Source organism: Eutrigla gurnardus (genome assembly GCF_963514095.1).
Source record: "Eutrigla gurnardus genome assembly, chromosome: 19".
Lineage (NCBI taxonomy): Eukaryota > Metazoa > Chordata > Actinopteri > Perciformes > Triglidae > Eutrigla > Eutrigla gurnardus.
Window position 1 is genome coordinate 17,698,346 of NC_139930.1, and position 142,174 is coordinate 17,840,519.

The following is a 142,174-nucleotide window of genomic DNA, read 5'->3' on the forward strand; positions in this document are numbered from 1 at the left end:
GGATCTAACTGATGTAAACCCTCTAAGTGGTCAGGTGGGTGGGTGACAGAGACAGGGGGTTGCTTTCCCTCGTGACATAACAAGCAGTTACACCAGAGACCATCATCAAATGTCAATTGGCAATTGAGTGCATGAGCACAAATGGCTTCTGGCGCAATTAATGGATGCTCATGTCTTCGGCTGTTAATGCACTACCACGAGCAGGAAACACACACACACACAAACACACACACAACCCTTTTTGTCGTTTTTTTTTTCAACTTTGGTGCTTCCTCGCCTTTGCAAGCCAGAAATCCATCACTGGATCTTGAAGGACTTCCTATTTGAGTGAATGGCACCTTTATTAGTTACCTTCTTACACTGTTGTGTGAGTCTGATGGGGATTAGAAAATACAGCCATCATATTTAATTGATGTCTCTTTAAATGACTCCTCCGAGGCAAGGATGCCTTTAAAAAAAAAAAGGTTTTCATTAAATGCCTCATCTCACATGGGCGGGACTTCAAGGAAAGGATAAGGATGTACACAAAACTGGAAAATGAGGATAGGATTTCTTCTTCTTTATAATTGTGGACATACGTGTTTGTGTAACAGCCAGGGGTTTAGTAGCGTGACCTTTGCTGAACAGGAACATGTCAAAGTCTTATCACCTCACGGAATAAAGCAGGAAAAGGCAGCAGAGAACTGCTTTCCAGACACAAACCAAAGGTGACACCGTTTACATAAGAATGCACTTACAAGAAGAAGATGTGGCAACAAGAAACAACACAACCTAACAGTTCTATAGCACCACCTATTGGATCGCTGTCAAAACTAGCTGCTGCTGCCCAGTCTGATGACCAAGTCCCTCTTCTGGAGTGATTATACATGATTTTATGACTCCTAACTGCTACTATTATGAATTAAAAAAAAGATAATAATCACCAACCAGAGACTTTTGGTCAAATTTATTTCCCAAAGTGTTGAAGTGATACATGATTTTTCCGGGGGATTGTCTCAACAACGATGTCTCCCAACACCCAGGATAGTAAATTCATTTTTTTTTTCACTTAATTGTCACACAAACTGTAAAATATGTGGATATACTGTAGCACAAGGGATACACGTGTTCAACTTGAGTACCCTCGTGAATCAGAAACAGACGACAAAAGTATAATTATCAGTACTAGTATTTGTCACGTCCCCTTTGACTTTTATCAAAGCTGTCTCATCTCTAAAAATCACATTCAGAGATTTTTTACAGTGTTCATTTGTCTTTTTTTCTTTAAAAACACCTTTCAACACATTGTCATCAGCGGGTGTTAATTCGGAGGTGGAGCGAGCTTCAGGAGAGAGAGAGAGAGAGAGAGAGAGAGAGAGATATACGCTTCATGCTCCAAGACCTACAAAGGTGTTCCATACAATCAGATATAATTGATAGAAAACAGTCAGAGAAAACTGGTGTTTTTTACATATTTTTTTTCAGAAGCAACCACAGAGACTAAGGCAGATAGAAGGGGGACATCAGAATGAAAATTTAGGAAAAATAAATTGGCATAAAAGTCACCTGAAAAGAAACTCATTGTTCCATAAGTGGCTCTCTTGGAGCGGGTTCCTTCCCCGTATCACTTTTTTTTCTTTTTTTGCTGAGAAAACGAAGAAAACCAATGAAAAAAAGGGGGTGCGACGGAGAATAGACATGAACCAGAATACAAAACAAAAGAACGGAGCGCCCCCTTCAGTTCAAACTTGGTCCTTTGTGGTGTTTTCCTCTAGATCCTCTTCGCTGTCTAAATCGCTGTGGAGCCTCTTGGCTATGGGATGTCTGCTTCTTCCCTCATTATTCCCCTTTTTTACCTTCACTGGTTTCACTGGTTACAAAAAAAACAAAAAAAAACAGAAAAAAATTATGAGATCTTATTTTTTCTTTCATTTGGTCGCTTGGAAATAAACGCCAGCCCCCCCCGATGTTGTTTTTTTCAACTCTCACCTGCTGATGGAACAAATTGGTCTTCAGCTGCGCCGCCATTATCGCTGTGACCAGCGCTAACCGCCCCTTTCTGTTCCTCGTCTGTGACGATTCGCTGCCTCGCGCTCTCGAAAACAGACTTAATGACAATTGAGTCCTCGTAGATCTGCAGTGGCAAACAGAGACATAAACAATATAAATGGAGCAAACACTTCTTGGCTGGAAAGGATGGATATGAAGGAATCTCTCGAGGGCTCACCTGAGATCCCTCCAGGTTGTAGGTCTGAGCGTTGTGACACAGGAGGAAAATGTCCTTCTCCAGATCTCCCACACTCCTGTACTTGTGATTACGCACACGTTCCTGTGAAGCGAAGGGGTCAAAACCTCAACGTGACCTTTCGCAATAAATTACTCACCAATCAAATAACCATTTAGTCCAAGAAAGGGTATTGTTCTTTTACGAATATGGCATCAGTCTTCTTATCTAACTCTTAGTAAGACAGCAAAGAAAATTCACAAACTATACCTTTAACCTTGCATCCTTTTAAAGGGTAACTGCGGTATTTTTCAGACCTTTTCATAATTGGTTCCAGTATTTAACCGCTAAACGGGCTGCAAAGTGATGTCCTCTCCGTCAATGTACGTCCACTAGCAGTGCTCAGTATCCGATTGTTTTTAGAAGTGTTATTATCGCTTTCTGTTTGTCAATGTGTCACATGACTTGTTGCCGGAAGAAAACGATAGAAATGTGAGCGAGATGTGGTTAAAGTTACAAAAAAAAAAAAAAACTTTTGGAAGAATTCCCATGAAAGTCCACAATTCAAAATGGAACGTCGGTGTTTATATTTAAAAGGTCTGGTGTGTGTGGGATCTAGTGTGACATCTAGTGGTGAAGTTGCAGATTGCAACCAAATGAAACGTCTCCTGTGTCCGAAGTGTGAAGGAGAACTATGGTGGCCGACTCAAAACCCTGAAAACCCCGAAAACTATCCCTGTTTAGAGCCGGTGTCATGGGCTACCGTAGAATCACGGGATCCGAGGGATCTAAGATAACAACCGACACCCGACTGTGAGTCCCGTCACGTACCCTGATCCTCCTGAAGTCGACGGGCTTTCGGATCAGCTCGTAGTACTCGGGTACCTCCTTCTTAGAGGGAAGCTGCACGAAGCCTTTGCTGATCTGTCGACCCAACCTGGAAGCACAGTGTGATAGTTTACGTTATCTCGAAATTGGACCATAATGAATAAATTAACATCATGCTGGATTGAAGAAGACTTGAAACTAGAGACCATAAACTCATGTTTACAATGTTTACTGAGATAATACATCAAGAGAGAAGTAGGACCATTTTCTCATAGACTTCTATACAACCAGAGAGGAGTCGCCCCCTGGTGGCCAGCAGAGAGAATACAATGTTAAGGCACTTCAGCATTGGCTTCACTTTTCTGAACCTGGTGAAGGGAACGGGAGCCAAATCTGATTGTTTTTGATGGAGGAAGCCCAAAAAAACCTGACGGGATTGATCTTATTTCACAGTTAAAGGGTTTGGTCGGCACTTTAGATGCCCAAATATGAGTACAAGCAATAAGGATGGGGCATTTTGAGGTAAAAGTACCTTGTTTGTGTTTTATTGGGTGTTTATTCCCAGTAAAACAAGGTAATTAAAATGTTCTGAAATACTAAAAACTTCTTTCCCATAATAATGATTATGTTGCAATTTTATGTTCACAACTGTCCTGAACTATTAGTACCAAGGGCGCTGGGTTTCTATAAACATGACTTTTGTAGATTCCTGTCACAGAAAACTGCTGTTTCATGCGTTTGGGCTGAGAATGAGTCGGCCTCACCCGTCCTTGTAGTTGATAACCATATCTACCAGTGTGCTCAGTGTTCTGGTGAGTTCGGGGGGGTTTGGAGGCAGTTTCTCGGCGGGCGGGCGTCCTCGCTTCCTCTTGACCTTCTCGCCGGGTTCCTGTCCGGCCTGCAGCTCCTTCTCCCCATGAGGATCACTTTTACGCTTCTTCAGACTGATGTCCTCCTCCATGTCCTCCAGGGAACCGTTCTCTCCTGCCTCGGGCTGCAGGGAGAGGAGGACAGTCGGACAAACTCAGACGGGCGGATTTCCATTCAAAATTAGTCTTCCTCAGAAAAGGCTCCAAACTGTAGATATATACGTATTTAAGACAGAAACCTGAAGATCTATAGAGTCCAAAAAACAAAATAAAATCCAAATGACTCCCTCTCTGTCTCCTGCTTAATCAGCGGTAGCTACATTTTAGCATTCACAACTACAGAGCCTTTGTCAAATGCAAGAGCGCTTATTTATTTATTACCAAATAGAATATGAATATTTTCATGGAGCGGAGCGACTCAGCGGCTGTGCTGCCTCTGCACATTCAGGACAGATTATTATTTTATCTGGAGGCTATGATGTCAGATGATTATCCAGGGGAGGCGCTATCTTCTTATTTGGATGCACAATGAATTTGAATGCATTTGAAGAAAAATAATAATAATGCAATAAATATTTAAAACAAAAATGAGATGGAAGCACTATTCTAAGGCGTGCGGAGCAGAGAGATGCCTGCCTGCTGCATCAGTATGATTTCCAACCATTTCATCGCTCCTTTTTGTGTGTGTGTGTGTGTGTGTGTGTGTGTGTTTTTTTAAATAACTGCTGCAACCACTGTGTTTTCCACACAGGCAATTAGAGGCAGCAACGTGAGTATGCAACCAGCAGGAGCAGGAAATAGGAGAAAGGCAACATCACACTGATGCATCACACATGTGGAAACACGTCCGTTCTCAAGGGCGACGAATGAGAGGAAAACATGCAGAATAATCATACAAATAAAAACAACAACAAATGGCTCCACATCGCGATGCATGGCAGAGAGACAACACAAAGACACCGAGGGAGGGAGGGAGAGAGAGAGAGAGAGAGAGGCTGGCGGGTAAATCCTCGATGTACAACACAGCTGAGAGCCGCCTGGTTGCATGTGCGCGTGTGCGCGTGCACGTGCATGTGACCCCCCCTCTCTCCATGCTATCTCCTAACAAGCCTCCCTCTTCCCTGACTAATCTGGCAAAGATTCCCTCTCATCCGTTCCAACACACACCTACACACACACACACACACACACCCCTTGCTCACTCACTCGCTCTCTTCCGCGCACACACACACACACACACATCAAAATGCACACACCGGGGTTTTTTCCCCCCCATCCATCTCTTCCTCTCCGTTCCCAATGCGACGTCGACCCTGAATCCCGAGTCTGAGGAGGGAGAGGGGGGAGAAAAGGGGGAGATCTTTACCTGACCGCAGTCTGCAGGCTGGCTGCCGGGATCGGCTGCAGCGGTGGGGGAGAGAATTAGCAAGCCAGCATAGCGGCGAGCTGCTAGTCTCTTCATCAGCTGATCACTCAGAAAGCGGAGCCCAGAAGGGGGGGAAGAATAAAAGCGCTATGTTTTTTCATATACAAATCAATGAGGGTGGAGGGGGGGAGGAGGAGGGGGGAGGGTGGAGGGAGTAGGGGGGGGGGGGACGGGACAGAAAAACGCCGTACCCATCTCCCGTCTTGCAGCTCTTCCCTCTCCCGCAGTCTTCCTCCCGAGTCTGGAGGCCCAGCTGCTCTCCCCCTGCATGGTTTTAATATCGACTGCTGCCAGACATCTTACCCCCCCTCCCCCCTCCCTCCCTCTCTCTCTCTCTTCCCACCCTGCTGTTAAAGTTATCGGGTCCATTTTTATTATTGTTATTTATTTTTTTTATTTTTTTTGCATTTAAAAGGGGATGTGATGTCATAGGTAGTCCACTACAAAGATGTTAGAAACATGAGTCCAGTCTGCAGCAACACTGTCAAATCAAGTTTGGACTCTTTGGTTTGACCCCAATGGCTCCCCGTACTTAGTTTTGTGTTTAATTGAGGGTCTACAGTGAGGGCTGGATGGGTGTTTTTTTTTGTGCCAGATGTGAGTATTTTGGATAAAAAGAGAAAACCAACCAGGAGACTGATTCTCTTCATGTGTGAGACCTGAGGGCCTCCGACCAAATCAGCAACTTTCACCACGAATGCTTCATTTGAATGAGTTCATATAGAAACCCCCTCCCTCCCTCCATCCTTCCCTCTGAATGTCCAACTGAATCCCCCCCCTCCTTCCTTGTTTGTGTGCAGCCGCAGAATTCCAGCCGGCTGATTAATGCTTTAACTTTGCCTCGGATTATAATTTGTGTGCCGTGACGGCAAGGAGAAAACATCTGAGCTGCAACAGCAGTGAACGCTTTTCTTCTGATATTCCAACACATCTGGTTCCCCTCAATCACTTACATTTGTTTTTTCTACATGTGCTCTGAATGCTGCAAGCTTGTGTTGCATGTTCTTTCAAGAAGGTCAAAGTCACAATGACGGATCGACCGACCTTTTGTGTGATGCGGACTTGAGGAAAACCGGACCAGAATCCTGATGCACCACGAGCCGGACCATCAACGGTGCCGTCAGCTGTTAAACAGCTGGCCGAGGTCTCTCTGTGACATTAATAATCAGGGCTGAAAATCAAAACCAAATCCCAATCACAAAGTTTACGCCAAATATCAGCAACCCCAGATCAGATGTTGCTGATCCGGATTTTTGCAGCAACCCATCTTCTTCTCACATTTGCACGTCAGGTAATTTGCTGATGGAGAACTAACGGTATTTTAGTAAATTTGCAAAGGAGAAGACACAACATTTGCATAGCAGATACGTTGGACTTTAATATAAGCCGTAATGGGATATATAGTGTCTTATATTTCTATTATAAAAGAGGAATAAGACGAGTTTTTAGCTGCAGGAACCGACGTAGACACAAAGACAAGCAGGTTTGATCTAATAAATCAGTGCCAGCCTCCTGTAAACAACTGAAACTACACATTATAGCTTTAACTTCATGTAGCGTATGAAGGGGACCCTACTATATTTTTGATGTTTATTAAAATCTATTCTAATGAGGAATAAGGCGTCGTGAAGTTTCTATGCCACTGTAGTGCAACTGGGTTTTTTTTTTCTCCCTTCGCTAAGCCAGATGAAATAGAGATATCATTTCAGTATTATGTTCCCAATGAACCACTTGCTCAAAAACCCGCTGATTGTTACCATGGCAACTGCAAATCTTTGATGGTGGACCTCGAACACCATTGTATTTTATTGCTGTTGCTGGGAAAATGAGTGAGAGTCTCAGACAGTCACACAAGCTCCTCGGTAAACGGGACGCCACTTTCCTAAACCTACGATGTAAATATCTGCAAAGGGACACACACACACACACACACACACACACACACACACACACACACACACACACACACACACACACTCCACTATGTCGCTGTGTATCTGTATGATTAAAATCCCTTATTTACTAGTTCTTAAAATGTATATTTTATCACACGTTCATTAATCATCACAGCTTTCGTGATCACGCTGATGCAGAACTGAATTATTACCCTCTTTCCTCTGGCTCAGGCACCTATATGGAATATTAATTAAAACAAGCCACGACTGTACCGGTGTGCAGGTGACTCTTGAATATTTGATCAAATCTTTATGGCTCATTTAAAGCTGCACATTCAGTTTGAATTTGCAGCAGCGGGGGGGCGAACGTGGACGGTGATCAGGCTGGGACTTTTGCACAAAGCCAAACTAATAATGAGCTTTCTATTCTGAAAAGCACTTTAATGCTCTTTAAAGCATTTTGCTGCACCGTTCCTAATGCACTAGTTGATTCTGATCAAACAAATGGGGGACGGCAGGGACGAGGTGGACAACCGTTTCTGGACGAATAAAGGACATAAGAGGAAGTGAGGTGAACTGGGGGAGGAATCTAACGGGCGTCTGTCAGGCTGAGAATGAGGGGAAAGAGGTGTTGATGACCTCCTCGACTTTCAACACACATTTTGTCACTGAGTGAAATGTGAGAATAAAATCCATCCGAGACTCCCAGTGAAGATGAAACCTGCTGTAAAATGAAAAGGGGATAAAAAAAAAAAGCTTTTTGCTCACTTATTTAAACTCACTTTGCTTCATTAGATCGGCAGAGAAAGGAACTAAATATACTGAAAACAAAATCACTTCCCTTCATGACACTGGATACGATGCATGACTCCAATATAATATACTTTAGTTGTATAATAACTTTTATACTTGTAGGATTTGAAGTTTACAGAGAAGTTAAAGAAATTCAACTGAGGAATGTTGACAGGAGAGCGAGTCGATGAAGAGAATTCACAGAGGAGAAACCATCCGGCTGACACGCCTTCATCAGGTTTAATGAAGCACATTCACAAAGTAAAAGTGAAATCTGTCTCATTTTGTTTGGAGGTCTAGAAAACCTCCCATCAGCATCTTCTCAATCTTCTCATCGAAGCGAGAAAGCCTTTACACGTCATCGACAACGCCTCCTCCCATGAATCCTGAGAAGTTGCTCGTTGCTGCATGTAGTTGCTTTGGTGTTAATGTTTAAAATACACTGCGTATCACATCTCATGATTATTCTCATGAACCAGATACAAGTATGAACTCATAAATACAAATAAACCCCTTTTTTTGTTGACATTACAATAAAAATATGAAAGTTAGCCTAGTTTTCTTCCATATTATTAACAAAATCAAATATGTGGCTATATAGTATCTATTCTTTATTCATTTACATATTTATGATATAGATTTGTTGTTGAATAGTATTTACAAAGAGAGTTAAAAGGATTAAAGACACTTTGAAATAGTACATATATTAGACTGCAGGATGTCAAATTATTCCTTCTGATCATAGAATATTGAAATACTCTTCCATGCATATATTAGCTGCTGAGTTACAATATGATGCACGCAATGTTAGGCAAAAGTTACACTAGAATGCATCTCAGATAATAACTATCATTCTGACGACTATACATATAAACAGATTAAAATCCCTCCCTATGATAAGAAGCCTTCATAACTGAATCACCTCATGAATAATATTCAGGAGGAATCCGTTCATTCAAAGACATTTCTGCCACCGGAGGAGAGAGACTTGCCGCCGTGGCGAGCAGCCGCCTGTGAAGACACAAACATTATAAATAAAGTTTTATATAACTCATGTTTTAATGTGAAGTGTGAAACGCTCTCCCACATACTGCCGTCTGCCCCTTGGAGAAGTTGGCATGTGCATAAAGGAGCACGGCGATGTCATGATGCCCCGCCTCCAGAGCGATGGACAGCGCCGTGCTCTCATCCTGGAAACACAAAGGGATTGTGGGAGTTTATTTCCATTTATTGAATATGAACAGAGAGAGAAATAAGAGCATGCTGTGTATAATTAATTCTATACTACGCCTTTATTTCCCTGACGTATATGATGGAGATGTTCGACTATATGTGAGACTAAATTAAATTGGAAGGCGTCAGCTTCACAGCTTGATGATGATGATGATGGTGATGATGATGATGATGGTGCACGTACGCTGTCAGCGAGGGCGGCGTCACAGTCCGGCTGCCCCAGCAGCAGCTTCACGATGTCGGCGTGGCCGTGCTCGCTGGAACACATCAGCGCCGTGGAGCCCTCGTCGTCCTGGAGGTTGACCTCTGCCCCCCGGGCCAGCAGGGCCTGCACCATGTCCATCCGGCCGTGGCTCACGGCGAGCATCAGGGCCGTCTGGCCGGCCTGCGCGACGTTAAAACACGCCATCAGGGTCCAAACGTTTCAAACGTTGAGTCACAGCTCGGTTGGAGAACCAGACACGTCACACTTTCCTCTCAGGGAAGATGCTAAAAGTAGACTTTTTCTTTGTTTTATGGTTCCAAAATCTCCTATTTATGATCTCATAATCTCTTGGACTATGATTTGGTATTATATGGGTAAAAGAGAGACAGTTTTCAATTTATCTTTATCTATTAGAGGCGGGAGAAATAATCGATTCTAGTCTATAATGATACATTTTTTTTATTTTTTTAGATATATATTTTGGAGCAATATTTCCACATTTTATATAAGTATTGTAGCACATCAACTTTGTCCTACAAATAGGAATTGGTTATGGATTTGAAGAAATTCTCATTATATTTAAATCCCAAATAGAGCATCGTGATTGAATAATCTAATCCTGACAGAATCGTAATCCAATAGAATCTTGAGGTGTCTGAGGATTCCCACCACCAGGCAACTCCAATGAGCCTGTTACCTATCTATCTTTTTTTCTTCTCATATATTTTTTCATATATATATCTCTAGAGGAAACAGCAGGCTCTCACACTGACCTGGCTGGCCTTGGCATTGACGTCTCCTCGCCTGAAGAGCTGCTCCACCACTCTCATGTCGGCCGGACTCTCCACGGCGGCGAGCGCCGCCAGCATGATGGGCGTGTAGCCGGCTTTGTTCTGCTGATCGACGTTGCACACCTCTGGAGCCAATCGGACCGGGAGAGAAGAGACAAAAACAATAGAGGCATGGAATAATTAGCACTCTCCAAAGCTTTTAATTACACAGCAGCGACACAAACAGATTACAGCCTCACTCAAAAAGTGTCCTTCCTTCATTGTTGCTGTGCAATTTAAGTTTTTAAACTTTGTTTACATTCTATAAGCACAGTCACTTACTCTTTCAAACAGCTCCAATTATTGTTGTTTTCCATTCTCAGAGTGCATGAATGCTTTGGATGTGGTTCAACTCGGACCAAAGGTTTCATTTTCGAGCAACATATTAAAAATGCATTAGTCATGTAGTCTGGAAAGTAACATTTCAGTGACTCATTAAAGTTATTACTTTATGCTTCCTGGACACACAGAGGTCCAATCTCTTCTGAAAGCTGCAGCAAAGCATTTTAGATGCAAAAAAATAAGAAATAAATACCATATCTCCTCCATTAGGACAAATCATCAAGAGTCCGCCTGTTCAATTTCTACTTTAATTGAAGCCTTTGAATGAACAGGCGCATATTTAAATCTCTGAACTTCTATCCCTTTTAGATTTTTTTCACAGCTGGAGAAACTGTTGGGATTTTAAATTTCTAAAGTATATCTTCATATTCATAAACCTCCTGCTCTACAGGTTAGTGAAGACATGGGCTCGGCACAGTAGGAGGACAGACAACTACTTTCAGCAGCTTGATGAAGTGAAGGCAATTTGTTTTTTTTACTTGTTTTGTAATTATTGTGTCGTCATAAAAAGCTTTGCCAGTAAAAACAAAATAAAAATGTTGGCTGGTTATGGAGCAATAAACAAAATGTATTTTAATCATCGTGTTGTTGTAACAAGCCATTATCCTTATTATCCTTTCTTTTATGTTAACAGTGTGGACAAAGTATCTTTATCCATCACTCAGAGACAACTGCCCCCCAGTGGCCACTAGGGGGCATAGCATCAGAAAGAGGACACATTCTATGACCTCTAGTGTTTTTTCCTGTGAGTATTACTTTACCTGCATCAAGCAATTTCTTGACGATGCCAAAGTTGGAGTGGGACACGCTGTAGTGCAGAGCCATGTTTCCATTGCCGTCGGCCATGTTGGCAATATGCCGCAACACTGAAGGTGAAATGACCCGAAACGCAGACAAGTGATCGGCCACGGTGTCCGGAGAGGCCGACTTGTGGCTGGACACGGAGAACCACTCCTGCTGGAGGATTTGTAGACAGTCGTGCTGCGAAGGATGCAAAGAAAAAGGACATCAGTGTGTTTGTCTGCATCCATACATGTCAACAATACACAGCGTGCAAGAGAAATCTTGACTTTGAATAGAAAAAGAGCCTCTTATCGTTACAAAGATGTGACCGAAAGAGCTCAGAGGAAGAGCAAAAACTCATAATTAAAATCAAATATATACAAAAAAATGAAGAAGTTTACAAATCTGCCTTCATACAATCAATACAAAGTTTGGTACGTGTTTGTTTGTTATGTCGAGTTGGATTTTCCTTCTCTCGAACTCCCCTTTCTCTCTATTTTTAAACCAAATTATCATAAATGTGAGGCGTCTCTTTCACTTGCAAATATCAGTTTTCAAGATGGAGAAAAATACAATGAGAGGAAATTACAGAGCAGAGAACATTCCTCCATCTGTTTCTTTTTTTATGTGAACACACCATGCCTCAACACACACACACACACATACACATATATATATATATAGTGAATGAAACCTACCAGCTCCCTGCTGGATAAAGCTGCGTTATCACTCAGGTGCATCTTCAAGGCTTGACAAGCAGAAAACAACGTTTCACTTAACTTCCCCCTGAAAGGAATAAAAATGCAAATTCAGACCTGTGGGACTTTTGAAAGCAGAAACTCTCCAACGTTAAAAATACACTAATCTTTATTCAACTGGCTTCTGGACTACATTGCCTCTGTGTGTGTGGTTTTCCGGACCCTTTGGACCCCTTGCCGGAGCCACCTTTGCCCTTTCTTCCATCCTGAGAAGCTTCCTTTGATTTCTTGCTTCCTCTCCTTTCCACGTCCTCGGCGTTCGCCTTCTCACCGGCGGGGAGCTCGTAAGATGACGCGGGGTCCAAGCTAAGGACGAAACAAAAGAAGTCAACGCGCTGAAAAAAATAGTTAAGATCCGATGTAAAAATATGCATTTAGACATTCGATGATTACCCGGCGGTCACCCTCATAAACTTCATGCTCTTCCTGTTGCTACCGCAGCCTTGGTCGCCGTTTTGTTTCTTCGTTACTGAACGCAGCACGACGGCGTTAGTCGACCCGTCTGGAAATAATCAACAATATTATTAAATACAACACATCGAAATATCTATGCAAGACTCAGTGAGGTTGTATTCATGATGCTTTTCTTACAAATCTGAAGGCCTCATTTACAAAAAAAAAAGAGAGAGAAAGTTTCTCCTCCTACGATGCCATTCATTTTTAGACCTTCAGCCACAAAGTGGTATGTGGTACGAGACACCCTCCAAAAAAACATCTCATTCCAAACATAACAAGTGTTTCCTCTCTAAAAGGTCAGCAGCCGAGCCAAAAGGACGCCACTTCCTCTTTGTCGAACACAAACCTCAACCGGGACCTTTGGGTCTGGAGGTACGAATATTTTTAAACTAGACACATTCCTACTGATTCTTTTTTTTGTTGATGACAAAAACACACACATATTTACCTTGCAGAGCTGAGGAAGCCTGTTGTTCCAACATCTGTATCATTCTTTTCACCTCTGAATCGCTGCCGCCCTGTTGGCCGATTCCTTCGTTTGCTTCGTCACACATAGAAGAGTCATCTAAGTGGGAAGAAACAGCAGGACATTACAGACATTGCATACTAGTATAATACATAATAATAACAATCCACCAATAAAGGTACCCTAAAAAGTGTTGGTGACCAGTTGTGGCACTATGGAGCAATGGTCAGCATTTTAATAATGCAAAGGTTTAGCAAGCTTTATGTTGTTTAGTGGCTTCTCCACAGTAACCAATAAAGGTAGCATTGAAGCAGAAAATAAAAGGCAAAAAGAACATGAACTTGGATGCAAACAGTTTAAACCCTCAATGGTGAGAAAAGTTCTATGCTTACGATAAAACTCCCCATGTACCTTCTACACTAACTAGATCTAAGATGTTACCCGGTGCCTGAGGATCCAGAGGACGGACTTCCGTTCCACCTTTGTTACCGCAGGACATCTTGGAGCTTCCTCGGCTGCTGTGCCGCTGGACAAACCCCTCCCTCTGCTGAGCGTGGTCCTCTGTGAGCAGATCCCCATGCTCCCTGAGGAGCCACTGCATCTTCTCTATGTAATGGTTCAGCTCCGGGTCCCACTGGGACTGGGAGGAAGACTGCTTGGCTGCTGGTGCACCGGACGAAGCCGACAAATCCCGTATCCTGCCCTCCCCTACGCCGATGCTCCGTGTCTTTATCGGGTCCGGCAGATGGGAAGGTCCGGAGGCCATATTTCGGGTTTTCAGCCCGACCAGGAAATTCTCCTTAATGTTCGCGTATCCGACGCCAGCGTCTCGGGTTACCTTGGCGACCGCCCCCGGTGTTTGTTTTAAGGCACTTCCCAGCAGATTTGTAGTTCCAACGCCGATCGTGCGGGTCTCTGGGGTGCCTTTGACCCCGTTGCCTACAGACACCGTCCTGGTAACAGTCTGAGAGGTGTTGGTGTGCTTGTCTTGGGTACTGAGGACCGTATTAGTGCTGGAGTCTGCGCTGAAGGCAAGGCTGGTGTTGGTAAAGCGAGACACCGAACTGGATACTGTGTTGGTACGCTGAGAAGCCATCTGGGGCGATGCCATGATTCCCAGATCCACTCCTCGGACTGGATCTGTGGCGATACCCTGAGAAACCACTTCCTTCGCCTCACAGACGATCACGTCAACAGAACAGTCCCCACAACCCACAGAATGATTAATCTTTCTTTTGTTAGGCATAAAATTCTCCAGCGGGACCTCTGTGTTGGTTTCTGCATCACACAACTTTATTTCCACACCGACTCCTCGTGTGTTTGTCAAGACTTCGATCCCGACACCCTTTTCCAAGGTCTCCACTCGCTCCCTGACCTCCCAGTGGCTCATCGGTATATCTGGTCCTGTGCAGACATCCTTCAGCTCAGGCCTGCAACACGATACCCCCACAGTCTTCACCTCCGCTGCCTCCCCTGTGCTGGCATCTCGGAGGTCCGTGTGATTGCCCACTCCCTGACTCGTGGTGTCAGGCCTCGCCTCTGTGGCCGTGCTCACCGTGGCCGGTCTGGCCAAGGAGGCTTTATCAGCTCGGTTCCTAGCTCCCGCAGCCTGAAGCTCCAGTTTCAGACGGCTCATCTCTGTCTGGAGGGCGGACTCCTTCAGCTCTGTTTCCAGGTGACAAATCCTCTCCTTCAAGGCGCCAATTATTAGTTGTTGGGCGTCGATCTCTGCTTCCCGTTCGGTGTAAATCCCAAGATTAACTTCAGACACTTCTGTTGCAATGGACCTCGTCTCCACCCGATCAGTGTACGCATATTTGTTTTCTTTTGTGGGTTTAGACGAGGCCATATCTATATCTTTATCAGTTCCAACTGCCACTGACTTGCCATACAGATTGCCTTGCAAATGCCCTTGACCGTTTGTAATTCTTTCCAACGCCTGCATCTCTTGAGTCAGTTGCCTGAGCTCCCTGAGGTCGGTGCAGCCACTTCTCACTACACCCTCGAGTCCTTTCTCCAGATCCACCTTGCTCTCATTGGGTTGTCCAATGCTACATGCTCTCTTCCAGATCACATCATTCATGCCCTCGTGGTCGCTGTGGTTCTTCAGCTGAGAGACCAGTTGCCTCTTCTCCTCCTGAAGGACGGAGATTTTGACCTGGAGAATGGGTATGATCGTCACCTGCTCCTCCAGCTCCTTCAGCCTCTGCAGAGCGACCACCATCTGGTCCCGGACATGCTGAAGGTGCGTGGGGCCCAGACTTGTGACCGAGGCGGTCCTGCCGGGGCTCTGTGGGCTCAGCCTGAGGCATCCAGTGCTGCCTCTACTGCCCATGGAGGAGCTGAGGTGGACGTGCACATCACCTCCCGAGCCAGCAGGCTTGTTCCCGTTGTTGTTGTGATTATATGCACCCAGGCCAGTGAAGGGTGAGGGTGACCCACGGGAGCTTACCCCTCCGAAACTGGCCAGTCGACGCCGGGGTTGAGGCTGAGGTGGAGGCTGACTCATCTCCTCCTCATCCAAGTGTTTGAGGGTCTCTACTAAGCGCTTTTCCGGCATGGGGCTTTGTCTTTGTGAAGCCAGAGACCTTGCAGCAGGCTGAGGCTTTGCCTCATTAAGTATCGGAGAGGTTGCCAGTCCTTCATTCCTGGAAAGTTTGTTCTCGGACGAGGAACCGTGCGGTGGAGGAAGAGGAGGTCGACCCCTGGTTGTGGAAGACATGCCCAGCAGTCTTACATCATCGCTGCCGGACGGCGACAAGGCTTCCGCAGAATGCCACTGGCTGGATGAAATGGAACTCGGCAATGTTTTTTCCACATTGCCGACGGCCACCTTGGGCCTCCTCTTGAGGCTTAGCCGCTTAATGTTGGCGCCGTTTTGGAAGCTGTCCACACACTTGAGGTAGTCCACGTCAGACTGATAACCGTAGTCGCTCCCCGGGTAGTTTGGAGCACACTCATCCGTGTTTTGACCTGTTGGACCAACAGTGGAATAACCATAGTTTATAAAAAAGACTCCATACAAAACCTAATTGCATGTGTTGGAAAACCAGAAAGTCTAATGCATGAATATGTATAAAACTAACTAACTACAATACGTAGCAAACCACTGGTACTGAAGATAGAAATTGATTTGAACTGCATAACAAACATTTGTATACATTCTGCCCTTTCCCCCCTCCTTACCTCAGTATTATACGTTCATAAGCGACCGTTTCTATTCGAGTCTAGAGCCTTCCTTCACATCACCACGGAATGTTTTTGACTATAAACTCTGTGAGGCTGTCCCACAAGAAGAGGAGGGACGGGAGGAGGATTTAGCAGTTGTGTAGACACGGTTTTCAGTAGTCACTTCGCTCTAAATGGTATGTCTCTCTGTATAGACGGATCCCTCTCTCTATAATTACTATGCAACTCTCCCCTAAAAAATGCCTAACCATATTCTTGGCAGGTTTTTCTCAACCACAGTCATCTTCCAAAGTATTTCCGCCAGTGATTGAACACACACACACATACAAAAACAAAAGCAACTGAATGCAATGAATGAATCGTCTTAATGCATCAAAAACTCAGTCATTCATGAAAAAAAGGTTTTATTCTGAGGAATGGTTAACTTGATTGAGATATTCCAGTTCTACAAATATCTAAATGCCATTAAAACTATATAAACAGAAGGCCGGACAACACAAGAGTTATGTAAATATAATTTAAGAAAGTAATGGAAAGTAATAGTTACCTGATGCATTTCTCATGATGTAACTGCCTTTTGCCATGAATGCGATGCCCAAATAATAATAATGGAGCAAATCCCTTTATATCCAGTCCAGGATGTTAAATAAGTCTGTAAATAAAAGAAAATACAGCAAGTTAACTATACCTCATTTCCTGATGATTAGCTTTTACTGCACATGCATTGACCTACTGCACCACTCATCCTCTCTCTCTCTCTCTACATCTAGCTCTCTCTCTCTCTCTCCAGGTCCAGCAGTCAACAACAGATACCCTTACAATGCTTACATACAGGAAATGCAATACCAGGGCCAAGGCATATTATAGTTAATTCTGCAAAACTACAGTGAGGAAAAGGCTTCAGCGGTGACTCACCACGTGACAATGCCGTATCACTTTCTCATCAGTAAGCAGCACCTTCTGTTCTCAGCACACGGAGGGGAGCAAAGGATGCACACTTATGTTTGAAGTCAACTGAACAGCCAATGGTGTTGTTATGAATAAAATAAGATTACATGAGCTGCAGAAGGAGAAATGAGGTTGTTTCAGCAGAAAAAAAAAAGCATCAGATACAAGAGAAAATAACATTTAATATGCACACAAGGACAGGATAAGACAGAATAATGAATTGCAAAATTATTAATATCGACATGGATAGAATATGTAATATTTGGCGTATGTCTGCTGCTGTCAGTGTATATATGTATGCATGTATCCTCACTGACATTTTCATCTGAAACCTAAATGAACACAGACATCAAGCCTCAGGCAATAAATCCAATAAGTTTAGCCAGCTCTGTTTATAGGCAGCCACAGCAACCGAAAGTACTGCTTCTGCCGCTTTCAGATGATCGTTTTAGAGTGACTTGGGGGAAATCACATTGGAGGGAGGCAGAGTCAAGTTTGCAATTAAATAGATCAGAATAAATGCTTGAAAACACGAATCAGGAGATGACGTTTGTTTTTTTATTCTGTTATTTGGGTCATTTTAGACCATCACTTCTACTGTATCACTGTGACATTCAAGGTGACTCTCTTTGGGGTTGAATTTGTTTTAAAAACTTACATTTCTAACACCTGTGTTACTGTCATGGTATGCTGTGTCGTAAAGTCAAAGTTTTTTTGTATCCTCTAATCCAATTTTTAAATTTTCTTGTGAAGCTAATAAAAAAAAAATAAAAAAAAGAAGAAGAAGAAGAAGAAGAAGAAGAAGAAGAAGAGAATGAAAAAGAAGATCAACTCTGGTTGTGGGTCAAAAGTTCGATTTTTTTAATTATTATTATTGGTTAATCCATTTTTTGATATTTTTTTCTTGTGGATTACTAAAAAAGAAATACAAAGAAGAAGAAAATGAAAAAGAAGATCACTCTTTGGTTGAATTGTTCATAACAGGTATCCTACAACTTCCAGTAAGAGGTCAAATCGGCAATGATGTATTTTAAGGGGTCACAAGACAGAATGGTTGAGTCCAGGACGAGTGTTTTCCGCTTTCCGTGGAATAGTCCAAATTAAATCCCCCCCATGTCTCTATTTCGGCTCCAGGTGATCAGCCAGTCCTCATTATGATTTCCCTTCCCATTTTTCTCAACTTTTGACACCGACAGAAGCTACTGCAACAGGTATGTTTAATATATTCTCCAGGTAACTTGACATAATGGCAAAAGGTGTAAATATGGCTCGAACATACCAAAGTTAGTTATCAGGTTAGCAAGGCTGGATGTTGCTAAAGTCTGACGCCTTGTGGTCAAGATGAGAAGATAAACTGTAAACGCATTACATGATGCTGGTGGTCAACTCTTAAATTACTTTCTTAGGGTCAAGAGAATGTTTTTTTTCATCCTGTTAAAAATGCTCTCAAACTCGGAGCGCCATCACTCGTACGCTAGCTAGCAAGCTAGCAGTGATGGGATGCTACTCACCTGTAGGAAGGTAAGTTGGCTTGGTGATGTCACGTAAAAGTAAAAAAAAAAAAAAAAGTAACAAAGTATGAGCTGAGGGAGGTTGAAACGCGTTTTTTCAGACATTAATGCCAAAGCTAAGTGCTCTTTTATCCTCTTTGTTTACGTATTTGTGAAACGAAATAAAGTTTTCGCTGCTGCAGCAGCAGTAGGGCAGCCACTGCGCATGCGCGGAGAGCTGTCAACATGAGCAGCAGCTCGAGCTGCTCGTGGGAGTCAGTCAGGTGATGAATAGTCCTCGGTAAAATATTGATGATGGCTCTTCTATGACTACAAGATTTTCTTTTAGTGTCTCTATTGTGTCTGAGGCATTTTGTATTTATGTATTTATTTATATATGTGTGTATATATATATGCATTTATTTTATATGTATATATATATTAGACAATCTTGCATTTCTTAACACAAACTTGTAGTGTGTATTAACTGGGGGAAATTACGAATCAAACAAATGTTATGCATGTTTTTTCTCTCACAATAATGAAATTAAAAAAAAAAAAAGACTAAATTAGAGTTTTATAAAACCAGATACAACTACACAGTGTTTAAATGTTCCGCAAGGATTCAACCATAGATTTTTTTACAATTGCAAATGGGCATTTTTTTGACTTGTAATGCACAAAACTAACGACTGCAACTGATTCAAGGCACGGAAACGGCCTTGAATTGTATTTTTGCCCAGACTTCATTCATATTCAGCAGCTTGTAACCTGCACAGCGACATCTTGTGGACTCAAGGGGGAAATACATTTTTGCCCTCTTGCCAGCAATACCAAATGTGTTCTTGTAAAGTTGGAGTGCAGGAAAAAAAGAGTGCATAACTTATTTTGTTTGCTGACTAAAAGTATGTGTTTTATTGAAGCTATGTTAGAAGTGTGCCTATGTTAAATCCAAAATCAGTTCTCTGACATTTATGTTTGCAACTATTCAGTTATAAATACCCTTAAAAAAACAACAAACTGAGCCGTGCGTGTGGTTACCCATCATACATTCATTACCTCATGGTGGTAGCTATTATCAGGCCTGGTGCCTTGTTAAGTTCAAAGTTCAACTTCAGCTTCCTGTTGGGAAACGGGTCTCCGGCACATTTCATGTAAGCTTATTATAATTTATGTGTAGACCTTTTTCACATTAGTGTCACAGACGAGAGATATAGCCATAAACGAATTCCACGCTTGCTTGCAGAGACACAGACATGCGACGCTGCTCCCTCCTGAATGTTTCTGTTCATTACTAATACTGTTTTATCAGCCCCTTATAGTGAAGGTGTTGTATTAAATCAAGTAGGGTCAGCAGGGACAATGAGTCCCATGAACTTTACTCCTTCAGGAGCATGCAGGGAAAGAATGTTATTATAGCAGTTACAGTCCTGTATCCACAGAATTGCTGAGCTCATCAAGTCTTTTACAAGCTCATTTTTTCAACAAAAAAAAAAGCTGTTTTGCAATATCTTACCCCCCAAAAGTATGAGCTTAATAAATCTCATAAATTGCTTGGCACTTTGTAAAATCTAGACGAATGAAATTTCCAGAAATAATAGGCAGAGAGAGAGCATTTGTTGATGAAACTGTGAGGAAATAGATGAGAGGATTTATGTAGTGTGGAGTAAACGTTTCTGTTAAAAGCTTTAGGGATCAAAATCATGCACTTCTGCACCAATAAATACGATGAAATATGTTGAGGCTAAGTGCTGTGTGTAACATCACTCATTTTAATCATTCAAAATGTTGCTTACAACTCATATTTAGTAGAACTTTGAACAAGCTAAAAAAAAAACAACAAAAAAACAAATCCAATCAATGTGAACATGGGATTGAATCAGGCTTCTGTTCCTTTAAAACAAACCACTATCTTTGAACTTTGCTCTTTTAAACCCAGCGTTAAAGAAGGTGATCAAACCAACCTCCCTATCTGTGCAAAAGGGAGGCTTTTGATTGGTTGGAAGAGTTGCACACCCCCTATGTCAGTTCTAGAGTCCACTTTTTTTTAACTTTGGGTCTACGCTCACCTATTTTACTCCGAGGCACAAGGGTCCCCGGTCCCGCACCCGACGGCAAAAAAAAAATGTCTGACAAAGGAGCCTTCGACACCAACGTGCTGACCCTCACCAGGTTCGTCCTGGAGGAGGGCAGGAAGGCCCAGGGCACAGGAGAGCTGACCAACCTCATCAACTCCATCTGCACCGCCGTCAAAGCCATTTCCACCGCCGTCAGGAAGGCTGGGATCGCTAACCTGTGAGTATTTCTGTGTTTTTTTAATCGGAAATGGGGAGGGAAGAGAACGGGGGGACTATAGTTTGCGAGGTTGCTATTATATGCTTTTATTTTGAAAGTTTCTATTTCCATGCATTAGTTTTTTCTGTCTTAAATCCGTGTGAACTAGGACTTTATATCTGTGTTAGTTTAAGTTTATGCAGCCTGACATAAGAATCAGTAACTTCAGCCCCCGGCCAAAGGTAAACTCACATGTTGTGTATATTCCTCCCGGGGTCAGAGGTCAAGGAGATAATGTGCTTTCGGGACCTTTTTCGGGGATTTTAACTAAAAATAACAAAAAAATAAAAAAGCACAGTTTACGAGTTATTATTACATTTCCGTCATTGTGGTTGGATAGCTTTTTTTAATGACTCTCTTTACTCTCTGGGAAGTTATGGCATCGCGGGAAGCACCAACGTGACGGGGGACCAGGTGAAGAAACTGGACATCCTGTCCAACGACCTGGTCATCAACATGATCAAGTCGTCCTTCACCTCCTGCGTGCTCGTGTCCGAGGAAGATGAGAAGGCCATCATCGTGGAAGCAGACAAGCAGGTACCGACATCCGTGTGTGTGTGTGTGTGTGTGTGTGTGTGTGTCCTTCATCTTTACGTTAAAGATTATATAACATGTTTTTCTTGTGTTATGGTGACGTTGATAATTTGTTCTCAACAGGGAAAATACATCGTGTGCTTTGATCCTCTGGACGGCTCCTCAAACATCGACTGTCTCGTCTCCATTGGAACAATTTTCGGCATCTACAAGAAGGTTAGTGCTGATTAAACTGAGTTTATATAGAATTAAATTAAGTGCATTTACTCAGGTCCTCTTCTGAAGTATAATGATACATTATTACTTATGTGCTATTATAGTATATCCATTAAATGCTACTTTATACTTCTAATTTGCTACATCTCAGTGGAAAATATCGTACTTTTTGCACCATTTATCTGACAGCTTTGGTTACTAATTACCTTGCTGATTATAAATTTAATCAATAAAAATATAGTTTTCCATTGTGGTGTGGCTATGTCTGCTTAAGGCAGGTCATCCACCTCGTATCCCAGGGGACTTTTATTCTCATACAGTAGATTTTAAAGAGCTCCTGGGTAATTAAAGCTGCACTATTTATTTATTTATGTTCATTATAACTACTGTAGATAAGATATAAGGTCCAATATCCAGGCTCCCAAATACATAAAGAGGTCGTTTACAATGTAGCATCATTCTCCCTGGCGGAGTCAACAACCAGCCTGTTTATAGTGACACCTTTTTGTTTTTCTTGTGTCGTCCCAGACGACAGACGGCGAGCCGTGTGAGAAAGATGCTCTGCAGCCGGGAAGAAAGCTTGTGGCAGCCGGTTACGCTCTGTACGGCAGCGCCACCATGATGGTCCTGTCCACCGGGCAGGGAGTCAACGGCTTCATGCTCGACCCCGTAAGAACAACCTTTTACTGCCACTGATGACATCAAAACTGTAAAAAAACAACAAAATTCCAATATGTGTCTTATCTCATCTCTCTTTCAGTCAATTGGCGAGTTCATCCTGGTGGATCGAGACATCAAGATCAAGAAAAAGGGCAAAATCTACAGTTTGAATGAAGGATACGCACAGCACTTCTATCCAGACGTGACGGAGTATCTACAAAAGAAGAAATTCCCCGAGGTATTACATTACAAGTGGCCATTACTAATCATACTGCGTAAATTAATAGTATTTTGCATTCTGAATATGAAAGAGATTCAAGATTCAAAGGGTTTATTGTCACATGTGCAGTAAAGAAACGTACAAAAACAAAGTCATGTAAAGGCAGCATGTGAGACATGAGTAAAAACAACAATAAAACAGTGCTAATGTGACTCTACGTGATATTTGTGCGTCTCCAGGACGGCTCTGCTCCATACGGCAGTCGATATGTCGGTTCCATGGTCGCCGATGTTCATCGTACTTTGGTGTACGGAGGAATCTTTTTATATCCTGCCAATACCAAGAGTCCGAAGGGCAAGGTAAGCAGCGTTTTGGGATAATTTCAGATCATCTATGTCCAAAAGGAATCTACGCATACATCATTTCTCCCGTCTCACTTCTCAGCTGAGGCTGCTGTACGAGTGCAACCCCATGGCCTTCATCATGGAGCAGGCGGGAGGCATGGCAACCACGGGAGCCATGAACGTCCTGGACATCCAGCCCACCAACATCCACGAGCGGGTTCCCGTGGTCCTCGGGTCCCCCGACGATGTGCAGGAGTATCTTTCCATCTGCAAGAAGCATAAGAAATGAGGTATTGGACTCTGGTATGTATCAGCATCACACAGGTCTAAGTTTAATAACCATCAATTAGCAAAATTGTGTGGAATAATACAAGTCTCTTTGAATTCTGCAGGTCTGGTGCTGAGCATCCTAAAGCAGGACTGACGGCACAATGAGGACATAGTCATGATCTCAACTGCACTGATGAAGGAACCGGAAACCTCGCTCTAAGTGTTATTTGTAGAGACTTATACCTTATATTTTTTAAATAAAGGCAAATGAAAAGATGTTACGAGTTGTCAAAGTCATTTGTATGCATTTCTGGTTAAAGACGTAGGTAATGCAAAAACCCTTACTGTATTTGTTTGTCGTAAAACACTTTATTCGTTTTAGACATTTTCCTTTTTTTATTTTACCACCACTCATTCCCTATACACAACTTCAGCCTCTTTCAAAGGCTGAATAATATGATGTAGTTTCATTGACCGTCTGCTGAAATTGCTTTTGGCTGATATATAACAGAATGTTTTTCACATTAAAAGCTGCCAATGATTATGGCATGAATACTTTAAATGCTCAGGGAAATAAAAACAAAAAACTCGTCCAATCAAAAGAGTCGGGGTGGAGATCCACACAGAGCCTCCACCTACCGGCTTTTGTAACGCTTGCCGTAAAGCAGGTCAAATTGTAGTCTCATTAGAACTACAAAACCGCTACCCGACGAGGCAAAGTTACATAGTGCGGTTACAGCCAATAGAGGGCCGCAGAGCGAATGCTGAAGTGCCGTTCACCCGGTTTTGAGGTGATGAACCACTGAAACTATTTTGGAAACATTATTTTAAGGCACTAAATACTCTTTAGTGTTGCTTTACACGTGAGGGAGTGGTATCAATATTCAAATTTTGTCAAGAAAGTGAATAAACGTAACAAAAGAGGACAGTTTTTTTCACAGTCCATTAACAAGCTTCTCCTTTTACACCAACTCCGGGTTTTCCTCGTTGGCCTCTGATTTCTGGCATCGGCAGCAAACCCTGACAGGCCTTCAGTAGAGCCAGAAATGTTTCAGCGTCGCCACTTCACTAATGAGCCATAAAGACTCACTGAGACAAACAAACAAAACAAAAAAAACATCCAACAGTATGCTCACACGAAAACCTCATTCAATCAATCACGCTTATTCAGGAAAGCGGTCTTTATGTTCCGTAGAACAACGAGGCATTCAAAGACGTCTGTACTTTTCTTTTTTTTCTGATGTACCGTAGCTTCCAGTAAAGGGGGGATGTGTGTGTGTGTGTGTGTGTGTGTGTGTGTATGAAATTATATGATATGGAGCTTTTTTAATAAGGTTACAGCACAATAATAACAGTTGTGTAAATCTCTGGCTGCTGAGATCACTTGGCATCGGAGCTTAACGCTCCACCGAGAGCATGATGGAAATTTCTCCTTTCTGTTTTTAAATCACGTCTTGGCAATCTGAAACCTTCTTGAATATTGCATGTGAGTCATACGAAAAGTGGAGTTATGTGAATTGATAACAGATGGTGTGATCGGAGATTGAAAGGCACTGAGAAGGAAAAGAAGTGTGTGTGGAGAGAATACCAGAATAATTTATGGAGCTCCGGCGTGCTGGATGGAATCCATATCGTCTGGGATTCACAAAAAAACCTAAAACCGCTATCCTCAGGGTTTTTTTTGTTGTGTTTTTTTAATGTGTCTGTCAGTGTCCGTGTTCAAGGGCCACTGTGCCCATGAGACACACAAACACTTACACATTACAGGCACTTGTTTATTTCGATTTTGTTCAGACTGTCTATGATTATAGGTTACTGAGTCAATATTTAGATTTGCAGGAAAAGCAAAAACCCTGCCTGTTTATTTTCCCCCTCGCTACTGTGTGTGTGTGTGTGTGTGTGTGTGTGTGTGTGTGTGTGTGTGTGTGTGTGTGTGTGTGTGTGTGTGTGTGTGTGTAAGTGTGGGCCATGTTAAAGGACAAAAAGAGATGACATCTTGTTTTTACATAGATTACATTTTGCATCCCTGATAAATGTTTCTTCTTCCAACGGATTTATTCTTAATGTAAATGTTAAATAAATAATATAATATCAATATGTTGGAGTTTGCCATGCTGTTTGGCCTTCTTCTCCCTGTCTAACCGTGACAGGTCAGTACCTGTTGTTCTCTGTCGCCGTCCTTCCTCGTCTGATATCCAGCCCCGTGTCCAGACAGGCTCTGTTTACTTTACACTCCGATGAAGAGTGCTATAGCGGTGTGTGTCTGTGGTGTGTCTGACGGCTTACACCCCCCCCCCCCCCCCCCCCCCTCTCTCTCTCTTCAGCCTATCTCACTTTATCTGGTGCTGAATGGGAAGGACGAGCAAAAAGACAACTTATGTGTCTGCAGGAATTAAAGGAAAAAAATGTTGTGATATAAAAGCAGTGCTGGCTCAGCTGATTGGTCGGTTTACCACTTTGGTCCAGACTGAAATATACCAACAACTATTATAAAATAATACAGCCAAAAACATTATGTGGTCAAACACACACAATTCAGTAAACTGACTCACTTAATTAGAGAAACTATGTTGTATTCAATCGTCGTTAGGGGCGACGGAGGAGCTGCTCCTCTTGGCGTCGCCGTCGTTAATATAAACATGGGAATGTGGGTTGGGTTTTGCCGTAGCCTTGTTTATCTAACATTTGATGCAGATATGAAGCTATTTTTTATGCTTCTGGTGTGTTTTCTATTGTGCATGTAATGGTTTTTGCGGTCTTGCATTGTTTTTTTTTTTATTGAATTGGGTGGTTTTTAAAGTTGTGATTGGCCTGGAAACTGGGCAATCTGATCTGGCAACGTCGAGGAACCGCCATGAGGTTGACATTTGTGGGTTTTTTTTTTTTTTTAAATATCTGTCGAGAAAAGACGGGGGCACGCCATTAAAGCAAACAATGCCTGTGGAGCTTTATTTTTGAAGAAGTTGCCCTTTTTGTTGAGTTGACCAGGACTCCCTATTTTCTAAAATCTCCTCTTAAAATAGGAAGAAATTAGTAAAAATGCTGACATGAGCTATTAGCTCAAACCTCACAAAGCCGCTCGCATTCGCGTCGGCTCTTAATTTAGTTTTTCCATCATCGTGGGTGCATGTTTAAATCATTTATAAGCAGATAAGGAACGACATGCAGTGGTCCCCGGATGTAACGGTAGCACATAAGCAACAGATGAATCTGTCCGTTTATCTACTCAACCAGACATCCCAATATAAACAAGATTGTGAAACCGTTTTTATATCTTTCGGTCATCAGACTACACATTAGACCGACTGGCCGTCCTCTTTGTTTAACTCGCCAGCATGGCTTCTCTCAGCGCGGTGACAGTAGGCAGACTCGGAGAGCCCATGTTTAAATTAAACATAAACTCTGGATCCCAGACCACCCTGACTGGAGCTAACTTCTTATCCAAATACTGTCTCAACCTTTGTCCACAAAGGACCCATATTTGTACCTGACATGCATCCCCCGATCCCGCCCCCCGTGAATATACTCTTATTTTGATAGGGAACCAAGTTTCCTCGGGTCGATCGCATCAAAAGAATCTGTAACATCCGTCAAGTTTTTAATCATCTTATTTCTTCTCCAAAAACGGATTCTTTTGAGGCCAAGTTGGATGGGAGAAACCATTAGAGGGCAAGGAAGTGAAGTGTTTTTGTCCAAAGTTATGTTGCTAGGCAACATTAATGCTTGCAGAGCACTTAACCTCTCTAGTTGTTTTACCTTCTGATATGAGATTTTGATTCAGTCTCCATCTGCTCACGCACAAATCAGCACAAAGTAAAAAAATCCCTTTTATTCATGGTGTATCATATCGTGACCATGATATTTTTGTATCCGTCTATTGAAGTGGGATCTGTTCTACGGTGTCATGGATCGGGGGGACCAGATCGGGCCAGACCACCGCTGGTGCTGCGCCTCACAAAGGGCTGCTGTGTTTGGATTACAAGCATGTGGTTACTGTCACCGAAGACAGCGCTCATCTGCACTCAAGCCGCCAGACCTCCTCATAAACCTACAGTTAGTGTCTCCTCCACTTGTAGCATATGTGTGTATTCAAAGTTTAGGGACCAAAAAACGATAATAGAAATGGATCGAATCGCCAAATTACACGCTCGCCATCCGGGAAATACAGTACTTCAAAGGAAGCTCTCGTGCATTTGTTAGTTTTTTTTACACGAGGGAAGTGTCTGCAGTTATTATGCTGCTTTTACAGCCCGGAAATGATGCCTTTTTTTCAACTGCATCAGCAGTTATGCACCCAAATTTTCATAAATCAGCCCACGCGCTTCCTGCGTCGAGCCCCCGTTTGTAAGAATACTCCCGAGGCCCGGGGAGGAAGCTAATCCAGGACTATTCTAACGCCGTCTTCAATCCGCCCTCCAACGTTGTGATTACTCGGGAGGCAAATGTCAGAGAAGCCCTGGGCCACATCTCAATTTTCTGTCTTCCCGAAAAACCGGCAGCTACGCCTTTTTTTTTTTTTTTAAAAAGATTGAGGCCTCAAGAAACATGCCCCAACGTTGGCCGGATGCCAGGCGGGGCCGAGTTTTTGCAGAATGAAAGACTGCAATCTAGTATCCTGTTTCTGTCGACTCCGTCGCGTTAAGATTGAGCAATAATCCCACAATGATCCCATCTAGCTCCGACTGAAGTATCCCATGTCTTCCAAGAAAACCTAACCTTTACTTGAGGGCTTAAAGGAGCAGTGCAACATTTTTTTGGAAGGGGGGGGCTGCCTTTCTGTCTGTATAGGAAACAAAAATCCACCTTTAGGTACATCTCAAACTCACCATTTCTATTTCTATTTCTTGGGCATTTTCTGGAGTGTCTGCTTGTTCCTTGGCAACCGCTCAGAGCCAGGAAATAGACCGCACCTAAGCAGCACTTTGGTATTTGGACATATAAATTAGTGAGACACAAGCAAATCTTTTTCACACTGTGAAATCAAAAAATAGGACCATCATGTACGAAATGAATGATGGATTGAAGAAGGCTTGAAACTAGAGAATGAGACCCTAAACTCATGTTTACAATGTTTACTGAGATAATAAATCACAATTTTCTGTTTTTGCAACCCGACGCATCGCCCCCTGGTGGCTATTAGAAAGAATGCACGTTTAAGGCACTTTTGTAAACGTTTCTTTTTAGGGTTTCTTTTTAAGAGGTTTGTCGCCTGATATTTTTACAGATATGTGTATCGCAAATCTTCTCGCCAATCCCCAACACCTAATCACTTGGCTGGCATTATTACTCTGTCAGAGTTGAATTGGGTCAAAGTAAAAATAATCAAACTGTCTTATTAAAACCTATATGCAGGAGTCCATGAAGCATCAATCATATGAATATTTCAGCTCTCGTAATGTGGATGTTGGGCTCGTTATATTCTTCCTGTCAGGTTCTTTGTTGAGGCCTTGATCTATTGAACAATGGCTTTTCTTTGAGGCCGATCTGTTTCTGAGGAGCTATTTCCTATTGAAGAGAAGCGTGATAAGAGTCCATCTGCAGCCTCTTTACCTTCTGGAAGAGCTTCTTTTTTAACCTAACGTGATGTGGCTTATCTCCCCCCTCTTTGAAAAGAAATGTGCTCTGTTATCTTATCATTGCCTGACCACTGTCACTAAGCATCTCTTGACAGGGCGAGCAAACCCCCGGAGAGTTCCCATTGTTTCCTTTATAGCACAGATATTTTTCTGTAGGTATCATCAGTCTCCAAAAACAAAAAACAATCCTTTGTGATCGCAAAACCAGCACGTACCTCTCTCTCTCCGTCTGGAGTTTAACTCTCTGTTCCAATCTATTTAACAGCCTCGTCTGCTTTCCCTGCAAAAACCCTTTAAGTGTAACAATATCGAGCACAACGTGAAGCTTTTTTTTTTTTGGTAACATTACCCAGCGTTCGCTCCCTGTCGTGTTGTTAATCTGTTTCCGTGAAACGAGCCAAAGGAACCCGAAAAAAGCCCTCGCTGATGAGAAACACAAAAACAATGTATCTGTTCATCCTCGCCATCGAACCGCATTCTATACTTTTTGGCTTTTCCACGATTATAACTTTTCTGAGTGCTCTTTGGCTACTTTACAGCCAAAGTGACCCATGTTTGAACTGGTGGCCCCTGTGAGTTCAAAGTCAGATGGGGTTTTTTTTTTTTCCTCCTGCGGTGCCTGGCTTCCCCCAGCAGGGTTCAACACTCAGTCATGACTTACCAAGATTAATGGCGATCCTAGATGGGAGACGAGGATCACCAAAGTGCTTTTGTCTGGGAACTAAGAACGTCTGCATGAGATTTTTATCCCTAATTCATCTCGTAGATGGCATGACAATCCATCCCATAATAGTCCTCTATTAGGTCCTCAAGTCCAGCCTCGCCGCATTCATATATGACACGAGAATGAACTTCACGGCATCTACCAAAATCATTGTGATTCATCCTCTGGGGATCATGAATGTCTCCAGACGATTTGGCAAATCCATCCCAACATTATCAACCCCCATCTTTACCAAAATTACGTTTTCCACACAACTGAACTTCACAAATATGTTTTTCTACAGATTTTTCTTTTTTATCAGACAGAACGATCGCATTTTGAAATACGTGGTTAACGAGCAAAACCCCCAAAATGCTACAAGGCAACATAGTTTACACAACAAAATGGATTGGTTATGTTCAGAACAAAACATCATAGTTGGGTTTAAAATGACCGCAAAATTGAATGAAAAACAAAAAATACAACAAAAGAACTTGGTTATTTTTATCCAATCAAAGCACCCCGACCTCCTCCCTGTGCAGCCTTCCACAGACTCTGATTTGTGATATGCTAATCGCTCATGTAGTCCAGAAAATATAGTTTCCCTCCATGCATAATTCAAAATGCAGTGTTTTGTTGTGTGGGAACATAATATTAGATACTCGGGTGGCTAAAAAAATCCCTTTGATCCAGGTGATTTCCATCCCTCCCGTTGTAATCTTTCTGAAAACAGAACTGCCGCAGTGCTTTGTGCTGCTTGTGTTGTGTCACACCTTCTGCATATTCATGTCACGGCTGCACGCAAAAGTTATTTTTTTTTCATCAAAAGCATTTAAATTCATCGCTTTCATGTGAGAATGAAGAATGAAGGCAAAAAAATAAATAAATATCAGCATGTCGAAGACCGGGGAGACATCTGAGAAGTTTCCATAAGCCACAGGAAAATGAGAAAATGTAGGGAGAAAAAAAACAACACTTGGCAGCATTTTAATATTGACTCCTTTCCCCCCCATCTCTCTCTCTCTCTCTCTCTCTCTCTCTCTCTCTCTCTCTCTCTCTCTCTCTCTCTCTCTCTCTCTCTCTCTCTCTCTTTCTCTCCCTCTCTCTCTCTCTCTCTCTGGGCTTGGAAGCACTTGAATACAAAGTTCAGTGAATTGGCACGGCAGCTTGTGTGTAATGACTTCTGACAGCAGTGGAGACAAACTGAAGAGCATGTCTGTCTCTGCGTGAGTATTTACAAATCCACTCTTGGGAACCGCATTCCAATTCTGGAAACCCTGTTATATGCGAGTCGCCATGAGCGACCGCATGTAGGCCCACGGGGACGCACATCCGGGACACTTGCAAAGGGGGGAGGGCTTCGTATTTCCCTTTTTTCGGCGTAAAAAGTGAAGTATCACGGTGATGCATTTAGGGTAATTTAAGGAGGTACATGTTTTTTTTTTTTTTTTGGAGGGGGGAGCAGCTGCCAGCTCCATCATACGGAGCTCAACTGAATCTGGTCGTTGTTCTCATCTGGCTGCCGTCCAACACTGATGGGGTTTTTTTGTGGGGGTTCTGCTGTGTTATGAACTCATTTTCTAAAAAAACTGAAACGCAAACGTGGCCCCAGGATGTGTTCTTTAGGCTTGTTGTGCATCCGAGTGTGGAGTTTACCACAAAAAAAGAGTAAAAGCACGTCCTTCGGTGGAGTGTCCACGAAGGAATCACAGATATGATGATATCACGATATTTTCCCCCACGATAACTGATATCACGATTCTGCGATATATTGCAAGAAATCATCTACGATCAGCATCACGATATCTCTGTATCTGAAGGAGAAAAAATACCAGTGAAAAGGCAATAAGCAGGAATGAATGAATCATATACTGTGTTTATTCACTGCATTGTCTTAGCTTAGTCCCTCTTTAACACATCATCATTCAAATATAGACATTAACTGGCAAAAGGCCAAGAGGAGTCGTGAAGTAGTGACTCTGGTGAGGCAGGCTTAATGCAAAAAAAATAGCGATATTTGGCGCCACTGTATCGATAACATATTGGAGTATCATGATATCTCGATGTATTATCTATGTCTGATAAGAGGTCTGAGCAGACCGACCGGGGGGGCGGCTCTTTGAAGTGAATGCAGACCCCTTGAGCAGTTCACCATTTGGGCTTTTCTCTAACCTCCTGCTTTGATGTTGCTCTAAAGTGAGTCTGCAGCCGTCCTGTTGCTCTGGTATGCCAGCTGGGGGAGGAGGTGGAGGTTGTTTTGGGTTATTTGGCTAAAAAGCTCTCCTGCACTCGTCTTGACTCCTCTCTAATCTCTCTAATTGGACTATGGGGGGGGGGGTTTGAGGGTCTGAGGGTCCCCGCTGAGAGCTGCCAGATCTTTGTGGTCACAGTGTTGGCGATGTGACGGGGTCAGGACAACGCAGCTATCCCGGTGACTGAGTGGCTTTTTTCCTACGCCCCCCAAACACATCTGTTTAGGTTCCATTCCAAGTGGCTCTCTGTTTGTTTGCATGGCTGAAGTTGTTATTCCTCTTCACACTCTAATACCTGTTAAAATACTGGCTGGTTAGAATCTCACACCGCTGCAGATACGCCTCCACTGACTGCAGTAAAAACGGCCAAATGTGTGTTTTTTTACTTTTACGAGTCTCACACAGTTCTGTCCCTGTCTCTCTCTCTCTATCTATCTATCCATCTTTATCTCTCTATATCTTTTTTATCTCTATCTTTATATAATCTCTCTTTATCTCTAGCTATCTCTCTGTATCTCTATCCTTTTTATCTATCGTTATATCTTTATCTATCTCTCTTTATCTCTCTCTTTATCTCTTATTATATATCTGTCTATCGGCAGTACAAATGTGTTTTTATTACTATTCTCACGTTAGGCCTCCGGTTCTCCCCCGGCTCCGTGTGTGTAAATGTAGGTTTTAAAGCTGTCATGTCTGCGTTGCTGTGTGCGTACATGTGTCTGCAGGCGTTGCCGGTGTCTACTCCGCCGTGTCTTGACAGGAAGTAAGTGTAAGACGGGAGCTCTGCGTGGGTTAGAACAGCTGTCGTCTCCCGGCGGGGAGGCACCACATCCCCACGGTTTCCAGAGTGAAGCTGGGCCTCATTACGTACGACGGCTCTGCCTGCCGGAGATGGGGACGTTATTGTTGTTACAGTTCACATGCAGCAATATGGTAGTTTGGATAAGCCCCGCCCCCTTATGCAATTTAGCAATCTGTAGGTGATGCATTAAGTTAACTCGTCCAGTGGTCTGATATACAACCAGTCAGCTAATTAGAGCAGCTAATTGGTTGTCTATCTATCTATCTATCTATCTATCTATCTATCTATCTATCTATCTATCTATCTATCTATCTATCTATCTATCTATCTATCTATCTATCTATCTAACTAACTAACTAACTAACTAACTAACTAACTAACTTCTTGAAATAATATATATGTTCCATAACAAGGCAATAAAAAGTTCAGTTGCAGAAAGTTTTCCTTTTTTTTTTTTGCTTCAGTAGTTTGCGTCACTGGCCGCGTGTGACGACACAATCTCCACGGTTTATCGGACCAATGGGAGGAGGCTCCCGCAGTAACCTAATCAGCCCATCAGCCCTCATCACAAAGCGGCTGCAGCTCCAGCGGATGCGGGTCGGACGTGAATGCGCATCAGAGCCGTCGGGGACGAGGATTTATATCGCGGAAAAGTTTTGGGAAAGAAGTTACTGGAAAAAGAAAAACACGTTTTCGTCGTCTGCGTGGCTGCTGGAACCACCGGGACCTCGGGACCGGGACCGGGACTGGCGAGAACTGCTGGAAAGTTTTTTTTTTCTCCCTCAACTTTTTTTTGTTTTAAGACCGTAACATGGTTGAGTCGTTCCGGTCATCCTCGGTGACTCGACGCGGTGCTTTGCACGGTCCCCAACTGTGACGTGATATGGAGAATCCCGACGCGGCGGCGGAGTCACAGAAGCCCACATGAAGTCCGACTCGTTTGAGGTTCAATCTTCCTGGAAATGGCGAGCCGTGCCGCAGTGAAGGGGGGGACAGCGGGTCTCATATGCGGCGTGTTGGTCCTCCTCATCGGCGTGTGCGTCGCGTCTCCTAACCGCCGGCTGGTCTGCTGGAAAGCCATCCTGAAGTGCCACGGAGAGCCGGAGTGCCGTTACGCGTACGACCAGTATCTTTACGCCTGCGCGCCCGTCATCAGCGGCGGCGGGGGCCGCAACAAGAAGTGTCCCAGCCACTGCATCTCCTCCCTCATCCAGCTCAACATGACCCGGAGCGGCCCGGCTCTGGAGGACTGCGACTGCGCCCTGGACCCGGTGTGCCGGAGCACCAAGCAGGCGATCGAGCCGTGCCTGCCGCGCACCACCACCACCAGCACCATGGGCTGCACGGAGGCCCGGCAGCGGTGCGACGCGGACCAGTCGTGCGGCTCCGCCATGCGGGACTACCTCTTCCACTGCCGGAAGCTGTTCGGCGGGGAGAGGTGCTCGGACGGCTGCCGCAGGGTGATCGCCAACATGCGCGTCATCCCGAAGGCGCAGCAGCTGGACACGTGCGTGTGCGACGGCACCGAGAGGAACATCTGCGAGTACATCAAGGTCAGCATGAAGACCTTCTGCTCCGAGTCCGGCACCGGGTACGCGGGGAGCGGCGACTTCCCGGACTCCGAGTCCGACCCCGAGGACGATTATTACATCGATCAGGACGATTATCGATACGTGGAGAGCTCGTGCCACTCGTGCACACCTTGTTGTCTCCTCAGCGTCCTCACCACCATTTTGGTTCTAACCAAATTAATCTGAAAAAGCAGCTTTTTTGTTGTTAAACTAACAACTTGGTGCTTTTTTGTGTCTATTTGACACTAAAAAGTCCATTTGTTTGTTAATCACATCAATAGCATGTTATATTTGTGAGTTTATTCCCGTGTATTCTACTATGTAAAGATAGATTGTACAGTATATTGTATAAAAAGTTTATTTTTGTCAAAAATGTTTATGAGTGACAAGATATTTGCACTGTATGAATAGTCCCACTCCTTTTTATGTAAACTACTTTATGGCCAAACAGGAAGGAGAGGAGAGAGAAAGGAAAAGTTTTTTAAAAAAGTGCCTAAAAGTCTTTAAACTGGTTTTATTCACCGAGAACTGTATCGGAGGCGTGCTGCAGTTTGCTTTTTCTCCACAACCCCTTCATTAAGACAAGCCAAAGTTGATGTAAGCCACTGAAATGTGTGTAAATCCGCAAAGGCAGGGATACACTTGACCTCTGTAAACATGGATGTTTGCGTAAAGGTTTAAAGTAAAACTACTCAAACAGATGGGGGGGGGGGGGGTTGTCAGCACCAATGGAGCCAAGAAGCTGTTTGGGTGCGTTTGTCTATCCTCACCCCCGTGTTTGTTAGAAGTCTTCACAAAAGGGCACACTGGGAAAATAAAAGGATGGTTCGGGTGAGTGGAGATATCAAGTAGCCCATTTAGGAAACACACACACACACACACACACACACACACACACACACACACACGCTCCTCTGAATGTACGTGCACATTAAATAAAGACAATTTAAAAAAAAAAGTTTGAATTTGGAACCTGTGTGGCTTTGTTTTTACATTTTACATCTTTTTTTAAAAAAGTTTATTGCCATGCAAAGCAATGTGGCCTAATTAACAGACCTGAGATTAATTTTACCTTTTTTTACTTTCGCCTGATGGATCTTGGACCAACTCTTCCTGAAATCATCCAACACAATTATTCAGGTGTCACAGAAAACTGTGGTTTTAACACTTTTCCTCTTAAATCTGAAATGATTCCTTTCCAGTAACATATTATATTATTGCAATTTACTTAAAGTATAGCATCGTTTCGGTAACAAGTAGTACAAGTCAGAATAGGTTAAAGGCGCTACAACATTTCAAAATAAAATATTGATCTAAATCAACAGTTTGACCAAAACAACTTTTATTTTTTACAAATTTGCTTCAAGTTTATTGCATTTTTTTTTATCTGATGTAATGATTTTTATATCTACGGTGTATATAATGCAGTGATCTGTTTGCATGTTTGTGTTATGAGGTCGGTCGCCTCCTTCACTCGTGATAATAGCCCTCCAGAGTATATTGACGGCAGCCATGTTGCTTTTCAGAGGGGGGAAAGTGATGGGGCCCTCCAGCTCATTGATTGGAAGAGAAAGTCGAGTGGCACCTTCTATTATGGAGATGCAAAATACACAATGGTGTGCTCGGCACAATGTGAGGGGGGGTGGGGGGCACTTTATTCACTCCTTCCCTCTCTGTCACCCCTCGGAGGGGGAGGGGGGGGGGCAGCTAACCCAGAAGACGGAGGAGTTATGTGAGAAAGTTCAGCTTCGTTGCTCGCTCTAAACTCCTGCTGATACCTTAATTTGTGCAGTAAAGTTCATTTTCAGTGCTAAGCTGTGAGAATAACTTCATCATAGCTTGTGACTTAATTCTGAAAAACATATTTAAACAAGGAGCCAAATAATAATAATAATAATAATAATCCGTTTAATGGCAGCGATTGTTAAAAAAAATTACCAACGAAGTGATGTGAAGGCATTTCAGGGCCTTTTGTTATGAGAAGCAAAAGCCCCCCCCCCTCCCGGGTCCAACCATTAATAATTGTAATGCCTTTTTTATCATTGTGGAGGATAATGAAGGGATGGGAATCATACAGGGGGGTGGGGGCGCCCCCCGGGCCATACATTGCCCTGAAATGTTTTCAATTAACTTTTGGCACCAAAAAGGAAAATGGGAATGTTGTGTTTTTCTTTCCCATGCCAGAAACAGAAAAGGAGTGAGCGGAGCCTTTTGGTGCCGCGGAGCAGAACATCATTAAAATTGCCTCATCATAACTCAAAGTGTTGCTTGGCCGGCCTCCCCGCTGCCCCGCCCTGAACCCTTCCTCCCCTCGGATACACTAACGCAAACAGCCGGCCCCACTTTGTGCATGTTTTCCTTATTGGCCGCTGGCCGAATGCATATCAACCCGATATACGTCAGTATATTCTTAATTGCAACCAAAAAAAAGGCTTTGGGAGGATAATTTGGGTCCTATTCTTCATTGTTCTTCAGTTAAGGTTAGCACTGAAGCAATGCAATAACTCCCTTCCTCTCAGAGTCCCAGTGGAACTCTGCAAAAATATGTTTTAAACGGCTCGGCCCGCCAGACTGGCGTTTTCCTGTCGGGCCTATTTTGAAACCGTCTGTCGTGGAATAAAGAGAGCGGCCTCTAATTCAGCTGTTCTCAGGTCTGATTCATGCGACGTGAGATGGGAGTATAAGAACAGAGGAAAAGGGTGAAACTTAAAGGTCCGGTGTGTCGGGTTTCATCGGATCTATTAGAAGAAATGAAATATAATGTTGTTTACCTGAAACTAAGAATCGGTGTGTTTTCACAGATTCTCTTAAAGGAGTTGGACGTATTGCTCTATGTTTCTACAGGAGCCCAGAATGGACAAACCAAATACTTTAGCCTTCACACGTTAGCTGAAGGCCACCGTAGTTCTTCACTACTTCACCTCTAGAGGCCGCTAAATCCTACACTCAACTCTTTAAATACTGAAAGTGACTGTTTCGTTTTCTGAAAATCCTTTGAATGATTGTTTTGTTGTTTATAGACTACATGATTAGGCTACCGATCAAAAAGGTAGCCGATAAACTATTTGGTAAAAAACTACATCCAGGTGTGATATAAAGCACATTTTGATGGAAGTGGTTGCTGTGATACCCTTTTACCATTCAATAACTTTTAACTAACTTTTGCTGAAGAGTGAACACTTTGAGCATAAGAGCCACTGAGACTGAATTCCCCATCATTTTCCAATAGAAATGTCTGCAATGGTGTTTCAGTACAGAGTCATCTGGAAGTCATGCAGGCTGATTTAGTAATGTGACTTTATATTAGCTAACATTAGCCACCAGTCTAGTCATACCAGACCAAGTCAAAACTCCCTTCAGGTTCAGTTTTATTACTTGTTAATCCAACATTTATTTTCTAAAATGAAGATTCTTCTATAAAAAAATCAACAAACTTAGCAAAAGCAAAGTGAGAAAAACCCCTAGTGACCCACAATAATTGGAGGTTGGGGGGTGGACTTGAGCTTTTAGAGAGGTGGGAAATGTTTTTTGGGGGGGAGGGGTTGATTTATGATTGAGGGTTAACGGGGGAAGGGAATGGTGTGTGTGTGGGGGCGGGGGGGGGGAGGGGGGGTTGAATGTCAGGGATTTTTAAGCCTCTCTGAATAATGATGCATGGAGGGAATATTTAATCAACCAATGGGGTAGTTTCCTTTCCCCTCATTTCCCTCGTGCATCCAAAGAGCACTAGTGGTGCAAAGGAGTGAGAGGAGAAGAGGAGGAGGAGGTGTTGGGGAGGGGGTAAAACACAAAACCTAGCTGACAAGGGGCATAACTTCATTTCCACGGTGCTGGGACAGCTGTGTGGAGTAATCTGCCGTAGCAGCCCTCTAAAAACTTCAATGCCTTTAGTGACCCGGGGAAGTGAGGGAGGGGGGGGCTCCAACTGTGACCAGGCGTTTAGGAGGGGGGGGGGACTCCTTTCACACCCTTCTTTTGTTGAGAGAAAATATCCCTTACCTCTTCTCTGCTGAAAAGCGAAGGACTATATGTTTATGAGATGAGATGACAATGGGGGGGGTTCGCATTTTGAAAAGCAATTCTTGAATTCATTTTCTGGCTTGTGAGCAACTCGTTGGGATTTTAATGTGTAATGAAGTCAAATAAAACAAATTAACTGCACGTCCACTTATTGCAAACACATTTGTGTTCCTCTGGACTTGTTTTGAGATCTGAAAAAAGGGCTGTGAAGATGTTTCTTCTCTGCAACATGGATTGCAAAAATCTTGTTAGAATCGATTTGAGAATGCACATTTTAAATATAACCTATGGATTTGTTCCACATTTAAGCTTCCTCAGTTTTGAATACAAGAAATTGTTAGTAAAAAAGAGAGATTTGGGCAGTCTATCGATGAGGAGGGGTTCATTATTTCGTGCTAACTTGTTCTGTTGAAGGCTGAAGGAGGAACAAAACATTTTGGACTAAGATAATGGCTCGAGGCCGGGGGACTGAATGGGTTCTCCCCGGAGCTCAATAAGGTCCCAAAGTTTTACTCCATTATGCTGACATCCTAAAGGCCAGAGGTACCACCCTCAGTGGGATACCTCTCAAGTATGCATTCATCACCCCCACTACACACACACACACACACACTCTTTTGGACTCTTTTTAACTCCTCCTTATTTAAGTGATGACAGGAGGTGATATAAATTCACGTAGAGAGAGAAGAAGAAGAAGTAAAACAAAAATGTAAGATCAGCTGGAGTCTAATAATCATGTCCCATGTGTTTTTTTATAACATTTTGTTAAAATCTGTAAAGTTAATGATATTTAGGGCTCAATAAATTGTGTTTGACACCTTTTTTTATTGAGAACAAATCACTCTGAAGTGAGATCAGAATCACTTATTGTAAGCACATTTCCCCTTCTTTAACAGGTCTGTGCACATTGGTGAATATTGTGCCATGGCTTGAGGCCGCTGTTTGTTTAACGAGGCCTCTGGCACGAGGATCTCTGCAGCGTCGGCGCTAAACGCTCAAATCCATGTGCAAACTTTGGAAATCAAAGGCTGTTGAGCTAAGCAAACACAATCATCCTTTTTTTTTTAGCCCCATTGTGAGAGCAAATCCACCAGCATGAAAGCAATACCCCCCCGACAGTAATGATTTTTAATGGAGCAGACTTTTTTGTATTTTTTACACCTGTGCTTTAAAAAAAAATGGCATAAAAACAACATACATGTAAAACAAACTGTATCTTTAGAACGATTTGAGTTAATTTGAAGCACATACAGACAGTCTGTATTAAAAACTGTTCCGCCCTTCATACGATTTGCATTAGCTCTAATGGAAAGTCTTGTGTGAATAAAAAACACAGTATAATTCTGCTGCGTTTGTTTCCACTTGTAGTGCCAAATGTACTGAAACACACACACACACACACACACACACACACACACACACACACACACACACACACACACACACACACACACACACACACACACACACACACACACACACACAAAGAAAACAGACTCCAGCTTCCCAGAATTACACGATTATGGAAAATGAGTTCATGCACACAGGTGAAGACGCCTTCAGGAACAGTAAATAAAAACAGAATGCACATATAATGCCTCCCTTTATGTCATGTTTATGTCCAACACCCTTAAACTGTCTCTCTCTCTCTCTCTGTCTCTCTCTGTCTCTCTCTCTCTCTCTCTCTCCGTCCTGCGTCTCCTCATCTGGTTCTCATTTAGCCCGACGCAGCCAGATGGAATGTGTTCATACTTTTAAAGTTGAGTTATTAGCCCGTTAATACGTCCCTTCAGCCGACACCATTTCAACTCCGCTAAAGTGGAAAAGACACGATGTTGTTGTTGGGGGTCTGAATGTGAGTCATGATTAAAGGAGCAGTACCAGGATTTTAGTTGAAAGGTTGAGAAGGTGATTTTACTCAGAAACACTTTGTTATATGACTTGAAGTCCTCGTAACATACAGATAGGAATGAATACATTAAATGCTAAAATAAAATAAAAATCTGTGGCCGTGGCAGGACTGTAAAAACCCCTTCCAATCAAAAAAGCCGGGCTGGAGAAACTGATTGGGCGGCCTGCCTGTGTGTCAATGCTTACTTCCTGATTGTGCAGATCTTGAGCGATTGTTTGGCGTTCTGCTTTGAGGTCTGAACGAAGGGGGCGGGACTTATTCGGTCCGGCGATGCTTTCAAAGTCTAAATCTCTGTGACCTACTCAACCTTTAACATATTCAAAGAATGAACTTGATCAACAGAATGTAAAGAGGTAAGAGTGTTATGTCAGTGAAGTCTATGTCCTGTACTGAAATTAGCATGCTAACCTGCTAGCCGCTAGCCCGTCCTGTTTTGTAATACGACTTATTCCTCAAGAGTCATCGCAGCGTCCAGTCTGGGCTTAGGGGTTCACATCGGGCTGGCGGGGCTGCTGGGTCTAACCTGGGGAACAGCTGCAGCAGAAATGTTTGCTGGTCTGGCGGGGAGTCGGGACGGTCCCCCCAGGGATCGAACCCCCGGGCACGCAGGTTTGTGCTGGCTGAAGTTCTGCGACAACAGCTGCAGGCGGGACGAAATGAAAATACGAGTTGTTTTTATCGTTTCTGTCACTTTGTGTTTATTCAGATTTACAAACTTTTTGGACTTTACATCCTCACAACAGGAAACACAATCTAGTCTGATGCGGCATGTGATCAATTTATATATGTTTATATGTATTATTCTTTTCCCCCCATAACCGATTATGCTTAATTTGGATTGTATGGACCCAGTATGGAGGTGAAATGCTGCCCTCTATTTGTCTGGAGCATGTGGCTACACCTTGAAACGTGACATGCTCTTTTTTTAAACCAACTTTTAAATGGAACGTTTTCTGAAAAAAAATCAGATTTTATTGAGTTGCGGCAAATTAAAAGAACTTTGCAGGGCTCAGGCACTTAAAAAACCGCACATCAGAGTGTAGCCTAGTGGAGGGCTGTGGTACTACATCTGTAATTAAATCACACCTCATGCTTGATACTTGTTTTGTGGCTCTTAATGTTAATTTAAAGTTGCTTCATTCTACTTTCAACTCACTCCAGATGAAAAATAACAAATATATCTACACATTAAAAAAAATGCTGAACTGCAATATCTATTAACAACCTTAAGATGGCTCTGTTCTCCTAAAAACACACTTATGTGTGTCAGAGAGAGAGAGAGGTTGTTGATTGGTTTATCTATCTGCTCAGCAATGATCTTCACTGCTGGTCTCTCCTCTGCACACGGCTCCCAGCAGCCCATCTGTGTTACATCCTCGAGTCCTGGTGCGTTTCGCTCCGCTGCAGCCGGACCAGCTGGACCAGCATGACCAGTTCCCCTCCTGGTTCACAGTAGGTCTGGTACCTGCATAAACGGTCAGACATCAATGACCTACAGTGATGCAGATTGGCTCGAACGCATTGTACGCACCTGTTTTATTGATCTTACCTGGGACGTTGGCGTTATCGCCCTTGTAATTCTGGCAGGCTGCGCCTTCGTACAGGTGAGGGCACAGGCACACGCACTTCCCATCCATCAGAGCCAGAGTACCTCCGTTGTGACAGGGCCTACACTTGCACACGTTATACTCCGCGATGTAGTCCACAGTGGCCCGCTTCAGGTTGGACGTCCTGGCGTTGGCGTCCGGCATGTCCAAGGGAACTAACATATAGATGGGCTCTGACTGTCACAGAAAAACAAAGCAATATAACAGAAAAATGTCATTGCATCTTCCATTTTCCTCATGTCTTATAAGCAGAGGCTCTGAACTAAATGCCAACATGCTAGCATTAACGCTAATATGCTAATAGGCTTTTATTTAGCCTGTTGACATGCTAGCATATGATTATTAGCAGGTTTGGTTTGGACAGATTAAAAGTCGCCAATGCTGGTTTAGGGTATTTACGTTGCTGCCTGAGTTTGTGATACCCCATAAAGACGTAGTTAGAGCTTCACCCATGTGTCATAGCTCACGTTACCTCGCTGGTGAGCAGCGCGGGGACGACAGCGATGGTCCGGGCCCAGTTCTGATACGTGGCGACGTCCATCACGCCGTCCTTATTCAACTTGGCCCGCATGGTAGCGGCACTTTCTAGGGTGCCTCCTTTGACTGATGTCATCACCTTGTCCACTGCTGCTTTTCCTTCACTATCAACTGTGCGGCAACAATTGAAACATTACTGTAAATCTTTCTCATACCTATCACAGTATCAACGTACTCATTGGCTTTGGTTTTAGAAGTTAGGCAGAGGGCTACCTCTTGGCAGTTGCATTGCCAGGATAAAATGCAACGAAGCCTACACGTGGCAACCAGGACAAAGATACCCACTGGCTAGCTGTGGATTGCTGAAGCCCGATATTTGCTTATAATTTGTCTGACATTTGGTTCTGCATGGAACAAGGGCTGTGGATTTGTATCCCCTAATGTCTTAGTCATGCTGTGAAGGATTGCATTAAGATACTTGAGAGATCTGCACCTAGCTTTACTCCGTCTCAGTGTGATCAGGTAAAAAAAAAATGGTGAAACGCACCACTGTCTTTGTTCGTCAGATCGTCACAGTCTTTTTTATTGATGTTTCCCTTGGTCAAACCCGTGCCTTCCTCGGTCCCACCAAGGCCTGCCAAGTCCGCCGTGATGCCTAATTTGATGCACTTTTGAACCGTCCTCTCCGTCAGATCTGCAGGGATAAAGAAGGACAGACATTTTAATGTATCGTCAACACTATGATTAAACTTCAGAGCAAGCAGTTTCCCATACTCTTCGCCTTGATGATGTCCTCGTTGAGAACGTAGACCAACTCGTATTCGCCGCCAGTTTTCCCGTTTTTGGTGTAGTGGGTCCCGTAGTCCTCCAAGAAAGCGAAATAAATCCCCTTCTCGTACTGCAAAGGCAAAGATTTGACGTGCTCCAAGAACTCGTCGGCCATCCGGAGGCCACGGGAGCGCATCCTGTAGGTGCTCATCTGGACTCGGCCCTTCACCCGCATGAAGCTCTTGTTCTGAACGCCGGGGAGGAGATGATGATTGTGTGAATTCTATTTGATCGATCACTCAATATCGTCTTTTTTTTTGTTTCGACACCGACACTTACTTTAATTTTGGAGTACTCTTGGACTTCCTTTAGCATCGTTTTCTTCTCATATTGGAAATCTAGATTCACTGCTGCAGGATTGCTGGTCGACTCGGACATGGATGGCTCGCTTGTGCTGAATTTAAAGGAAAGTCCGGCATCGACTGTAGTTTTCATCTCTCTCAGCATTTCCTTCATCAGGCTGGATGAGTCTTCATAGATTTCTTTAGAGGAGGTTTCTTCCACTAACGTCTGGAAAGACAGGGGTCATCATCAAGACTTCATAATCTTACACAAACACTCAAACGAGCAAAGCAGTCCTCCCGGTGAATCCATCCTCGGGATGAAACGGGAGGAATCCATTTTTTTGGCGAACCTGATAGGCGAACACGCCAACATTCCAGGGAATCCTGTCCAGTTTTCCAGTGTTTGGATTCGTCATCCTCGTACACCTCCCGTTGAAGTAATCATTGTTGAAGGGGTTCATCCGAGGATCCGCGCCCAAGATGTTGATTCTGGTGCGTTGACACAGCGGTTACCACAGTATTGTGCTTATTAAGCTGAAATTCTAAAGGTTGAAGAGTGTGTTTTTTAAGCCTTGCACCTTCGTGATCTGCGTATTATTCATCTCTCTTACTTAAAACTATTTTTAAACCTTTGGACAGAATCAGACTAGCCTGTGCTTCCAGTCTTTATGCTAAGCTAATCTACACTAATTGTCTCCTGGCCGTAGCTTTATTTTTTAGCTCCCCAAACTATTCTTTCAACTATTATTCAAGTACAAAACCAGATATTTATATATTTATAAATACAACTCCAACCCTGCTTAAGCTTTGATTTAATATTTGTTACCCTTACGTTCTCCATGAATGGACACCAACGGGACGTTCCTGATGTCCGTGCACTGATTTCATAACTTACCCGTATCCGGCTGTCCGGCCCTGTTCATTGCTATCCAGGACCGACGAACCGCAGGGTTTATGCAGAGGATCGCAGTCCTCGTCCGATCCATCCTCACAGTCGTAGTCCCCGTTGCACTTTAATGCAGTCTTGATGCACGAACCTGAATAAGAGGTGGCAGTCTGATGAGCTGACGAGGCTCTTAATGAAGAGGCTGTGATTTAAAAGAGGATGGAGTACCTGTCTCGCACTGGAAGTCGGAGTCGGAGCAGACGGGTGGAGGCGGGAGCTGGCACTCGGCGTCGGTAACGCAGACCTCCCTGTCCCCCACTGACCCCTGGCAGGACTCGCCGCCAAACTGGCCAAACACTTCTACGCCTCGGGAACGCCTCTGAGGATCAAGCAAAATGTGTTCTCGTTTCATCTCCAACTTTTTCTGAGCAAGTTTAATGAATTCATCTTTAATTGAACAAATTTAAATATATGATTTAAATAAAATTGACTTACTTAAACTCTGCTAAGTTACTGTGCAGATGACTGAATTATTCTGCATTATGATTACATTTATCTGTGTTGTGCTTTGGTTTTTACAATCTCAATTACTAAAGTGTTGAAGCATCAAATTTTAGATTTTTTTTATTACCTGGTATAGCTAAAAAAACGGAGTAAATTATCGTTTCCCTGCTAGCTAAAGCAAAGATAATTAAGGCTGCAGGTAGCCGTATAGTGCAGCTAGTTTGGAGTTGACCTCTGTTTTCTAGCTCTTACAGATTTACATCCTGTGTTTGACTAAGTTGAATGTTGAGTTTTTGTCGTTTTAAATGGACTCACTCTGATTTTTGTGCAAGGATCGCAGGAGCTCCACTCCGTCCAGCGGCCCCAAACGCAATTCACCGGTGGCGGGTCAGGAAGTTCCACTCCTCTGAAATACACACACCTTTTTTTTTCTAATACCAAATCTTGATATTCTGTAAATTAAAAAGGAAATATACGTACATTCCTTCTCCAAGGAGCGTGAGCGTGAGACACAGGCCACAGAAGGCAACAACCTCGATCCTCATGATGAGACGGGCGATGTTGTCCCCGTTGAGTCTTTTAAGCTGCCTCCCTGTCAATGATTGTTCAGCCACAGGAGGAACTTTGTTGTTGTCAAAGTCAATAGTTTGGATTTCAGGTGCAGGATATCGATTCGGTGCTCGGAAACTCTGAGTTTAAAGTGTTTGTTTGAATTTGAAACATCTTACTCATCCGGTTGGTTTATTTTGTTTCTTGTAAAATTCATGATTCATTTCTTCTCACCTACAAAAGTGTTATTTTATGTGTGTATCCGTTGGTTGATTTACTAAAAGACAATAAAACGTATAAACTCGCACTCAGCTTGAATCTGTGACAGATTCCCAGTGAACAATATCCCAGCATGCACAGCACAGTACATACAGTACAGACTGTTTGTACACATGGCATTGTTTTCTTTTTATATAAGAATGCGTGTACGAATAGGAGACAGTTTGGTCACTTCTGTGTTTCCAGGATTATGCAATAATCATTCAGGCAGCTTTGCAGCAAAGCAGAGCAAATATTTAAAGAGGGTGACTTCAATGGTGCGTTCAGGTCACTGTCTGAGATTGGGAAACTCAAACTCAAACTCAGACAAAACATCAGAGATATTTGGGGAAGTGTCATAAAAAAAAAGTGGGGTTCTTGCTGCAAAGTTTCTTGAAGTACAACTCTTTGTCCACAAGGTGGCGACATGGAACAGATAACAGCAGTCACACATTATGTAAAGAGAAATGGATCAAACCAACATAGAGACAATTTATAGGATAACACTCGTTTGTCTCCCTGACACGTCAACCACTGCTTTCTTTAATATAAGTATATATAATATTCAAACAAGCCTTGCACAATCCACAGGAAGTTTAACACCGTTGAACCTAACGATCTGTCATGTGATCTGAGCGGCTTCTGCTGAGTCTGCAGTACTTTGTTCTTCAAAAGGAGGGAGTGCAGTGTATAAATGACAAAAAAAACAACACTTCTCAGTGTAGACAGAAGCATTTAATAGTAGATTCTGATCAAATTAGCTAATCGTTCCTGATCATGTGACTCCGGTGAGGTTTTTATCTGTCCGAGGGAGTAAAAAAAACAACTGCTGTTTAAATTCCATAGTATTCAGCATGCTGTACTTTGTGCTGACTTAAATAAACACAGCGGGACTATTCCCTCGATGTCTCCAGAGTCAATCTGGGGTCTGCCCCCCTGGTCCCGCTGCTCCCCCCCTGTATATATGTGCTGGCGGGGGCCGGGGTAGGCTGTGTGGTCACGGCCCGCCGGAGAGGCGCAAATATGTGCCGAGGTCACCACTTTTTAACGACGTTCGGCAGTTTCCTCCCAGCTCTCTCAGGAAACCAGAGGGTAGGTAAGGTGCTTGGCCAATATTTCTCCTGACTAGAAAGACTTCCTGTTTTTTTTTTTTCGAGGAAGAGGAGGAGGAGGAGGGGAGGAGGTCGGACCTGTGTGGAAACCAACAGAACAACCAACCCTTTACTGTAATCTACACATTTGTCATCAAGTCCCCACTACGATGACGTTGCTACTTCTTCACAGCGAAGGCAGTCGAGAGTTAAAAGAGTCTGACAGAGAGGATAAAATCTAAAGACCGCCTCAATTATGGACTGGAGATAAGTGGCTATCTTGGTGGTGGCGGCGGTCGGTTCCCAGATTCACGCCCCTAAAAGAAATGCTGGATGTTTGGATTGTGGCCTTCCTGTAATAAACGGAGGCAAAGGACACTTCCACACTAGATCGTCTCCGTCAGCATTGTACCGTAAAAATACACCCTCCAATGTGCATGTGCTGACTTTTGCCATCTGTAGTTTTGTGGTGTGACCTCCCAAACTACACCGTAGCATCCGACACACGTCCTGCTACATGTGTGCAAGTGTGCGGTTGAATTGTTGTCGCGCTGATTGAACACAGTCAATGAATGACTTTCCCAAGAAAAGGGAACATAACTATAACCTAACGTCACCAGAGCGACACGTCATTGGAGGGAAGAGTTGGAGTTTGTGCAGTAGGTGGATGTTGTTTGCATTGATGGGTTTTTATTCTGGGGGGGACGAGAGACTTGATGATATTAAAATGTTTAATAAGAGGCTATGAAAAAGATCATTCCAGCGGTTTGGTGGCGGCTGAAGGGGGAAAACAGACTGCGAGCGAGTCAGTTATCTGGCTTCTGAGGAGCTCCTCTCCCCCAAAAACCAGCCTCCGTCAGCAGAACGCAGGATACAAAGGCAGGAAGGACGTCCTTCCTCTGTCCCCGTTCTCTGCCAGGTCTCAGCTCACACATAAATGCATCACTTTAACATCGGACAACAGAAATCTGTAGATATATACACAGTATGAATATACTATAGGATCTGGGTTGAAGTCATTAAGACCAGGACTGATCAGGAGGACCATGACGGTGCTGCAGTAACTCTAACACAAACCAACCAAGCTTCCACAGAACCGTTTTACAGAAGTGAAACCTGCAGATCCACATTGACGTCACTCGTCAGTGTTGATACTCCGGTTTTGTTGCCACACAGACGGTTGATTCCTTTCCCCCCGATCGTTTCTCTGTTGTAGTTCTTTGTCTCTTTAATTGTGGTTTTGCCTTGCTTATAGCAACTCTGTTCTCCTCTTAATTATCCCAAACACACATCTGCTAATGCTTCTGCCAACACAAAACAATTCCTGCATGACTTGAGGATTGTGTTGCCTGGGAATGTCACGACTGGCCCCAGCAAAAACATCAAAACTGTCATTACGTGGCTGAATCCGCTTGAACGGTATCGAAAAGCAAAATAGACATTTTATCTGGGAGGAAGTGGATGACCCATTTTCAGCCAGCGTTTGACTGTAAATGCAACAACACTAGTGCATGGCAGAGGAAACAAAGAGCCTGCTGGTCCTTAAAAAAAGAAAAGAAGTGCTGCGTTAGCAACATTGGAGCTTTCCTCTTTGGTTTGGACTCTTCTTTCCTTCTTCACATTTCTACGATACGTTCAGACGAATGAGCTTCTCATTTGAAAGTCAAAGTGGAGATGTATTCATGGTAACCCATGTTAGAGGCAAACGTGGAGCAAACAAGGGCTCCTTGTTTCGTTTTTTTTATCCATTCTGCCCCCCCAAATAGAGACATGTTTCATATTTAAGAGCGTAAAATGTGCTGTTTTAAAAAGCAATAAAAAGAAGAAAAAGTTTCTAGCTATGACTATTTTTAGATATGAGACGAAGGACTTATGGGAGGTCATTATCTTGGTCAAATTAAAGCTGCAATAACGTATCTTTGGGCCACAATAGGACATCATTAACATATGACCTTGGATCAGTTTGTAGCATTTAATAAGTCGGTATTCTTTAGTAAACGAGAATCTCTGTATTTTCACTACCTGAGAACGAGTCCACACGCTCGTCACTCAGGAGAAGTTTCAGTTGGTTGCAATCTGCAACCTCACCTCTAGATGGCGTCTGATCCTACGCACGGCACCTTTTAAGTTGACGCTTGTTTCAGCATTAGCATTCGTATGGAGTCGTGGCCACCAACATCACCATCATCAAGCGGCAACCTCTGGTGCTGAGGAATGAAGTGCCAACGCCTGCAGTTCCTCTGATGACCACACGAGGCTCCAACAGCGAGTCAACGATTTCACGACTTTACAGCAGAAATGAACACGTTTACAGGCTGGTTTTGGTCTCGATAGCTCATTTGACCTTTTAACTTTTAAAGTTATGACCAAGTTCACCAGCAGGTCACTATGTCTCACATGTCCTGGTTTATGTTTTAGGCATTTTTATGTTGTTGTTTTTTGTCAAAGAGCTTCTTGATTTGGTTGAAAAGAGCACTGAGAATCAAACAAAATGTGGAAGATTAAAGTTGCAGGCCCTGAAACCAAAACAAGGAGCTGAAAAGAAGGTACGTAGAGTCCTGACCTGTTTTTTATTATAAATATATATTTATTTCAATGCTGGATGGTGATGCTGCTTACATGCACTCTATGCATGATACCATGTATGGAGCACCAAGATTCTTATTTATAAGGCCGCTTCCGTCTTACCTACGGACCTCCAGCCTTCAAAAAAGTACAATCTGAACCAGGAAAAAGGCCGTTTATGTACCTCTGATTGGAACCGGTTCCAAAAACCAACCTGAATCCTCCGGGATCCGGTCTCATTGGACACATTTAAAGCTGATGTTAAAAAAGCCTTGGAAGCTCACATCTGGCTGTAGAATATTTTGAATGTTTGAATTATGTTATTAGAAGAATTCTGACTTGTTTCAATTGTTATATATCTCTTTTTTGTCTTCCTAGTTAAATCAAATAAATACATCAAAAATAAAATATGAATTTTAAAGCCTGTCATTGATCATAATTAGTCGGAAACCCACTTTTTTTTGGACGATGAAATGGTTTTTACGCACATTTTACGCACACATTATTTTTCGTGACCCACTTTCCTGCGTGACCGACGGTGATCTTCTTCTTCTCCTCCACGTGAAGAGGACCGCCCCCACCTCCTCCTCCTCCTCTTCCTCCTCCTCCTCTTCCAGTCCCAAAAAAATCTGCAGCCAGTTAGGTCTGTCAGTCGGCGTGCGGAGGGTTAAAGTGGGAGTCTCTCTCTCTCTCTCCTTTTCTGTCCACTGCTTCTTCTTTTTTTTGGGAGCAGGAAAACATCTGACTGCTCTGCTCGCTTTCCCGAAAAGCTTGGTTTGACTTTCTTTTTTTTTGTTTTTTTTGTTTTACTCATTGTCGGTTGCGCCGGAGCCGCGGAGGCATCACGGTGCGGGAAGAAAAGCACCAAAAAAAGCAGCGGAATCTCTCACATCTCACTGCGCGCTTCCACCGCAGGTAAGGTCACCCCGTGTTGTTGTTTTATCCATCCGCGCGTTAATCAGCGAGATTACAGGGAGTCGCGTTTAAAAGGAGCTGGCATGCCATCATTATCATAATTATATAAAGATAATACGTTTGTGAATGTTCTTATGGTAGCTGTACTTCCCTGCACATCACCACGGGAGGTAAAACACTTCATTCCTCATCTCAAAACAACTCTTCAACCTTCTCGTGTTAAACATCTCTTCTAATCGTTCTAACTTCATCTCCACACAACCTTTTTTTTATTTTTGTTTTACATCTGTATCCGAGTTCCAAGATGCAAAAAAAGCAACTCTCACTTTCAGAGCGTTGTGCATGGCCTTTGTGTCCACAGTGGGCCTGCTGTGGTATTTCACCATCTCATTCACTTGCAAGCCTGAGTCATTCCCATGATTTCCTCCAGATGTGCAGCAGTTTACGTTTCCTGACGGACCCAGGATTGTGACATTTCTAACCCCCCCTCCTCTTGCACTGCACTTTTTTAGTATTTTATGCTGACGGGTACGAATCCTGCACTCGTGCTTTCTGTGTCACCGATGGATGCTGGTATTTAGAGTATGTTGTTAAAATGTAATCCTTTAACTCGCATCTGAGATGAACTGCTGACATTTCACCCTCCTCCTCCTCCTCCTCTTATTTTATGAGCCTTTCCCTCCAGCTCGACTCTGACACCGCTGTTTGCTGTGCAATCATGTGTCACGCTGCTGTAAATGGAGCATCAACAAGCGTGTTGGCTTTATGTCGTGTGTCCGTTTGATCCCCCCGTCCATGACGACCCCAACATAAGGCCTCACGTACCCGGCCTGGTTTCCTTCAGACCTGGTGGATGAAATGAGGGGTTTTTATTGTTTTAGTGCTGCACAGTAGCTCTCCTGTGTTGCAACCCACGTCTGAAACAGTCATTTAAACCATTTATTGCATAAGAAAACAAGCTTGAACTTCAACTTATGACTCCGATACGTCTGATGAGATGTAACTCATTGGCACTCTGTTATCTCGGCTCTCATTTCCTCCAAAGAAGCTTCCTGATTGGTTTCATCACGTACCTCTGGACCGGACTCCCTGCAGGTGCATTGAGGTTATAGTTTTTTTTTTATTGAGGGTTTTGGAAAAACGTCGTAGAGGTAAATGATCACTCCCCCTCCGGAGGGCTTCCGATTATTTGTAGAGGTGCTTAGCTGGGGCATCACGAGATCTGTGGCGTAACATTAACTTCAGGTAATTGCTCAACCTTTGGTCGCGTCCAACCTTTGGAGCGTTTCACAGCCGCCGGGGAAGGCAGTTGGAGCCTCCGGCGCCGGGCCCCTACAGGTACGCTGTGTGTCCACTCAGGTTGTTTGCATTGAATCAAATCCCTCCGGCTGTCTGAGCGTGATCTGTGGTGTTTGACTCTGAAGTGTCGGAGGAGACGCAGGCGGCTGCTGGGTGATGTTGTTTCTGCCTCATGTGACCGAGGTATTCATGTTCCGGGGTGTTATTGTGGATATCGTGTTGCTTCTGAGCCTCGGATGGTTTTTGGGCGACTCAGAAATGAGCTTGTGTGTGTTTTCTGTGTCCTTATGAGGCCGTGATGTTTTACGGGTTCCTTTTTTTTTTTTTAGGGTTGTTTCTGCTGTTGTAAATGTTTACTGTGGATTGTTAACATATTTGATTGTTTATGATGTGCTAAACACTGTTTTCAGCAGCTTCATAAGTAACCTCCATCTCTTCACATTCCAATATTGAGTTTGCAGGAAAGTGCGTATTAACTTTTATCTCCTTCTCCTTTTTCTTTTCTCTCTCGCTTCACTTTTTCTGCTCCAGACGACAACAACAAAAAAAAGAAGAGAAGAAGAAGAAGAAAAGCATGTGTGTGTGTTGAGTCATCTGTCTGGTCGACCTCGCTGCCCCTGAACAAGGAGCCGCCCCCTGCTTTACCCCCTCCCCCCCCCCCCCCCCTCCAGTGAGGCTCACTCCACACCATGTCTGCAGAGGTGGAGAACAGCGTGCCGACCCCCGCCGACCCCGGCGTGGCGTCCCCGTCCTCCGCCAACACGCCTCCCACCTCCCCGTCCTTGGCGGCGTCTAAGGTCCCGTTCAAGAAAGAGAAGAAGAAGGGTGAGTGACGGAAGACGCCGTGATGTCACCACGTCCACGGTGATGCCGTCATCATTGATTTTTGTGTTTCTCTTCCAGTCCCAGAGAAGACAGACGAGTACCTGCAGGGCCGGTTTCACGGGGACGGCGTGCGGTACAAGGCCAAGCTGATCGGCGTGGACGACGTCCCGGAGGCCCGAGGGGACAAGATGTGCCAGGACTCCATGATGAAGCTGAAGGTGCAGCTCAGGACACACAGCCCTGCTATACTGATAATGCATGAACACATATTATAAAGTTGCTGCTAAATTGATAACGCACGTCATCTCGCTGCAGAGGGCGACAGTGAGCACAAACAGGAAGTGGAGCAGGGATGATGTATTATTTTAGGCCAAACCCTAAAAAAGCAAAAAGCCCTTTTGGATTAGAAAATATGCTCTGATGCTTCACATTTTTTAGGAATTATTTTATAAGGAACATTATTGGAATAACAAGTAACATTTAATATTCTAGAATAACATGTCACAGACACAGACCATATTTCAGGCGTCTAACTGAAAACCCATTTAAAAACATAAATGCCGACTCATGACCGTGACTCTATTAGCTTTCCATCATAAGTCCTGTTTCTGTTTACTTGAATGATTATTGATCTGCCTGCAGGGCATGGCCGTAGCTGCTCGCTCCCAAGGCAAACACAAACAGAGGATCTGGGTCAACATCTCCATGTCAGGCATCAAGATCATCGACGAGAAATCAGGAGTGAGTTCCTCCGTTTCCTTCCGTCATCACCGCGTCGCTCCGTGGACGTCCGTTAATAACTCTTTTTTTCTAACTCAGGTGATCGAACACGAGCACGTGGTGAACAAGATCTCCTTCATCGCCAGAGACGTGACGGACAACCGGGCGTTCGGTTACGTGTGCGGAGCCGAAGGGCAGCATCAGTTCTTCGCCATAAAGACGGCACAGCAGGTAAAAATTCATAAATAACAAAAACACATCAAATCTGCATGAGCTACGGAGATGAATGTGATTTGCGTCTCAGGCGGAGCCGCTGGTCGTTGACCTGAAGGATCTCTTCCAAGTCATCTTCAACGTGAGGAAGAAGGAAGCCGAGGCCTCACAGAAGGTAAAGACTTTAAACTGGAGAAAAAAATAGTTTTGTTGCACATTTTCTTCCTGAAAGAAAAAAATATATATATTTTTTCCGGCCAACACTGCCTCTCTGTGTTCTCTCAATGAATCACATCTTCTGACATTCCACTGAAATGATGTGAAATGACACATGAAAAAATAAGTGCAGTCGTTAACAGTCCACCTCTGTTTGCAGGGTGGCGGCGCCGTCGTTGAGGTAAGCACTTTAAAAAAAAGAAAAACCTTGTTTTCTCTGACCCCGCCCCCCCCCTTAACCTTTCCTGCCCGTCCTCTCCTGTAGAATGGAAGTGATGCCTTGGAAGGTGTGGCTGGCGGAGGGAAAACCGCTCAAGTGAGTGTTTCAGCGGCTTCACATTAAATATAAATAACACAACGGTAATTTATAGGAGCTGGATGAATACAGGCTGTTTTTGACTTCCAGCCAGTGGAGCAGCTTGACCTGTTTGGAGACATGTCGACCCCTCCAGACATCCAGGCTCCCAATGTAAGTGTGGTGCAATAATTTTTAGGGGGCAACGTAGAGGAAGTATGCATCCTCACATTTACTGTTAACTTAATGCATCTTAGTAAGTAAAAAAAACCATGCTGCTTCTTGTAAAACAACATGTTTCTGATCTGATTCCACTGAATAACCTCATTCCACGTGTATGAACTCGGTTCTTTAAAAAGCCACATTTTTTGTTGTGAGTGCATTAAAATATAATGTGAATTTTAGATTCCAAAGGGATCTTTTAAAGAATTGAGTTCATGCTTCTTGTATACCAATCTCATCGTTGTTCATCAAACCCTTTTTAAGGCTGCTACAAGTCGAATCTATGAATAGACACACATGGTGCCTTTGGCGACACCCAGAGGCTGATGCCGGTAGTGCTTCCAAGTCACTGCTGACTTCAGCATATTTCTATAGTAAATATGGACTTTGCTTTACTGTGGAATTTAATATGTCTGTAAATATTCTACGAGTAGCAGCTTTAAATGTGTCTTTTCACACCATGTGATTCATTTTTCATTTTGTTAACACGTGTGTTTTTCTGCAGAACTGATTCATAAATCTACTTCTCTCTCTCTCTCCCACTGTTCCTCTCATGGTTAAACCAGGACTCTAATGATATTCTCTTGCTGGACTTTTCTGAGGAAGTTGACAGCAATCAGAATTGCATAAAGGGAAGCTCCTTTGTGACTTCCTGTGGCCCCGACCATAGGGCATCTCCCCACACAGAGAATCCCTTTTCCTCCACATTTGGCTACTTTCCAACCCCAGACAGTGACCCTTTCAGAGACGACCCCCTTTCCAAGTCGCCCGCTTGGTCGGAGCCCGGTCATTCGCAGACCCCCCTCCCTCGCAGCTCTGCTGGCAGCGCTCGCGAGCCGATGGCTCACCGCGGTTTGAACGGAGACTCCGATCACCTCGGTCAGCAGATTGACGGCTTATCCAGCAAGACCATGATCCTTGCGCTCAGTAACGGACAGTGGCCACTAGGGGGCAAAATAACTCAGGGCAACACGATGACCATGATGGATGGGAACGAATCCGGAGCCGCTCTCTCGACAAAAAACCCGTTTTTTGACTCGACTTTAAAAACGTCCGATGCCTCTAACGGCGTCACACATCACCCACAATCCCCCCCGGCGGCGGTGACTCATAGCAAGGACTCAGTTGTCATAAGCCCGCCTCCGCAGAGCTCTAAGGCCGGACGAGGTCGAAGGAGTGCAAAGGTGACATTCCAGAGGGACGTGGTTGTAAAGTTGCATGTGGTGGCTTTAATGCACATCCCCCCCCCCCCCTCCTCCGAGCACAATTAGGTTGCTAACACTTTATTTCTGGATGTTTTTATTTTGGGTGTCATGCATTGGTGAGGACACATTTTGGTTAAGATGCACAGGCCTTGTGGTTCCGGGGTTGTTCTGTATTTGTGCATGCACTTGCTTCTTCTAACTGCCTTAAATGCAACTTTTTCCCTCTCTAAACGTATTCATGCTGCCGTGATTTTTAAAAAAAAGCACCGGTGAGTGGCAAAGCATGCATATCCTTCCATTTGAATGTATTTCTTTCTACATAATTAAAGTGTTAGTATTTCTTCGTATGATATATGTGTGAAATGTCCTGTGAATAGTCCACAGCGAGTGACCTGTTTGGAGCCGAGCTGTTTGCTGCTCCGGTTCAGTCTGAAGGCTCATCAGCTTCAGCCGACCTGTTCAACAGTACGCCTGCAAGCTCCGCCCCCTCCTCTATAGCGGCTCTGGGTAAAAAAAAACACACACCAAGGGGAGGTTGTCGTTTTCCTTACATCCATTTCCTGTTAAAACTTTCATGTTCTTTTTCTTCGTATTCAGGGAATCTTCAGTTAGGTGCTCCGCCGCCCGCCGGCGTCCCCGCCGCAGGCATGTGGGGAGCCTCCATGTTCCCCATGCCCGGCCCCCGCCCCGCCTTCCCGCAGCCGTCCGCCTTCGGTGGCCTTCCCATCCCGCCCGCCGTCTGGGCCGCCGCCCAGGTGCCACCTCAGTTCGGTGCCCCGCCCTCTCAGTTCGGCGCCCCGCCCTCTCAGTTCGCCGCGCCCTTATCCCCGCCCCACATCAACTGGGGCCAGCCTCCGCCCGGCGCCCCCGGGTGGGGTCAGCCCGCCATGACCACCAACCCTTTCCAGGCCGGCCAGTACCCGGGGATGGGCGACCAGCAGGGCCCGTCCCGCCCGCCTCCTCGGCCGCCTGTGAAGGACGCCCCCCCGAAGGTGGAGAACAGCGCCTTCACGGCGTTGGACCCGCTCGGGGACCGGGAGAAGAAGACCGGAAAGGACATGTTCAAGGACTTCCAGATGGCCAAACCGCCCGCCATCCCGGCGAGGAAAGGGGAGCTGGTGGCCAACTCGGCCGGCAACGAGCCCGCGGCCTTCGATCAGTACTTTAACAGCAAAGTGGGGCTGGCTCAGGAGAACGCGGACCACGACGACTTCGATATCCATCAGATGTCAGCGGTTCATAACGGTAAACCAAACTCACGTTTAGAAAGTTGAGGTCAACATGGTGGTTTTGATCTTTAATGTCGCTGATTTTGGGTTCTCTTCGGTCACAGATGCTCCGGCTGCAGCTCCGAGCTTGAACGCCGCCTTCGCCTCGGCCCCGGGAGCCAATCAGGACATGTTCGATCAGGCGTTTGGGGCCCCGGATTCCAGTCTGTTTGGAGCACCGCCTGTCGCCATGGTAATGGCATTCATACAGCCACACATTCAGCATAACATACATGTATTGAAATGTCTTGAAATCAAATGCTGCATTGTTGTACAGTCTCTCTTTGTCCTGTATTGCATCACTTGAGGGGGAAAAATCATAATTTCTAATTTGTGATTTTTTTTTTTTTTAATTCCTCAATCTTACAGCAGACTACGGCTGTTGCTCAGACTTCAGCTGCTTTTGGGGATCCTTTTGGAAATCCCTTTGCTTGACCATAACTTTGTCCAAAAGTAAGTATTCATCTCTCGTTTTTATTCCTTAACTTCCTTCGGACACAGGATGAACACTGTTCTCACTCTCTTCACAGTTGGAGATCTTCACATCAGATAACATCTTTGGGACGAGCTGCTACAACGTGCGCGAGACAATCCAAATGATGAACTTTTCTAACTCCTGTCCCTAAATCCCACCTTTCTTTTACACCTCCACCTCTGATGCTGTTCTTTTTCTTCTTTCTCTCTAATCAGTAGTTCCCCCTGTTTCTAAAGACCACTGATCTACGAAGTAAACGTCATGTCCTGATCTGCTGAAGAAAGTGTGTGTGGGTGAGAGAGAGTGTGTGTGTGTGTGTGTGAGAGAAAGAGAAGGCACGTCCAAAAGAGGTTCACTGCTGATGCTGTCTATGTTAATAAATAAAAAATGCAATCACAACGCTTCAAGTGTCGACAAGTCTGTTGCCTTCTTCAGAGGTTCCTCAGTCAAACAGATATTAATGTTTCTATAAGCTATGTCTGTGATAACTAATGTTACATATTACTAATATATACAATAATAATTTAACAGTAATGTAATTAAAGATTATCTTTGAAAATGTATGTATAGTAAACATAGTTGTTCCTGTTTAAAATTAATCAAATCAAATAGTGAGAACAGAAATACAAAATGTATATAAAATGTTAATGTTAGCAGTTCCGCACTAATTATGCATGTTACAATCTTAGCTATACAAGAAAAATAAATAAATTAAACATTGGATATTTGTGCCAACTGCGCTCCATCCAGAAGTTGTTGATATTTTATTTAATGTTGTGTTGCTTTTATTAATGTTTTGTAAGGTGTCTGTTGCTGTATTGAAAGGTGCCAACAAATTAAATGTAATATTATTATTATTATTATTATTATTATTATTATTATTATTATTATTATTATTATTATTATTATTATTATTGTCATTATCATCATAATAATAAAAAAATAATAATAAAAAAGTTCAAACCTGCTGGTGGCTCTCCAGAGACAAGGATTCATCCTCTGAGGACCAAAAATCTGTTTTACAAATAACATTTAAGATATTTATATGATATTTGGATCAATTTGCATGAATATTTAATAAATTACACTGTAATTTGATTTATTGTTTATCTAAACCAATAACTTTTATTCCGCCCATTGCAAAACAAAAAAAATACCGATTTAAAGTTAATTTCCTTGAGAAAACGGGCAAAACATGCTCTTGCCTCATCCGCCGCTCTGCAGCACCCTGACTACATTTCCCACAAGCCCCCCTCCCTCCCTCCCTCCCGTCAGTCACCTAAATACCGCGTCATGAAAAACATGGCGGACCAGTGTGTGCATGGGGATCCGCTACTCGCCATCCGTCGTGGATAAAAGCTTATTTCTCCCAACAAACGACGCATTGTCGCGCTGGTACGTGTTCCCGAGTTAAATAAGACACTCGGACTTTATATAAATGTACATTTACGTGTTTCGGCTTCACAACTTTGACGAGAGGACGAGTCCAAGTCAGGGAGACTCGCTGTCATGCGAGTTTTCATCCTCAGCTTTGTGCACTTTTACACTTTGTTTGCTTCATAACGCGTTTTTCTTCTACTTGTGACTAGCAGTGGTTTGTAATGTGTTGTTTGTCAGCGTTGTTAAACCTCTGCTGGTGTCTCCTTGTCGGGTTTGTGATTACGGACTTGTGTCAACGTCACTAAGTCCTGTCAGTTGGAAGAGCAGCAACAATACAGCGTCAACGCGACGGTTGCTAACACGAAGTAACATACTAGCTAGCTAACTCATCAAAACACAAGTTATTTATACTATTTACACTAAGTCAGGCAAACATGATGATTGTGAGTGTGTTCACGAAATCAGCTCACTTTTTCTGCTCTGTGTTGACTACGTAGGCACCAAACCATGTTTTACACTTATCAATTAAAAGTTAAATAATCTAGAATACAGTGAACTACAGGTACGCTCATCATTAAACCACATTTCTACTACTGTAATAACATAACAGTAGTCCTGACATTGTCTGATTTAATTGTTTTATCTATCTATCTATCTATCTATCTATCTATCTATCTATCTATCTATTCAATGTAAAGCACAAAGCCTATGTCACAACTCAGGTTTTGCTGTTGGAATACTGATGCACCGTTTGACTTCCTGCGTGGTTTCAGGGCAAAATGTTTCGTCGGTCAAGATTCAACGCTCGGCCCAATGTGGGTACGTTGGGGAGAGCAGCGGCGACGCCCCAGGAAACCCCTTCGTCAACTCAGGATGCCGGTGAGACCCCCAAAGACGTCGGCGAGAGCAGCACCGCCACTGCTGTGGCCGACAACACGTCTGTCGTGACCCCGTCGGAGAAATCCGCAGCCCCAGGGTGAGTGTCAAGCAAACCAATGGCATCGCCTCTACTTGTGTTACGTACGTGTAACAATTGTTACTCTGCTGTTCAGGGACGGCAATGATCAAAATGTGGAAGGTACCAGCTCCTCGGCAGCAGTCCAAAGGCGGAAGCGATTTTCCATCAAGCCCAAAGTGGCCCCAGGCCGCCCCTCCGCCGCTGCTCGGATGACAAAATCCCCTGTCAAGGCCGTCTCTGAAACTCCCGTTGACGTCCCTGACAAGTCCAGCCAGACTGGGACTACGGCAGCCCCTCAGAGACTCCAGTCCCCAAGGCGACGGAGGCCATCAGAAGAGAGCAAGCAACCTAAACCCAGCCTCATTTCATTGGACGGTTCAGAACCGCCAGCCGCGCCTACAGCGGTGGACTCTGTGGTTTGTTCGCCAGCCGACAGCGGCAAAGAAGTAGGAAGCACGTCAGGAAGTCAAGTTAAAGAAGTTCCCTCCAGACCACCGGAGAAAGTCATCTACTCTATACCAGACAGAGAAGCTATCGCGTTATCGGAGAAAGCCAAGACTCTCATGTCATCTAAAAGTGGGCCTTCGCTTTCACCGCCGGCGTTCTCCCTGAGTAGACTCCTGAATGACCCGTCGGACCTGCAGAGGCTCGCAAAGGCCCGGAAACTAAGAGATCTGCTCAAACAGGAGATGCACAAAGAAAAGGTAGGCGAATCAGTAAGATCACTTCTCAGTATTCTCTTCACTCTTTTGTTCAGTTACATATTAATAAGATAGATCCTGACTCATTGTTATTATTTCACGCTGCAGAAACAAAGGAAAACAAACAAACGTGTAAAGGAATATAACTTGGATCCGGCCAAAATGACCATGAGGGACCTGATCCGTTATCTACCGCTGTCTAACCCCATGACGTAAGAGTGTAACGATGTTTTCTATTCATTATCTTATCTGACACAGCTGTTTTTGTGGTTCCTTTCTTGCCTTATGCAACTATAATTTGCCTTTTCTTTCTTCCAGATCCAGTTTAGAAGACTCGGGTCTGGAGAATGAGACCGTGGTCCCCACTTCTCCAGTAAGAGACGAGTAAGTTTATCCCAATATCTCTTTCCTTTATAGTTTTTTTTATTAAATGAAAGCACTGAGACGTCATTTGAACTTAAAAAATGCTTTCAAACTGTTTTAATAACTGCAATAGCTATTAAAAGCTGTTTAATTGTTATGCAAATCAAGTGATTCATACACATTTATTGGATTTTTTTTATTTTTTTTAAACTGTACCTTGACCATCCAGGTTGGAATAGTCCAAATAATGCACTACATTTGTGATCTCTATCATCAGCCGTAGTTCTTATGACAACATCATAGGTTTTTTCTGTCTGATGTTTGCGGTGAAATCCCTGCAGGTCACCAGAGAGAGCACAGGAACCTGCGGTCGTCCCTAAAATAGCAAGTCCGAGGGAGGAGGAGGAGGAGGAGGACAGGGAGGAGGGAGCGGAGGGGGAGGAGGGAGCGGAGGGAGCGGAGGGAGCGGAGGGAGCGGAGGAAGATGAGGATGATGGCGTGATGGTTCCTCAGGTCAAAGTAGCCGAGGACGGCTCACTGATCATTGATGAAGAGAGGTTGGTGACCTTCTGTTCAATATGAAATATGAAACGGGAATGACATTTTTGAATACCTTGATAGGAACTGACTAAAAGCGTCCAGAGATGTGCTTTCTCCTCTTAACATTGACAACACTCGTGTCTCAGCTTGACAGTGGAAGTCCAGCGAGCCAAAGGGCCAAATCTAGCCCAGGAACGAGACCCCATCTTTGAGCGTGGCTCCACTACAACTTACTCCAGCTTCAGGAAGGGGACATATTCCAAACCCTGGTCCAGTGAAGGTAGATCCATTAATTATAACATCTTGATAGCACACATTTTCCCCCGATTCCTTATTTTTGATGTCGTGATTGTTTGGTTTTCCATCAGAGACAGACATGTTCTTCCTGGCAATCAGCATGGTGGGGACAGACTTTTCCATGATTTGTCAACTGTTTCCTCACAGAGCTCGATCAGAGATAAAGGTGAGATGAAGATACAGATGTTTTTATGGAAGATGATATGAAGAAGCAATGCATTACTTCACTAAATACACGATAAAAGAGCTTGTTTGTGTTACTTCACTAAATACACGATAAAAGAGCTTGTTTGTGTTAATTGTGTCGATTTTAAACTTTCAGAACAAATTTAAAAAAGAAGAGAAAGAGAATTCCTGGAGGATTGACAAAGCGTTCAGTAAGTATTCAGTGGGAAAGCATGTTTAGCTGGTGGAATTATGATATTTTGTGTAGATTTTGATGCATTTACTGTCGTTTTGTAGGAGAGAGACGTAAACTGGACATAGAGTATTTTTCTAAGCTGCTAGAGAAGATTCTGGAAGTTCAGAAAAACAGGAAAAAACTCAAGGCACTTGCTGGGAAGAAGTCCCCCAAGAAGAGCACGAGAAAGCCAAAGGGTAACTATACCCTCCCCTACTCCTGAGTACTACTGAGTTGTGTATTATTGCTTCCTAACATATTCTAGGCTACAGATTTCACAACTATCCGCCTTGTTGCTCGTGTCTTCTAATTCCCTCTGCAGGCAAAAAAGCTTCGAGGAAGCTGAGTGTGGTGGAGGAGGAAGATGAGGAGGAGCAGAGTGAGATCCCTGACTTGGAGGAGGAGGAGGAGGGAGAGAAAGAGAACGAGGACCTCTGCAATGAAGGAGGAACCGCCGTCGCTCAGCCCAAGACGAAACGCAAAAGAAAGAGCAAACAGGACGCCTCCACTGAGGAACCGAATGACAAGAAGAACAAAACGAGTGAAAAGACCACAGAGCAAGGTTCAGCTATCAAACTTAATGATTTCTAAAAAATTAATGCATATGATCCTCAAAATGTCTTTTTCCTTGAATGTATCCCACTTTCTACATGTGTTCTTGGCCTCTATCCATTGTTGCTTCTACTTAAATGTAGTTTTTTGTGTTCTCAGATGAGGCCAACACACCCGGAGATGCCGAGGCAGCACTCCCCGAGGACCGTCCAGCATCAGACATGTAATAAAACTTTAAAAATTCAATTTTAAACAGAGCATTTTGCATCTTCAGTTGGCATTAAAATGTGCCCCTTTCATCCTAATATTCAGGTCTGAGAAAACGGAGAAAATCGGTGAAGTCAAGGACGCCACGATCAAACCAGCCAAACTGTCCCGAGGCCGAGCACCAAAACCGCTGCTGCCTTTGGGCCGCAAGTGGGGTAAAAAGGCCGCAGCGGCCGCCACCAAGACGGACGATTCCACGCCTCATAAAGGGGATGAGAGTGGGATCGATGGAGCCTCTGAAGAGCAGGTGATTATTTTGACTTTACAGTTAAGTCATCAGATATTGTCACATGTTGTTACTTTGCCTTACTGAAAGTCACGCTCACCTTTTCAGGTAAATAAAGATGCAGAATCACCCTTAAAGCAAGCCGATAACAGGCAGTCAGCCGATGATGACGAAGAGGATGCCGCCGTTAAACCTCCGAGACCTACAAGGTATGCATTTAGTGGTTGTAAAGCAGAAATAGAAGGGATAGAAGTAGTTTATCAGTGTGTGATTGTTGTTTAATAGGTATGGGAGAGTGCCTAAAGCCACCAAGCTCTTGAACTACCCCGCCAAAGAGGAAACAGCTCCCACCTCGCCAACGGCTGCCAAACCCAAATGCCCAGCCAAGAGGGGAAGATCATCCAAGCTACAATCAGCACAGGAGTCCAAAAAGCCCAAACTCGTCACTCTGAAGGCGACGCAGTCAGAATACGGTGACGAGGAGGATGACGAGCAGCGAGAAGAAGAAGAGGAGCTGGAAGAGGAGCAGGATTGCTCCAGTCTGGATGGCTCCGCCCCCGTGTTTGTGCCTGCCAGCCTGCGCTCCCCGAATCCTGTCATTTCAGAAGTGGAAGAGACGATGGAGGAGGTATGAGGAAACGTTTCCTGTCACAGATGCACACAATCCAGTCATTTTTATTTATTTATTTTTATAACAAGCATTCTTTGCCTTCGTTTTTATTTGTGCATGTTTTTCCATTCCATGATTCAACCCCCCCATCCCACACGTAGCTTGATATCTTGGCCACTATGCCTGATGTGTTGGGCATTTCCCAAGATGCACTGTGCCCCGATGCCTTTTGCGAGCAGGCACATAATGAGACAGGCACAGCTGAACCCTGTGAACATCAGCTGGACCTGCTTGTTGTAAGTGAAAATCATTATCCCCATTTACACTCGTCATTTTAAAAGCTTTTCTGAGATCTCATCTGAAAGCTCTGATGTGATCTATCCATATACTTTGATTAAAAATGCCTTTTAATACCTTATTTTCCAACATCACCCTCTTCTTTTAAGTATGCATGTATTTGGTTTTCATGCATGAGCTCAAAGCAACCTTTGAAAATGAAAAAGAAGTGTAACTGGGGCGACAGTAATGCATGTTAAACATCACACCCTTCCACAGATATATGAAAAGCTTGTGATGTGTTTGTTTTTTTCTTGCAGGATGTTATAGACTTCCTTTCTTCAGACCACACAGAAGGTATGTTGAAGTGATAATCTGAGAAGCTCCCAGTGGGGGGAAAGTGTACATATATTTAGATGTTTTTGGTGTTTTTCTTTTAGTTTCTGTATCTGCGGATGAGAGCTACAACGAGGCCGCTCAAACCCTGTTGACCATCGGCAACCTGGCTCATCTCACTCAGTCGGCACAGAATCAAATAGACATGCAGGATGACGTAACAGGTTAGACACACAGAAGCCAAAATATTCCTTATATTTATACTTTTTTAAATCAAATTACCTTAAATGTGCCCTTTATGTTTAATTGCAGGAACAACATCAGTCAGTGTGAATGAAACCAGCCAACCCCTGGAAAAAGAGAACGCGTCAAAGCCTGCTGTTCAAGAGGAAATCGGCTTCACTCCTCTTCAATGTGCAGCTTCTGATCGTGGAGTCACAGAAACCGTTCCCACTGTGGAACCACGAAGCAGCACAACCGATAATGATGACGTTTCCGTTATTGAACGCATTGATTCTGATGTGGACCCTACCCCGCTATTGCAAAGTCCAGAAAGCTCAAAGACCAGTTCCCCACAGACCAGAAGAGGACGCGTATCCAGGGTGAAACCAAAACCTAACCTAGGCCAAGCCTCGAGGACGGCTCAGGTAAAATCCCAACCAGAGACGTCAAAAGTAAGGACGTCTGAAGGGAGCCACTCAGTTCCTCAAACCACAGACACACCACCGGCCGCAGAGGAAACCTCTGAGACAGCAGACTGTAGTAAAAGATTATCGAAGGATGACGTGGCTTGTATTAAAGTCAAACATACGGTGGAGACATCTGGCAGTCAGGAGAGGTCTGTTGGTCCATTAGAACCCAGTAGGGAACCAGCCACCACAGCCTCGAGGTTCACATCTCCGTCCACAGAAGAAGCACCGATAGCTGAGAGTATATCTAGTAATCTGCTGACATCGGACGCGACGGTCACAGAATCCCAGATTGGACTGGAGTCAAACGTAGTCTCAGCTCCGGTCCCGGAGAGCAGCAACCATCCTGCTCCATGTGTTGCACCTGTTGAAGAGTTACCAGTCGAAAAGATGGAAGAGAATCAAGTCGCATCCACTCAACAGACCAGGAAGAGTCGATTCCAGAAAGTCAAACCCAAAGTCATCCTAGCACAGGCATCAAGGGCCGTCCGTTCTAAACCTCAAACCACAAAAGACGCCGTAGAGAAAGGCCCAACTCCAGACCCCACATTTAATGAGAAACCAGCAGTAGAGACTAAAGCAGAGTCAACTTGCTCCGCCTCTCCTGAAAAACCAAGTCAAAGTCATGATCCTGCTTCAGTTTTGATACCATCGTTGGATTTAGGGATGACTCTTACACCCACAGAGGAGTTGTCTTCAATCGAGCAGAAAAACCCAGATGTTGGGGTTGTTGTTCAGGCAGAATCAGACTCAGCAGCATCGCATCAGAGTGTCTCAGCAAGCCTTTCTGAAGCCCAGTTTGAACCCAGTAAGGAAAAAACCAGCAGAGACACAATGCCGACATCAGATTCCACTGATGAAAAACTGACGTCTCATGTTGGGCATACCCAAGGAATCACAGAATCTGAAGTAGGACGTGGGTCAGACTCTGTCCCTGTCCAAGAGTTAGAAGAGTCACCCGTCAGACAGGAAGAAGAAGTCAAACCTGCTTTCCGGACAACGAGAGGGCGATTACAAAAGGTGAAGCCCAACTTGCCACAGATGTCAAGAGGCGCTCGGTCAAAACCTCAAACCACAAAAGACGCCGTAGAGAAAGACCCAACTCCAGATCCCAAATTTAATGAAAAACCAACAGTAGAGGCTAAAGCAGAGTCAACTTGCTCCGCCTCTCCTGAAAAACCAAGTCAAAGTCATGATCCTGCTTCAGATTTGATACCATTGTTGGATTTAGGGATGACTCTTACACCCACAGAGGAGTTGTCTTCAATCGAGCAGAAAAACCCAGATGTTGGGGTTGTTGTTCAGGTAGAATCAGACTCGGCAGCATCGCACCAGAGAGCCTCAGAAAGCCTTTCTGAAGCCCAGTTTGAACCCAGTAAGGAAGAAACCAGCAGAGACACAATGCTGACATCAGATTCCACTGATGAAAAACTGACGGCTCATGTTGGGCATACCCAAGGAATCACAGAATCTGAAGTAGGACGTGGGTCAGACTCTGTCCCTGTCCAAGATGTAGAAGAGTCACCCGTCAGACAGGAAGAAGAAGTCAAATCTGCTCTCCGGACAACGAGAGGGCGACTACAAAAGGTGAAACCCAACTTGCCACAGACGTCAAGAGGCGCTCGGTCAAAACCTCAAACCACAAAAGACGCCGTAGAGAAAGACCCAACTCCAGATCCCAAATTTAATGAAAAACCAACAGTAGAGGCTAAAGCAGAGTCAACTTGCTCCGCCTCTCCTGAAAAACCAAGTCAAAGTCATGATCCTGCTTCAGATTTGATACCATCGTTGGATTTAGGGATGACTCTTACACCCACAGAGGAGTTGTCAACAACCAAGCAGAAAAACCCAGATGTTGGGGTTGTTGTTCAGGTAGAATCAGACGCAGCAGCGTCACATCGGAGTGCCTCAGAAAACCAGAACCTTTCTGAAGCCCATTTTGAACCCAGTAAGGAAGAAACCAGCAGAGACACAATGCTGACATCCAAGTCCACTGATGAAAAACGGACGTCTCATGTTGGGCATACCGAAAGAATGACAGAATCTGAAGTAGGACTTGGGTCAGACTCTGTCCCCGTCCAAGAGGTAGAAGAGTCACCCGTCAGTCAAGAAGAAAAAGTCAAATCTGCTTTCCGGACAACGAGAGGGCGATTACAAAAGGTGAAACCCAACTTGCCACAGACGTCAAGAGGCGCTTGGTCAAAACCTCAAACCACAAAAGACGCCGTAGAGAAAGACCCAACTCCAGATCCCAAATTTAATGAAAAACCAACAGTAGAGGCTAAAGCAGAGTCAACTTGCTCCGCCTCTCCTGAAAAACCAAGTCAAAGTCATGATCCTCCTTCAGATTTGATACCATCGTTGGATTTAGGGATGACTCTTACACCCACAGAGGAGTTGTCAACAACCAAGCAGAAAAACCCAGATGTTGGGGTTGTTGTTCAGGTAGAATCAGACGCAGCAGCATCGCATCAGAGTGCCTCAGAAAGCCAGAACCTTTCGGAAACCCAGTTTGAAGCCAGTAAGGAACAAACCAGCAGAGACACAATGCTGACATCCAAGTCCACTGATAAAAAACGGATGTCTCATGTTGGGCATACAGAAAGAATCCCAGAATCTGAAGTAGGACGTGGGTCAGACTCAGACTCTGTCCCTGTCCAAGAGGTAGAAGAGTCACCCGTCAGACAGGAAGAAGAAGTCAAACCTGCTTTCCAGACAACGAGAGGGCGATTACAAAAGGTGAAGCCCAACTTGCCACAGATGTCAAGAGGCGCTCGGTCAAAACCTCAAACCACAAAAGACCCTATCGCACCCACGCAGCCTGCGGAGACACCCACCGGTCAGACCTCAAGGCCCAAATCCACTGACGATACCCTTGCAAAGGTGGAAGTACAGCCAACTTGCAGTACCAATCCTGAAACACTGAGCCAAACTGCTTCGGTGTCATTAGAATTACACTCGACTCATAAAACCACGGAGGAATTATCTTCAACTGAGGAGCAAAAGGCACAAGTTGGACGTGGACTAGACTCAACCTCTGAGGGCTCACAACAAAATGTTCCCAGGCGACGCTTTCCCAAGGTCAAACCCAGACCAAATTTGGGGTCATCTCCTCGAACGGCACGGGCAAAACTGCAGCCGGATGATGGGGGTAAAGCCCCAGAACCACAGCCTGTGGACAACAACGGTGCACAAACAGAACAGGAGCCTGTAGAGTCAGGGGAGTCACTCGACGGCAGGAATAATAAGGGTACTTCCTCTGATGGTGTCGTCATAGCAATGCCGCGGGTTGCCGAGAGTCGGTCTGCGTCGACGGACTCGGTTGTTGAAAACAAGAGTGATGAAAAACTCACAGTTGAATCCAGAAGAGAGGAAACGTCAACGAATGAAAGTCAAGATGCAGTGCAGCTACGCCCTGAAACGAGTCAAACAGCTGCCCAAAGGTAAGACGTGATAATATTTTCCTGATTCTCACTCACAGCCGAATGTTTTAAATACATTATGAAGGAATTATTATTGTTTTCCACTTTAAAGCACTGTTGATAAGAAGTCAGAGGCGACAGAGTCTCCCTTGAGAAAAGGTCCCCAGGCCCGGAGAGGCCGGCTGATTAAACCCAAACCCAGACTGGGACGCAGCACCATCCGACCTCCACAACCCAAAGAGGTCCAGAATACCAAACAAGCAGAAGCAGGTTTGAAGCCTTTTTTTTAATTTTTTTTATTCAAACTCCCATACCTCAGAGAATGCTCAGCAGATATATTCAGGATTCTGCCATCTATGACCAGAGAGTGTTGACTTCTAATGGTTCCTCCTTTCCATAGATTTTGGTACTTGTTCAGAACGTGTGTCTGAACACCCAGCAGGCATCCAGCAACCAGTAGAGGGAGCTATTGAGCAAGTACCTGACAGTTGTACTCGGGTAAGTAGTAACATGTGCAGCAGGAGGCGTATATCGGGATGTATGATTGTTTTACCCTTGGAGATGTAAAAGTAATAACAGAGCTATGGCAGTGACTCCCAACATGGGTACATATATATTTATTTATATTTAAAGGAACTGTGTGGATTTAGAGAGTATTTACTGGTGCATTTGGATATATGTTCATAATGATGTTTTCATTACTGTATTCAATTACCTGAAACTAAGAATCATATTTTCATTAGAACGAGCCTTTCCTATGGGATGCAATCTTGGTCAAGAAGATCTCATTTAATTATTTAATAATCTGCAAACTGATTTATTCTCTTCACATTTCCAGGATGCATCAACGTCGCGTACAGGGACCCAACATTCTCCAGATCTCACATTGTTCCCAGACTGTAAGTCGGTGGATTTGTTTGTATTGTGAGTTGTGTGTGGAGTATATGTGTGTTTTTTTGTCTAAAAGCTCTCTCACTCTCAGTGTCGGTGCTGTCCCAGCCCTCGGATGCAGACGAACCGTTCTTCATCCTCTCTCTGACCGAGATCCCGGTCTGCCCGTCGGTAGAGGTGGAGGAGCCGCCGCTTCCTTATCTTCCTCCAACAGATGCATCAACACAGCAATGGAGGTGCCTGTTTTTTTTATATCACATCTTGTTCATGCAGGCAGGGATCTGTGTTTATTTTTGTGTTCTGATGAACTTTACTCCCTCCTCATCAGCGATCCTGGAGACGTCACCGTGCCCGTTTCCATGGAGACTCCAGTGGATCCTAACGGTAGAGTGATTCCATTTTACTCCTCATTTATCAATAATTAATCTCATGTTAGGAAGAGTCAACGTGGATTGTTTGTGTTTATGGAACAGAGAGTACTACAGTCCATCCAGCTGAATTACCAGAGACCGGAGAGAATACTGATGAGACTGGAATCCCCCCCACGAACCAGCGTCCGGTGGGCACGAGAAGAAGAGGTACGCAGCACGCCAACACTTAACTCATCACGTGCACTCGGCAATTTTCCTCATGTATCCGTTCCTCTCATAACCAGCCAAACTGGAGCCTGATACTACAAAGGGGGAACAAGCCAGCGAGTCCGTCGCTGCCAAGGCGGAAGCGGCCCAGCGCTCGGAGCTCGCCGGGCCTTCTGTGCTCCCGGACGCCGTTGATGATGCTGTCAACCAGCCACAGGGAGGAAGCGGCGATCACGTCGGCGGGGGGGAGCCCCCCGAGAACAGCGGCTCTGAAGCACAAACTTCACGGGCGAGGGGGACGCGTAGTTGCAACAGGTGAGGACAAACATTTGTGTTTAACCGTTATTATGTGGCTTTGAAAAAACTGGAAACACGTGACAAATCTTCTACTGTCACTTAACCCGACATGTTTTAAATGGTTCAGTAATGCTAAATTGGTTAGCATGAGTCAGTCGCTAAAGTCTCTGTGATGTGATTTTTGAATGTGTGTTGTTGAGAGAGTTGGATGGGAAACCCAAACATCGGCTAAATACTGGCTAAAGGTAGTTTGTTAGCTCACAAAATGACTTAATGCAAACTTATAGGCTGCTATTTGTGTTGCTGGTGTTCAGGCAGCGATGGTTCATATCATTAATTAAATAAAGACATATCAATACCCGACAGAAACACCAACGACTCCCTCTCCCTAAGTCCTGAGACGACCACGACGGCCCTCGCAGGCGATTCTGGATATGGAAGAGCAGCTTCCAGGGGTCGAAAGGTCAGAACTCGAGGAGGAAAACGATCCACTCCCATGCGCAGTGCGACGCCGCCAACCCTCTCCACGTCCTCCATCACATCGCCGACGCCAACGGAGCTGCAGGACGTCACACGGACCTCCGAGGGCGGCCCAAGTCCCGACGCTTCCTCGTGTCCGGCGGAGGTGAGGCGGAGGGAAGGCGTGGACTCGTAGCTCCTCCCCCTCATACACGGCGATCACAGCTGAGCCTTTGTTCTTCTCTGTTGCAGGTTTCTGTTGCCATGGAGACCAGCTCTATAGAGGTGGAGCCCACCAACGTGTCTCAGTACTTTTTAAGTGACATTTTTACAGACGTGGACGAGACATGAAAGCTGACGAGAGGAGGAGCTTCCCTTTTTTTTTTTTTTAGATTGACAAGTTATGTCTGAATGTTAATTTATGACTAAAAGACTGTTCTGTTTTGTTGTTTTTGTTCTCAAATGACGTGAAGATAATACTTTCACAAGCACTTTGAAGATGTACAGTTAGTTTCAATTTTTTAAATGAAAAATGTTCTCATTAATAACCAAAAACCCAGGTTTAAAGGTGGTGACAGCATTTCCACAATTATTCATGATCCTTCGAGCTACAGATTCACCAATTTGGTTATTAAATACCTGTGAAAATGTAAATATTGTACAATGCTTTTTCTTTTCCACATCTGTTCCATTTCAAAACAGACATTTACCTCAGGAAAAGAATACAACATAACAAGATTACTATTTGTTTTTTTGTGCTAATTTGACAAAAAAAAGTCTTAAAATGTGCTTTTCATTCACTCCGTGTGTGTGTGTGTGTGTGTGTGTGTGTGTGTGTGTGTGTGTGTGTGTGTGTGTGTGTGTGTGTGTGTGTGTGTGTGTGTGTGTGTGTGTGTGTGTGTGTGTGTGTGTGTGTGTGTGTGTGTGTGTGTGTGTGTGATCATCTCAGTGTTCAAAGAGGTCCTTGTACATATTCACAGCATTCTAATTTTATGTTTGATACTTGAAGACAAAAACAAATCTTCCTGAAATTAGTCTTATCTCATTAGTTCATTAAAAGTAGAACGTGGAATTCTCTCAGATATGAATAAAAAAAACAACCTATTCTTCCACCATCACTCGACTCTTATTTTCCATTTCAGCACAGATTCATATCTAGAAATACTGTATGTGTTTGTAGAGATATGTACTCATGCCGATGACGTTCTATGTAGGAATCTGCATGTGATCCAGCTGAGACCGTGAGCTTTGAGCCTCCTCTTAATCCCTCACGCTGCAGCCTCTTGTAGTGAAGCTTAAGACTTGTTTGGATCTCCGTCTGCAGGTCCGACGCTCGGCCAGCTGAGAGATCAGACCGGAGTTCACTGCAGCAGACCAGAGGCCTCCACCAGCAACATGAGCCAGAACACCCAGGTTAGTGCATTTTCATATCTGTAATCAGCACATGCATGTGTGTCATGTCATGTTTTAGAGGTGGGAGGAATAATAATCCATTCTATGATGCTTTGATTCTGCATCGATGCAGGAAAGTCTAAACATAATTATTATTTTTATTTATTTAGGCAATATTTCCACATTTTCTATCAGGCCTACATATTTACATATTCTATTACTAAGCCATATTTATTGTTTATTACTGGTCTCTTGACTATACCTGCACTGTACCTTGTCGCACCACCATCACTCTCATCTATCTATCTAAAAGTTATGTAGAACATCAACTGTATCATACAAATAAGAATTGGTTGGTCTGCAGGTCAAATATCTTCAGTGATTTGTACTTTGACATTGTTGCTCGTTAATAGATTTTTTTTGTTTGTATTTTTTAATAATTTTTTAGACTTTTTTTTTTTTAGCTTTATTGACAGTGAGGGGGGGGGGGGGGGGGGGGGACGCCATGCAGAGCCAACTCACTGAGCTCTCTCAGTCCCAATAGATGTCCTTTTTAAATGATATACAATGTTTCTGTGAAACTATTTTTACTTTCTATTGTGCCCTTTATACTATTTGAAATGTGTTTGTAATATCGGCACAAAGGCTCTTGCAAAATCAGGTCACGTAATTATTTGAGGATCAGAAGAAAATCACAATTCGAACGTGGCTCAGGCTCAGAAAACATGACTGAATTATGCAACGACCTTCTGATCCCTCAAAGCTGTGTGTGTGTGTGTGTGTGTGTGTGTGTGTGTGTGTGTGTGTCTCTCCAATGAACAAACAGGTAACACTGTGTACATTATGTTGTGAAAGAGTCTAAATCTCTTGTATGATGATTCAACCTTGAAACGGTTTGTTATATGAATGACGGGGAAATGTAATGTTGCTGTAGAAGAATCACCTTTATCAACTCACACAATTAATTCAAGTTCATATCTAATAATAAATCTCACATCATCGCATGTACATTGTGATTTCTACAGGCTGGCGGTTTACTCTCGGTGTAAAAAGACCAAAAGACACTTAATAATGTATGAAAAAATAAATATCTCATTCGGAAACATTGTGTGTTCCATATACAGAATTGATTTAGTTTTTTATTCATCAAAGAATAACTACATCTGCTGTTACAGGCGAAGACAAATTAGTTTAGTCCCGGGGCTCTGAGACCTGAATCCAGGGATTAATGTGGTGATGTGGTTTTAACCCCCCATGAGCTCTGGGGCTCTTACGCAACGGGGTCGGAGTGTGTTGAAAGTTACGAGGCCAATAAAAGTACTGGATTACTCTTTCCAGTAATAAACAAAATAACTGTTTTCGTATCAAATATCCTCACCAATAGTTGTTCATAACATTTAACTAAAAAACAACAACAGGGTAAAGAGGAGAAGTCAGGGATTCCTCAGGGTACATGCCTGGGAACCATGACAATTTGGCACCTTTCCATCTGGTAGATGTTGAGCTCTTTCAGTGGATAAAATTAGTTTGTGCTGCATGAAAATCAAGCTTCATCCTCTGGGGACCATGAAGTCTGGAGGAAGTTCCAGGGCCATCCATCCAAGAGGCTTCGACTTCGGCCTCCAAAGAATATGGATTAAAAGAAATGTGTTTTTTCTCTCCCCTTGGATCCCGGACAGGACGAGGAGGTGCTGAGGCAGATCGAACGGGAGGTGCGGATGAGGGAGGGGGCCACGAAGCTCCTAGCGGCTTGTTCCAGGAGAGATCAGGCCCTGGAGGCCTCCAAGGGTCTGCTCACATGCAACGCCCGCATTTTGGCCCTGCTCAGCCAGCTACAGCAGCTGAGGAAGGATCAGATCCTGCAGAGAGCGGGGCGCAGGTCGGGTCAAAGTTTTATGTGAAATGTCTGTGGGACGTTGTCATGCCGTCTATCGGCCACTAGAGGTCAGGCATGTTGTTAAAACACCCACCGAGTCTGTCACTGAAATGTTGTGATGTTACGTCAGCTTTATTATTACTGCTTGAATAAGTGACTGAAGAGTTTTAATAGTTATTTATTCAAGTAGTTGGACTTTTTTATTTCATGTTTTTGCATGAAAGCACTGTTGAGTTTTTGTGTTTGAACATTTTCCTCGATTTGGGTTACGGCTTATCATATCAGGGCTAGCCCAAGCCTTTTGGGGGCCCTAAGCAGGATTTGGGGGCCCCTCTCCCACCACCACAGTGCTTAATGATTATTAATTATATCAAAAAACCTGTGATATGTATCTGAGGGGCCCCATTCAGACATCATAACCCATTTTGTATCATTAAGGGGCCCTATTAAATCAGAATGATCTTTCTTTTGCGTACAGACTTTGATGTTTATGTCACCTGTGTAAAAACACACGATTGGGGGCCAAGGGGCCCCAAGCAGCCACTAAGCTTGCTTATGCCTCGGGCCGACCCTGTGTAATATGACACATTATGCACAGATCACTAGCACGGCCTGGAGCACTTATATACAATACATGAGCTACTAGATAAGAAGTGATTGAGTTGGACTTGATTTACTGCCGGCGCTGTGCTGGATTCCATAAGTGTTCAGGTACACGGCGTCCTGAACGCCACGTATGTGCGGTATGTAGCGTTGGATGACAGATGACGGATGGATGTATTTCTTTTACCTCAGGCCATCTGAGGATGTTGTGCCGTGTTTGGGGAAAGTGTCCATCTCAGGTAAAAAGGTGTTGACAAAACATACTGCCATAATAATTCCTAAAATATAATACCTGAGTGTTTATATAGCTGTCTTTTATCATTTACACCGTGTAGACCTGCGGATTCCACTGATGTGGAAAGACTCGGAGTACTTCAAACACAAAGGAGGTAAGACGGGAAGCCATTGCACTAATGTGAAGGAATGGAAGTGCTTTTGCCAGATATCATTTAGTAAAAGTTTTTAAAAAATAAACAAACCCTGAAATGATTGACCACCCTCTTATTTTTTTTATTTTTTTTTGTATTTATTTGTTTATTTATTTATTTTTTCAGTTGGCTAATTTGCAACCCCTATCAAGACCTGAAGGCAGAGGTCTTAAACAGGGGTCCGTGACCCCTAGAGGGTCCACAGAATTACTGCAGGGGGTCCCCGAAATGATTTGATCCCAAACTTTTTTTCTTCCAAAACTTTAAATATGTTCACAAATTTAAATCTTATTTTTTTTTTTTAATGTTATGAGCTGAAATGTGATGAAGAAATGCCAATATAGCAGAGATCTTCAACTGGGGGTCAGGGATCCCCTCTTCTTTTCTTCCAAAATGTCAAATATGTCCAAAAATACACACGAACATTAATACAACATCTAACAAGCAGATATATAAAAGTGAAATTGTGATGTAGAAATGTCAGCATTACAATATTTTCTATAAATATATGACTCATGAACCAACCTTGAAGACCTCTGCAATATAGAATTAAAATATGTTCTATAAATATATCAATCTGTCAACAATGATCATTTTAATGGCTTGGCATTGTGTATCCATCCATCATTACAGTACTGCTATACATGGCACTATAGGCTGCACTACACATCATTATAATTGTATACGATATGTAATAATTTGGTTTCTTGTCCTGCAGAGCTGCAGCGCTGTGCCGTGTTCTGTCTGTTCCAGTGTGGCACAGAGATCCACGACACCGACCTGGTGATGGTGGACAGGACGTTAACCGACATTTGTTTCGAAGACGCGATCTTATTGTAAGTATTTCGAGTTGTATTTGTTTTTGTCCCATTTTTTTAAAAGTGATTTTCCACGTGTGCATCAGCAGCAGCGAGGTCGGTCCAGGCTTCCAGCTCCACGTCCAGCTGTACAGCAGCTGTGCGGTGGAGGACTTCTCCCCGGGGGCACTAGGACCCAGGAGAGCGAGCTGTCTGGGGGGCTCGGCGGGATGCTCCTCGGGGAAGAAGATCCGTGCTGCGTTCGAGTCCGCGGCCTTTTGTGGATCCGGCAGAGGAAACGTGAGAGCCGGGATGGCGTCGCCGCCTTCATCCCCTCGCCCGTCCACGCAGTGAGGATGACGAGTCTCCCTCAAATGCACCACATGTTATATATATAAATATTTATCATATTTTATATTTTATATCATTTGTTATGCTTTGTGTGTGAAGGGGGCCCAAGTACAACCTGCTGGCTCAAACCACTCTGAGACTGGAACACGTCCGGGAAGGCTTCAAGACGCATGATTTGGCTCTAGCAGCAACAGGTGAGTGTACAATTATATGTTTTCTTCTCTTTCCTCCTGAAATCCTCAATCTCTTTGTCTTTTTCTCCAGAGGATAATCCATTCTGGTTGCCTCTGTTTGGCAACATGTGCTGCCGCCTAGTTGCTCAACCTCTGTGTATGATTCAGCCAATCATGAGCGGCCAACTCCATGTTAAGGTGATTTCATATATTATCCCTTTTTTAAAAAATATTACATCATGTTATAGAATCAACTTTATTTTAAACATTTAAAAAATATATAATCAGTAAAATAGATTTTAAAGGAAAAAAACAACAAAATCAAGATAGCCCACATTAAATCAATCAATCAATACACAATACAAAAGGAGCAGGTCCTACCCATATTCTACTGATAAAAAATCTTCAATACATTCATTAATGTCCATCCTAAGAATAAAACACTATATTTCTACTTTACATGATTGCATTTTCTTAGCAAAAAGTGAAATAATAATAATAATGATGATAGTAATGATTACCCCGTCAGATTGTAGATTTCTCCTTTCTATACCTGATGAAAATGATTGTTTTATCCATCTTTTAAACTGTCTGAGATTTTTTCTTTATTATCGCTGTCGTTCAGCTCGGAGACGATCTGGATGACTGGGGAAGTGTCTACGGCGTCCTCAGGGGGCGGAGTCTACTCTGCTATCGGGATCAGGGGGACCTGGAGTCCGAGGACCAGCCGGTACTCGTTATCCCCATCAAGAAGGTGGGTTCAGCCTCAGGGACAAACGCATCTACACGTTGGACAGATGAATGAATGGAAACCCACCACCAACATATTATATAGTCTACAATCTAATCGTGTGAGTTGATTCCTCCCAACAAATAGTGGAAAGTTACTAAGTACATTAACTGATGTATTTTATTATTGTTGCTACCATTCTGAGGTACTTAAACTTTATTTGGTTGTTTTCATTTGACGCCACTTTGTACTCTGTCAAAGCAAATGAAGTACAGCAAGTTGTTTTTTGTTTTTGTTTTTATTATTCATTTATCAGTGGAAAAACAAGAATTTACATAACAAGAGAACAAAATAGACATATTTATAAAACAAAAGTATTTGCAATTATACTAGTAATACAAACTATGTAGTTCTACATACACAAGATCAAAGATGCCATCATTTTTTTTATATTTAATCCTTTTCATGTTTTTGTGTTTATAATTGGATTTTTTTATTATTTTTTCCTTGTCTTATATACATATATATATATTTTCCCCATATTTTATTTATACGTCTTTTAGTTTTCTAAACATGGATTTTCTTGCTCCACATTGTCGTCCTCCTTCTTGGCTTGTTTTTAGCCGACGGCTGTCTTTCTCCTCCAAACCGCTCCGATTGTGTCATTTTAAATAACCATTAAAGGGTTAGCCTTAATGCTGTAAGCTTCTGTCAAAACCGCAGTTAAAGCTGTTTTATTACTTTGTCAACACGTCCGCTATTAATATTTCTCTGAAGGCAAATCATCATGGTGGAAAAAACACACCTTTTGGTGCTCTGCCATGTGTGTTCAAGCACAGATTCCAACCAGATAATAATGTGTTGTGAAAGTGATTCATCTTGTTGTTTTTTTTCAGGACACACTTGTTTGTGTGTCGGAAAGCGACGGCGTCCCGAGTGTCTGCATCAGCAGCCGGCAGCGAGGGGAGGACGCCACCTACACGCTGACCGCCAGCACACCAGAAGATGGCCGCCGCTGGGCCGAGGCCTTTCGTCAGCACGTCCAAGACACGAGTAAGGCAACCAAAGCCTAGTGCTTAATCCGGTCTCTCAAACCGGCTACACGCTGAATGTGTGAAATTAGGCGTCGGGCCAAAGCAGAAACACGGATAGTTGAGGTGTCACTACAAATTAAAAAATGCCTCGCCACGCCCTTGAGTTCCCGCCTGGAACATCATGTGCACAAACAACCAACACCTTACTCCCTGTACTCCCAGTTCCTCCTTCTGCATTGGAGTTAATGTAGTTCTTTTTTATTATATGCACATTTCCACGTGATAGCATTCTACAGCTAAATCAAAATATGAGTATGGTCGTCATGCAGACGCCACGTCCCCCCCTCCGAAGAAATATTAGTACATTTTAAACTTAAATCAGTTTGAGAGCAAAAGTAAAGATCTAGATCAGTGAAGAACGTTTGTGCAGCACATACTACTACTCAAGTACTACACTTGAGGTACTTGCACTTGTACTTGAGTAGTTGCAACTGTATCCTTCTACACTACTATCTACAAGGAAATATTGTACTTTTTTCTTCACGATGCCAATTTGACAATATTAGTTACTTTGCAGACTTTTTCTTTTTTTTTCTTTGGAAAGGACAGTTTTATAAAAAAAACAACAATCATAAGCATAGAGGTAATCAAAATTTAAATAAGACCTGCATCTTCACTTCCAGAAGCACAATATACATTTATACGCCCTTCCACTTTGCAGACTTTTTCAATGCAAAATACAAATCCACAAGCAGTATTTAAAAAAGTAAATTCAAGGAACCTGCACATGATCGTTGCCTCGACTCAAAATCACAAAGTTTCTCTTCTTGGAAATAGTTTGAGGGGATTTTTATCGGGCTTTGTGCGTGGATGTATAAAGGTAACATTCCCAGACTGATTCCTGCACGACGGCATTCTTTGGTGGCATGTTGGTGGCATCGGCAGGACAGGCATCTCAATAGTGAGCCTGATGTCAGACTGAGATACTTTGTTTTCTGCTCTGCACTTCCTCATCTCACAAATACGAACAAAGAGAGATAATCCTAATAATAGACGTGTATGTCTTTTAATGCATCCTGTCCTTCTATCCTGTCCGTCTATCTCCCGGACATACTTGTGTGTAAGAACATGATGACATCTCTCTGAGCCCGTCTCCTTTCTGTTCTGATATACGACACCTAATAAAGCTTGCAGACGTGGGACGGCAAGTCTGCATGTTTGTTTTATGAGCTTCCAACGTCATCTAATTTTGAGTTGTACAGTGTACCACAATACACCCTCATAAACAGAAGGAGAACATATAACTATACAAACAGAAAAATATATATATATGGAACTCTTCCTTTTGATGAAGACAACAAATGTAATTTTTTTTTAAATATGTTTATTGATTTTCAATGAAGAGAAAAAAGAAAAAAAAAAGAAAATGAAGAGAGAGGGAAAAAAAGCATTACAACGATATGTCATGGTCATAAAATGAGTATCTACTATCGACAGAATATAAAAAATATATATAATAATAATAAGAGTAAAATAGACAACACAATTAAAGCCAGATGTCTGGATGCTGTTCAAAACCACCGGCCCCAACATGACCTTTGCCCTCAACACCCGTCTGTGCATTTGATTCAGGACTTTCTGTCTGAAACACCAATATATCACGACTGTGTGACTTTGTCTTTGTCTTCCTCTTCTCTGCCTCCTTCTTTTTGCCTCGCTGCCTTTCAGAGAATCCGGATACATCTCCTCTGATAAGCTGGTTTTATTTCGCTACTGCATTTTGCATTTAAATCCCAAATGTTTGATTTGCTCTCTGCTGAACGGGCTCGACAATGTGTGTCATCACAACGATATAGTGTGAATGTAATAATGATAATGTGTGGCGGGTGCCACTCCCCCCGTTGTGAACCAGGGCGTGTTGTACTTTTATTAATACAGAGTACTTTGAATCATTGGTTGCTGTGCTCTTGCAGAACATCACTTATCTTGCATGACGGCGAGTACCCCCCCCCCCCCCCCCCCACACACACACACACACACAACAATGCTCCTTGATTTCTGCACACAAACACATGTTCATTATCACATCTATATTTTGAATACTTTCGTATACATGGAATGTCCTCAAATGTGACATGATGTCTAAAGCTGACAGGTATGCGGCCCGACAGGTGTGACTCTGTCTCTATGAGTTATCACGGATTCTCCGTTTCTCTGATTTTTCTTTTTTGTTTTTTGCTGCAGGCCATTGGAAGCAGTGTTGCGACCGCCTCATGAAGATTGAAGAGCAGAGCTCCAGGAGAGTCGTTCCTGTGAAGCAGGGGTCGCTTTACCATGAAATAGGTAGCGTGTAACGCCTACGTACGGTCACGTTGCTGGTTGCTGGTTTCCACTGGGCTCAATGGACAGGAACCTTTACTTCCAGTCTCCTACGTCACAGCTCATTCATTATGTTTGTTTGTGTTTGTATTAGAATCTAGTAGCATCGTGCGTGAGTGGAACCAAACAAGTCTGCTTTTATTTCGTTTTCGCTTCTACTTAGATACTTAGCCATGCTAGAATGTATGTAAGTGTAGTAGTATTAGTAGTAGTAGTAGTTATAATATTAATAGTATTAGTAGTTTGTAGTGTTGCAGGAAGTGTGCCGTGGATTTCTTTCAAGGTTTTTCTGGTTTTTCTTTCAAAACAATTTCCTCCTGCTGCTAAAAAACTTCTTGATAAAATCAGGGAGTGAAAACAAAACGGCAAAGTTGCACGGGCCGTAAAAACCAAAAGTATGTGACATATCTCTTTAGAGTTGACATGTGAGCTGTTGTTTGTTTGTTTTTGCATTTTATTTATTGTAACAGGGGCAATGCACAATAAAACTTTAGCCTTATATCAAAACAAGGAGAGGTGCATCGCACCAGGTTTTTTTTTTTTTTTTTTTTTTTAGCAAACTTGCTATTTTCCACCTAACAAACAATTGTAAATAGAGTATAAAAACCTACATCATAACTTTTTACAAACATCAACAATCCCCATCCCACCTTAAAAACAACATTTGTACAAAGGCACAGCAATAAATCCTCATTCCCTCCCACCTCCTGCTTTTACAGCTATGTGCAGAAAGGTCAAATACAACGCTACACTCTGCAAATCCTATTATTGTTCATGTCAAAAGGATGACTTTAGCTGCTTTAGTGCAGATGAACTGATTTCTGTATTGTGGTGAATTGAAAAGAAACGAATGGTGGCCTCGAAGGCCAGCCTGAATGCAAAAAAAAAGACGTACGTGTGTGGGCGGATCCCATCGTCTGAAAGACCATATTAGGAGACATAGAAAGGCGATGCACACGTTCACCGTCTTCATCTGCAGAGCGCTGGCGTGACGCCAGGCCTGAAAGCAGGTGAGCAGGTTTGAGTAAATAGCAAGATCTACAAGATAAGTCCCCTCAACGACCTGGAACAAGGAGCCTGACACCAACGGGCGTTAATGGGTGCTTTATCTCCCCACACCTGTGCAAAAAAAACATCCGTCACTCACATCAGGAAATCACATCAGCAATCATGGGGCAATTGGGAGTTTTTTTTTTAAAGCATTCCAATCATCAGGACAGGGTGTAACAAAACAACTCTGAAATTCCAACGTATCAACCGTTTCAGAAAAATGACATGTTTTAAATATTTGATCTGGAGTTTGATATCTTTCTGAACTTCCTCGTGTTTTGCAGTCACACCGTCCCCTCCCGGAGAGGGTCTCGTGGTTCTGGATTTCTCCGAAGAGATCCGGTCTCTGCTGACTTCCTACTACAAGAAAAGGTTCTTTCACTCACGTTTCTACTCTCAGCATTCATTTTGGCAACGTGATTTATTCTCTCCTGGACATATTAAATACATAATTGTCTAATAACCGCCATGACAGCTATAATAGTTTGTTGTGACGGTTCAATGAGGCAATGCAACTGACACCGCAGACATAACATCTAATAGACAAAATCAAGATCGTATTCCTGCCTATGTACGATAACCATACGATGTTTTTCCAAAATATGTCAATGAAACGGACGTGGACTTGATAAACAGTGCTATTTTGAGAAATCTGCAGTCAAACCAGCAATATTAGAACAAAAAAAAAAATTGTGATGTGTTTTTCAAGAACATGTCAACAAATATGATTTATGAGAGAGTTTGAGATTTTAGATCTTGTAAGACTTTAAAGGTGTGCAGCTAGCGGTGCAGTCTTACCAACCAGCAATAGTAGAACAAAAAATGTTTTTTTTCAAAAACATGTCAACAAAGTTTGAGATTTTAGATCTCTTAAGACTTTAAAGGTGTTAAATTTTAAATTCAGAGCATATTCGGTTGATTCCACAAGACTTGGCGACGGCTGAGCCGGCGGCTAGCAGCCAACGGTGCAGTCTTACCAACTGGCAATAGTAGAACAAAGTTTGAGATTTTAGATCTCGTAAGACTTGGAAGGTGTTAAATTTAAATTCAGAAGAGCATATTCGGTGCTTCCACTTGACATGTTGACGGCTGAGCCGGCGGTTAGCAGCTAACGGTGCAGTGCAACAGCGAGAGTTGCAAATGACGGCAATGGAGGCGTTTACCCAGAAGGGGGTGGGGGGATACATTTCTGCGATGGCGGCGTTGTGTCCGGACGGTAACCGTCGTATATGAGCTGTTAGCTAGCTGGTTGGGACAGAGAAGCTAAAATAAACACACACAGAGGGACTTCATTCTCTTTATGTAATGGATGCCATAACTCCTCTATCGCTACATTGCAAATACTTGTTTCCTGCTTCGTTAATGCTCTGAATATCACACGGAGAAGCTTTTTTACGAATTGCAAATTGCCGTCTGTGTTTATAGTCGTACGAAAGGCTCGGTTAAATCACGTCAATTAGGGCTAAATTAGAGCGAGAGTTTTTTATTTTTCATATCACAGAGCTCCGGAGTGATTCAGGCTTTTACGACTTTTAATAACATATTATTATTTCTTGTTTGGTCAGTTTGTTCAGTCTCGGGGAAAAGAGCGATACTGAACGATGACACGAGGGCACAGGCTGTTCTTTTCACGCACCTATTGAGGTCAGCGGTGACGATGGCAACATCGCGCCGAAGCAGATAAACACCTCGCTGACTCCGACGCATAATGGCCTCTTTTATCCGACGTGGCCTCTGTTGTCAAATCAGCTGACTGCTTTTAACTTCTGGCAACGGGGCGAACACGCTCAAAGTTACGAGTTGGAGTCTGCACATAATGCACCCGGGTGTCAAATGCCACGGTTTTATTGTTCGGAGTGTGATGGTTTGTGTGCAAAGAGAGAGAGAGGGAGAGAGAGAGAGAGACAGAGAGAGTGACAGAGAGAGAGACAGACAGAGAGAGAGACCAGGAGATCGGGTCAACAGATGTCCCTGAGAACAGGTTTTACTGGAGATTTTGAATGTTGATGCACGTAAAGTAATGAGCTGAGACGATGACAAAGATATATATTTTTTGCATCGCTGGCTTTGTGCAAACTGTAATGAGTTCATGAGTGAGCCGTATGTACACATATTGATTGCACGGTGAGTAAAACATGTCAAACATGCTAGTAAGATGTCTCACTCGTCTTCATTTGCATGTCTGGACAGAAATGGCTGATGAGTTAATTGGCGCTGATTTTTCAAACTGTCACTGATTTGCATATAGAGTTTGATGAGATCTTTGCTCTGGTTCACTTGAGACTAACAAAATCGCCTCATAACTAGTGATTAATTCATAATGAAGCGTTGACAAAACAAAATAAACCCTAGCGTGATCCAGCGTCTGGTATCGTCATAAATCAGATTGGGTAGTGGCCAAACGCCTCAAAGGAAAAAAATATGAGATTCATTTCCCTCTTTGCCTTGAGGGGGAATTCACCGTGATGTCCTTTCACTGTGATCTGATGAAAACAATGACTATTCTGGTAAGGAAACAATCACATCCTCATACCAAGGAGACCACACGGCCGGCCGTTTTAACTGAGGAGGTGGCATGTGCTCATTAATTGGGGTGTGTGTGTGTGTGTGTGTGTGTGTGTGTGTGTGTGTGTGTGTGTGTGTGTGTGTGTGTGTGTGTGTGTGTGTGTGTGTGTGTGTGTGTGTGTGTGTGTGTGTGTGTGTGTGTGTGTGTGTGTGTGTGTGTGTGTGTGGCTTGGCTGTTTTACACTGACAATTAGATACCAAAATAGAAACACGAAAGGTCAGGGTTTTTATAATATGTATTTTCTTTGTCTCTCTTCTCCCACAGTTGCTGACGACCCTGGAGGAGCGGGACACCGTTTACATTTGTGGTGACCGGTCAAGGAAACGGCGTGGACAGGATAAACGGTGGTATTTGTAATCAGATATATGTCATCCTTCTCTGAGTCTTACCAACCAGCAATATGAATAAATAAAATTAAAAAGAAATAGTGATAAGTGTGAAATACAAACCCCAAACTGACTGTATGGCCATTAATAATACCAAATATACCTTTTGGTGTAAAGAGGGACCACCAAATGGCCTCCAACAATTATTACAATGATTATTGACCCTGAATCTGTTTCTCTGTTGAGTCACAAGGACGACCTTATTTATTTGTTTACTTGTTGCCGCACCTCCTGCAAGCCTCACACACGATACCTCCTCGCATATTAAAATAGTACGGCGCCATTAACAGTCAAGCACTGGCTTTTTGACAACCAGTTTTAATAATAATAATAATAATAATACATAGGTTTTATATGGCGCTTTTCCAGTTGCTCAAAGACGCTTTACGAGAACAAACAAGATGAAAACAATAGAGAAGAGAACAAAACAGGCAAACAAAAAAAGGATAAAGGCAAGAATGTTAAGGTGACATTTGAAGGCTGCTTTGAAGGATGGATTAAAAAACATTACATTACAAACACATTAAAAAAACCTGACACGACTGCTCAGCTTCTAGTTCAGTCCAATAGCAACAATCTGCTGGAGCTCATTAATATATATATATATATATATATATATATATATACACACACACACACACAGACACACACAGACACACACACACAGCAATAAAGTGCTACGGAAATGTTCAGAGAACTGTTCTCAGTTTAAGTGATATTATTTTGATTTTGAACCAGTAATTCAGGGCTTGTTGTGTCGAATGATGAAAATATTCTTGATTGTAACCACAATATTTTTTACAAGCATCATTTTTTGGCGGATATGAGCATGAGCGCCGTGGGCAAAAATAAAGAAGCACTACGCAGTTCCGTAGATTATTATCCTCACTGAAAACTCAACGAGTAACACAAGTGTTTCTTGTTCTGTAATTTGCACTAAAAATAAAAAAATATGCCTCCCCTTTCAAAGACGCCTCCGGGTTAAACAATAATCTTAAGTGAAACAAAAATTACTTGCCGAAACATGTCGACACGAGATCTCTCACAATTACCACAATCCCCCGCCCTTTGAAACCTCAGTGATGCATTCAGGAGCTGGTCAAACGGGTGAACGAAACAAAACCCGGGAGCAAAGTCAAATTAGCGCGTCAACTGGTGGCGTGTCTCTCTTTGTTCAGCATATTAAAGCCCTTTTCTTATATTGAATACATTTTTCAGGACGATGAACCTCAAGAGCTTTGACAGGATTTTTTGGCGATGAGTAATTTGGACGTAATAATCAGCGTCCGTAGTCAGGAGTGACGCTGCTCTCACACCTGCACACTCATCGAATCTGAGATAATAAAAGCAATAATAACAACGACGTCACAAAAGCACAATAAGGGCGTCTTTTAATGTCACTGTTTTCATGGTGTTTTCATGACGTATATTTGTATGTGCATGCCACAAGTCAATCAAAGGTTGATCAAATGTGAGTGATCGGAAGTATTTTTCCACTAATGAACACAAGCCATATTGTATAGTATTGTTTGTTTACTGGACCTTGAAAGATCACATGACCTTTACATATTCAACGGTGAAGGTGGGCAAAACCTCCTAAATAAAAGCTTGAGACCACTACCTTTTCTACCAAGGCATATTAATCTTCCATATTGTAAAACTCTCAAAAAGGAAATTAATACGCTTAATAACACCTCATTATCTGATTTGTGTAAAAATATCTTGTGGGACAACAGGATGAAACATGAAACGTATTTATTTGAATGTATTTAGATTTACATGATTTGAATATTGAATGTATTTTGAAAGGAATATTTCAATCTGGAAAAAAAAGGATGGATCAATCGTTACATACAAATGAATTATATACAAAACTTAAGTGTCAGACAGCGACTTGGCAAAACCTGCGTTCTCTCTACTGGCCAGCAGGGGGCAACTCCTCTGATTGCATAGAAGAAAGAAAGATTTATTGCCTCCGTAAACATTGTAAACGGGAATTTGTGGTCTCAAATCTTCTTCAATACAGCACGATGTTCATTTTGTCACTTCTGGTCCTGTTCGGAATGGCACTCCACCAACTATATACATCTTATGTACAGTATAGAGCTATGTGACGTGGTGTTGGTTGTATCGACGTTATTATCTGTACCGATCTTCATGTTGAGCTGGAGATCATCTTCTTCAGCTTCATCACCTCTTCGGTGGTGAGGTGCAACAGGGAAGTGGAGCTGGAGTTCAACATGAGCAACGCCGAAGGACCCGGGTCAGACTCCTTCCCTCCCCGGCTCGCGTCTTCGCCGAAGGAGGCCGAGGTCGCAAAGTCTTGCCGTGCTGCCCGAGGGCTAGAGTCAATTTTCAGCGGGACGGGGGAGGAACGGGTGTCTTTGTTGTAACCGTCCCAGCAATTCGGGGGTTTGGAGACGTACGGCTTGTTGACATCAAACGGGAAGACGTCCCGGCTGGCTGAGCCTTTCAGAATGCCGCCTGATGGCAAAGGCTTGTAGGTGTGGAAATGACTCTGGCTGCCGTTGTGGTGATTGCCGTTCGTCTGGGGGGGGCTCGTTGAGTTCTTTTGCGTCACACGTAGATCCTCAGGTGCCGGACTCCGGCGTCGGGGGTTCACATGAAATGTCAGGTTGGTGGGAACGACGTCGGAGCGGTTTCTTTGTTCCTCTTGGGGAGGAAGAGAAGGTAGCTGCCTCCCTCCGTGGTGCATTGTGGTGCCACAAAGCCGGAGCCAGTTGTGAAACACCGACAGCGGTACCTCGATTTCCATCTTGCCCCCGTTTTCCCGAGGGATGCCCGGCAGGATGTGACTGAAGTTGAGCTCCCTCGCTTCCAGACTCCCCCTCGTGTCTTCTTTCGGCAGGATGGTTGAGTCTGCTTTCGGCGAGCTGGGTTTTGGTGGCGTCGCGGCTGGGCCTTCATCCGTCCTTGGCGGCCACTTGGCGTCGTACGTGGGCGGGCTCCTGGGTGTCTCATCTTCAACGTTGATGACGTACGCCTCCCTGGCTTTGGCGGGATACGAATACGACGCATCTCCTGAAACTGCTTCACCGTCTGGCGTCTCACCTCCGTCGCTCCTTGCCACCTGCGGGTGAAGAGGCGTGTACAGAGGAAAGGGCTTATTCAGGAACTTGGGGTTCTTGCTGGATGAAGGCGGGGTGAACGACGACGCAGGGTTGCTGGTGGTTTCCTGCCTCGGTGCTTTGACGCTAAGGTTCAAGGGCTCGGCCAATCTGGATGTGGTCTTGTACTGCTCCGCCAGGAAGCGCAGCTGCTCCAGCGGTTCCTTGACCCGGTCCGCTGGGGTCAGGTGAGATGGGGGGAAGGGGAACCAGGCCTTGGGGGCGGGGGGACTAAGAGGCGTCAACACCGGGGAGGAGATCGGGACGTGGGGTGGCAGGACCGCGTGGTTGGTGTGGTAGTAGTGAGGGAAGTGGGGGGGCAGGGGAAAGTCATGCAGGTCTGCCTGGAGGTTGTGAGGATTCTATAGGAAAGAGAAGCAGTTAAAGCAGAGTCAACAAACGAGGTGTTAAATAGTGAACATCAGAGGTGTGCCGGTCGGCAGATTTGCTACCTTTTGAAAGCTACGCTAGCTGTTCCACCCCGTTTCCTATCTTGATGCTAAGCTAGGCTAATCAGATCCCGACTTCAGATTTGAGATTGTAACTTTAAATATGTTTTTGTTACATTATTCACAAGATTAAATAGTTATATCCTTAGTTAGTTGCATTTAGGACCCAAACTTTACGTTAGAATCCCTTCAGGATGTAATTATTGATGACTTATGATCCTGAAGTATGTTTATTGAATCGTGACTGACCTGCAGCAGAGGTATGGACAGCAGTTTGCGTTTCGGAGGCCTCTGGCCGTCGTCGTGCTCTTTGCTGTAGTTGCTGTAGTGGAAGTGCTTCGGCTGGTTACGTGGCAACACGTTCACCAGGATGCCGGTCACGTGGCACTCGTACGGCAGAAGCAGCCTGAACAAAATATCAGATACTGGATCAGATGAGCTGCTAAGAAACAAACCACCGACAGAAGTGTGGGTGTTTTTAACTCACTTCTCGTAGTGTCGGCGGGTGCAGGTGGCTGCACTCGTGCTGCGAGGGTTTCCTCCCAGCGTGTTGTACACTTGTTTCCACAGCTGCTGAGCGGTCACCTGGAAGGGCACGGATATTCACTTTAATGTATTATTAAAAAGAATATTAGAATGTGTGGATAAACAATACTATACTCATGCTCGTATGTTAAAATATACATATAATTACCTGGTGGTAGCCACCCAAGTCTCTGACAACCTTGAACATCACAAATAGATCAACTGGAAACATAGAGGAAAAATAAATATACGTCATTATGAGAATGTAGGGCTTTTAGAATTGTAAAATAAAAATAATAATAAAACAATATATTAAATAAAACAAAATTCTCCCATTTCAGAAAATGCTTTAAAAATACTATTACTATTGGACAGTTAACAATTTTGTGTTGGGTGTAGCTCATCTTCAGATTTGGAAAATGTCTATTTCACACAGATATACGAGCTATATGTAAATAATAATATGTAAATGTGATAATGTAATGACTTGATAAGCTTAGCTTCCTCCTGACCATTTTTTTGGTGTTTTTTTTATATTTGTATGACGGATTTTATGTCATGTAAATATTGTACATTCAAATCAAATCAATTGCCCCAAAGAATTACTATCGTCATAATTAGAATTACTCCATAGATAAATATTAGATACTCATAATACCATGTCGTGGTGCACAAAACAAGTGAAATGTATAGAAAACAACAACTTGCGATGAAATGAAGAATAGAATTACTTTGTTTGAAGCCCAGGTTTGGGATTCTCTCGATGGGTGTTTCTCTCGTCTTCATGAACATGTAGAGATCTTTAAGGAACTTCTCCTCTGTGATCTCCTCCATCGGCTTCTTGCTTCTCTCCTGTTGGAGGTCCATGTGAGCCTGAGAACGCAGAGCCGATGATCAAATATGTTTTTAAAGAATGAAAACATCCACAAAGATCTAGGACTTGGCCGAACACGCCTGAAGACCCGTGTGATTATCTGGTGACAAGTGGCTCACTGTTCGGAGGTCACATCCTCTTGACTGATGATCGTCAAACACATGCAGGATTTATTTTGAACATACGTCAAACTTTTTTTAGCTGGTGTTTGTACTCGCCTCACCAGAGTCAACATACCTGATATGAGACTCACACATGGCATCAATGCCCTCTTTCATTCTTATAGCTTCCATTGTTTGATACGTCGCGTCAGTATACACACGCTCAAACTTGAATTATCTGTTTAGTTCAAATCTATTTATAGTTTTTATAGGTTGACTTCAGAACCTTTCAATTACAAACCATGTATTTTGGAATTTAAATTGATGTTTCATGCTTTTTTTAAGCACATGCATATAATGATGTAAATGCAATAGGATTTTCAAAATAAGGCACTTCATCCCCTTGATTTCTTACTTTTTCTTTTCTTTCTTTTTTACAGAATAAGAGTCAAAAGACAATTAATTAATTATATATATGTGTATATACAGTATGTATACACACACTGTTGCTTATAAAGTTGATTGTGATGATTTGCAAATGTCTTGCATTGCCAAACAAAAGTTGGCACTTGGTCAAAAGTTACATTACTGATGCATTTAAATAGGAATAAACAGAGCATTGTGTCTAAAAAACATAATCAATCCTACTTTATGCACAACAGTGTATATTTAAATTCCAGTACAAGCAAATCTATCAATCTAAATATAATCATACAGCAACTCAATTCTGGATTCTATCTGAAATAGTGCTCCTCACCTGTGTTTCCATTGGGCTCATATTAGTGCATCACCCCAGTGATCAGAGAAAAAAGCTGTTGAGGTGTTCAGGCTGATGTTCCCTCCAATGGAGTAAAAAGACAAGAAATCAATGCAGGCGGTTTAATAATATCACCACGTCAGTCACACACACCTGTCCCTCGTATCTGCAACAATGTGGGCAACTGACAGAGGGGGTGTTTACTTCAACGCCTTCAACGCTGAGATTGCTGTTGTCCGACCGGTTCAACCTGTCGGTGAGCACGTTCCCAAAAAAACGGCGGACTGGAATATTCCACACAAATTGGCAGAATTGTAAGGAAACTAGTTGAAATTTGTGTCCATCTCCCCATCTGAGTGAGAAGGAGGGACGTTGGAACGAGTGGAATTTGAATATTTAGGGTTTTACAGCAACTAGAGGGCAAATCAGAGGCCAAAAGAGGCAACGCTTGTTGTTTTATCATTTCCTCATTGCATAAATAACTGAATTCTGATGGAAATCCACTACAGCAGAGTCACCGGCGGTTACATAAAGTATTGTACAGTTTGTGTGCATCATAATAACATGTTATTATCTTTACATATACATTTTTGGCTTGTATGTTAACTCAGGCAACATATTGAGGCAACAATTATCAATGTGGAAACAGGATATGTGAGATTTTGATGACTGTGTAATTACATAAAGTGGTTTGGACACATAGCATGAAGGTGATGCGCCTGTTTTTTTTTACCGTTTGAATGCTGCATAGTTTTTTCAGTTGTCATAATTATCTAGTTTTTTTATATCTCCAGTTATGACGTTATTTTTTTTGGACATCCATTCATTTATAATTGCCTTGACCTTCACTAACTGGTTTCATTGGTTTAATAAGGCAAACCCAAAATGACATCTCTATTTTTTTTCTTTTTGGCACGTGGCAAACATCCATTAAACAAAAATTTTTTTTTTTCTCTTTTTAAATCACAAAGCTATGACCTAATAATACTTTTAACTGAGGGGGAAAAAAAGCTGTGGTTGGTGATCAAAAATCTACCCTGTGTCCTGTAAATTTAATTTAATTTAATTCAGAATTTATTCAAATTTGAGGGGAAAAAATGATCAAATTCATTTCTTTCTCCACTTGAATAAAAAAGTCAACCAATTAAGTAAACTACCATCTGTCACACTCTTCATCAACACAATTAAACCAAATTAAAAAGAAATGAGGGTGCGGCCTCAGATAATGAATACAAGAAAATGGGAACTATAATTATTGTGCTTCCTCCACGAATCGCTTCGTCGTTTTGATTGAACCGTATACGCCCTCCGTCTGCGATGCGGGTCAGGTTCAGCTAGTTCTCTTGGAGGGTGTGATGTCACTTGCCCTTATCAAAACACAGAACATGATGTAACCGTTTCAGTGTCACCCTCGTCAAGAATACAAATGTCGGAGAGAGCTGGTGCGGAGGGTGAAAGTGGGGTTAATCTTCCTGCGTTTATGTTGCTGAATCATCGTGTAGCGTTGTGGTATGCTCTGATTTCAGCTCATCCTTAACAACGCGCTGAAACCGTTGACTTCGCTATAGTTCAACCAATATTTAGTGGGGTTTAGTGCATGACGGTGGAAGGCCATTGGTTTGGACTTCCGTGTGTTATCCCTGTTGATGTAAAGAGTCCAACCAGCTGAAGAGAGATTTGTTTCTCACCTAGAAGCCAGCAGACACACTGTATATACTGTGCAGGGAGGGGGAGCTTTAATGTACTCAGCGTACAGGGCCACTCCCTCTATACCTTCAAGCTCCATTAAGCTTGTTTGCATTCACACAATGACTCAAAAAGAGACTAGATTCCTGTTGCGTGACAAGGCTGCCCCCCTCTCTCTCACGTTACTGTCGATACCACACATCATTCTGCAGCGTCTCTCAGGTCAACATGGGAGGAGCTGGGGGGGGGAGGTTGATGTGGCCGTAGGCCCCTAAGAAATGACAAGAGTGTCTTTAGCTTCTGTGCATTGACATGTTGCAATTCGCAGTGAAAACTAAATAGCTGAGGAGGGATTACAGTTACAAGATGGATGAAAGTCACACAATACGACTTTTTAAAGTTGCCAGATCTCTGTACTGTTCAACATGCAACATAGCATGTGAAATCGAGTCTGTACTAAATGTTGCTCTAATATTTTCATGCGTATCCAACACAAAATACCAGAGATCCAAACGTGTGACGGGCAATGTACAGTATGTGTATTTGGTATTTGATTGGTGTTCATGATAGGCAGATTTCTCAGCAGGTCTCCAAGCAGAACTGAAACAGAGATGAAGCTCAAACTTTTTCATGCCTAGTTTGTTGTCTTTCTGCTGAAAATTTAAAATAATACATTTTTTTTACTAGATAAAGGCTCATTGCTGTGATTTAACACCAAAGTTTCTGTGCTGATGAAATGCAAAAGGAACGGAAGACGACTGTATGACGTCGTGTTTCCGGACCACAATGCACAGCGTCTGCTGGGGACAAAGCACAAAGAAAGGTTCCTCAAGAAGAAGAAGACACTATGTCTAATTCATCTCTTTGACAGGTTTGGCTAAAACATTTCCTGGAATTTTCTTCTTCAGTTCAAGGAAGTCTGCTGAGTGAAAACAATGGCCTCACTTATACCCCACAGTATTTACGTTGCTGTGTAAACTAATGGTTTGTTCACGTTAGCATCTACGATACACTTGTTGTTCTCAGGGTGGCATGAGACAACAAACTCCCTTAAAACGGGAAATACCTCTTCACTAAGTCTATAAACCCCGTGATGTCATCGCTGCTGGAGAGGCGATGCATATTGGTATTTGCGTGGAATGAAAACCTTCAGGTTTTACTTTCTTTGTGCTGCTCGAGAATCATCAACACTTCCTTTTCATACCTTTTTAAAAATGTTTAAATAAAGTGACTAAGATAAGGGGCAACCCGTGTCGCAAAAACAAGCAGTAGATATTAATTTAATTAATGCTGATTCAGCTGCAGGTGTGACTAATTATACGAATAAATGCTTCGCCGAAACTGGCACATCAATGTTCACTAATTGCACCTGGGGCTTTTAACCTGCGATGACATGTCATAGGACTGCGGGAAAAACTTCCAGTGCTCTTGTGTGTTTGCCTTCTGTTTCTAGTGGTGATTCATCAATATGGAAAAAGGGGTCATAATTTAACTGTGGAACGTTGGGGGGGGGGGATCCCAAAGCTGTATAATGATCACAAACTTGTATGATCATCACTGTTGTACCCATAAAAGAACAAGTTTGGAGAAATTGGTAGATGACATGAAAACCAAACAAACAACAATGTACAGATGTTTCGCCATCATGAGAGTGCATCATATGTAATAGATCTAACTGTTTAAATCAGATATTGAGTTTAGAGATCTATGTAATTGTGCATGGTTCACGAACATAAATATTTGAGCAGCAGATAAATATTTGATTAAGATTCAGCTTCACTGGGGCCTCAGTGTGACTATATTCTTTTTTACATTGACACGCTTTGAACTTGAACTTTATCTTTATTTCAACAGTGATAACGAATAAAAAACAATGATTGAAGTCCGCTCTGATAAAATAGAATGATAAATGGAGACATGGTACAAAAACAGATCAATCAGACGAGCCAGAAAATGGACATTATTATTTTTTCAGAGTGATTTCTCTCTGGATGTTTCAGCGCACACTTTCATTTCCTTTGTACTCGAGTGGATTGCACTTATTTCTAGGTATGCAGTTCTGGCTGTCTCACACTGCCGCCCAGATAATATGTTTTTCAAAAGAGTTAACACAGACAGTGTAATGAGCTAATTGACTTGACCAACCTTAAATTAAATGAAATTAATTTAATTGCAATGCCGGGTTGAGCACATGCACATGCTTCATACCAGAGCTAAATTGGGATCTCCACTTAAAGTTGTTAATTTCCTAAACTCAGCAGAATGTTGCCACCAAAACACAGCTCAAGGTTTTCATCACCATCCAAACAGAAGAATTAGAAATGAAGGACTTTTTCACTAAAACGTAAATCACCATATAATAGGTAATAAAAAATTATTCTCAACCTTCTTTCTCTTCAATCTCACCTAAATTCCATAACAAAGTATTTTCTCCCGAGGGAACCCTAACTCATTTAACAATATACACCAAAAAAAAAAAAAAAATCGATTTCTTTGTATTATATAAAATTCCAATATATTTTTTTGTGAATGTGAATGCATGCTTGTAATGTAACGTAAGGTGTTGATCACTGGACGTTTGTTTTTACACAGAACACTTACATCGGTCTCCTGAGTAAAAGTCCTGTGTTTGTTTGACCTATCACTGCTGATCAAGGTTGGATGTGTCCTTTTATCTCCATTCATCCACCTACAAACAAAGAAATGATCAGTGTTTTGAGATGGGAAGGAAATTCATGAAGAATCTGGTAATGATACTAAATTATACACACATTTGCAGATGATGCAGTTATTTCCCAGTGAAAACAATTTTTTTTATGCATTTTTAAAACATCCTAAAATCTTTTATTGAAAAAATGTGTATTTATTTCATTTTAAACACTTTGAACAACAAACAACTTCATGCAGCATTCATTTAAAATCAATTTACATCAATTCAGTTCTTGAAGGAATGTATTTACTACTTTTAGTGTAGTACATAAAAGGGTCAATGTATTAATTGAAGTCAAATATCTGCCTTCATTATTTGAGGTAAAATTTCAAAGAAGTCCAAACACAGATTTAAAGAAACCTATTTGAATACTTTCTCTCGCTTCTTTTGTGCTGATTTATGACATATCTTTCAACCAGTGTCTTATTATTCTAATATTTAATGCCTTCAGCGTGCCTGTTTGATAAATGATGTTTAGTTTTGTCTGGCAGATGCAGTTAAATTTGTCGTGCATTTATTCTTTGCCTTTTTTAGGATGAATATTTAAAAAAACATTCTCCTGTCCCACTTGATGGCAGGGGATCGTTAGGGGCCAACTGGGAACACCTGGCTCATTAGGGCCAACTGGGAACACCTGGGCCCAATGTTCCCAGTCTATAAATCTCTGGCTCTGCCTCTAAATCTGCTTGCTTTTCTGCACTGGCTTCAGTTCTTCTCCTTCACGGCTCCTTTTGCTATTTTATTATCTCCTAACTTTATGTTTTGTGTTGCACCTTTACATCACAGACACTGTTAATCCCAGTGACCCCCCCTTAAGCCTTAAACCCTGAACCCTGATTAAACATTACCTGGGAAATGATTGCGTATGAGTGGCTGCAAAGTCTTGAAATGGTATAAATATGAATGGGACAGCACTTTGCAGTGAAATATCACATGTTACAAAGACTACAGTTATCTACAGTTTTTAGAAAAAATCTTGAAAAATCAAAAACACCCATGTGCACATCCTCTTTGTTTATCTTGTTTTATGACAGTCACGGAAAAGGTTAACCCATAGAGATATTATGGGTACATAGACATGGAACTTTTCTGTAGTCATGGCGATTGTTGCCAGTTCTGATAATAACATGTGGGGCCTGTAGATTTGAATGGAAATGTCCGTTCTGCTTCCATACAACCTACTGGTTTACCTGCTACATTTCTAACATGCAACATGTCTTGAACCTGAACCATATTTCTTTTGTCGTTATCTGAACTGTCAGGTTATACTCAGACATAGCTGTCTGAGGCGGGGCAGCTGTACGTGTCCTTCTGGGACACACTTATCAGGTTCACATTCTTTTTCTTGGCTCTGATATTTAACAAAGGTGACATTCATCACAATGCATAGCAGCGATGGCATGAAGGTTCAGCAGGGGGCAAGTCTGAAGGAGTAATATCATCGAATGTATCTGGTATTAAAGGTACAGGGATGCACAAGAACTGGGAACGTCTGCCCGAAGTTTACCAACACAATTTTCAATGCTGTATTTATTAATGAAGAAAAAAATGAATTAATTCAAAGTGTTCACAAATGCATTTTTTTCTTCACAAACTCATACAAATCAATTACAAGAATTAGAACAATTATTTAAAAAATGCAAATCAACCCAAATAAATCAGTATTCTCCATTCAAATTCAAGCTCATAAATCTTAATAAGCATTTTAAAAACTTGAACGAGAAAGTAACCTTTTATTCATGATGGGTTGAATTAATAAAAAATTAATTTAATTAATTAATTTGTCGATTCAAAAAATGGGTCGTAAATTCTTGTTATTCATTAAATCTTGTTTTTATTTTGTGGCACAAATTTTCACTCCAACTGAGACTAATTTCTATCCAAATATTTACTTATTTATTTTCTGAAACAAACTCATAATTTTTAGTTAAATTTAAATATGCTCTGTGGAGTTTTCTTTGAAACAAAGATCTATTGGGAATGTATAAATAGCCTGTCTGATATTAATAAATGGATGATTAATCCTCAATTAATGTTTCAGACAGCAGGTAATTATACTTTAGGTTTTACTCTCATTTTTCGAGAAGAACATTTATTTTCACACAATACTGTGTCCTGTTTTTCCCGTGTTGACTTCCTGTGTGACTTGTTGATCAGGACTAGGTGACATTCTTCTTCTTTTGTATAATATCAGGCGACCGTGGCGTCGTGGGGGAAAGCAAACTTAGGAGAAAAGACCTCTCTGCCCCCTCGTCCTAATCACAGCGTTTGGTAGTAAATCTTATTGCAAAAAGACCTCAGTCACTGAAAAGACAGCTAAGGTACCTTTTTTATAATCTTCCGACCCCCAACACCTCTTTTGACCTCAATTAGCTCAGAATAAATGGATTCTAATTGGTTAATTTTTAGATTATTTTGTGCAGACCTGGTATCCTCCATCCTCTGCATGACCTCTGGTCCTTTTTATATGCACCATATAAGATCCCTCCTTCGCTGTTTTACTCTTTCACAGTGTCCAGACCCCCCCATGACCCTTCAAAGACCAGCAGGTGCCTGTCTCTCTGCGGGAACACAGACAGTTCTCAACCCAGACACCGCTTATTCACATTCACAGTTTCAAGATGACCTAAAAACACCTTTTTCCTTGCTTTGACCCACACTGGTGAATCTAAAATGAGATATTTTGACCCGTAACAACCTTAGTGTACAAAAGTTTGCAGCAAAAGTATTAAACTGTACTTTTTACTGCTGTCAAATGTCAAAACGGGTTTGTGCAGTATGTGAGGGTTAAAGGTATGGTTGGGTGTGTTGCAGTGGGGGTTATATGGAGATACTTATCCATATCGAGCGTATTATATCTGACTCGGAGAAGCAGAGAGGAGTTACTGCATGGAAGCAAAGCAAATGTGCTGAGACGTCAGGAAAACGTATTTTAGCCACCTTTAAAAAAGGCCCTTAAGAAAAAGGGGAAAAAAGAAAATCAATATGAGTTTAAGTGTCCACCATATTTAGGCCGGTTTATGTTAGCTGTGAGACAGCTATACAGTCTACGTTTGTGAAGGGGGAACTGAGGCAATTCCATTTGAATTGTTAGTGTCACATCATAACAAAAGTTATCTTCAGACACTTTTTTTCAAATCGTAGCCTGACTAGAGCTTACTCATGAGTTTTCAAGTCAAAGTGCAAACATAAATCTGTTTGAACGACTCATTTTAAGCATCTCGCTGTTATCTGATACTACTCCTGATTCCATGGTGCAGCATCTCTAAACGCCGTTCATGAGCTTCAAGTCATAATGTGCAAAACAAAAATGAAGAAAATGTGTTTTTGTATTTTATTGCTCGAAGCATTTTGAGCGGAACGCTGATAACCGTTTCCGGTATTTGCCTGAAAACGGATCCGGTGAGCCATGAATCCACATCTCCCATGGAAATATATCAGCATCCAGAAACTACTGGCTGTTGCCAGGCAACCATGGGCGTGGCTTAGGTGTATGCGACTGTTCGTAACAAAAAAAGACGTTAGTAGTGATGCTGCGATACCATCAGTTATATCACAACTAGAAGGTTTTTTTTTCACTGCACTGAAATCAATAAATATCTTCTTTTTATTAACGTAAATTTAGACTTGAAGGAACTCCTTCTGTGAAAAGAGCGAAGAGATTCTAGAAAGCGAGTGTGACTTCCAATAACTGACACTAGTAGCTTTAAAAAAAAAAAAAGGGTGTAACAACTTGAAATCACCTGAATCATCTAAGTGAGTTTGACACAAAACAGGAAATCCTCAGTGTTCAGTGTCCATTACAGGACGTCGTCGTAGCAGAAGGGAAATATGAATTCACCACCCGATGTGAGACAGTGGAGAATTCAATTCAGTTTGAAATTCAATTTATTCACAAAGAACAGAATCTAGGCGGAGTCAAGAGCACACTTTTGATTGGTTGTTTTGTTTTATACAGTCTTTGTTTTATAGGATTACAATAATATATATATATTTTTTATCATTTTCAATATTAAGAATTATTTTCATTACAGGGGAAAATATTTAACAAAATATAAAAAAAATGTATATATTTTTGTATTTTATTTTTATATTAAGCAATGGTGGCCTATAGTTGGTTATTGTGTTATATTCAGTTTTTTAAACAGTCTTTTATGGACATTATCAGCTGTTTACCTCCTATTAAGGATCAAGTGGCACGCCCTTCATCATTATAAGAACACAGGCGTGAACAACAAAGCATCATGAATCTTTTGTTTTAAGAACAACTTCAAGAAAATAATTCAGGAAGATATTCTTAACAATCTGCCATTTAGTCTGTGAATCCATCAGTTGGTGGAATAATCTGTTTTATTCCAAAGTAAATAGCAGTCAACAGATGTTTATTTGGATAACAAATTACAGCTGATGGATTAAACTTTTTCTGGTAATTAGGATTCGGTCAACACTCTGAGGACCATCCAGATAATCACTTTTCTTTAACACAACTACGACACATGTGGTGCTTGTGGCCTTTTAATCCACCAGACCTTTTCATGTGTTGACTCCACAGTAGTTAGTGTTAAAGGTTTGTTTCTTCCCCACTAGGTGGAGCTGTGGCTCAAGCTTTCGTCTTGCTTTTGCCTGCAATGAAATGTCACGTGTGACGTGAGATAAAGGGTTTGGATGAACGTGGCATTTGATATTCTGCATGTTTAATCATGGCATCTTAAATGGTAAAAAAACTGCTGTGTGTGTGTGTGTGTGTGTGTGTGTGTGTTGCTGGTGATCTAAGGGAATGGGCGTTGCAACCATATATTGAGGGGGGGGGGGGTCCGGGCCGTTCCACTTTATCAGTAAGAGAATACCCACAGCAGTCCACCAGGAATTCACTCTGTGTTTTCTTGGTTTCCTACACGCACACACACACGAGCACCGAAGGAAGTTTGCTTCCTACAGCTTTTAATGCAGCATTTAATTCCCTTTTTTATTTCTAGGAACAAGAGACATAAGATATGGAAGAGACATCTTCTAAAAACATGTTAGAGTGCACCAGAATGTGGGAAATCTACTTACTTCCAAAGTTTTCTGGGGGAGGACCCCTAGACCCCCCACCTAAACAGGACTCCCCCCTCGACATATCAAACGCTGCTCATGCCCCTGGGTTAGGGTTAGGGTAAGTGTTATTTTTGAGGTTGGGGTAAGGGTTACGGTTGCGGTTGGGTTATGGAGGCAACAAACAAATGTGTCAACCGTGGCTCCCATTACTCCTTATTCTAGTTCATGATGCTGATTTTTGTTTTCTGGTCCATTTCTGTTTCTTTCTTCCCCGGCTTCCAAAGATGATTGACTCCAATGCAGAGGGGATTCTGATTTTCCCTGTAGTTATGCTTTTTTTTATTCATTTTTTCAAAAATCAACAGACCGTGTGATATTTGTACTGCAGCATTTCCACTGAAAAGTTGGTTGAACTTTAACTCTTTTATTCCACGCCGACATCTATAAAAACAAAAACTCACTCACTCTGCATCTCGTCTGCAGGTGAATTATGATTTCAGAGACAAATGTTTAGATTGACAATAGACGTGTTTGGTGAACTGCTGCAAAGGTCACGCCAAAGAGGGACTCCAAATGTCACACAGCCGTCTCTGAAGTTTAAGCCTTTGTAAGATCTGACGTATTGATATTCTCTTCCAGACTCCGAAAACGTCATTACTGATATTTTGATGCAGAATGTGCGTTTCCTCCTCCGCTGGTAATTGAGCATTGATGGACGTCTGTGGAAGATATGAACTTTTGATGTGCACATGTGTGTGTGTGTGTGTGTGTGTGTGTGTGTGAGAGAGACGTTGTACCGGTGTTGGTTTGAGCAAATACCCCTGACCTTTCTTGCCCTTACTGCCCTTTCAAACCCAGATCCCATTTCTAACGGTGATAACCACCTGAGGCACTATGAACCAAAAGGGGCATATTAACAGCCTGGAGGGCATTTATAATGCAATAAATGTCACTATTTGCATGCTGGGGAGTCTCTAAGGCGAGCCTCTCCTCACAGACACTCGTCTTGTTAGTTTTCCCCTTGAAAATCGAATACATTTGGAAACACTTTGCCTAAATGTTGTAATGATGCCGTCATGCAGACAATTTTAAATGACTTAACACAGTGTTAAGTGTTGATTTTGAACCAGCTGTTATGATGGCATCATCCGGAGCCAGCAACCGGTTCAAACAAAATCTTCAATTCCGCTTGTTTGCGGTCGCACCAGAGGGAGCCCAAGCGGTGTGCACCAAAGCATGCTGGGAAACGAGAGGCACTATCAGGTTTTCAAACGTTTATTCATTTAATTTGTTCTGAAAATCAAGGGTCAATAGGGTGATCTATGGTGGTCCATGGTGGTCTAGGGTAGTCCATGGTGGTCTAGGGTGGACCATGGTGGTCTAGGGTGGTCTAGGGTAGTCCATGGTGGTCTAGGGTGCACGGCACAATTCAGGGTGTGTCTGACTTCAGTTTTGCTAATCCAAGGGCACATAATCTGGCCAGCATAAGTATTTAATTACTGAGTTAATCATAGGTATGTTTTAGGCATTGCATGGATCAAACCATTTTGGGGGGGGGGGGACTTCACAACAATCTGGAGTCCATATTATATATTATATATTCTATGGACTATATATTATTATTTTACATACATTTCCACATGAAAAACAACTTAAATGTTCTCCAGCGGTGTGAGAGGAATAGTTTCCCAGATTTGGAAGCATCCTGTTAGTCTCTATCACCTAAAGCTCATTCTGAGAGTATAACAGACCTCACATCACACTGTTTTAATATGAGGATGTTTAATCAGGCAAACACCAGGAAACACTTTCAATGAGGTGTTGGAGAGACGTGAACACAAAGACCAAATCCAACACAAATCTGACACTTTTCATTTTTAACATTAATATGTTCCTTTATAGAAATGAAAGAGCTTGGAGTTTAAAAGGTTGCTTTTTCAAGGTTTCCTCCACCTTAAATCAAGAAGACGTCTCCTTTTGAGCCGATATTTGCTTTGTCAAACAAGCGGCGTGAAGGACACCGTTTTGTGCTCGGAGAAAAAATTAGTGGAGATGGAGTGTGATGAGATGAAATGCCGAGGCTAGGTGTCTTTATGATTTATTGATTGAAGGCATCTGATATCCGAAAGTTAGTGAAACAGATATGTGAAGACAAAAACAGTCCAAACAGCAAAATTTAAAAAGTAGTAGGCGAGAATGTCATCCATTGCAACATAATTGCATGTAAAAATAATTCAGCAGCGCTTTATGCATCTTCATTGGTTGTCACATTAAGTGTGAACCTCTCCTCCTCTTCCTCCTCCTGCTTCTGCTTCCTTTGCACTTCTGCTTCTAAATGGTAACCAATCATCAGCTGGTAGATCAGCACTCCCACCACAGCGCCCAGGAAGGGAGCACAGATGGGCACAAAGAACCAGTAGGTGTTCGCTCTGGAGAGTAAAAAAAAACCATAATGCACGTAGTCACAAATATATAATGAATAAATATGAGCGCAGTGTGGAAGATACAGAAATGCAATGTTACGGGTCAGGGAGCCCGTCAGTCCCGAAACGTTGTAATTTCAATATATTTTAAGGGCCACTGCGTCAGTTTACTGATCGCTGTGAAAACAAATGTCTTCTGTGGATATGAAGGGAGAAGAACGGGAGGTGTGGAGCCCGACCCCAACCCTAACCCTTACCCCAACCCTAACAACAACCTGGAACCTAACCCTAACCCTAGCAACAACCCTAAACCTAACCTTAACCCCAACCCCCAATGATGTGACTATACGGGATAGAAGCTACGCTACCAAGTGGCATTATAGGAAATGAAGTGTCAAGTGATTTTGGAGCTTGAATCTAGAGGCTAAAAGTGAAGATATTTTCCACATCTACTACTTTGATGTTGACCAGTCGTTTACACAATATTTCACAACAATCTTATAGTTTCACTTCTGCCGCCAAATAGTTGTCGTTTTCACATTAATGTTGGTTATTTGCATAAGTTATGTAATTACATTATAATAGTGTAGTAAACACTGACTTTGGACATTAATGATGGTCTACTTAGTGAAAGTCCTGAGTTTGTTTGTGGACTTTGTTGCTCTTCATACCACGTCACCTGACTTCCACCTTCACTCCCATCAGAATGACAGGATTTGACTGTTTTAAAAGTAAAAAGTTAAATGTTACAAAATGTAACTATGGTTCTATGAATCCTGGATTCACACTGGATATCTTCTCTCTTGCACATGCAAGGATGAAAGGGTGAAATAGAAGCGCACTCACATGAAAACCTCTGGACCCCAGCCAGCGAGGGCCGTGAAGAGGCGTGGCCCCAGGTCCCTGGCCGGGTTGATGGCGTAGCCGGAGTTGAAGCCCATCGACAGGCCGATGACCAAGACCACAAAGCCTACGGTGAAGGGCTCCAGACCTCTAGGGACCGGGTTGTTGTGTGGATCCACGATGGCCAGGATGCACACGATCAGGGCAGCCGTTCCAATAATCTGAGGAGCAGAACACGGAGGATTATCTTATTCATGCTTTTATGTATATGTATGTCAACATTTTACAACTTGTGAAGTTGTGTTTCAAAACTGGATTCTCAACTTCATTAAGGTTTAGGCAGCAAACTTGGTCAGGTTTGGATTCAAATGGCAATTTTGATTTCACACAGGACATGAAAAGAGGTCTCCTGGGTGAAAGTCCACACCTTATGCAAATGAGTAGAGTGTGATAGGATGAGTCATAAACGGATGCAATTTACAGGAGACTTTAATCTCACAATCCTCAACTCTGAAATGCATTTGCCTCGCACCTCCTGTGGAATGTTTAATCACTCCTTTAAGAAGTTGAGATATTCACAGTGGATTTTTCAGAAGATGTTTGCAAAGCTGATGAAAAAAAACAGCACACAACTCTCATTAATGCCCATTTGAATGGATTCTGACATCAATGAATGGAAGCAGCACAAGGAGAGCTGAGGTGGTGTTTTCTTTACTCAGCATGGGGGCATCACTACAGATCTGAGATTTGATCAGGGTTGCATGAGGCTACATTAACCACATAAGGGTGCTATACAATAAGTGTTCACATAACATCTTATAGTCAACATTCTATTTGTTTTACTGATGAAAGTATTTTACATGTTACACTGATGTACAGTATGTCTTTAAATGGTCATTTTTCAAAAAGTGGCTTCCCAGAAAAAAGCAAGGGTTTGGAGTACGACGGCGTATCAGGGACCATGTAGAAGAAAAACGTAGCCGAGAGAAAAAAAGTTGCAAATTTGCGAGTCTATTACGATGCTAACAACCGGCATCTATGCTAGCTAACATCCCATGAATGTACGCATTTATTTTTCGAATTAATCCATCACAACATGTGACAACGCCTCATTAAGGTCCTTAGGGTGATGATGTTGCTTTTATTTATATGAGGTAATTGTCATCTTATGGGTGTTTATTGATCGGGGGCGGTTGGGCTAAGATGCTAGCGGTAGCTTTCACCTGTTGTCATAGCAACGTCAAACAACCAGTCAAGCAACATGTTTGCTTCCTCTATGACAAGTGAAAGCTAAATGTGTGACTTTTTTTCTCTGAATATTGCCCACCTCTCTCGGCTACGTTTTCTTGTTTTTTTTTTGTTCTTTCCCTACATTCGGCCCCAATTCACCGTCGTAGACGAGTCCACATTGATGAAATGTTCTGACATGTCAGGAACTACGGGTGCAGTAGCATCATCAGCCATGTGGTCCACTTCTTCTAAGATTGCAATGCAGCACAGAAGAAGAGCCGTTTCAGCATCGACTGAAGCGAAGACTCCCAGAAATATAATCTCACATGATTTGCCGGTGATTGTTGGAGATGGCTGGTGTGGAGCTGTGAACGTTCTCCATGTTCGGTCGAGCACGCATAACATGAGCAAATTCAGGAGGCAGGAGCTTGTGGCGCATTGTCAAGGATGTTCAGATTGTTTACTTGTGTTTTCGTCTGCTCAGACAACATTGCAAACACCCCCACACACACACATGAAAAACACACACCTGTTGCAGGAATCTTTCTGAGGTAAACCAGCAGCGTTGCGTGAGTTGCATGTTTTAACGTCCGGGCTTTTGATGCACGGCGTGTAATTTTACACACACGATACTTTCATTAATTATTCCAGTCTTCCGGCTGAGCGGGATCAAATTGACCTTCCTTTTTTTGCAAGCTGTTCCACACAGATTCCAAGTTTAGACAATCAGATCCGATTAACAGTGACACTGTGCTGCTCATTACACCGTCTGCTGCTCTTAAAAGGTTAGAGGAGGATGAGAGGAGCCGATGTGACGGGATTTGGATATTAGGTCGTGCAATAACAGTCCTCCAGCCTGCTGTGCTCACACTCCACTTTGTCTTCGATGGACGTCACTCAGCCATGTTTTTCCAATCATCACTCTCTTGGAAGACACGATTTGAGTCAAAGCCGCCACTCCAGCATCTTTTCTATAATTGTGTTTCTTTATCCTCAAACTTGTGAAATTGAAGCCGAACACAATGGAAGCTGATGGGGGAAAAAAATGCCGTACGGTACTTTAACTGAAGTGTGCGGCCTCTGAGAGGGAAGCAGACTGCTTCTTTTTTTTTTTTAGATGGGTCCATTTTAACCGACTGAAATACTTATAAAAAAAATGAAGTCACAGTTACCTGATCAAAGAATCCATTAACCAGGCTGAGATGCTTTGACGGATAAGTGGCAAAAATCCCAGCTGTGGCATTCTTCCCAACCACAATCAGCTCCCCGGGGCTATAGTCCCACAATGCATCTGGTGGAAAAATGGACAAATTACTTTCTTTCCTTTTAATAATCTTGATTTTTTTTTTTTTCCTACAGATTCAACTACTTGAATGGATAACACGTTCTTGTAGACATTCAGGTTTCCAGACTTTGTATCCAAATTCCTCTCAAGCGATCATGAGTTTGACATATTATTATGATATTTTCAGGGATATTTTATGCCTTTTTATCAGATGTTATGAGCCAGAACCGGGTCTCAACCTCCCAGCACTGACTTTTACAGAAGTTCTTTTTCTTTTAAGCATTTAATGCAGCTTGGTGAAGAATAAGTGTGTTAATTGATCCCTTTGCGTTTTAGAGATTTAGTGGAAGAAAGCCGCCACTTTGTTCAAACAGCTTCCACGATGCTTCTGTATACTGAAGGGGATCAGATGTTCAGACTTGTTCTGGTCCCGCGGGTCCACCCATCTTAAGTCCATTACCAGTTGGGGCGTTCCACACATCCTTTTTAAATGTGGGTAATGGCGGATCTCCTCTCTCTTCCATATCGTCTTGAAAAGCAGCCGGAGGTGCAGAAGCCCCCGGCTGGGCAAAGATGGAGGAAGGAAACATGGAGCGTGCACAGTCAGAGTCAGCTTCCTGTAACAAACGCTGGCCGTCACGCTGACAGCCACAGCGGGGCCGCGTGGACTCGGGCGTTTGACATTGGACATTTGCATCAAAGCGGAGCCTTGTGGATCCGCGTTAAGTATGAATTAGCTTTAAAGTTGAGCTGAAAAAGGCCTTTTTTAAACCCTTTTAGATTGGTCATATCCCCAGTCATATTGTGCATTTTCTTAATGCCGTTTCCAGCTTCAACAATCATGATTATCATTTACATATGTGGCCTGGCTAAACTTTAATCTTTCACGCACCATAATACATGCAAAAGACGACCGCCGCTCCCAGGAAGGCTCCGAGAGTCTGGAAGAAGAAGAAGAGCGGGAACTTCCTCCACGGCTCCCTGCCGAGCAAACACAGGGCGAAGGTCACCGCCGGGTTCAGATGGCCTCCTGATGATGAGAGAAATAAAGAGAACCTCATACGATCAGATACATGTTCTATGGGAAGGAAGGAAGGAAGGAAGGGTTCAGATGGCCGCCTAAAGATGAGAGAAATATACAAAACTTCATACGATCAGATACATGTTTGATATGGGAAGGAAGGAAGGAAGGAAGGAAGGAAGAAAAGAAGGAAATATTTCATGTTTTATACGTTAAACAAGGAAGGAAGGAAGGAAGGAAATATTTCATGTTTTAGACGTTAAACAAGGAAGGAAGGAAGGAAGGAAGGAAATATTTCATGTTTTATATGTCAAACAAGGAAGGAAGGAAGGAAGGAAGGAAGGAAATATTTCATGTTTTATATGTCAAACAAGGAAGGAAGGAAGGAAGGAAATATTTCATGTTTTATATGTTAAACAAGGAAGGAAGGAAGGAAGGAAGGAAGAACTTGTGTGTTTTCATCCAATCAGATTGTGTGTGATTTCCAACACACACACATGGAGGCTGTTAGCGTAGAAAGCTCCTTGTTCCCAGAAACCTGGTGGTCCTGGAAGGTCTCTGAGACACACATTAAACTGGAGAGATGAAGAAGATTCAGAGAGGTATCCTTTCTTCTAACCTTGAAGGAGAATCGTGTCAGAGTAGGTGCCATCTAATTATAAGAGCTTATTTCCTTAGCTGCAATGTGTGTTAGAGGGGGGGGGGGGGGGAGGGCTCATTATAAAGGCATTGAAAAAGTGAGTATGAGTGAACCGGCGAACCCTTTGTAGTGACGAGGATTGACTCTCGACTTTCCTTTCAATTACGGATGTACCATGTTGGTTTTCAAGTCCCCCCCCCCTTCTTCCTCTAGCTGTCATTCGTCTGGCAAACGCATCAGTGTGGTAAATACTGCGCTTCAGATAACTGCCAGTTTACCCTTTGCTGATATTTAGCGTCTGTCAAGCCATCAATAATAATGGCTCCCTGTTGATGGAAGTTGGAGGAGAAAAAAACAGAAACCCTGTGAATGACGGGTGCGTCATGGCAGCAATGCTAATGAGTAACTCGGCTAAGTGCGATTCATAAAGTTTTCCTCCCCCTGTTTTTAATAAATCAACCCTGTCGCTGACATCGCCTTTACCGCCTCATTGTTGTTGTGAATACATAATAATAATAATAATAATGGTGAAAAATCAACCATCTCCCCCTCAACTGTGTTTACTTTTCTTCTTCTAACCTCATTAAAAATTACAGAACGTCATTGAAGTGGTCGCACTCCGGAATTCACACATTTAATGAACGTGACAAAAGCATTATTATTACACCAAAGAAGGGAAATATTTCATGTTTTATATGTTATTAAGGGCTCTGTAAGAAGGAAGGAAGGAAGGAAGGAAGGAAGAAAATATTTCATGTTTTATATGTTAAACAAGGAAGGAAGGAAGGGAGGAAGGAAGGAAGGAAGGAAGGGATTCACACAGGCAGAGGACCAACTCTTATTTACCCCCAAATCATCTTTATCATAAACCAGAGAAAACCCTGAAATACCAAGGTGACGTGTTTAATTCCACATTAATGAGGTCACTCCGACACCAAACATCGGGGTGAAGAAGATTTCCAAAAGGAACCCCATGACTCTTCCTCACCTGAGATCTGTCCGCTGGCGAGGACGCCCAACGTGGCGGCGAAGCCGAAAGCCAGGTTGACGGTGAGGAACGTGCCGTGGGAGCCGGCGCTCAGAACCAGCTGTGCTACGGCACCGCAACCAAACATCTGGAGGCAGACAGGAGTTATTTATTATTTCATCCCTTCTAACAGCCTTATTCTGTTTCTCGGGGACAGACAGTAGTGGGAACACCTTCAGAGGGAATAACAAGTCCCTCCGCCGGGACTGACCCCGTGTCAGGTGTCTAACCGAGTCTTGTGTTGTATCCAGGGTGTGTCTGCCCATGACCTCGGAGGTCACAGCCCTGACCCCCCCGCTGCCTGGCTCAGACCCCCAAGGGGACCCGGCTGCCAGCCGAGTGAAGAGGTCTCCTGGAAGGACCAGATCAGTCGCAGCCGGGGATCAGAATAACAAACGTCCCGGTGTTTGTGTTGTCGGCAGGTCGCCGGGAGACTCGGAGGCATTCCACCTTGTTTTGCAGCGGCTTAAAAAAACATTAAGCTTTTATTCTGAAAACATGCTTCCCTAATATGGTAGGGGAGGGGGGTACAGCGGCTGTAAGAAGCCTTGTATCATTAACAAAGAATATGGGGTGTGAAAATAATGTGGTTCTGTGTGTAATTTAAGTGCAAAGAAGGAACAGGGGATAATTAATGCGGGTGCTCAAGCTCTTATGAATATAGTTGGAATTATTCAGCGTTTTCACAGACATCTAAGAAAGCAGCGATTTAATGAGAAGAGAGGAGCCGGTAAAGTTTCTTTACATTTTTGTTTTAGAACTACCATAAAAAGAAGGTGCCTTTGAACATCTAAATCTTACAGAAGACACCTGGAGAACCTGACAAAAACACAAATGAGTGACTATTGTGTCATCAAACAACTAGACTCTAGCCCAGGTCTCTACACAAACATGTCGGACCAGGAGACAAACCCCCAGGAGGCACTTTAAGAAAAGATTTTCTTTTTCTTGCTTTTTGCTCAGAAATGAAAAGCTGGCGGGAGGCTTCAGCATGTTTTCTTCAGAGGGAGAATCAACCTGTTGTTGCTGGTTGGATCAAACAAACTCACTTCCATGAAAATGACTCCAAAAACAATAATAATGTACATGTAGGTTTTAATTTATTTATTTTTGGGATGCTAACCAAACTAGCTAACCAACACACCGCTCCGGTTCAGGTGTGATCGGGAAAAAAACTAAACGGTTTACTCTCTTTACACGCTCTTTTTTTGTGCATTTTTAATTTCTTTTTGCTATTTGGGCTTATTGGGACCCGATACATATAATCATAAGTTAAGTTAACAAGAGAAAGTAAGTTTTATTTAATGCATAATGTAACATAGTAAGTCATTTCAACTCAGAGTATCAAGTTCAAACAATAAATGGTGATTAATTAAGTAATTTATATAACTTGCATTCCTGAATTGAAATAAAGCTTTTATCAGAGTTGAGTTTACTCATATATTTAAGGCAGCTTTTGAAATTAAGTTTATGAGTTAAAACAACCTGAATTTTTTACAGAATACAAACTAAGCATCATCTTTTGGACATCCAGCCCTGTTAAGCAGAATTAAGTATTATGGTATAGACAACCCAAAATGGGATCTTAAGAGGTCTTAGCACTGAGCTCTGTTGTACACCTATGGGTTAAACAGAATAATTTGGGCGTTTGAAACTTGTTCTTGTACTGATGGCGATCCTGCTGCACTTTCTTTCAACAAATGTTGTTGTAAGTCGCTTTGGATGAAAGCTCCTCAATGTAGATGTAAAGTGACAAATAGCCAAAATAGATGACAACAGAGATAAAACATCTCTCGGTCGCAGTGTCGTATTTAAGTGGAACCAAAGGTACATTTAACTTAAACTGTAGAACAACACCGGTAACCTTCCTGTTCAATTTCCTTTCATTGACCTGCAGCAAACAGTAATGAAAAACATCAATTCAGTTTAAGATGTAATAAATAGGAAGTGCAGCAACAGATCATCTTTACTCACCACCAGAATGAAGGTCCCCAGACTCTCAGCGAGGGCCTGGCGGAGGAGCACCTGGCGGATCTGGAAGTTCCCCGCCAGTCTCTCCAAAAGGGCTCTTTGTTTTCCCATGATGCAGTTGTTCTGGGATTATCTTGAGGTAGATGTATAGGTGCTGCTCCAGCAACAGAATGCGAGTCAGGGTCTGTGCATCAGCTTTTAGGGTCTCTGAGGATCCCTCCCTTTGGACCGCCTGCCAGCCCTGAACACATTTGTGTGTGTGTGTGTGTGTGTGTGTTGCTGAACTCCTGCTCTGACTTACTTTCTATATTTCACTCTCTCCACATGACCCGATATGAAAAATATGAAGTCATAAAGTTGCACATTAAACTCTCTGGAAGCTAAACTGGTTGGTTGTTGTGTTTTTTGCCCTACTTTAAAAAAATGACGCCCTGATTTAAAAATGCAAATGTGTGTGCACTTAATTGTGAACATTCATCAGGCGGAGGAGTTCATCCTGAGGGACGCGAGATGACGACCACAAACCCCCCGATCCCTCTTCACCAGACACATTACAGAGCGACGCATAAACACACAGGTTAACGCACTCTCTCGCCACTGTAAGCAGAAAACACCCGTCACCACGGATACCGACAGATGCCCGAGCAGCTGTTGGAGCGATGTTGTGTAATGTCTCGTCATGAAAATGAACCAATTCCACCTTTTTCCCCTTAAAACATGAGTATTCTAGTGAAGACGAAGAAGAAGAAGAAGAAGACAGACAACGAAATGAAGAAATTAACTCAACAACACTTTAGGACACGAACACTGGTCTCCTGGCTGAAAGTCGTGTGTTTGTTTGTTTTTCAGTCTTTCTACTACGTCATCACGTCCTTCTCTGAAGGTCGCAGTCAGTTAGCTAAAGAGCCTATCGGATTCAGCCAGAGAGGATCATGGGAGTTGTGGAGTTCTGTCTTGTTTTGGTCAAAAAAGCTCACTTTGCTCCTTTTTCTTGTCTTCGTGTAACGATGAAACATTTTTAATATTATCCTATTTATTTTATTTACAACAGCTTTTGTCCCTGATGTTCTGAATTATTGTGAAGTTATCACTTGTCGCTTTATACAGCTTAATTTATTCCATAATGTTTGAATAATTTGCAAATGTCTTTTATAGCACCAAACAAATGTGATGCATGCTTTAATTCCACCTGGGTGATTGGGACACATGATGTAATCATTGCACCTGGTCCAACGTGATTCCTGATGCATTTAAATAGCAATAAACAGAGGATTGTGTGTGAAAAACAACATTTAAAACAACTTTATGACCATGAAGTACATGAATAAACGTTCCTGCTCCATTGTTCACCACTTCTTCTTCTGCTTGTAAATTCCCAGCAGGAGCAGGATGGAAATAATCTCTAAAAAAAGGAATGGTGACCCTACAAGATCTTTGTGAAGTTTGACAGTCTGGGATGGAAAACCTTTATTGAAAATGGTTTATGAGATGAAAGACTTTAGTCTTTTATCAAAGTCTCTAGACGTCACACTTCCATGAGTGGAGGTTCATTCTGATCACCTGTGCTTGTGACCGGCTGCTAATTAACAATCAACAACAGCTTGCGTTTCCCGTCTCGGCCAATCAGAGTGAGGTGACGCCCCTTTCTTCAGGGTTTAAGAGAGGTGTGGCGCTGCACATTCTGGTTCTTTCCTTAAAGCACTGAACTTGAAGACCCTGTTACGCTGCTCTCTAGAAAACTTTGAGACGTCTTTAGTCACCTTACCTTTTCTCATTTCTCTGCGTGAAAGCTGAAGCTCTTCTCAGGACTATCAACAGCTTATTTCCCCACAAACATCCACCGTGCTTTCGTCTCCTCATACCCTACTTCCTGTTAGTCGTCCCCATGCATGAAAAAGCCTTCTCGACATACTTCCATTATACTGTAGGTCGGTGCTGCAGTCTGAAAGCCGGCCCGGGGCAACGTTAGCTGCTGCTTCACAAAGATCATGCTCTGATGAAGCTGTCAGCGGCATTGTGGGGGATGTAGGCGGCAGGTTTTGACATGAAAGAAGGAATGAAAAAAGATATGATTCCGCTACGTTGATTTTAATTTTCAAACCTTCCATCCATTGCAACGTGGTAGACGTGGAATGTTATCAATATATTCTCACATATTCCAATTAAAACTGGGTATTATACCACAAACTAACAGACATGGAGCTGTTTATACTCTGATGTGCATTGCATGGGGTTTTAGAGGCAACAGGGTACAAACACAAAGAGGGGCCTGAGGTGGTGGTGGTGGTGGTGGGGGGGTCAATAAGGGCCCGATAGCAACCAATCGACCCCCCTGTGCATTGTGGGTATCTGCAGTCGACCTTGATGCAAACGTGTTTTTTATTCAACACAATTAAAATGCCGAAGCTTCAGTTCTAAAATTACCTTGTCAGTGTTGATCTAAGAAATAAAGCAGGGGTTTACTTTAAATATGTTTTCACCTTGCTGTAACATTCAACCACTGTGTGTGTGTGTGTGTGTGTGTGTGTGTGTGTGTGTGTGTGTGTGTGTGTGTGTGTGTGTGTGTGTGTGTGTGCTGAAGTGTTATCATTATATCTGAGTGTGATGGGGATGGCCAGAGGAGGGAAGAGAGCGCTGATGGTTTATCTTTAGAGGTTAGTTAAAAATCACACTGATTCGCTGTTTCTTTTTTTTGGGGGGGGGGGGGGCATCAACAACCTCTGCGATAATCCCAATTAACATATTTATTTTAATACTGATTTATTTACAGATTAAGCTATTTATCTAAGCCTTTCCCCCTCACAGCCGTTTTCACAGTTTGTTCTCTTGTGAGGCTGCTGCTTTTTAAATGTTTGCTTTTTGTACGTTAAGATACCTCATTGAGGGAGGAAGAGATAAGAGGGTTGATTATACCAAAGCAAAAATGATGTTATGGAGGAGAATATTATATATATTGTATTTCTTGAAATGTGTTCATTGAGGATAAACCCCTTTAACTAATAACAGAGAAATGATAGTAATCATTTGAGAAAAGAAAAGGGAAGAGAGAATACAACAACATACATACACACGCAAACAAAACAATAGACAAACCATAAACATTATAAACATTACAATTTATTTGTTTAATGTGATTTATTGAAATCTGAATGTTTGAATCTATAAGTGGATTACAATGTGATTATTTAAGATTAGAGGTCACATCTGTGATCATGGAGGTGTATAGTAGGTGGAGGGGGGGTTCAATGCCCCCCCCTCCACTCAGACCACATCTTTGAACTTGGCCTTCTTTTTGATCCGATCTGAACTCCATCTTGCACGGTTACTATCACCGTCTCCGAACCCGTCCACAGATATAAGAACACCTGGCAGGGTGTTCACCATCACCTCTAGTTCCTGCTACACACACACACACACACGCACACACACACACACACACGCGCGCGCACACACACACACACACACACACACACACACACACACACACACACACACACACACACACACACACACACACACACACACAGTGTGTCCCAACCAGCAGGCTGTCCTCTCTACTAAAATGCTGGGTTTGTTTAGCTGCATGTGTGCAACATGAATTGATTTGTTAAAAATAAAAATCACAACGATCTGGTTCCCCAAGCGAGGCTTCTGTCCTACGATTACACTTGTTTGTGTCTCTGACGTTGACCTTCCTTCATCACCTGCAGCGAGGGGTTAATCTCCCTGCTGCACTTAAACAAAATTTAAAATGCCAAGCTTTCATATTTAATATATCCCTGAGCTGGATTCACGATGATCAAACATATGTTTTGTTTATTTTTTGTTAAACCATACATGATGTGGGCGAGTGAGACGAGACAAAGACACGCACTCACCACTTACTTTGACACGATTATGCCAATAGAATTAGTTTCCATTAGCGTTGGATTCGTATGAAAAATTCACAGCTAAAAGGTGTGTGTGTGTGTGTGTGTGTGTGTGTGTGTGTGTGGGGACACAGTCGAGAGAGTGGCACCACATTAGCATAACATCAATGTCAAGCTTACATCGCCCCGAATTGTGCTGATCAGTATTCCTACTGTCGTATTAGCGCGGCACTCAGAATCTAAAATATACAGGTATATCCGGTAATATCACCAATCATCCGTGCCTCGATGCGCTGCAGTCACGCTCTAATGGAAGTACGGAAATGCACCTCTGCTGTCCACGAGGGTGCATTATAAAAAAAAAAAAAATGGAGCAGAGGCTGCTGGGGGAAAAAAAGGTGGTGTAAGCCTTCAATGAGCTCTAAAGACTCGCTGACGAATGAGCAAGCAACATGACGGCTGCTGGTGTAAATAAATAAAGCTTTATGTTTATTTACTGATACATGCTGTATGAAACCGATGAGATGCAGGCGAGGACAAGAAAACGTAAAGAACCTCCCCTTTGTTGATAATAACAGCGATGTGTGGGAATATTTCCACCCTTTTTTCTTCATATTACTGAATTTATCCTGATTTAAGTGCCATATAAATAAGCTTGATTGTGAAATAGAACACAGAAGTGTTTTTTTTAGGGGGTGGTCCAGCTGAGATGCTTTGATTGTGTCTGGTTGCTATGATACGGAGAATATCTGCAGAAGTAAAAAAAAAAAAATGTCAGCACAAGGTAGACTCCACTGTAAACCCTCCCACATAAGAGCTAGTGGAGTATGAAGTGTGTTAGAGAATGGTGGGTCAAACAAACACAGGACTTTCATCCAGGACACCAGCGTTCGTGTCCTGTGACACTTAAATATGGAAATAGAGCTAACTTTTGTTGTATTTAGAAGAAATGTCATCGTTCTCAGCAGCCCACTGCCTCTGCAATGCTTTTGTTGGGTTAAGTTCATATTCTATGTGGATATAATGAGTGTAAAACAGTTTAAGCATAATATTTGTGACTTTATGTCTTTAATTATATGTGATAAGCGTTTTCATTGAAGGTGAAATAGTGAAATAAAACTAACTAGGCGGCCCTGGGCTGCCAAACGCCGTCTCACCCTGTGCTATATCGTCCCTAAACTGCTCAGAGAGGCGTTCAAGTGCCCCACTGTGGGAAATAATGTTGTGGGTCATATTAGTGGAGGACTACTACAGCAGCAGCTTTCCCCCAAAGGAGCAAAAGCATTGGCTGTGGTACAGGGCAGTCCTCCAGTATAGTTCAGGTTCACAGCAACCCAAAACAATGAAACTCATCATAACAAAATAAAGAAAGAAAAATAAATACCCTTTTCCATGGAGACGAGATAAAAGCGTGTGTTCAGCCTTTAAAGAGTCCTTTGCTCCACAAAGCAGGCAGGTCCAAACAGCCATATGTAGTCTGTTTGTCTAGTAATATAATGCCAGCTGCCCCTGAAAACATATATCTGTAGCAAAAAACACCCCAAACTTTTTTATGGCCTTAGTTGACACGACTGATAAGTAAATTCTCCATAAGTAAATATCCTGCAAATACATGTTAATGTAGATAAACAGACATGTTTGCTTCCAGATATGATTATATAAGGAGAAACAGTTTTCACCGCTACAACAAGTGACCCAAGCATAAATAATCAACCTCATTGTTTTTTTTGCATATTGAATTTTGTGGGAATCGTGGGACCTTTAATTTTTTCTCAGTGTGTGTTGCCAGCTTGTGTGTGTGTGTGTGTGTGTGTGTGTTTGTCGGAGCATTTGCAGTCGCCTCACAGTTTGGCGGAGGGCGGCGAACGCCACTCATTTACCCACTCAGCCGTAGCCGGGAAGCCATGCCTGTGAGAATGATATAGCCTTTTTTTTAATCCATGCAATGTTTTGCTGAGATTGCGTGTCTTTTCGCAGCATCGCCCTCATGCTTCATGATCACGGTGGTAAACAAAGTCTGTTTTTACTCTTTACCTTGCAGGAAAAACTCACGCGAATGTTGAAGATACCTCGTTGGCATAACTATGCGTTTCCATAACCTATAACGCTATTCTATGAAAGAAATTAATTTATGAGCTTTACATTTATACGTAGATCAAAAGCACTTCCAAAATCCACACCAGCACCTCTAAAACACCCTATATAACATTTTATAGTCATTTAATTCATACATAAACAGACGTGTGAGGATGATAATTTGCCTTTACGTGGGGTTATTTGCCAGATAGCAATATTTAGTGTACTGAAAAGGGCGGCCTCAATCTTTTCATCCAACTCGAAGCAAGAAATGTATAGAGTTAAAAAACTTGCCAGAGTGGAATGTGATTACTTTTTTGTAGACTAAAGATAGCTGCCGAGGCAAGAATCAACATAAGAGAACAGCGGAGAAGAAGGACAGCTGCTTTGTAAAGCTTTTATGAGGAAGGAAATGCATTCCACATGTTACTTTAGGGCCAAAGGAAACATAGCAGTGTGAGCAATGAATATAAATTACAATGCAATCTCCTCGAGGTGCCTTTGAGTGCATGACTTGAAACAGCAGTTCTGAGATGATGGACAGTCACTCGTCCACGCTCCTGTAACAGCCAACCTGAAGATTTAAACAACAGCAGTCTCGTGTTTATTGAATATATGACATGTGTGTGCTGAAACCTAAATAATTGGCTTCACTTTTCAATTCACTATTGTTCTTTGTTGTTTTGTTTTTTTTAGGACACGAATAGCCAAAAGGTGCAATTATGGTACAAAAGACACGAACGGAAAATCTATGTATGTGTATTTCTCTATTTAATTCAATAGCACAGCGCTCACTATTCATATATCAGTCACGGCAATCAATAAGGGAAACAAAAGCATAGTTATTTATTGAAGAAATCCCTCATATACGGCATAGTTACCCATAAAGGAACATGTCGACATGGTCGGGATGGATCTGTGCCTGCTGCCATGGACTACTACTGTTGATACTATTGCTTCTGTTAATGCCACCACTACTGTTAATGCTACTACAACTATACTACTACCAACACCAAATGCAGTTGGAACCCAAGGGCCTGGGCTGCACCGGATTTCTGCCTAAAAGCCTATTAAGGCAGTTTTTCTCGCCACCGTCGCTAATGCTTGCCCCTGGTGATGTTTGGACTTGAAAATGTATTAACTCTTAACATCACGAGAGTATTCTAGTCCTGCTCAATCTGTTAAGTGTCCTGAACTGAATTGAATGTGTATGCCAGTGTTTGTCTGTGAATATATGATATGTAAGTGATTCATGAATTTAAAGGAGGAAGGGGGAAACATCTTAAATGATTCCTGCATAGAAAACTAGAAAGGTGCAGATCGCTTCCAGGTGTATCAGCAGCTATTACTGTTGTATTGTTGGATTGAATACAGACCCCATAATTAGCTAACCCAAAGACCCGTAGCAGCGTTGAGTGGCAGCGATGGAATCGGCTGCGCGCGTACTGGTTAATTATAGCGGTCCCCTACCGCCGGGGGGCCAGTTAAGAGCAGTAAGTGAGAAGTCAGAGGGCCATCGGGAACAGGCAATCAAAAGGTGTTTGAAGGAAGTATGAGTGAAGTAAATCGAATGGAAGTCAAGACAGCGTAAGGTGATTTATTTTCTATGTTCTTGTTAAAAACCTCGCTGTGGGCAATCTGACCCTCGGCAAACGGGCAGGAAGTAGTACCGCATGCTCGCAGTAGAAGCTTGTTGAGGCGGGAGATGGCCACCTCCAGCCTGGTCGTGAAACTGCGGTTTGCATTAGCGGTAGTGAGCTGGTCAATAAAACCGCTTCATCTCTTATAAAAGCAAATGCACCTCCCACCACGGCGTGATGGCGGTCCTTTAATGGAAAGTTAGAGTCGACACCAGCTTCCCCTGAGGAAGTAAATCATGTGTATGTGCAGGAGGTGCAGAGCAAACCCCCCATATATAGATATATGACACCATAAATTTGACTGTATGCCCCCAAATATGACTACACCCCCAAACACAGTGTGTTGCCAGATTGCAGATTCCACTCCTGCATTTGCATTTAAGTGAAAGATTCACACCATAGCCACATGCAAGGATACAACCGTTTCATCTGTTGCTCTCCCTTTGGTTCATGGACGAACTGAATACAGCTTTTCACACTGTACAGTCATGCAAAATGCCTCCGTTGCCAGTATGAAATCATAATCTGATTAATCTATTTACACGCTCACATGGATACTGACAGCTCTCCGTATAATCCTTTTTACATGCCTGAAATACTATAATCAGTTCTTTAATGATTTCAGCTTGAATAGCTGAAAGACGTCATCTCTTGTTTGACTTGTTGGTTTTCAAGTTGCATTAATTAATTGTTTGTTTAAGCTGTTATTTTCTTTATTTAAAACCCTCAGCATGTTTTCTTTTCCTGGTTTATAATTTAAACCAACCCTATTTTGCTATTAAGAGTTTTTTTAATGGATCATCTTCATGGTTAAAGTTCTTTAAAGTGGTAACAATCCCTTAAAGCGACTTCTAATCCAGGGCTTAAAAAGATAATATTATTCTGCTTTTTGTCCAAAACATCAGAACTCCATCAGCAGCCGCCAAGAACTGTTTTTGGCTGCGATATGAGTCACTTCACATGTTCCGAAGAAAGCTGATAAGATGCTTTTTACTATTCGTCTTAAAACCACAAATGAAAACATTTGTCGGCTGAGAGCTCAGACTGCGTTCACGCTCCGAGACGTTCAAGCTCTGATCAGCTCCGAGTGTTTTTCTATGACAGAGACTGATCCCGGTACAGTGTGTCAGGCTCATTGAAGATGAGCTTTTCAGAATAAGAGACGCCTTTATGTAACAGTGCTCCACGGTTCAACAGAAAAGAGAAAATTAGAAATGGTCTACCTGGAACTTGAGTCCAACAATCCTCGGGTTCTTATGCAGCTTCTCTAGCAACCAAGTTATCGGGAACCAGGGACCGGACTCGTGGTTAGGCTTTGGAAGTGTGAATCTGGTTTTATCTGCAAACTTTATTTCTCTGCAGGATGACGAAGGTAAAATATGCTGCAGCTCTGATCTTTAACCATCTTACTTTTTTGTTTTACTAACTACTCGACACACACACTTCTAAGGTATTCAGTTTGATCAAAACCCAGATAAGGCCGTGTTTTGGGATTCTGAGACCAGGATGAACATTATTCTCTTTGTCCACTGTTGGCCATCAAGGCCACAATGAGCTTCCTCCATTGTTCACTATCCTACATGTTGAGCCTTACGCCCAGATACAGAGAGTCTTGGCTGGCTTGTTATCCACAATTCGGTGCCAGGTAATTTTTTTTGCTCTTCCAAGATTTTCTTTTGGTCTGTTATCAGCCTCCATTCTAAGCACATGCCAACTCCTTATTCTTGCTCTATGTGATTTCCCTGTAATTCCAAGGCTGTGGTCATGTTGTCCAGAGTGACGCCGCGGAGCCTTGTCAGGCATCCGCTGTTGAAGCCTCGAGCCTCGATGATTACATATGCAGCGATACATAGCTGGGATACTTGTGTGCATGCTTTCTCACTCACCTCCACAACAATGCATCCTACACAGTACAAGGCCGCCACGTCACATTACTGTCACTGCCTCGTTAGATCACAATGCCGCCGCTCTGTTTGGCCTCGCCACGTAGCCTACACTCGAGTGTAGGCAGCGGATACTTGAGGAGTTTCTATCAGGTGATAGTCAAGAAGTTTGGGAGAAGTTGCACCATGCTGTACTTTGACTTAATGCTTACATGCACATGCATATATTATTCAAAATATGACAATATTGATGATGAATTGGTGCATTTTCCAATTCAGACAAGTGGGATATGCTAATAGTATTCAGAATATGCTTTTCAACTGGTATGCTTTTCCTGTACTTTGTGACAGAGGGCCAATGGAGATACATTCCCAAAAGAAGAGCTGCACATTTCTGGTCATAAAGGAGAAACACACCTACGTCTCCTCAAATGGACCAGATGACAAGAATAGGGGAAAAGCCAAGTAACGTTACTTTAATGGGAATATGCAAGACTGCATGTAAACGGTAAAATTAGTGGACTGTTCATTTGCTGACAAGGATCCTAAAATAACCTTTTCAGATCCGCTGTTTCCAGGGTGCAGAGACCCTGCATGTCTCGCCCCAATAAAATAATAATTGCAATCCAGTTAGGCACACAATCCAAAAAGAGAGAGAAAAAGGCAGAAGCAAATATCAAACAGTGGTGTCCTTTTAAGATATTAAATGTGATAGCCTTAAAGGAAACAGCATGATTCAACTCACAGGGAAACGAAGGAGAAGAAGAACAGGTATCATCACAGCCAGTGTAAATATTCTGTAGCAATAAAACAGCTCTGACATTTCTGTTTATGCTAAAGGACGGGTACAGTAGGGAGAGAGAGACACCGGGCTTATTTTTGATGAGACAGCAAACCCACATCGAGCAGCAGCAGGTTATCTGTGACCGCTGTGTCCTCATAAACACAAGGCGATTATGCTGAAGACGTGATAGAAACATTTTACCAACATGCCCTTGCCTCTCTCTGCGGTGCTCTGCTGGCCTTCAGGCAGCAGTTGAACAAAATAACAGATAGAAAGTTACACAGAGACATTGTGTGGGATTTCTAACAACAATGTTTGTAATTGCAAAGTGATTGTTTTTTTCTTGTGTGGTAAATAAACTGGCATCTATGATGCACAAAATATTAGTTTTTACTGCCGGGGTAGCTTTTGTAATGTTGGGTTCACCTTTGTGCTGTTAGCTTAGCCTTTTTATTGCTGGGTTAGCCTTTGTGCTGCTAGGTTGGCCTTTGTGCTGCTAGGTTAGCCTTTGTGCTGCTAGGTTAGCCGTTGTACTACTAGGTTAGCCGTTGTACTACTAGTTTAGCCTTTGTACTAATAGGTTAGCCATTGTACTACTAGCTTAGCCTTTGTACTAATAGGTTAGCCGTTGTACTACTAGCTTAGCCTTTGTGCTGTTATGTTTGCCTTTGAGCTGCTAGGTTAGCAGTTGTGCTGCTAGGTTAGCCTTTGTACTAATAGGTTAGCTGTTGTATTACTAGGTTAGCCTTTATACTAATAGGTTAGCCGTTGTACTACTAGCTTAGCCTTTGTGCTGTTGTGTTTGCCTTTGAGCTGCTAGGTTAGCAGTTGTGCTGCTAGGTTAGCCTTTGTGCTACTAGGTTAGCCTTTGTGCAGCTAGGTTAGCCTTTGTGCTGCTGGTTTAGCCTTTGTGCTGCTAGGTTAGCCTTTGTGCTACTAGGTTAGCTTATGTTACTTGTGGTGCAGACACCATAAGAAAACAGGGTTTCTTTGAAGTTCTAAGTTCCTCCAGTACATAAATGCAATTTTGTCCATTAATGAAACGATCAACTTATTGTATACTGTAATTCTGAAAAAAAAACCTAGCACTTTGTGTTTCCATATGACTGCTGAAATCTGAACTTTCTCTGAATGCATTCTGGCACTGTGTTTGCCTCTCCAACCCGTCTGCTCAGACCTCGAGGAGATAGCGTAGCTACTTTCTTCTTCTTTATAGCTAGACACACGTCACTTTCAAGGTCCGAGAGGCGTGTGCACAAGAAGCAGAGCAGCCTATTACACGTGCACAAGCCTCTGTGTGTGTGGTTGTGTGTTGTAATAGAACCAGAACACACTTTGTACAACACAAAGGGCCCATTGCCCCTCGAGCAATGGGCTCCAGCCTCAGAGAGCCATCGCAGTGACAGGGCTTGGGGGTCCGCGGAGCTAATCACACCCCTGGGACATCCCATTCCCAGGCACCAGTTTTTGTTGTTGTTGATACTTAGGGATTCTCTACACACAAGGACAAAGAGGGTAAAGTCAGTCTGAAGGTCTTTCTCTCCCCTTGCTTATCGTCCACCTTTAGCTGGGTGCTGACTGCAACAATTCACGTGCTGGTATCTGTGAGTATATAAAGTTATCTTAATTGCCCCAAAAAATCACATCATGAGGTTGTCGATAAAAATAATTCTGTCCATGAAAGCAATGTCTTAACTGATCAATTTAATCCATTGCTTGAAAAATCCACAGTGAATTTGAGTTAAAGGAAATATCGCTTTTAATAAGATAAAAAGCCTCCAGAGGGATTTTAAATGCAGAATTTTTGTTGTTTGGATTCTGGACTATATCACATAACAACATCATCACTATTCAAACCAAAGGAGCGGACCTCGGGGACATGCTCTTAGCCAACAGTTTCTGTTGTTGATGCTCGGAGACACAAAGGGAATGTAGTCGGTCTGAAGGTCGTTCTCTCCTCTGCTCATCGACTGTTTCTGAGTGCCGGGTGAAGCACCACACACACATATATGCTAATACGCAGCACTTTTGGAGGAGCACAGCTGCCAGAATGTGGCTTTACATTTCATAATGTTCAAGGTAATTGGATGTCTGACCGAACGGAGGAACAAAGGAAGGCAACATAATGTTGTACCTTGTTATTTTAACATAACACAAGTATTGGTAATGACTAAAGGTGTCAAATGTGAACTGAAATCTCATTTTAACCACGGATACTGAATGCATCGTAGTACTTTTAGACATTCTTTTTGTGGGATGCGTTTAATAAAATCATTGAATGTTTGGAGAATTCATATTAGAGAAATGACAGTTGGTTTTAGATGTGATGCACCTCATGGATTATCTTGGCATTTCATTCATTTATTCCCCTTTATCTTTTGCAGTGATATAGAGAGAAGCTATATCACGATACAGTACTTTTTTGTTGTTGAAGGAATTGCAAACCCTTTTTGGGGTTGTTTCCAGAGAGGGATGTCTTTTTTTGGTTAAACCCAGTGAATGAAATACCTGACAAATCAAGGAACTTTGTCACTTTTGTGCAAATGTATCACTACCATAATAAAATCCCAAATGACCATACAGCAGTCATACTCATTGAGATGTAATTATTGCCTACATAGGTCTAATATAGGGACAATTTTTTTCACTTTTTCTCAGTGAAAACGCTTTTGCAATATCTTTCATTCTTGGTATATGTACAGTATATCACCACATCGTATAAGAGCAGTGAATGAATATTTTTATTTTTATCCAATATATGCCTTAAAGGGTATATTTCATGGATCACTCACAAAGCAAGTCGAAAATCTACAGTTTCCCTTCAATTTTGTGTGAAACCCCCCAAAAAAACAAAAAAAAAGATGCACACGCATGTACGTTTAAGGTTTTTTCACTACTAAGGGAAAAAATCTGTGTAGTAATGTTGCTACAACATAATCAGTCTGGAAACAATTCCACTGGAGTCGGTCTGCAGAGATGCACCACTCCTTGTGTTTTATGGAAATCAAATGTCAAGATTGACTAACTGGGTTCCCTCAAAGCCTCTGCAGTAATCTTGCCCTGCAGCTTCTGACATTCATGCAAAAGGTGAAGACAAACTGTCTTCAGCGATTGGTGCGATATCGCCCCAGAGGTTAGAGCAACAGCCAATCGGCGCTCTCGCAACCTAGCTGGGGTTCTGCTCCGGCTTTATTCTGTTGAGTGTGCTGTATTCTCAGGAAGCAGAGGAATGAAACATGCACAAGCCTTAAATCCAGAATTTGAATGAACACATGCATCGTCATTAAACATTTCAGCACGAGACTTTTGTGTAAATTCATTACATATAAATGCAAGTCGGCAAAAAGCTGCAGAAAATGCTTTAGGAAGTGTTGTTAATAATTCAGGTTAATAATAAAATGCAATAACTGACAGATATAAACCGCCTTCTTGCACTGCACTCGTGTTTCCTTGCTTGTGGCGGATAAAAGGAGTAGATTAAAATATTCCTCCCTTTACTCTAACAAACCATAATAATACAATGTTGTTATAAAGTTTGGAATATCAAGAGCTCTTCAGCATGAATGAAAAATACAAAGAGACGCTGGACAACAACATATTCTACTTGATTTGCAGAAGGAGTCATCTTTCTATCAAATATGACACTTTTCATAATGTTCTTCAGCCTTGACATATTTGGCGTTTGGAGTTTGTTACTTGAAGTGTTATTAAAAGTAAACAGTGTGCAGAAAAAAAGAAATAAATATTACACTGGGCTCGCTGCCAAGCACGCCACTGGCAGTGTACATCTGAAGTAGGATGAAGATATCTGGGAAACAAAGTTCGGATGATGCATCGCATCCTCGGAGACTAATTATCTGTTTTTCTCTTCTTAAACACACAACTTTCAATTTCCCCTTGTATCAAAACTAAACACTGTAAAGTGTGTGTGTGGGCGGGTGAGCGTGTGAGGCGCCGGAGAACTTTCTGTGTTTTGAAATGTCGTATTTTAAGAAAATGTTAACAGCAAATAAACCCTAAAAAAAATATGTATTTCTATATGATGGATGACATTTCCGTCAACCCCTTGACGAGTGCGAACTGTGTGTTTCGTGTACTGCAATCAATAGTTATGATGGAAAAATATTTCGACTCGATAATGGATGCTTCATATTTCTTCCCTGTGCTGCATCTTGTTTGATGTTTGACCAACAAAAGAGACGCGTCCAACGGCGTACGGTAGTTATGATACGGAACGGTGAACACTATTATGATGGGCCCGAGTCCACACACACACACACACACACACACACACACACACACACACACACACACACACACACACACACCATCGTATCATCTGATCACAGACTTGACATCGGACAATATGACCGAGCAATCATAATTGCACATCTGTGTAATTAATTTCTTCAATTCCATTTGTTACTTGACACACTGTCAGAGGTTTTGTTCCTTTAATGGGCCCCCCAAACCCCCAACCATCCAGGTCCCTGGAATCTACATTTACACCCCTGGACCCCTCGTGACTTCATAACTGACTTTGTCATTTATGTTAACATATAATAAAGATATACAGTAACTCCTGAATAAAAAGTTGTGGACATTAAAATAAAAAGTAAGGCGAGTAACGTTCCAAGGTCTTAAATCTCTGCTCAGGTGTTTTGCTTGTCTGCCACTTTGATTTGTGCCTCCGGGAGGCAGAATGACACCCTTTACCCTCCCTTCCAACGCCGACCTTGAGCTGGGGGAACAAAAAAAAAAACTAGAGGAGGTATTTGGATTGGCTCCAGCCCAAACTTGTATAGTCATCTGTCCTCCCCAATCAAGTCAGCCGTTTCTCCGCTTAAGCAAAAGGGCAGAGTGGCGGGCGAATAACATGCAGGGGTGAAACACAGGTGTCAGTGTCAAACAAATCCCCCCTCCCCCTCCATCATCAGCAGCATCCCCGGAGACACGCCTGTAAAAAGGTCTGAACACGTATGAATGGTAATGTTGGCCGTCAACGACAGCAGGAGGAAGCCGGGATTTGAATAAGAAATATTAGGAGATGCTGTAAAAATGACTAATTAGAGCTCTGGTAGCATTTTGTGGGCCCACATTCAAGATGCTCGTTTATCTATTCTATCCAGAGACATCCAGCAGAACACAATGCTCCACGCTGAACAGATGTGGGGTCACATCTCACGAGGTCCTCAGGTAATTCCAGTTCACCGCTAATGGGCCGTTATTTTCCAGGAGAGAATATCGCTGTGGCGTTTGTATGCGAGACGCCTCGCCGGATCCGGGAGGCCGACTCTGTTTGTTTGTTTGTTTGTTTGTTCACTCATCTGTTCATTTTTTCCTCGGTGACAGTTCGCCCGTCTGACCCCCCCAGTGGCCACGTGGAGGCATGGTTCATCGTACAGATGACACCCAAAAAAATGCCAAATTATTCATTTTCCCCTCCTCTGCAATGATAATGAGCTGCTGTGTCCTTGTTAAAACATACAAAATCAGAGTAATTAAGATGAAAACTGAAGGATATTAAAAAGTCATATATATCACCATGTTTTTTTGATCCACATGCTCCCAGCTGTATATGTTTAATTCATGGAGGCTTAAAAGTCACTTTTTTCCGGCTATACAGACACAAAAGGGCCACATTTCCTCCAGCAGACTGGAAAGCATGAAACAAAAGGCTTCCACGTATGAAAGCTTCATCAAACTCTCCGGCGTCAGAGCCAATTAGCAGCTGAATGATGCAGGTGACACATTGTTCTTGACTTTAATAGAATGCAATAAGAAGCAGGCGTGTGACAGTCGGCAGTCAAAGCCAGTTTTTGAAATGAAAAGCAAAAAAAAAAAAAAAAATCCACAGCTTGAGTCCTTGAAAGGGAACATAGTGGAATAAAATCACTTTGGATGAAGAATATTCATAAAGTCTCCCTCTGCTCCGTGCCAGTGGAGTCCTCATATATTAATAAGAAATCACATTAGAAAATATTATATTTAACACTTTAATGGATGACTCACATTACATGAGATGGGATCTCATGCTGTGTTATTAATGTAACTTTTAGCGAATGGACAACTTTTCTAAAGACTTAATTTTGCATGTTTTAACAGTTAGATAACCATAGAAACCATTAAGCCGTATTAAAACAAAATCAATCTGCTTGACCTCGATTGGCCAGATCTCCATCCATGGTATGATTATGATTGTTCATGTTAAAAATACTGTGTATTTACACCATAACACCTGTTCAATTTGGGTTTAATGATGAAAATGATGATGAAGTTGGATCTATCAACACAGAAAATGTACCCAAATCCCACCTTCCTCCAAACAGACCAACCACTAGGAGGCGCTCTTGCTAAAACATATAGAAGGTGTAATCCCTCACTGGCTTCCCATACCGAAACATTAAAATAGTTTTGCCTTTTATTTACTTTAAAAAAACGTAGCCATGTAAAATTAGCCATGTTACAACTTGATAATCACACACACACACACACACACACACACACACACACACACACACACACACACACACACACACACACACACACACACACACACACACACACACACATGTCCTACATGCACGTAGGATTGAGATGTTTTAGCCTTCTCTCATGTTATTTACCTGTTTGATTGCCATGAAAAGACCCCAGTATCTCTCTAGTTCACAGTATACCCTCTTATTACAAAGTTAATGTGATATGTGCAAACTTCTACCAACTAGTCCCAAAATGAAACGACCATGTCGTCGGAAACCTCAGTCGAGTAAGGGATCAACGAGTCTGGAAGACCAACATCGGTCCCTTAACAAGGGGGATGCATTCTTTCTAGCAAAGCTGGGATCGCCCTCCTGGGGTGTTCATCGTCCCCTCCCTGACAGACGCCCTCATAACTTAAAACACAACTTATCTGCCTCTATACAAACAACACATTCTTCATCCACTGCCTCATCATCAGTCCCTGTAACACGGACAATTTCTGTACACTGTCCAAGTAAACAGGAACAAAGTGGTCTGGTAATATCAGAGTCCCTTCCTTATTAGGGAAATAATGAAGCATACGCAATAACCTTGAGAGAGCTCTTAAAACACACACACACACACACACACACACACAATCAGCCGGAGTGATGGATGAACTTGACTGCGGACAAGTGCACAGATATAAATGCATCCTCCCACCAGCTGAAGTTATTTGCTCGAGCCTTGGCTCAGTTATTCAGTCAGTCAGGAGGGGAGCGGCGGCTTAAATCAATCCATCGGATCCATCCATCATCTCGCTATCTCGGCGGGAGACAAACACTGATGGATCTGCTCACATCGACTGGCATTCCACCTTAAAAAATGAGGCTCCTGTGTCTTCCATATGTTACATAGAGGGAGGGGCTGAAAGGTAGCGGTATTTGGGTTTTTAAGTCCTCCTGACATGATGAAGGATAATAAGTGTTTGGGGATGTAAAAGGAAATGTTCAATATGCTGAATCAGATATTTGATTATTTAAATAAATGAATGGCTATTGAATTATTTAAACATCTATGACATGTATTGACAAACCATATCATTTATTTAACCGTGTGTTGATGTTATTTAATGTGAAATTCAAATGCTTCGTCGGAAACCTTTCAAGCTTTAATTTGCAGCAGAGAGAGAGAAAGAAAAGCATTCAGCATCTTATAAGGCAGTAGAGAGGATAGAAGAGAGGACCACGAACGCAACACCCAGAGAAGTGACAGCAGTAATGAGCGGGTAAAAATAAACAAGTAACCAGGTAACTCCTCATTAGAGGTTTGTGATGTTCTCTGCCGGACGAATAAACCCGTTTCAAGGTTTTTGTGAATTGCTGCCAGTTTTCCGGGAGAGTAAACATATCTTTAAATGTTTGAGATGGAGATGGACGGAGATAAAAGCAGCTGATGACAGGTGTGTATAATGAGAAGTAAATGGATTAACGAACGCCAATCAAGAATCTAAATGATGTTTAAAAATAGAAGTGAGCCGATCGTTTGTGCCAAAGCTGTAATTTCTGTAGTTTGAGTTTAGAAACACATCATTCCAGAGTCTGGTATAATAAGTATAATAAGTTATACTTAGCTAGAGTAACCTAAAATCATACATTAAACCATAATGTTGTATTTATTTATCATATGCATAGAGACACACAGTCACAATGCAATGAAATGAAATGGACAATAGAGACTGGGGTAAGATGAGCCATTTTTCATATTTAGGATCACTACATCAAGGCAATCATAGTTTTGTTGCTAACTAATATATCTGCATATATTTCAGGATGTTGTGCATCCTTTCAATATAATATATATTTCGATAATATAGCATGTCCAAAAAAAGTGGTCTCGTGGCACAACTTACCCCGTGTATGGGGTAAGTTGAGCATAGGAGCGGGGTAAGTTGAGCCGTATCCCTACTCCCCCCCACCCTCCTCCCCACCTCCACCCCACGCCTCCCTCACCTTCTCCATCCCTAAATAACAGTCACTTCTTCACATGCATGGGTATTTTTATTTATTATACACAATTCAACAGGTACAATAACTTTTTTTGCATATTACTGCTAAACAGCTGTTTTGTAACAAAAACATTTTAACATGAGAATGCCTTAAAGTGCGCTTGGGAAGAGAACATTAACAGCTGTGTTTTTGGAAAGAAAACACTAGAACTGAATCCTTGGTCCAGAATCATAGTTTCTTGGTGTCCTTGGTGGCTCAACTTACCCCAGAGCTACCATTTTGACTTTATTAGTCCCCACAGCTAAAATGGTGCACTGTTATGCTAGGTTTATGACCTCATGTTATAGCTCATAGATACCACAATTGATGTATAAAACAAATTTAAAATTATCTATTTTGGTCTAAACACAATTCTCATGAAACTTATGATAGACTCAATTCACTTTCAATAGTGAAAAATGTGTTTCTGGGAATAAATGTCTAACCACTTTACCCATGTGGTTCTTACTTTCACAGACTCCAAGAAATGATGCCTCCCTCCTAAATATTTGGTCACATGATCAAAGTTTTTTACCGTTTCCTAGCAACAAGGGGTGGCTCAACTTACCCTTTGGCTCAACTTACCCCAGTCTCCCTACATGCATTAGTAAAAAAAAAAGAAGTATAAACATTTAAAAATGTGGATTCTCGTGGAAACCCAACAAAACCTAACTTCCGATAAAGACGGAAGTTTATTTTGCATGTGCACGATGCATGTAACAATATATATCAACAAGCTGTGACTAACTCGTGCAAAAGTGATGCTAGAAGAGTTTGTAGCGCTCAAAGCTTTGGATAAAGTTGGTTCAATTAACGCATTGTATAGAGAATACAACTTTAAGGCACTTCAGCGTTGGCTTCACTCCTCAGAACCGGAGGTTTCTGCCTGTTTGCAACAGGAATCACAAAATTGTGCCACATGAGACTGGAACAATCTCACGTTGCGCAACTAATATATGGCTCCTATCGGATTCTCCCTCTATGGAGCCACAGCAGCCTGAATAAAGATGAGCTCGTCCCATCCAGGATGTTTGGACACGTGGCGGTGAGGAGGAAGGAGGAGGAACCGCTTACTAACCTTTAAAAAACCTCCACTTCATTCACGCATCTAAAAAGGTCACATATAAGAATAAACTATTTACATTTAGAATGTTCTGTATGTGCAATGAAAAGGGAAGGGAATGTAATGACATCTGAAAGGTATTTCAACTGGCATACCATCATTTCCCCCCCCCCGTTTCGTTCACATAGCAGATAAAAAATGTGACCTTTTCGCCGTACACTAGTATGCAGAGCGGGTGGCGCGTTAGGAAAGTGGTTGAAGGCCGGCGATAAAACAGCTGTTGCCGGTAGGAGATAGGAGCCGGTGGAGGATAAAGATCAGTCGGCAATGAGACCAGCGCCTATATCGGGCTCTCATCAGACTGCAGTGGGGAACGGACTCGCCTGACGTGACGGAGCCAACATGTGACAAGTTCTCCAACAGTTGGACTGAAAAACAACAACAACCAAGTTGCATTTCCCTTCTGTGGTTTGACTCCTGAGGGCCAAACCGGTTGAGTCAGAGCGGGGCCCCGTGGGCATGAGTCACCCTGTGAGCATGTCATGACTCATGCTGGGGTTTGGGAAGAATGCAGCGTGCCACCACAACGCCGCCGCCGCCACGGCTTCTTTGTTCGATCCGGGCGATGGGATTTGATTTCGATTTCACACGACAAAGCGCCTGGAAACGCCTGGAAATGCCTGGAAATGCTGGAGCCACATGCTGTTGTTTCTTTATTTCGAACAATTACATTTACATTTATATTTACATTTAGGGCATTTAGCAGACGCTTTTGTCCAAAGCGACTTCCAACAAGTATTGGATAAGTATTTGTCGAAAGAAAGAAACCACAACATTGTCAGACATGTTGTCAAACATATCATTGCAGATAAAGTAAGAGCGAAAAAATGTAAACAAGTGTTAGGTCCAATTAACAAAACCGATGAAAAGAATAAACAAAATGAAAAGTACATATATATATATATATATATAAAATAAAGATACAAAATCCAATAAAATAAACGAAACGGACGGTAGAAAAAAATGACTTGAATCAAGCTATTAAGAAAAAAAGAACAAACCAAAAAGAAAAGCACAAAAGAACAAGCGCCACTACCGTCTATGAGATTTACATTAACCTTCCTCGTTGTTTTGTTCTTTTGTAAAAAAATATTTAAATTGCATTACATTCATACATTGTTTAATTCAAGGTTGCAGAAAAAATCAATGCATCTCACACGTATAAAAGTGTAGATGTATTATTGTAATGTATGTGTGTTAAGGAACACAAAAGTTTTGCCAACTGTATTATCATAACGCGGCTGCAGATGGAATTTAAATGGATGACTTAATGAAAAATGCGGTCGAGCGTTCGCACATCAAACAAGCCAGAGCTTAAAGTAATGGTTGCAACATTATGATAGATGGCAACATAAGATATAAGCTATGTCACAATGACAGCAGCACATCAACTTAATTAGCAGGTTGGTCACTCTGTGTTCTCCAGTAAGAATAGTCACATCTATTGACAGCTGAGACATATTGATAATGAATATGGATAGAATGATATTCACTGTTTCCCTGCAGGACTGTAGATGTAGTTGAACGTCTTTGTGGATCATTAAAAACATTCCTGGCTCTGATGAGTAAGTCGTGTGTGATAGCAGAGTTCTGATTATGATTGCTCGAGTTTAAATTCAACGCTGTCGTGTTGCATTAATATGCACGGTGACCAGATTTAGACCAATTCGATTAAGACGTCAATTCACAGAGTACAGATGCTGAAGTGCAAATAGCAGCAGAAGTGCAGAATATATATATATATATATATATATATATATATATATATATATATATCAAATTATTATTACAATAATTAAAAACAGATGCTGTCTCCCTGTGGCTGCTGTATATTAAATCCTTTATTATTCACACTGTGCAACTTTACACATCTAAAGTTTCTCCTCCGTTTCCAAAGTGCTGGTGCTTCGCAGCAGATGGGTTTTAAAAGGGGGGAAGATGGTTCTGATGGAAGTCATTATTAATTGATTACACGCGGAAAATACGCCACATAAATCCCAACAGCAGCCAGATTACTGCAATATTGTTGCACTGCAGAAAACTTTGTGCTGTGATGAGACGCTTCATCCATAAATGTAGTTATGCTGGATACAGAACTGAGGATATTTTAAATGTGCTCAATAGTGAATTCAGACCGTTACTAGAGCTGCAAACAACTATTTCCAATGTAAAGATGTAGTGCAGTGATGCATTCAGGGACATCCGAGTTGACCAGCAGAGTGGCACCTCAGGAGGACGTCTGCAGCACCGGCCTGGATCTGCCCCGAGGTCTCAGCAGCCTGGAGAGGGATGTGTTTGCTAAATAAGTCAGAGAAACTTCTTTCCGAAAACTTCTTCCAGCAAGTCTTTGACTTTGACTTTGGATCAACGGCGTCGGAGGAAAGAGTTGTGTAGCCGTGCAACAGTTAGTGCATGTATTGCTGCATGCCTGTGGGGACGGTTACAGGTTTTGTTTCTAACCCCCCCATAACAGGACCCGGTTCCCTGTCTGCACCTCCTCCTAATAACCCCTCCGCTCGCTGTCATCGCCTTCCGTTGGGAAGTGAGGAGCGCAGAGCTCAAAGGACCCGAGTTGTTCTTCTGCGAAACGTCTGCTTCGGAGCTACACTTTGTGACAAATCACATCGCCGGCAATTACTGTAAATTGCATCAGTGTACTTCTGTGCAACGGCGGATATAAACTAGTTCAGGGCTGTAGTACTTGTAGTACTGCCGATGAAGGTTAGCGGTGAAGGCAGCAGACGTGATTGGATGCTGATGGACGCCTGGTAAACTCTGGCACTCTGGCCCTACCAATCAGAAAACATTTACTAAAATGATGTTCCATGAATAAATCAGGTAAAGAGCCTCACCATAAGGCTTATTTGTCTGGTCTTTTAAGAAGCGAAGGAATATGAATCCATTGTAAGAAAACTAAACGTCATGACCCTTGCAGACAAAATGGATATAAAAAAAGGAATGGTAACAAAATCCGCTGTTTTTGAACCAACATAACATCCTTGGTGAAATATTTTTTCATGATATAGGTCAGAATGACGATCAAGTTCAACTGCTTCTTTACACTCACTGTGTGTTTTTGATGTGAGGTGCGTTCAGGTGCATTACAAAGCTTGGTATTTGTCCGATGTGATTTAATCATTTATGGGGTTAAAGGCTAAGTTAAATATATGTCTATCAAGTGCAGCTTTAAGACTCAATACAATATTCTCATTTCAAAGTGGTTCAGCTAGAAACAAGAGAAAGTCCGCTACAGTAACATTAGCATAATAAGCTAGCTAGCTTCCATAAAGTTTTTAATGGTCAAATCGACTTCTGCCGGCTACCAAGAAGCCTGCTTTTGTCGATCTCTTTTTCAATAGTTGGATATTTGCAGTGAAGACAAATGAAAGCTCGACAGCCAAAGCAGCCGTAGTTAAGGCGGCAGGTCTCAAGATGTCGGATTTAAGGCGGTTCGCCATAAATAAATGAAGAAATTCATCATCTAAAATTGAGCGATTGATAGTCGTGCATTCGTGTGACGAGATGATCTCATCGCATGTTAGTCAGACACTTTTCATGGAGTACGTTTCAGGAAATCGGTGTAAATGTATTCAAGCTAGATTCTAGAAACATGTGACCACATCGACTCCATTTCCATGCAAAGATCGTTCCTCGGCCGTTTCCTCTCATCTTCTCAGCCGTAACTTCATCAACCCTGCTTTTTATCGGTGCTTCGGCGGCGCTCCGGCCTCCCGGTTTGCCTCTGCTTGTTCCACAGCGCTGCATTAACCAATCCACTTTGCCACTGCGCCTGAATTGGTTTAATTAAATCCAGGGGACTTAACACAGTCATGAATTTCAAAGAGTGCACGGATGCGTGAATGCACAAGTCAAAAAAAAAAACCTACACCACCGACTCGATCCCGCCAACAGAATGTTGATCATCAATAGCTGATATTCATAATGCACTACCAGAGGTCCTCAACAAAAACAAGGAATCTCACATTCTTTATTCGCAAGCAAATTAATCATATAATTTAAAAATCATGGGAGCTGATTTGTCTCCGGACTGTACAACACATCTTTATCAGTTTTCTTAATTCCTTTTCTCCTTTCAGGTGCTTAAGCTGACACGAGACTGTGTCATTAATTCACTTAGTGTATAGAAGACGAGGCAACCAGCAATGAGAACGAAGGGAAGATTAATTTGGGGCTTTTTAATATTGATTACCGCCAGCTGAATATTATATACATTAACAAAATTGTCCAGTGCAGTGGGAGAGCTATATGGTATAATTAATGTCCGAGGTGTAAGGAGGTGCATATATTTATTTCTCACTCCCTGGGCTTTAAATACCGAAGTGATGACATCGAGGCACCCTTTGGTGTCTGGATGCTTTCAATTAACTCCCATGTAAAGCCATCGGCGTCATTATTAGACACTTGTGTGGTGTAGAGATGGAGAAAGTCCTCCATGGGGGGCGAGAACAAATCCACGGTTTTGACCCAGAGGTGGATTATTTTACTGACGAATTCCTGTCATATGCAGCGAGGTCACCGAGTCAACGGATGTTACGTTGGCAGCAAAACGTTCTTATTTTCATAGTTTTTTCATTGCCTGAACCAGAGGCCTTCATTGTTTTCAGGCCAATGACCCCCAAGGCTTATAGAGACCCGGTGGAGGGACCCCCAAGGCCTAGACCCAGTGGAGGGACCCCCAAGGCCTATAGAGACCTGGTGGAGGGACCCCCAAGGCCTATAGAGACCCAGTGGAGGGACCCCCAAGACCGATAGAGACCTGGTGGAGAGACCCCCAAGGTCTACAGAGACCCGGTGGAGGGACGCCCAAGACCTATAGAGTCCCGGTGGAGGGACCCTGAAGGCCTGTGGGACCCGGTGGAGGGACCCCCAAGGCCTATAGACACCTGGTGGTGGGACCCCCAAGGCCTATAGACACCTAGTGGTGGGACCCCCAAGGCCTATAGAGACCCGGTGGAGAGACCCCGAAGGCCTGTAGGGACCCGGTGGAGGGACGCCCAAGGCCTATAGACACCTGATGGTGGGACCCCCAAGGCCTATAGACACCTGGTGGTGGGACCCCCAAGGCCTATAGACACCTAGTGGTGGGACCCCCAAGGCCTATAGAGACCCGGTGGAGGGCCCCCCTACATTTTTGGAAGAAAAAAAGTTTGGTATCAAATAATTTCAGGGACCCCTGCAGTTACTCTGTGGACCCACTAGGGGGGTTGTAGATCTCTGCCCTAAACCTAACGTGACCTGCTTAACAAACCTCTAAAGACACTAGCAGCAATATAAGACCGGATGGGATCACATTGTTATTTCCACCAGCAGCACTGGAGTCTAATACTTTATATATGGAGACCTAAGCCTCCCTTAATGCTGGAGTGCAAGTAGCTGTGTGCTTCTTGTGTAATCCTCTGTTAGCATTTCCTGGATCCTTCGGAAATTGCACCCACCCCCCCTCCACCTCCGATTCTGGGGAGGGAAAGAAAACGAGGAAAAAGCAGTGAATTACTGCTGAACTGATGCTTAGTGATGCCTAACACTAATTACATTTTTTTTTTTTTTTGCTGCTGCTGCTGTTTTAATGGAGTTTACATAGAGTCTTGTGGCGACCGTGTGGTGGCAAGGAGGTACCTTGTTTTCATTAGATTGATCGCTGATGTGGAAAGCACCTGGAGTATATTTGTGTTTGTTACGTTAAAAAAAAGGTAATTCACGCGGTGGCTAACGTCGATGCAAAGCTGCTGTGGGGTTCTCGGGTTTCCATCAGAACCGGGGCGGGCGAGAGAGGGAGAGAGAGAGAGGCGTGATGTATTGCTTTTCCACTGTGATGAACATTTACAATTTCCACAAAGACCTTTTCTTTTTTTTTGCCCCAGGGTGGTTTTTTGGGTCAGGGGAGGGGCGATATAAGGGTGATGTATGTGATCCGCCAGAGAAAACCGCCATATGTCAAACATGTGCAAAGTGTGGCGCACTCTTTGATGTGCACTCTAATGAACCCACCTCCCGCCTTTGATCAGCGGTTTTCATTAAGGCGTGTGTTTGTGTTTACTCCTCATACATCGCTGTGTGAAGCCGGGCCAAGGCCACGCTCTTATTATCAACCTGTTTGTTTTCAACGTCTCCATTTTTACATAAAGTGATGAATGATTTTCTTTGTCGCGTCATATTTCTATCGATCGACGACATGAGGTGAGACGAGCCGACGCATTCGTTATCCGGCTTCAAGGACAACGAGGCGACATTTTGTAATTATTTCACATCTACACGGTTCATGTGTTACAGGATGGATGCGATCCACCGGTGAGAGGAAGACGGCTTCACGCTAGTTCATTTTGCGTAATCGTCTCAGACGATCCTGTTCTCCGCAGAATTAATCACAACGTCGTTAATGTGTCCAACAATTTGATTGATTTATCAAATACCTGAAAACTTAAAACTGCTTTTAGTGTTATTTTTGTTAAAAAAAAACATGATGCATGTTAAACGTTTTCAGCCCCGTCTCCGAAAAATGATGTTCCCGTGCAACAAAACTGCATGTGAATTACATTTCGAGGCTAAAATAAATTTGTCATGGATAACGTTGCTTTTTTTGATGGATCTGGTGAAGAAATAAAAGGGTTTTCACTGTTGATGTACGTTTGTTGTTTCAACATAACTAAGTTTAGTTGTATTTAGGTTTTTACATTGTTTTTCTTTCTTAATTAAACCTAACCATAAAGTTGTGTTGCCTCAAACTAAAAAAAAGTATTTTTGTAGCTCATTTTTATTTGCTTCAATTTTCCCCCCAAAAAAGTGTTTCAAACCATTTAAAACATTATGAAGAGTAGATTTCAGTTAATTTATAAGAGTTTGACCTCCACATAATAAGTGTCTAAATTCTACTCCTGTTTGCTTGCTCTTGTGCCTTTATGTACAAGTACAACATTCTGATCTGGTTTTTGTTCTCTTTGCGTTAGCCGCCATCCCGGCACATGAATGAAGGTCGGTGTAGCGCCGGGATCGTGAGACCTTGTTGGCGGAACAGAGTAGAATTATTTGCATTTCAATAATCCCCCTGACTCCAGCCTTGTATCCTTCTTTCTTTGGTTGTAGTATTCTGAGTAAACTTGAAATATTCAACAAAGTACATCTGATGCATCTTTAAATTGCCTTGATGTTTTTTTTAGTCGCTTCATTTCGTTTGACTTTTCGTTGCAAAACGGCTATTTTTATAAGCCGTAAAAAAGCAGTATTCAACTATTTTTGGATGTAATCTGGAAGACGTGATTATTAGCTCTTTCTGCAAACCTTCAACCGTGGGATTGAGTTCTGGTATCTTTGTGTTCATGTGAACGGATAATACTTGCTTTGCTTTGACTTCGCCAGCTGGGGATCTTTGGAATATTGAAGGAAAAAACATGTAATGTGTTGCACCTTTTTTTTTAAATTGACTGTTCATCACATGAAATCACTTTTTCATCATTTATCAAGTCAGTCTGGTATTTGTTACAAGAACCTAGGTGTCCCTTTCATCACTTAGATCAGAGAAAGAAAAGTAACTTTTATTTTAATTATTTAACTACTGCAATGAATGTTATATATTCATTGCAGACACTTTCCACATTTCCATATCACTGTTATGAGGATGGGTGGGAATAAAGAGGCCTTCTACCACATATATTATTGCCACCAAAAATAATCACATTGCCACACTCAATGCCGAAAAGCATGTCGGTAACACAAAGCGACGCCGACAATAATGTGCCGTGAAATTCACAACACTTCTGTGGAGAAAAAGAAGCGCAGCGAAAACAAAAATCACTCCAGTTCTGCCGTCTCACATTTCAAGAAATAAACCATAATCTGTGACCATTCTGATTAGACTCTGACTTATTATTATTATTATTATTATTATTATTATTATCACACGGAGCAGCCCGAGCTGTATATCGTATACTTTTTTTTATTCTGAGTCAAAGCCGGCCAACGGCTCTCTCGGGGGGATTTTTCTATTTGCCGATCCTATCAGGGGCGAGCCCTTGCAGAGCCAAGCCCCAGTGACCGTGTTTATTAATAGACAGTCGTCTCAACTACAAGCCAATGAACTGCAGTTCCCTCAATATATGATGGCATTTGCCAAGTTGCTGCTGAAAGGGAATGCGAATTGACCAGACTGCATATTGTTTTTGCACATATTTTATTTAACCGGTGCGGACACACTAGAATATAATCAGTACAGGCTTAAACCTTCCTGGATCTGTACAGTAGATGAACACGTGAAGTCACATACATATACATATAGTTTATGCTGGGGGCCGTGCTGCACACGTCCACCCCCTCTGATATGTGCATCTTGTTTTGATGTGTACACAGCATAATGTTGATGTTAGTCATTAATAAGAAATGCCACCATCTGCTCCCCTGCCTGTGCCAGCGCTCCGTCTCTGTGCAGGATATGTCTTACACCGGCGCTGTGATGACGGACAGCTACTCAATAATCCACCACAGAATAAGAGCTACCAGAAGGCGCTTTCTCCTTCGGTGACACATTATGCTCCTGCAAGATGTCAGCTGACCCTCGAGTAATCAATAGCATCTGCAGGCGTGGGAGGGAGGGGGTTCCTCTACCATCCACTTCTGGTCTGCTTAGCTTTAAATTAGACCTCAATTCATCTACACAGCAGTTAATTGATTCGCTTAACAGGCTGCCTGCGACCTGACAGTTGTTTCTTTAGGCGGGAAAAAGTGATTCATTTTTAGGTTAATTGTACTACATTTCAAGTGCAGCTATCACTTGAAATGTTTGTACACCCCGCAGTAATATCTCTTGACTTGATCTCACAACATCGTGGCCTTAATCAGAATACAAAAACGTGCAGAATTATGGTTCGGAAAGTGCATATTAGTCCTCTGTAAGTGCACACTGGGAAACACAAGTGTATGTAAATCAATCCGCCGCATCAACAGGCTGCTGTTTTATCGGCAACAATGACAATAAACACACACGTCGACGTGTCCTCGCCGTGCTCGTGGTGTGTTTTGGTCTTAAATCACCGCCGATCGCCACCGTTCCCGCTGAATAACAAAAAGCTGCGTGATTAATCGTGCACTTAACGCGCGGCCTTGTGCGGCACACGTGTGCTTTACCTGTTGTTTGCATCACTTTTTGACCTTGGGGGGGGATAGCAACGCCGGGATGAAATGAATTAGCTCCGGGCGATCTCATGGATCCGAGGCCTCATCACAGGAAAAGATCAGAATGATTCTTCTCTTATCTTAAGTGCGAAGATAAGGGGAAATCCTATTATCTCATTACCGAAGCCGATCTCAGACCTGCAATCTTATCTTCACTTAAGACATCCGAACTGTAAATTTAATTCTTCAGTCGGCATTGAAATGGACAACCCATTGTATCAACGGCTCTGACTTTGCTAGCTCGCTAACAGGAACAAAAAAATACAATGAAAAGACATGTGTTTTTGAGTCGTAATTGTTTCAAATCCAAAATGAATTATTTTGGTCCTCAATTAACACACAATCTGGGAAACGTAGAGCGTCATCATACCTTTTGAGGTCAATCGTTACATTATGGTTGTCACCCGTCTTCATTGCCTTTTATTATGATTCTTTTTTTTTTTTAATTTAGGACAATGCTGTCCTAACTTGGGGAATCCCTAAATTAAACTTAAACTATTTATTTATATAGTACCTTTCTTACAAAGTTGCAATACAAGGTGCTTAACAATACAATGAAATAAAACACAAAAATACAGGATGAAGATGAAGAGAATGCTAAACAGACGAGGAAAGGTTGAAGGTTCTTTTTAAAGAAATGAACAGATTGAGATGTCCTCAACAGGAAGCAGTGGTCACCATTCAGGATGCACCCACACAGTTATTGTCAAGGTTCAGGAGTTACATCTCACCCATTGGCCCACCTTCCAGCTGCTATATCCACATTCTGCTGTGAATACTCATTATTAGAGTCACATGTTTTTCATTTTAATCATCGCCGAGCTCTCTTTTATTATTTCAGGGATTTCCGAACGCAATTGAAGTGCGAAGGGCACACATTTGCAGTTACCGCTCTGAACATGAATGAATATTATGTCAGTGAGAAATCCCATCACGTTACCCTCGTGCATATTAGCATGACTATAGCTTGGAAATAAATAAAAAAAAAGGGAAAAACTGCAGTTAAACCGATTTGTTCACAAACACATTGATTAAAATTGCAAGAGAACTTTCTCCCCCAGACAATCTGGACATTTCGGAGCCGTCAACAAACATATTTTTTGGGGACAGAATTGTTAAAGCTCCACATAAAGTTCAATTTATAAGTTTAAATAAAAAAGTTGTATTATGTCTTCTGTGGGTCTGGAGATTTATCTGAAGCAGAAGAAAAGTCGACAAGAAAAGTGTAATGAAAGACACCGGCGAGTTCACTGTGGGAAATGTAGAACTGAGTGTTTTTTGGAGCCTCTGCCAATTTCACATCTAAGTGCAGTACTAAAACCGCCAGAGTACTTCTTTAAAAGTAACTTTTGTCTTGATTTTGGACATCCCTGTGGGGGGGACAGCAGTATTGCTTCCAAGCACCAGATTCCTTTTAGAAAACCTTTCGTTTTCCAGCAGCAGGGTCTGACAGTCTGGTCTGCTTGGTGCTGGAGCTCGTTCTCCTGCACCTCCATTCCCTCTGGCGGGCCCAGCAGTCCGGTCTGGGTCTGGAGCAGCTTGGTGTCTTTGCTGGTGATCTGTCTACAGGTCCAAGCCGGTTCTGGGTGTCCTCAACGGAGTCATCTGATTTTACCTGAAATCAGAACCAGAAGTTCCTTCATTCCGGATAAACTTCCTCATAACTTTCTACATTGAACTTTTATATTTTCGACATCTAAGACAACGCAGTATTGTACATGATGGAATATATAGCAGTATATAGCAACTCCATTGTTTGCATGCATTTGCAGTCAAGCCAGCTAATACTTCCTCAATGTCTTGAGGTGACTATTAATAGGCGTGTCAATGCGGAGGCACCGACATAAAGTGCATTTAATGTTCACATCATCCAACGTCTCCATGTCAGACGGAGACTTCTTTTCGTCCTCCCTCTAGTCTTTATTCCTGCCTCCCCGTCTTTATTTCGGGCTAATGGCACATGGAGGTTAAGGGCCATTAGTCCGCTCTCTGGACTATAGCTGCACCTATTATAGTGCTACAGCACGGCGTTCTTCAATGGGCCAACTCTACTTTATCACTGCTTACCCAAGACCTTTCCCAGAAGGTCAGGCTTTTCTAATGACTCGTGACTTGAGTCATGAGGAGGAGAGGAAAAGTGAATGGGGAAAATTGCCTGTAGAGAGAGAGGGAGGGAGACGGAAGAGACAGAGCAAGAATGAAAAGCAAGGACAGGAAGGAAAAATGAAGAGGGCAAGCTAAAAGGTTAGCGTTGGTGGAGAAGGAGGTATAATAATCGGTCCAGGTTGATGGATAACCTGGCTTCTATATTTAATCACACCAGGCATTTTAAATAATCCTAAACATGAATTCTGACTTGATTCATTTAACCACAAAAACATTTCCACCGACTTGATTAATAATCGAAAATGAGACTAAACGGTTCGCATTTGTTCCCAAACCAAGAAAGGATTATCTCCACGGGGCATGGGGAGTAATGAGTTGCATTATATTGTGAAATGAACCTTTAAAATGGAAAACAACATTTTGCTATTAAGTTTCCATCATTGGCTTTTTTGACACATTTTTCACCACAGAGTGATGGAGAAGGGGAACGGGAAATGTGCAGCTGGGGATTCTTTTTCATGGTGGGACTTTTGCTCAGCGTGGAAATCCTTCACCTGGATTATAATTGGTTGACCTGCGATTCAGTCATATTCCTCTTATGTGGAGACTTTATGGTTAATTGCTAGGGAATACAATAAAAAAAGTGCAGAAATGTTAAGTGCAATTTATTTTTTTCTCACTGACCTACTTACAGTTGCTTTACTGAGGTGTTCTGCTTTTGCATTGAGAGGTGAACGGAGGGCAGTTCTTACTAGTTTTTGTAATTAAGTGAGGAGGAGTGGTAGAAAATGTCATTGCTGGAAAAACATACAAAAGTATTCGTGTTGATAAGACTTTCTTTTCAAGCAAACACACGTTAAGCTGAACGCTAAATTAAAAAATGCGACTCATCAGATCCGGCATAATTGCGTCGTACTGACACGCATCACACTTTGCTCTCTTTCTATATTTTTGAGCGTTCCACAGGGTGTCCCTGAACGCCATCAAATTGCCGTCTAATAAAGTGATTTCACAGCAGCCTCTGCAGCTATAAAACCAGCATGGTTTACTCTTAATTGTCAACGAGGAAAGTGTGACTAACCCACGCTGTATTTATATAATGACGCCTCTTCTTGTGAAACACTAACGGGTGGGGAGAGATGTTTACTGCGACATACGTGACGATGGTGCCTTCAAGTGCAGAGAGCATGTCAAAGACGCCGCTGTGCTGATATGGTGATTATCTGTAAGCTCTGGTAACACTCTTGTGCTTGTAAAACTAAAAAACTTGGTACCAACAAATGGTGATCCATGATTATTACAAAGATATGAGATACAGAGTTGGGATTTCCTTTGATTTCTTGACTCTTTTTCGTATATATTTGATTTCCTGCGATACGATTAATATGAATTTGGGTAAATAAGATTCCTTATGTAATTATTATGATTTTGTACATTTAGTACGTTTATTTTTTGTATGT

At 42.6% G+C, this 142,174-nt stretch overlaps 10 protein-coding genes across 15 annotated transcripts; 5 read left to right on the top strand and 5 right to left on the bottom strand.

The window, feature by feature from the left end:
- Positions 1–560: 560 nt before the first annotated feature.
- Positions 561–5,580, bottom strand: LOC311029802 (putative global transcription activator SNF2L2). The gene is made up of 7 exons (XM_084035158.1): positions 5,518–5,580; positions 5,157–5,226; positions 3,796–4,025; positions 3,035–3,140; positions 2,207–2,308; positions 1,969–2,113; positions 561–1,849 (listed from the first exon to the last, which is right to left on the bottom strand). The coding sequence occupies exons 2-7, from the start codon at positions 5,178–5,180 to the stop codon at positions 1,722–1,724; spliced, it is 735 nt and encodes a 244-aa protein (XP_083891284.1). The 5' UTR covers positions 5,181–5,226; positions 5,518–5,580; the 3' UTR covers positions 561–1,721.
- A 2,715-nt stretch (positions 5,581–8,295) lies between these two features.
- LOC311029776 (KN motif and ankyrin repeat domain-containing protein 1-like) lies at positions 8,296–17,001 on the bottom strand. Of its 2 annotated transcripts, none has more exons than XM_084035115.1 (11): positions 16,823–17,001; positions 13,528–16,059; positions 13,069–13,185; positions 12,558–12,666; positions 12,327–12,470; positions 12,105–12,192; positions 11,385–11,604; positions 10,225–10,367; positions 9,431–9,631; positions 9,105–9,203; positions 8,296–9,024 (listed from the first exon to the last, which is right to left on the bottom strand). In XM_084035115.1, the coding sequence occupies exons 1-11, from the start codon at positions 16,857–16,859 to the stop codon at positions 8,965–8,967; spliced, it is 3,750 nt and encodes a 1,249-aa protein (XP_083891241.1). In that variant the 5' UTR covers positions 16,860–17,001; the 3' UTR covers positions 8,296–8,964. The 2 variants fall into 2 exon arrangements, with proteins under 2 accessions (XP_083891241.1, XP_083891240.1); XM_084035114.1 differs by having other exon boundaries at positions 12,303–12,470.
- On the bottom strand, positions 11,161–45,315 carry c9 (complement component 9). Of its 2 annotated transcripts, XM_084035139.1 has the most exons (12): positions 45,194–45,315; positions 45,029–45,119; positions 44,438–44,588; positions 44,219–44,360; positions 43,674–43,812; positions 43,319–43,549; positions 42,986–43,226; positions 42,759–42,905; positions 42,207–42,382; positions 41,677–41,911; positions 41,423–41,592; positions 11,161–11,170 (listed from the first exon to the last, which is right to left on the bottom strand). In XM_084035139.1, the coding sequence occupies exons 1-11, from the start codon at positions 45,256–45,258 to the stop codon at positions 41,435–41,437; spliced, it is 1,776 nt and encodes a 591-aa protein (XP_083891265.1). In that variant the 5' UTR covers positions 45,259–45,315; the 3' UTR covers positions 11,161–11,170; positions 41,423–41,434. The 2 variants fall into 2 exon arrangements, with proteins under 2 accessions (XP_083891265.1, XP_083891264.1); XM_084035138.1 differs by lacking the exon at positions 11,161–11,170 and having other exon boundaries at positions 41,154–41,592.
- On the top strand, positions 20,789–23,553 carry fbp1b (fructose-1,6-bisphosphatase 1b). Of its 2 annotated transcripts, none has more exons than XM_084035150.1 (8): positions 20,789–21,008; positions 21,422–21,584; positions 21,705–21,797; positions 22,326–22,466; positions 22,558–22,695; positions 22,917–23,036; positions 23,122–23,324; positions 23,414–23,553. In XM_084035150.1, exons 1-7 carry the CDS (start codon positions 20,839–20,841, stop codon positions 23,308–23,310), a joined length of 1,014 nt encoding a protein of 337 aa, XP_083891276.1. In that variant the 5' UTR covers positions 20,789–20,838; the 3' UTR covers positions 23,311–23,324; positions 23,414–23,553. The 2 variants fall into 2 exon arrangements, with proteins under 2 accessions (XP_083891276.1, XP_083891277.1); XM_084035151.1 differs by having other exon boundaries at positions 23,122–23,311; positions 23,414–23,549.
- Positions 33,180–35,108, top strand: gas1b (growth arrest-specific 1b). The gene has a single exon (XM_084035157.1). It carries the CDS (start codon positions 33,587–33,589, stop codon positions 34,379–34,381), a length of 795 nt encoding a protein of 264 aa, XP_083891283.1. The 5' UTR covers positions 33,180–33,586; the 3' UTR covers positions 34,382–35,108.
- Positions 45,316–49,816: 4,501 nt separating the features above from the next.
- On the top strand, positions 49,817–57,230 carry dab2 (DAB adaptor protein 2). Of its 3 annotated transcripts, none has more exons than XM_084035163.1 (15): positions 49,817–50,091; positions 51,922–52,215; positions 52,294–52,433; positions 52,858–52,956; positions 53,035–53,166; positions 53,240–53,323; positions 53,525–53,545; positions 53,630–53,680; positions 53,771–53,833; positions 54,448–55,065; positions 55,464–55,593; positions 55,684–56,331; positions 56,420–56,547; positions 56,727–56,807; positions 56,885–57,230. In XM_084035163.1, the coding sequence occupies exons 2-14, from the start codon at positions 52,080–52,082 to the stop codon at positions 56,787–56,789; spliced, it is 2,313 nt and encodes a 770-aa protein (XP_083891289.1). In that variant the 5' UTR covers positions 49,817–50,091; positions 51,922–52,079; the 3' UTR covers positions 56,790–56,807; positions 56,885–57,230. The 3 variants fall into 3 exon arrangements, with proteins under 3 accessions (XP_083891289.1, XP_083891288.1, XP_083891290.1); XM_084035162.1 differs by having other exon boundaries at positions 49,818–50,091; positions 56,724–56,807; XM_084035164.1 differs by lacking the exon at positions 54,448–55,065 and having other exon boundaries at positions 49,822–50,091; positions 56,724–56,807.
- Positions 57,231–58,127: 897 nt separating this feature from the next.
- LOC311029436 (uncharacterized protein) lies at positions 58,128–71,177 on the top strand. Its single transcript, XM_084034575.1, has 28 exons — positions 58,128–58,224; positions 58,983–59,185; positions 59,262–59,871; positions 59,977–60,080; positions 60,187–60,252; positions 60,573–60,788; positions 60,918–61,051; positions 61,140–61,234; positions 61,391–61,445; positions 61,531–61,665; positions 61,791–62,030; positions 62,180–62,243; positions 62,333–62,534; positions 62,622–62,722; positions 62,799–63,141; positions 63,285–63,419; positions 63,720–63,756; positions 63,840–63,959; positions 64,048–67,867; positions 67,959–68,116; positions 68,247–68,344; positions 68,685–68,745; positions 68,829–68,973; positions 69,066–69,121; positions 69,211–69,315; positions 69,393–69,630; positions 69,979–70,237; positions 70,324–71,177. Exons 2-28 carry the CDS (start codon positions 58,989–58,991, stop codon positions 70,420–70,422), a joined length of 7,893 nt encoding a protein of 2,630 aa, XP_083890701.1. The 5' UTR covers positions 58,128–58,224; positions 58,983–58,988; the 3' UTR covers positions 70,423–71,177.
- Positions 71,178–71,406: 229 nt separating this feature from the next.
- On the top strand, positions 71,407–84,089 carry LOC311029861 (rhotekin-like). The gene is made up of 13 exons (XM_084035261.1): positions 71,407–71,484; positions 73,143–73,342; positions 74,135–74,181; positions 74,278–74,331; positions 75,089–75,206; positions 75,278–75,517; positions 75,618–75,712; positions 75,783–75,889; positions 76,317–76,445; positions 77,318–77,474; positions 79,700–79,798; positions 81,169–81,256; positions 83,715–84,089. Exons 1-13 carry the CDS (start codon positions 71,467–71,469, stop codon positions 83,719–83,721), a joined length of 1,359 nt encoding a protein of 452 aa, XP_083891387.1. The 5' UTR covers positions 71,407–71,466; the 3' UTR covers positions 83,722–84,089.
- A 1,485-nt stretch (positions 84,090–85,574) lies between these two features.
- arid6 (AT-rich interaction domain 6) lies at positions 85,575–89,834 on the bottom strand. Its single transcript, XM_084035028.1, has 6 exons — positions 89,671–89,834; positions 88,670–88,811; positions 88,108–88,160; positions 87,901–87,998; positions 87,663–87,819; positions 85,575–87,326 (listed from the first exon to the last, which is right to left on the bottom strand). Exons 1-6 carry the CDS (start codon positions 89,689–89,691, stop codon positions 85,992–85,994), a joined length of 1,806 nt encoding a protein of 601 aa, XP_083891154.1. The 5' UTR covers positions 89,692–89,834; the 3' UTR covers positions 85,575–85,991.
- An 11,514-nt stretch (positions 89,835–101,348) lies between these two features.
- Positions 101,349–109,654, bottom strand: LOC311029450 (aquaporin-3-like; the record flags this gene model as incomplete). The annotated part of the gene is made up of 6 exons (XM_084034590.1): positions 101,349–101,532; positions 102,373–102,590; positions 104,772–104,890; positions 105,777–105,914; positions 107,534–107,660; positions 109,547–109,654. 6 exons carry the CDS (start codon positions 109,652–109,654, stop codon positions 101,349–101,351), a joined length of 894 nt encoding a protein of 297 aa, XP_083890716.1.
- Positions 109,655–142,174: the final 32,520 nt, after the last annotated feature.

Coding starts and splice junctions, on each gene's coding strand:
- LOC311029802 (XM_084035158.1), bottom strand. CDS start 5,180: ATGGATGGGGGGGAAAAAACCCCG. Junction 3,141..3,795: donor GTTATCAACTACAAGGACGG/GTGAGGCCGACT, acceptor CTGTGCTTCCAG/GTTGGGTCGACAGATCAGCA. Junction 2,309..3,034: donor TCGACTTCAGGAGGATCAGG/GTACGTGACGGG, acceptor TTCGCTTCACAG/GAACGTGTGCGTAATCACAA.
- LOC311029776 (XM_084035114.1), bottom strand. CDS start 16,859: ATGGCAAAAGGCAGTTACATCATGAGAAATGCATCAG. Junction 13,186..13,527: donor TCTGGATCCTCAGGCACCGG/GTAACATCTTAG, acceptor CTTCCCACTTAG/ATGACTCTTCTATGTGTGAC. Junction 12,193..12,302: donor GGAAAACCACACACACAGAG/GCAATGTAGTCC, acceptor TATTCCTTTCAG/GGGGAAGTTAAGTGAAACGT.
- fbp1b (XM_084035150.1), top strand. CDS start 20,839: ATGTCTGACAAAGGAGCCTTCGACACCAACGTGCTGACCCTCACCAGG. Junction 21,009..21,421: donor AAGGCTGGGATCGCTAACCT/GTGAGTATTTCT, acceptor CTCTCTGGGAAG/TTATGGCATCGCGGGAAGCA. Junction 23,037..23,121: donor CCAAGAGTCCGAAGGGCAAG/GTAAGCAGCGTT, acceptor CTCACTTCTCAG/CTGAGGCTGCTGTACGAGTG.
- gas1b (XM_084035157.1), top strand. CDS start 33,587: ATGGCGAGCCGTGCCGCAGTGAAGGGGGGGACAGCGGGTCTCATATGC.
- c9 (XM_084035139.1), bottom strand. CDS start 45,258: ATGAGGATCGAGGTTGTTGCCTTCTGTGGCCTGTGTCTCACGCTCACG. Junction 44,589..45,028: donor ATCCTTGCACAAAAATCAGA/GTGAGTCCATTT, acceptor CTTGATCCTCAG/AGGCGTTCCCGAGGCGTAGA. Junction 43,813..44,218: donor GGCCGGACAGCCGGATACGG/GTAAGTTATGAA, acceptor TCAACGCACCAG/AATCAACATCTTGGGCGCGG.
- dab2 (XM_084035162.1), top strand. CDS start 52,080: ATGTCTGCAGAGGTGGAGAACAGCGTGCCGACCCCCGCCGACCCCGGC. Junction 52,434..52,857: donor ACTCCATGATGAAGCTGAAG/GTGCAGCTCAGG, acceptor ATCTGCCTGCAG/GGCATGGCCGTAGCTGCTCG. Junction 55,594..55,683: donor CTCCTCTATAGCGGCTCTGG/GTAAAAAAAAAC, acceptor CTTCGTATTCAG/GGAATCTTCAGTTAGGTGCT.
- LOC311029436 (XM_084034575.1), top strand. CDS start 58,989: ATGTTTCGTCGGTCAAGATTCAACGCTCGGCCCAATGTGGGTACGTTG. Junction 62,244..62,332: donor GACCGTCCAGCATCAGACAT/GTAATAAAACTT, acceptor CCTAATATTCAG/GTCTGAGAAAACGGAGAAAA. Junction 63,960..64,047: donor CATGCAGGATGACGTAACAG/GTTAGACACACA, acceptor GTTTAATTGCAG/GAACAACATCAGTCAGTGTG.
- LOC311029861 (XM_084035261.1), top strand. Junction 75,890..76,316: donor GCGGCCAACTCCATGTTAAG/GTGATTTCATAT, acceptor GCTGTCGTTCAG/CTCGGAGACGATCTGGATGA. Junction 79,799..81,168: donor GTCGCTTTACCATGAAATAG/GTAGCGTGTAAC, acceptor CGTGTTTTGCAG/TCACACCGTCCCCTCCCGGA.
- arid6 (XM_084035028.1), bottom strand. CDS start 89,691: ATGAGCCCAATGGAAACACAG. Junction 88,812..89,670: donor TGAGCCCAATGGAAACACAG/GTGAGGAGCACT, acceptor CTGCGTTCTCAG/GCTCACATGGACCTCCAACA. Junction 87,820..87,900: donor ACCCGCCGACACTACGAGAA/GTGAGTTAAAAA, acceptor TATTTTGTTCAG/GCTGCTTCTGCCGTACGAGT.